At 44.8% G+C, this 123,613-nt stretch overlaps 1 protein-coding gene across 1 annotated transcript; it reads left to right on the forward strand.

Moving 5' to 3' along the window:
• The first annotated feature begins 32,175 nt into the window (after positions 1–32,175).
• SLC7A8 (solute carrier family 7 member 8) lies at positions 32,176–85,498 on the forward strand. The gene is made up of 12 exons (XM_044274474.1): positions 32,176–32,368; positions 35,298–35,488; positions 51,754–51,958; positions 52,055–52,206; positions 62,293–62,418; positions 63,505–63,658; positions 79,590–79,713; positions 79,875–79,978; positions 80,071–80,167; positions 81,043–81,192; positions 84,017–84,194; positions 84,314–85,498. Exons 2-12 carry the CDS (start codon positions 35,356–35,358, stop codon positions 84,460–84,462), a joined length of 1,572 nt encoding a protein of 523 aa, XP_044130409.1. The 5' UTR covers positions 32,176–32,368; positions 35,298–35,355; the 3' UTR covers positions 84,463–85,498.
• Positions 85,499–123,613: the final 38,115 nt, after the last annotated feature.

Raw genomic sequence — 123,613 nt, forward strand, 5'->3', positions numbered from 1 at the left:
CCCAACGAAGCGTGGCCTAGGATGAAGAGACAAACACCGATGCATGCAAAATGATATTCGGAGGGACAGCATGCCGGCCTGAGAAGGCCCCACAAGAGGACCAATCAGTGTGTCTGACCCGCTAAAAAACCTAGCCCAGAAAGGGAATTGGAAGCATACACAGTGGATGACCCACTTTGGTTCGTCCCTACAGAAAACCACCGAATGATAACTCCTGAACCTGGACATGAGACAATTGAAATACCAACAAGAAAAAGGCATGTGAAGGGGGTACAAACTCACCGCTTCTAGATCATAGCCCAGAGCTACAGGTAATAATAAATATACAAATGTTATCTCTAGTTAGAAAGCTCCTGCCAGGATTCAAACTCCCAACCTTGTATACTAGACAAATATAATAACCACTAAACACGTAGTGTAGTGAACAAAACCCTGCCATATATTATAGTCTAGAAAACCCAAATAGAACAAATAATATACTTATTCAAATTATGAATAATTCATTTTTTATTTATATTTTTTATTTATTTATATATATATTTTTTATTTATTTTTAAATACACCAGCCTAGTGCCCAAGGTAGGAACACAACCGAAAGTACTACTTCACACAGGGAAGCACCCAAATATACCACTCCCCTATCTCACCTACGGTTATATTATATATATTTATGTATCTAATTCTACTTTTTTTTATTTTTTATATACCTGTCTACTGAGCCTGAACCCAGGGCAATACTCAAAGAGGGACACTACACCAATGGCTAACGCTGTCCCGTACTATGAAGCTACCTATCCCCGCAGAACCATACCTTACTAAATGGGGGAAACAGCACAACCATGGCGACACTGTATAACACAAACATAAAACCCCTAGCGTACCATATATATATAAGGAGCATATAGCATACAAGATCTATATATTTTATGTATATATATATATATACAGGTCCTTCTCAAAACATTAGCATATTGTGATAAAGTTCATTATTTTCTGTAATGTACTGATAAACATTAGACTTTCATATATTTTAGATTCATTACACACAACTGAAGTAGTTCAAGCCTTTTATTGTTTTAATATTGATGATTTTGGCATACAGCTCATGAAAACCCAAATTTCCTATCTCAAAAAATTAGCATATTTCATCCGACCAATAAAAGAAAAGTGTTTTTAATACAAAAAAAGTCAACCTTCAAATAATTATGTTCAGTTATGCACTCAATACTTGGTCGGGAATCCTTTTGCAGAAATGACTGCTTCAATGCGGCGTGGCATGGAGGCAATCAGCCTGTGGCACTGCTGAGGTGTTATGGAGGCCCAGGATGCTTCGATAGTGGCCTTAAGCTCATCGAGAGTGTTGGGTCTTGCGTCTCTCAACTTTCTCTTCCCAATATCCCACAGATTCTCTATGGGGTTCAGGTCAGGAGAGTTGGCAGGCCAATTGAGCACAGTAATACCATGGTCAGTAAACCATTTACCAGTGGTTTTGGCACTGTGAGCAGGTGCCAGGTCGTGCTGAAAAATGAAATCTTCATCTCCATAAAGCTTTTCAGCAGATGGAAGCATGAAGTGCTCCAAAATCTCCTGATAGCTAGCTGCATTGACCCTGCCCTTGATAAAACACAGTGGACCAACACCAGCAGCTGACATGGCACCCCAGACCATCACTGACTGTGGGTACTTGACACTGGACTTCAGGCATTTTGGCATTTCCATCTCCCCAGTCTTCCTCCAGACTCTGGCACCTTGATTTCCGAATGACATGCAAAATTTGCTTTCATCTGAAAAAAGTACTTTGGACCACTGAGCAACAGTCCAGTGCTGCTTCTCTGTAGCCCAGGTCAGGCGCTTCTGCCGCTGTTTCTGGTTCAAAAGTGGCTTGACCTGGGGAATGCGGCACCTGTAGCCCATTTCCTGCACACGCCTGTACACGGTGGCTCTGGATGTTTCTACTCCAGACTCAGTCTACTGCTTCCGCAGGTCCCCCAAGGTCTGGAATCGGTCCTTCTCCACAATCTTCCTCAGGGTCCGGTCACCTCTTCTCGTTGTGCAGCGTTTTCTGCCACACCTTTTCCTTCCCACAGACTTCCCACTCAGGTGCCTTGATACAGCACTCTGGGAACAGCCTATTCGTTCAGAAATTTCTTTCTGTGTCTTACCCTCTTGCTTGAGGGTGTCAATGATGGCCTTCTGGACAGCAGTCAGGTCGGCAGTCTTACCCATGATTGCGGTTTTGAGTAATGAACCAGGCTGGGAGTTTTTAAAAGCCTCAGGAATCTTTTGCAGGTGTTTAGAGTTAATTAGTTGATTCAGATGATTAGGTTAATAGCTCGTTTAGAGAACCTTTTCATGATATGCTAATTCTTTGAGATAGGAATTTTGGGTTTTCATGAGCTGTATGCCAAAATCATCAATATTAAAACAATAAAAGGCTTGAACTACTTCAGTTGGTGTGTAATGAATCTAAAATATATGAAAGTCTAATGTTTATCAGTACATTACAGAAAATAATGAACTTTATCACAATATGCTTATTTTTTTAGAAGGACCTGTATATATATATCATTTTTATTTATTTTTTATTACCCAAAGTTCCTGCAGGGACAATACTCACAACCCTGCCCTTTAGAACCTTAGAAGCAATGACTCAATGTATATATATTTTCTATTTACTTATTTTCCTTTTTTTTTTTTTTTTTTATAGTACCCAAAATTCCTGCAGGGACATAACTCACAACCCGATCTAATTTAGATATATTTTTTATATACTTATTCTCCTGCTTTTTTTTTTTTTTTTTTAATTTTACTTATTGCTATAAAGCAGCAAGCTAAAAAGGGATTATAGGAAATTACATTACCGCTGATCCATAAGAACGAACACGGCGGGGGTGGGGGGGTTGAGTGCCCTAATAATGACTCCATCTCCATACAAGAACCTCCCGCTCCCCCAAGCCCCAAAATATTGGTACTCACCAAGCGTAGTGTAGTCAGGGACCCCATCCCAAGGGTCCCCACAGCAACCAGGCCGAACCCTGGATAGATGACAGGCACCTGCCTCTTACAGATTTGATTGCAACATCAGACCAGACTCCTCAGACGCACCCGACAATCCATCCGAAGATGACGGTGAGTGCCGCCTGGAGGAACTGGAGCGCCTACTCCTACCGGAAACCCTGAACGGCGACGGTACTGGCGCATGCGGGACCAACTTCGGCCATGCCTCCCGGCCACCTGCGAGAAGGAGGAAAATACAAAGAACCCCTGCTCCTACATGCTAGAAAGGGAGGGAGGGGGGCCCTAACAGGCATAAACCGAGACCCATATTGCCTCATGGTTCAGGAGGGCACGAAATAATAAACGGGGGCCCAGTAATCCCCTGTACAGGAAAATTATATACATTGTACAGTAGGGGGCAGCAGAGACTGGGGGGGGGGGCGTTAAAGAATGCTCCGGTGTTGGAGTGAAGAACTTTCCTATGCCCCCTCCACATCGATCATACCTGCCAGCCACACAAGGGCTGCGCAGGGCTACAAGAGAAAGGGGCAGGGCCGCAGCGATGCGAGTCCCACGGCCGACCCAAGAGGGGAACGCAGGTAAAATTAGGGCTGTATGGAGATGGGTGAAGGGGAGGGTTGCTGTGTGGACCGCCGGCCCCTCCCCTAATCACTGAGGCTTCACGCATGGTGCGGCAGCTCCTGGCCAAATTTGTGAATAGGGGAGGGGGGATCTGCCGGCCGCATTGTTAAAGTGCTGGGGCTGCTTGCATAATGCGGCAGCTCCCGGCCAGTCCTGTGAATAGGAGGGGGGGAGGGGGGATCCGCTGGCCGCATTGTTAAAGTGCTGGGGCTGCTTGCATCATGCGGCAGCTCCCGGCCAGTCCTGTGAATAGAAGCAGGGGGGAGGAGGGTGCCAGGGAAAGCCGGCGATGAGCCAGTCTACCCTCACCCTCCACATGCAAACTCGCCAGGAGGACCTTGAGGCCGCATCTCCCGCGGAAACTTGGTGTGGACAGCGCAAAAGGGGGGAACAACCTCACCAATTTTGCTTCTACTTGCAAGAGGAAGTACCGGAACAGGGGAGGGGTATATGTAACCTACAGGATTTCTGCACCGCCCCCATCCTGTCTAAGGAGGATCCCCCCAGAGAATTAACCCTTAACAGCCCCTTGATCTACCACCTTATTTAACTATTAACATACGGGGCCAGCTCACGAATGCCCTGAGGGGGGAAAGGGGCGATGGGGTGACCATCAGTCCCTAATCACCCTCCCTATACAGTCGGGCGCTTGCAAGAAGGGAGGTTACTGATGGAAAAAAAATCTAGAATATTCACGATTACAAATATATAGCACTATATTCTACATCTTCGCAAATTCTCAAAGTGCTGATATTCGCGATAAAAATTGGCGATTCGAATATTCGCGATCAACACTAATTGTGAAACAAAGCAGAATTATCCATAAAATTCGGAGATTCTAGCAAAAAAAAAAAAAAATACTTTGTTGACTGTATCATATTAAGCATCTACAGAATGGATTGTTAGTCTCAATTGTCTCAGCAGGACAAATCAACCGAATCCTTGCTGCGGGTTGCTTGCATTTTAGGCTACTTTCACACTGGCGTTTCTGGGTACGCTTGTGAGATCCGTTTCAGGGCTCTCACAAAAGGCCCAAAACGGATCAGTTCAGCCCCAATGCATTCTGAATGGATAATGATCCGTTCAGAATGCATCAATTTGGCAGATTTTGGTCTCTGTTGCGTTTTTTAGGCAATCACTAAAATGCAGCTTACAGCGTTTTGGTGTCCGTCTGACGATACGGAGACAAACGGATCCATCCTGACTTACAATGTAAGTCAATGGGGACGGATCCGTTTTTTACTGACACAATATGGTACAGTTGAAAACGGATCCGTCCCCCATTGACTTTAAATGTAAGTCAAGACGGATCCGTTTTAACTTAGACTTTTTTTTTATGAATAAGTTATGAACGGATACAAGCATTTGCATTATCGGTGCGGATCCGTCTGTGCAGATACAAGACGGATCCGCACCAAAAGTGAGTGTGAAAGTAGCCTTAGGCAGACACAAGAAACCATATTCTGATGCAGAGATTGTTAAATAATGTATGATTGTAGTTGTAGATGTCATGTATGAAGATAAACCGAAAGAGACTTTTAAGGCTACTTTCACACTGGCGTTATGGTTTCCGTTTGCGATATTCGTTCAGGGCTCTCACAAGCGGTCCAAAACGGATCAGTTTTGCCCTAAAGCATTCTGAATGGATAAGGATCCGCTCAGAATGCATCAGTTTGCCTCTGATCAGTCTCCATTCTGCTCTGGAGGTGGACACCAAAACGCTGCTTGCAGCGTCTTGCTGTCCGTCTGATAAAGTGGAGCCAAACGGCCTGGCACACAATGTAAGTCAATGGGGACGGATCCGTTTTCACTGATACAATCTGGCACAATAGAAAACACATCCGTCTCCCATTGACTTTCAATGGAGTTCATGACGGATCTGTCTTGACTATGTTACAGATAATACAAGCGGATCTGTTCATGACGGATGCACGCGGTTGTATTATTGTAACGGATCCGTTTTTGCAGATCCATGACGGATCTGCCCAAAACGTGAGTGTGAAAGTAGCCTTAGGGAAAATTAAACAAATTCCCTTATCCAATTCCACAGCAGCTCTCTGAATTGAAATCATTTCAGAAGATCTGCTGTCGCAGCTTCAGGTTAGAATTAAAAAGGCAGATTGCTTTTCATTAGCTGTGGATGAATCATCTGATTCAGCTGTTAATGCCCAGCCCATGGTATTTGTTAGATTTTATGAGGACGCATCATTTTTTATTTTTTTTGTGAAGATCTGCTTGGCATGACTGTTCCCCACGCTCTTACAATAGGAGATCTCTTTGGCGCAATAACAGAAATGCTGAAGAAAAGGGACATTAACTTGAATTTGGTTATTTCAATTGTAACTGATGGAGTTCCTGCTAGGATTGGTGTCACACTTGAAAGTGCTCAATCCTGGTTTGATGTCTGACCACTGTATAATACATCAAGCTATCTTGTGTGCTAAAGGCGGGTTTACACTCTGGAATGTATAGCCGATTGTCAGGACGGAAGCGTTCCTTCCCGACAGTCGGCTGCTCGTCCAGTGAAGGTGAAGCACTGTATTTACATACAGCGATCTCCTTCACGGTATGAGAATGAGGGATTGCGATCGCTCGTCCTCATACGGCTGCATTATTTCTGGGCAGCAGATCACTGTTTAGACAGCACAATCTGCCTCCCAGAAACAATAATTTATGTGCCTGCATGAACGACAGGATCACCCGATGAACTAGCGTTTTGCTCGTTCATCGAGTGATAGGCTGCACATTTACATGGGCAGATTGTCAGGAATGAGCATTCGCAGGAACATTCGTTCTCAATAATCCATTAAGCTACGTTCACATCCTTATTTTGAAATTCACAGCATTATACAGTGAACTCCTCCAGGCTGTTCCTCTTCCGGAACAACCTTCCGGATTTCACAACATAGACGTGAAAGTAGAGTAACCTAGGAGAAAGTATGCAAATGTAACTGAAAATGGAAAGTGATTAATTTTTTCTGAGACTTTTCAGCACTTAAACATTGCCTGCTGAAAGACTTTCCAACGGATGTTAATACTGCCTTCAGTGATCTACTTCTCAACAATGTAAAATGGCTTAGTGAGGGCAGATATAGCAATTCCCAGCGGCGCTGCCCAATGCAGGTAAAGGACATGCCGTGTCTGATTAAACTGTAGTAAACCAGGATTGTCCTTATAAGTAATAAGGAGAAAAACTATGTGTTTCAGGGCCAAAAGGACCCCTTTATCAGATGCAGTAACTACCGGAGGAAGGGTACTTTGGACTATGGAGACTTACCCCAATTGCAACTATCAACTTTCTACTTTGAAGGAATAACTTGCGCTGTGATTTATATAGTTGAACTACATTTTATATGCCTCTTGTTACATATCCTATTCATTTGCACTGTTATTGTACTATATCTGCACTGTGAAAAGGGTTAATGCGCAGCCAGCTAATACTAAGAGACTTTGGGACTTTCTATCTATGCATTGAGAAAGGTCCAGAGTTCATTTGAAGTGTGCTATTTGCATTTGGAATCTGTTGCTGTCAACGCTCAAGATGAGATTCAAAGAGCTGTCACTATCAGTGAAGCAAGCCATCATTAGGCTGAAAAAACAAAACAAACCCATCAGAGAGATAGCAAAAACATTAGGCATGGCCAAAACAACTGTTTGGAACATTCTTAAAAAGAAGGAACGCACCGGTGAGCTCAGCAACACCAAAAGACAAAACAACTGTGGTGGATGACCAAAGACTTATTTCCCTGGTGAAGAAAACACCCTTCACAACAGTTGGCCACATCAAGAACACTCTCCAGGAGGTAGGTGTATGTGTGTCAAAAGCAACAATCAAGAGAAGACTTCACCAGAGTCAATACACAGGGTTCACCACAAGATGTAAACCATTGGTGAACCTCAAAAACAGGAAGGCCAGATTAGAGTTTGCCAAACGACATCCAAAAAAGCCTTCACAATTCTGGAACAACATCCTATGGACAGATGAGACCAAGATCAACTTGTACCAGAGTGATGGGAAGAGAAGAGTATGGAGAAGAAAAGGAACTGCTCATGATCCTAAGCATACCACCTCATCAGTGACGCATGGTGGTGGTAGTGTCATGGCGTGGGCATGTTTGGCTGCCAATGGAACTTGTTCTCTTGTATTGATGATGTGACTGCTGACAAAAGCAGCAGGATGAATTCTGAAGTGTTTCGGGCAATATTATCTGCTCATATTCAGCCAAATGCTTCAGAACTCATTGGACGGCGCTTCATACTGGAGATGGACAATGACCCAAAGCATACTGCAAAAGCAACCAAAGAGTTTTTTCAGGGAAAGAAGTGGAATGTTATGCAATGGCCAAGTCAATCACCTGACTTTAATCCGATTGAGCATGCATTTCTCTTGCTGAAGACAAAACTGAAGGGAAAATGTCCCAAGAACAAGCAGGAACTGAATACAGTTGCAGTAGAGACCTGGCAAAGCATCACCAGGGATGAGACCCAGCACCTGGTGATGTCTATCCGTTCCAGACTTCAGGCTGTAATTGACTGCAAAGGATTTGCAACCAAGTATTATAAAGTGAAAGTTTGATTTATGATTATTATTCTGTCCCATTACTTTTGGCCCCTTAACAAGTGGGAGGCACATATGCGAACTGTTGTAATTCCTACACCGTTCACCTGATTTGGATGTAAATACCCTGAAATTAAAGCTGACAGTCAAAGAACATCTTGTTCGTTTCATTTCAAATCCATTCTGGTGGTGTATAGAGCCCAAAACGTTAGAATTGTGTTGATGTCCCAATATTTATGGACCTGACTGTATGTCTTGAAGTTTTTTTTTTTCTGGAAAAACTGCTTAGTCATTTGAATAGATTTGAAATAAAACTGTATACCAGTCTATGACAGACTGAAATTGCAACATTGTTTCTGTTTAGGCTGTGATTCTCCATCCCACCCCTCCCACTAAAAGGTTCCAGTTCATTTAGAAACTGCACATAAGGAGAGCAGTCAGAGACTGTAGTTGTCTACAGATTGGGAGTAGTGTTTAGTAGACTCTGCCAGTACAAGTGAGCATAAAATGATGCTGAGGAGTGGATACTATGCCACAGACCCTGGGCCACCAGCCCTTTGGCCAGTGTACCAGCCTTCTGGAGTGACAGAGAAAGAGACAGAGATAGAGAGAGCGAGAGAACTCAGGCACAGAGCCTTCTTCTGCCAGGATTGCCTGAATTGTTTTGTACTTGAGTTCCTCCAGTAAAGAAGCACGCTGGTTTACTGCAGACCCTGACTTTCTGGACTTATTTCCCATTGGGGTGCACCATGCCTTACCACCCCTTTCCAGAGAGCAGCAATATGTGGTGACACCTCAACAGTGTTTGGGGGACCCAGCATACAAGTGTCTCCAAACCAGAGGTTAATTTAGAAAGTGACTGTAGGCTCGCCTTATTAGGGATCATTAGGCTTAGTATATGCACTTCAATTACATGATTATCTTCTTATTCTCAGGTTCCTTGATGTAAAGATCAGATTAAAATACTGATCTTTTTCTTAGATTTATTCATGCTTAAACCATTGTTCCCTGGGAGATAAGCTGCTTTCAGGGGTGTCTGGCAGCTCATTCCATTCGCCGTATTAAAATACATATGTACATCATTCAGTATGGACATACATATTTACAGGGGAGTTTGGACACTGTTTGGCTGCGTTTAGAACATAAAGTGTGCAGTGTTAATGCATGACGGAGGTCCAGAAAGCCAAAACCTGGTAAAAATTAAAATAAAGTACATTAAAGGGGTTGTCGTAGTGGCAACAGTGAGTGTGTAAAGTAATAAAAGAAGTGATAATTACCCCCCTTTCTCCCTTGCTGCTTCCAGCATCGCACACAAGTCCTCCCCTCTGGTGTTTTATTTTCTGGCTGTAGCTGTGACATCCTATTGAGCCAATTACTGGCTTCAGCAGTCACATCCCATACACTTCTGAGGCCAGTAATTGGCTGCATGGTGACCTGTGTGCATGAGATGTCACTGCTGCAGCCGGGAAGATGACATCAGTGCCACAGGACCAGAGCGCGATTCTGAAACTGGCAGGGGAAAAAAGATATATAGCTTTGTTATTATATCACATTAACTGTTGCTGTCTGATCAGGTTTTTATTTAATTTGAACAATCCCTTCAATGTCAGCTGAACCCATAGATTTTTAAGAGGACCAGGTAATCCTCTAATGTGCATGGTAACCTCCCAAATCTCCCCCTAAGACAGATGTTGGTGAAATGAAGGATCTGGCAGGGCCTGTGTTGTGCCATTTGTTGATTATTCCTGCTAGAAGTTATGAATGTATTGCTAGCAGTTTGCAATGAAGATACAGATGGGTGTTACCAGTTGGGGGTTAGTCCTTGCACAGTCTGACACTGTCCAGTCAGTGCTGCCAGTGTTAGACTGTGAAGGGACACATTCCCAACAGGTAACACCCATCTGGACTCTCATCTCCTAGCAATTCATTCATAACTTGTAGCAGGAATAATAAATAAATGGCACACCATAGAGTCATAAGAATAGATGCTCCAAAATTATTACATGGGAAATGCAATTAGATATTAAAACAGACATGTCAGGAGAGGTTCCAGGTGCTCCTTCAAGGAAATGTGTCACTAAAAATGTTATCTGCGGGGGCGTGGCCAGGATTTAGGAAGATGGTGGTGTGATAGACGACCTCTGCCGCCTTGCTATAATCAGGAGACAAACAAGCCCAGGGATTGTGTCTCATGGGGAAGAAACTACCTCCCACAAAGCTAAAGAACACTCCTGGAACCGGACTGAGAAGCGGGACGATCAAAACTCCCCTACAACGAGCTACCACCGCTCCGTCTCCTAACTCCGGCCTCTCACTGCCGCGGGCCATTACCAGCACAGAGCCATGTGCGCAGCCTCTGCAGAGCGCTCCCTGCCAAGCGGCCCCACTGCTCCTCTCCCCCATCGCAGAGGAGTTTGTCCCCAGAGCCCCCACCTATCACATAGGGGACACTATAAAGGGAACATTAAAGCCACATCCTCTACCATATATTAGTGGTGCCATGCTGCCTAAACCAGCGGCCAAACGCATGGGGCAAGCAAACACAGCGTTGGAGTGCCTGGAATGATCCCCCTGGAAACCCCACAGAGTTGTCACAGTCCTTAGAAAGAAATGATGGGGAAACCATAAAATGAGAGCAAATATCAGATCAAGTGGAAGATGGGGAAGTAGGGATGCCGCAATCCTCACCAGCTTCATCAAACTCTACAACACCTCCCCACTAAAGAAGATTTTAAGGCCTTAATTGCAGAAGTGAGAAGCACTTGTAAATCAGAAATATCCTCCTTACGCCAAGATTTCAAACGGATGTCAGCCCGCATCTATTCTATTGAAAATGAACATGATGATACCCGCAAATATATTGCTCATCTAGAATCTGTGATAACCGATTACTCCAGGAATATCAAAGACAACACCCGGCACCTGGAAGACTTAGATAATAGAGGGCGCAGAAACAATATACACATTAGAGGAATTGCAACACAGGAGAACCTACATGAATTACTGGGTGACCTATCAAAATGACACATGCACAATCTGACATGATTCATATCTACAATGGTACCCGGCAGTGGTGCCCACTTTCTCCTCTTTATATCATGTATTGAACCCCTTGCATCCGCTATTAGATCCCATCCTGATATATTTATGGGGTAAAAATCAACCAAGGAGACTTTAAACTTTCTTTATTTGCAGATAATATCCTGCTTACCCTGACAGACTTACATGTCACCCTCCCAAACCTATTTAAATTGCTTAATAATATGGTAGGCTAGCAGGGTATAAAGCCAATGCCACAAAAACAGAAGCTTTAACATTAAATCTTCCACCAGATAGATTAGATAATCTGCGGTACAATTTCCACTCGATATATTCCCAAAACTTTCCTCCCCTCTTTCAAGAGCTTAAAACCCGTATGAACAAATGGATGCTCTTGCCTATTTACCTTTTTGATCGTATAGCAGCGGTAAAGATGTCCATTCTACCTAAACTACCATATTTATTGGAAACCCTTCAAGTCCCCATACCGGTAAACAAATTTAGAGCTCTACAATCCTCCATTCTAAGATTTATATGGAATGGAAAGAGACATAGGATATCATGTAGCACCCTCACAGCTCTTAAAACACAAGGAGGATTGGGAGTACCTGATGTCACCAAATACTACTGGGCAACACATTTACGGAGTATCCCTGCTTGGTCAAACCTCTTTGCATACTCCAGATGGATGGAAATAGAAAAACTATGGATGGCACCGGTACACCCCAACTCTCTAATATGGTCTCGGCTGCCAACCACACTGATGCCGAAACTTCTAGGGCCAATGACCCTTACACACAACATATGGAAGCTCTGCAGACAGAGGTTCTCCTTAGCATCTGATAAATCTTCCATTACTTTATTCCTATTTAATCCAATATTTCCAACAGGTCTGCATGCTTCTTTTTTCCGGCCTTGGTTTTCTAGTAAGATATTTCGCTTTGTGGATATGGTAGATTACAGAACATTATACCATTTGATATCCTTAATTCTACACATCAACTACCAGAATCCTCTAGATACCAACACCTACAAATACAGCACTTACTTACTAGTCTATTTGGTAATACTCGGTTATCCTAAACAACAACATTTGAAAAAATATGCAAACTCTCAGATTCAACTAAGGGACTTATCTCTGAGATCTATAACATCCTTTCTTCTTCGCCCCCTTCCGCACCCTCCAGACACCCATATATGTCCAAGTGGGAGACATTACTGAAAAGAAATATTACCCCAGACGAGTGGAAACTAATATGGAGGAGAGCAGCATTAACTTCTAACTGCATCACCCATAAGGAAAACTCCTACAAAATGTTGATGTTTTGGTACCACACCCCGCAATTACTAAGACATCTTGACCCTTGGTCCTCGGACAGGTGTTGCAGATGTGGAACGGGGATGGGGTCAAACCTACATATTTTTTGGGAATGTCCTTTGATACAATCACTCTGAAAAACAACACAGGAAATCCTTCTACGACTAGTGGATATTAAGTTCCCTCTAGATCCTTACTTATATCTATTAAATATGCCTCCTGTTTCCTTAAAAAAGCACACCCTCCTACTAACGCTAAATATACTGACAGCAACTAGGCGTCTTATTGCTAGTTTCTGGAAAGATCAACCTACTCGCCTTGACCTTATACCCAGTATAATGGACACTAGAATAATTGAGTATTTTGTTGCTCTTACGACCAATCAGGTTGCACGGTTCGATAGAATCTGACAGATATGGGACGAGTTCATTGACTCACTCACATGATACTATTTTTTTCCCTTTTCTAATATGCCCTCCCCCTTGTGTCTTGTCCTGTCTTAGTCTTTATTATTTTTCTTAGTGCTTTTTGTATACACTTGTTAGCTACTTATTTTCATTTGTGGCCTGTGCAATAAGTTTACCTAGAATAACATGCCTATTTGAACGATATTGGTAATATACTGGTAATCAAAATGGAAATCTTATCTTACAGTTATATAGGTTTCTTTCAACACTATTGGGATTCCATATATTTGTTAATATGCAGACCACTATTGTCTAAGTGGCCCAATGTTCTTCCCTAGAATGTATTTGTTCAACATTCTTGTTCTCATACAAAAATGACAATACTTTATTTTTTTAAACTATTGCTTTCATAAAATGACAATAATATAAAAAAAAATTATCTCCCAGTTAAAACCAGATAGCGACACATCTCCTTTTTTCTAATTACAAATTTATTTATTCTATTTCCTGAACATGAATATGGGGACGGCCATTTTGCCTGAGTTGTTCTTAACATCATTTACAAAGCATTGAGAAAACTGCTTTACAGCTGCCCCATGGTCCATAGACAGAATGGTCAGGAGGGGACCACATTGACTTCTATGGGAGAGTTTTCTAGACATGCTCTGTGACCTGTGCAAGGTCATTGTACAAGGAAAGAATAGATAAGCTCTGACAATCACTTATTGTGAATGGTGGATCCTGTCTTATCTATACACAGAGGTAATATCACTACAGGCAAGATTAGAATCACAGATAAGCAGGTAACTGCAGTAAAGTGATCTGTACAGACCAAGAACTGGCACTTATTATTAGGCTTAGTAGCCAGTCGAAAACTACAGATTTTATGTTTTTTGTTTAAATATAGATATTAATATCACAGAGGAAGATTACGCTTTTCAATAAAACTTAACTTTTACTATTTTATATTAAAATATTACCCCACAAAACATATTTTGCCAAAAAATAATGTATATATAATGGATGACTTATGAAAGATGCAGTCCAAATAATTAAAGATGTATGGACTTAGAGTTTGGAGACAGCGGACTTCAGTATTAGGCCCATGAGAAGTGAGGTCAGGACGTGGGGAGAGATAACCCCTGCCTATAAGCGGAGCACTCGCCCCAAAAGGGGCGACCCCACTTCTTGGTGGCTAAGCCCTCGCTGTAACCTGTTATGGCCCTGCCAGGTGGATCAAGAAAATAATCGTCCCGACACGTTTCTCCAGTTTTAACAGGGCTGGTTCATCAGGGGATCTTATGATAAGTAAATCCAATAGTCATAGGCACCAAGATAGTTGGTAACACGATGAAAAGGCATCCTGGTATGGAGATTTAAATATGTCTGTGAAAACAAAGGCTAGCTGATCAGCGCAGAATTTCAAATATTTCGCAGCCACAGAGTCTGGGCCGGCTGCTTTCTTAATATTTTAGTAATAAGTAAATATAGCAGGCACTCTCTATATGGAATATAGCTGAACACTGTAGTATACTAAAATGATTTAATAAACAACAGTAATGTACATAGATGCATAAATCGTGTAATATATAAATCGGCGCCCAATGTAAAATGGCATATAAAAACTTCAATAGTACAGTAATCAATAATACAATCATAAAAAATGTATAAAATGGTTCTCCCAAATAGAACTCGCTGGTGTTGCGCAGTATATATATGCCACTAGGGCAAGTATTGTTAGTAGCGTGATGTCAGTATAGTTATCAGGCTAATGGAGCGTTATGCCTGCGCTGTAACTGGACTTGGACCAGTGTTCTCAGTCCACTTGATATTGAGAGTCCAGATTAGGAACACTGGTATGAAACGTAACGTCTTAATGACAATGTTTCCAAAGTTTCAATGTTATAATGGTACAAACCGGATTCCAAAAAAGTTGGGACACTATACAAATCGTGAATAAATACTGAATGCAATGATGTGGAGGTGCCAACTTGTAATATTTTATTCAGAATAGAACATAAATCACGGAACAAAAGTTTAAACTGAGAAAATGTACCATTTTAAGGGAAAAATATGTTGAATCAGAATTTCATGGTGTCAACAAATCCCCAAAAAGTTGGGACAAGGCCATTTTCACCACTGTGTGGCATCTCCCCGTCTTCTTACAACACTCAACAGACGTCTGGGGACCGAGGAGACCAGTTTCTCAAGTTTAGAAATAGGAATGCTCTCCCATTCTTGTCTAATACAGGCCTCTAACTGTTCAATCGTCTTGGGCCTTCTTTGTTGCACCTTCCTCTTTATGATGCGCCAAATGTTCTCTATAGGTGAAAGATCTGGACTGCAGACTGGCCATTTTAGTACCCGGATCCTTCTCCTACGCAGCCATGATGTTGTGATTGATGCAGAATGTGGTCTGGCATTATCTTGTTGAAAAATGCAGGGTCTTCCCTGAAAGAGATGACGTCTGGATGGGAGCATATGTTGTTCTAGAACCTGAATATATTTTTCTGCATTGATGGAGCCTTTCCAGACATGCAAGCTGCCCATGCCACACGCACTCATGCAACCCCATACCATCAGAGATGCAGGCTTCTGAACTGAGCGTTGATAACAACTTGGGTTGTCCTTGTCCTCTTTGGTCCGGATGACATGGCGTCCCAGATTTCCAAAAAGAACTTTGAATCGTGACTCGTCTGACCACAGAACAGTCTTCCATTTTGCCACACTCCATTTTAAATGCTCCCTGGCCCAGTGAAACCGCCTGAGCTTGTGGATCTTGCTTAGAAATGGCTTCTTCTTTGCACTGTAGAGTTTCAGCTGGCAACGGCGGATGGCACGGTGGATTGTGTTCACTGACAATGGTTTCTGGAAGTATTCCGGAGCCCATTCTGTGATTTCCTTTACAGTAGCATTCCTGTTTGTGGTGCAGTGTCGTTTAAGGGCCCGGAGATCACGGGCATCCAGTATGGTTTTACGGCCTTGACCCTTACGCACAGAGATTGTTCCAGATTCTCTGAATCTTCGGATGATGTTATGCACAGTTGATGATGATAGATGCAAAGTCTTTGCAATTTTTCGCTGGGTAACACCTTTCTGATATTGCTCCACTATCTTTCTGCGCAACATTGTGGGAATTGGTGATCCTCTACCCATCTTGGCTTCTGAGAGACATTGCCACTCCGAGAAGCTCTTTTTATACCCAATCATGTTGCCAATTGACCTAATTAGTGTTAATTGGTCTTCCAGCTCTTCGTTATGCTCAAATTTACTTTTTCCAGCCTCTTATTGCTACTTGTCCCAACTTTTTGGGGATTTGTTGACACCGTGAAAATTTGAATCAACGTATTTTTCCTTTAAAATGATACATTTACTCGGATTAAACGTTTGATCTATCATCTACGTTCTATTACAAATAAAATATTGACATTTGCCATCTCCACATCATTGCATTCAGTTTTTATTCACAATTTGTTCAGTGTCCCAACTTTTTTGGAATCCGGTTTGTATTTTCCAAACATAGAGCGTAGATTTCAACTTTGTGTATAATAGGTAATAAATCTTATCTTGTAAATACAAGTTGCTTGTGTAGGAAATGGAGCTCCAAGGCCTCGGTGCGGCATCCCGCACTGTCAGTAGCCTGGAGTACACTTACCCTACCAGAGTAGGCTGAGGTATACGATCCGTCTGTATGGCAGCTGTGGTCTCCGGCTCTTGGCGTCCCACGTCGGTATGACAAGGTTCGTGTCAGGGGTCACATGATCGGACTCGAATTCGCCGGCTGCTAATTGAATCGCATCATCTGTAGAAGAGCTTGTATGTAGAAATCTGTAGTAATTCGATCTAGTTCGATCTTTGTATATAGGGCTTGTAACTTTTCAGTATCCTCCACAACGCACGGTCCCTTTATCAGTGAGTGAATGACTGATGAAGGGACCGTGCGTTGTCCCGAAACGCGTATGAGGACGTGGAGGATACTGAAAAGTTACAAGCCCTATATACAAAGATCGAACTAGATCGAATTACTACAGATTTCTTCATACAAGCGCTTCTACAGATAATGCGATTCAATTAGCAGCCTGGCGAATTCGAGTCCGATCACGTGACCCTGACGCGAACCTTGTCATACCGACCTAGCTACGCGAGACATCGGGTATCCACGTGGGACGCCAAGAGCCGGAGACCACAGCTGCCATACAGACGGATCGTATACCTCAGCCTACACAGTATAGCCTGATAACTGCTATACTGACATCACGCTACTAACAATACTTGCCCTAGTGGCATATATATACTGCGCAACACCAGCGAGTTCTATTTAGGAGAACCATTTTATTTATTTTTTATTATTGTATTATTGGTTACTGTACTATTAAAGTTGTTATATGCCATTTTACATTGGGCGCCCAATGATATATTACAAGATTTATGCATCTATGTACATTACTGTTGTTTATTACATCATTTTAGTATACTACAGTGTTCAGCTATAATCCATAGAGAGTGCCTGCTATATTTTTACTTACTACTAGTTATACCATTGGATAGGGTGATCCATACAGCAGTTTTGCACCTCACTCATTTTTTCTAAATAGTGGAGCCACCTTTCAAACTACAACCTACTTATTTCTTTATATTTTGTCTTTTGAAAAGATTGTTTACATCTAATTGGCATAATGATAGTGGATGGCATTTTGGGGACAGGTCAGCAGATTGTGGCTGACATCCTGTGTTGTGCAGATGCTGAGGCCCCGCAGGGGGTGCAGACGTTGACTAGCTGGAGTGCTCGGTTTGCCTGTTGGAACAGAGATGCAAATTATGCGAATTGACTTGGCGTGGATGGCTATTGTTGGTTGTATCAAACCTACAATAGGATGTGTTCAGCTCATTTGCAAGCATTTTTATGTGACATTTGTCAGGCAGTGTTACATATTTTATGTAAGTCCCTTCACCCATGGGATGCCAACCTAAACTGAATTGTCTAGATACGTACAAACAAAAGATACAGGCATATACTATACAGTATCCATAGGCTTGCAGACAAATAACAAAATACTCCCCTTTTGCAATATGTTTGGTAGGTTGATGTCTGGATAGTTTTTCTCTATAGTACTAAATAAAACTACAATAGTCATGGCAAGAAATAAAACACAAAAAGTTGAAACTGTAGAATAAAGCATTGCGTCTAAGGCAGAATATCTAGTAAAAGTCAATGATATAGCAATTAGTAACGACTAAAAACCTCAGTACTACACTTGCAAGCCATGTGGTGTAAAAAGCTAAAGTGGAGGCAGGCGAATTCTGCCTACAGCACTCTATTGCTACTAGGTCTTACAACAATAAAGGTTATTTACTTGAAATGGTGTTAACTTGTACATAGCAACTGATTTAATTTGTTTGTTGGAAGGTAGGTAAATAAAGGAATGTGATTACGATTTTGGCATCTGATTTATGGAGGTTTTGCATGACAAATCTGTGAAGATAAAACTAAAACTACTGGTGTGTTGCCAGTATTACCAGTAGTTGCTCTGATAAGTTGCTCTAAGTGCATTATATGCTCATTCTGTACACAAGATCTGTTCCTTTTTCAAACTTCCTTTGGACACCTACCTTGTGCAGGACATGTGCAATACTCCAGATAAGGTATCTGCAATTGTTTATTATATATTGTAATGTAATATGTTTATTATCTCTGCTGTATACTTCAAAAATGATAGGGTCTGGTTGGCATTAGTAAGTCAAGTCATTCCTCTACTCTTGTTGGGAGTGGGTTGGTCCTGCTACGTGTCAGGAGGGGGAGCTCTTAAGAGTTGTAGAGCGAGCTTGGCAAGCCTGCAGTGAAGTAGTATATACATATGCCCCCACTTCAAGGGCCTTGAGACTAAAGATACAGCTATACTATGAGGAACACTACTCCAGGAAGACTGCAGGGTCTGAGGTCATTGAAGAGCTACAAGCTACAGAATTTACAGGCAGCAGAGTCGTCAGCACTACAGCTCTACAGATTCTACTGCAGGTGAGGGGATAACAAGTTAAGACACCTATCACCACAGTTCAGGACAGGCACATGCAAAAGCCTGCATTTCATAAGTGGACACCTATAGCCTCAAGTGCCAGTTTATTGTTGTTTGCAAAGGTAAATCAGAAGATAGAGAAGGACTCCTCTAGAGTGCTATTGTCTGCCATCTTGTCTTCCACCATACCTCGCCATCTGGGGATAGAGACGTTGCACCTTGTACAGACAATAGCTTGATGTACTGTAACTCATCCTTTGCACTCAGTAAAGAAAAATGTTTGTTATTCTTCTACATCTGCCTGATTCCTTCATGTCACCTTTTCACTGCACCGAACCCCAGGGAAGGACAGCCTGATGGAGTACACCATGACACAACATCTGATCAGAGCCACTAACACTCCCACCCTCTGCACCGGTTCCTCAGGAGCTTGCTGCATATGAATTCAGTCAGGTTGTATGTCTGCTTGGAATATTCAGAAAGTACTGACTTGATGGTATGGTGTTAATGTAGCACACTGCATGACCATAAAACCCATTGGATATTATCTACTCCTTGTGACAGCCAGGGTGTTCATGTATAGGGGTTCACATTCCAGTTCCTTGATCCTAACTGTTGCATTAGAATATTGTGAATCAATCTCTATTGATGACTACATTTCCACCATAACCACGAGTGAATGGGAGCTGAGCTGCAGTAACGCGGCCTGGCCAATGCACTTTAAATGGAGCTGTGCTTCCTGGTCCATTCAAAGTGCTAGCCCAAGGGAACACCTCCCATCCCGATCAGCTATTGCTGACCTATCCTAGCCACAGCTACTATAGAACAGCTGATAAGCAGCTGATTTTAAAAATGTCTGCATGTCTCTGGGTGATGTCATGTTGTTAAAGGGGTTTTCCAAGACTTTTATCCTCTAGATAGGTCACCAGTATCAGGTTGATGGGGATGACACCCAGAACCCCCAACAATCAGAGGTTGAAGAAGGCAGCAGCACTCAGAGTAGCGCTGCGGCCTTCTTGCAGCTTTTTGTAGGCCATGTGACATCATGTTCATCGGTCAGATGAACTGACAGACACGATGAGATACTGCTGCAGGCAGCAATGCTGTGTATATTGTATTCATATGTTCTGCAATCATCTCAATAACCTACTGTTCACCTGTTAGATATTTGGACAGTTAATTGAATGTCAGAAGTCAAATGACAAGCTTGAGGGGTACATGACTGACGTCATCTTTAGTCCTTTTCAGTCCTATGGATGCATTTTACAGGAGAAAAATGGGTGGTAGCATTTTTTATTCTTTAAAGAGAGAAAGGCTATTAAATGGATATAATAAAAGACATACAGTATATATATATATGTATATAGGCCTTAAATGGCCAATAAGGATGTATATATATATATATATATATACGGTATATACACTCACCTAAAGAATTATTAGGAACACCATACTAATACAGTGTTGGACCCCCTTTTGCCTTCAGAACTGCCTTAATTCTACGTGGCATTGATTCAACAAGGTGCTGATAGCATTCTTTAGAAATGTTGGCCCATAGTGATAGGACAGCATCTTGCAGTTGATGGAGATTTGAGGGATGCACATCCAGGGCACGAAGCTCCCGTTCCACCACATCCCAAAGATGCTCTATTGGGTTGAGATCTGGTGACTGTGGGGCCATTTTAGTGCAGTGAACTCATTGTCATGTTCAAGAAACCAATTTGAAATGATTCGAGCTTTGTGACATGGTGCATTATCCTGCTGGAAGTAGCCATCAGAGGATGGGTACATGGTGGTCATGAGGGATGGACATGGTCAGAAACAACGCTCAGGTAGCCCGTGGCATTTAAACGATGGCCAATTGGCACTAAGGAGCCTAAAGTGTGCCCAGAAAACATCCCCCACACCATTACACCACCACCAGCCTGCACAGTGGTAGCAAGGCATGATGGATACATGTTCTCATTCTGTTTACGCCAAATTCGGACTCTACCATTTGAATGTCTCAACAGAAATCGAGACTCATCAGACCAGGCAACATTTTTCCAGTCTTCAACAGTCCAATTTTGAGCTTGTGCAAATTGTAGCCTCTTTTTCCTATTTGTAGTGGAGATGAGTGGTACCCGGTGGGGTCTTCTGCTGTTGTAGCCCACCTTTCTTTCCCATTCTGACATTCAGTTTGGAGTTCAGGAGATTGTCTTGACCAGGACCACAACCCTACATGCATTGAAGCAACTGCCATGTGATTGGTTGACTAGATAATCGCATTAATGAGAAATAGAACAGGTGTTCCTAATAATTCTTTAGGTGAGTGTATATACCCCCTGTATTATGTACATATACAGGGTGGGCCATTTATATGGATACACCTGAATAAAATGGGAATGGTTGGTGATATTAACTTCCTGTTTGTGGCACATTAGTATATGTGAGGGGGAAACTTTACTAGATGGGTGGTGACCATGGCAGCCATTTTGAAGTCAGCCATTTTGAATCCAACTTTAGTTTTTTCAATAGGAAGAGGGTCATGTGACACATCAAACTTATTGGGAATTTCACAAGAAAAACAATTGGTTTTAACGTAACTTTATTCTTTCATGAGTTATTTACAAGTTTCTGACCACTTATAAAATCTGTTCAATGTGCTGCCCATTGTGTTGGATTGCCAATGCAACCCTCTTCTCCCACTCTTCACACACTGATAGCAACACCGCAGGAGAAGTGCTGCATCCCTCTGCAAGATATCTCACTATTTTTGACTTTTCTGAGCCTGTCAAGTCCTTCTTTTGACCCATTTTGCCAAAGGAAAGGAATTTGCCTAATAATTATGCACACCTGATATAGGGTGTTGATGTCATTAGACCACACCCCTTCTCATTACAGAGATGCACATCACCTAATATGCTTAATTGGTAGTAGGCTTTCGAGCCTAAACAGCTTGGAGTAAGACAACATGCATAAAGAGGATGATGTGGTCAAAATACTCATTTGCCTAATAATTCTGTACTCCCTGTAGTGTTGTTAAAGGGGTTTTCCCATCTACCGTTTTCATACTTACCTGCTGCGAGCTGCGCCATTCACTTCCTGGTTTCCGGCTTGTGAGGCTGGGCGGGCTTAGTCAGCTTGATTAAAGGCTTGTTCCGGCCGGGCCGCGCGCTGTCTTGAACGCGCACACCGCCGCGCATGCGACATGGTGACTTCTTCCTGGCCAGTATAGTACAGAGCCGGCGTGCGCATTCCTGGGTCTGTACTATACTGGCCAGGAAGAAGTTGCCATGGTGCATGCGCCGCGGCGTGCGCGTTCAGGACAGGGCGTGGCCCGGCCGGGAGTAAATAAGGTGTCTTCTGCACAAGCGCGGCCACGGGATTCGGGAGAAGAGCGGTGGCCGTAACTACGGGAGGCGAAATAGGGGATGAATATTCTCAAGAAGGGTTGGATCTGTGATGAAAAAAGACTTGTTTTTATGACTGAAATTTTGGATCTCTTGTAAGTAGAATAAAACCTGCTGAATGCGATATTACCTGGTGGAACTTCACTATTTGTACTCATACTTCCCTCTAGGGTGCAGGTGTACGTGAGTGCACCTAGCCTCTGGTAACCAATTGTTTGGCTACAAGGTGGAACAACCTGAGCATTGGAAAGAAGGGTCTGGGACTGGAACTTTGCACTCAGAAGTCAGCGTGATCAACAACTTCTGGACCAATTTTAGTAGTTTCTGCAATCTCCTTAGATGTTTTCTCTGCTTGATGCATGCCAATGATTTGACCCTTCTCAAACAGACTAACATCTTTTCCACGACCACTAGATGTGTCTTTTGACATGGTTGTTTAAGAAATGAGAAGCAACTCATTGCACCAGTTGGGGTTTAATAACTTGTTGCCAGCTGAAAGATAATCGCCCATGCAGTAATTATCCAATAGGAGGCTCATAACTATTTGCTTGGTTAAATCCAGGTGGCGACTTTTTTGTGTGTGTGTGTGTACATATATATATATATATATATATATATATATATATTTAAATATAAATAATTCCTGATTCCATTGGATGCCACATTTTGGAGATATTCTGCTCTACCCATCTTGAACCATAGGTAGTGTAGTGCCCTGCAGGGGAGAGTTATGAGGAGGCTAGGAGTGGTAGTGGTTACACAGATAGGAGTAGCTGTGGTTCCTGGTGGCTGTCCTTACTCTGGCAAGACTGAAGCATGCTAGGCCGCACTCTCTTCACCCATAAGGCATAAATGCTCCCTCCGGCTCTGAAAGGGCAAGTATTTGTATCCCAATCTTCACCAGCCAATAGCTGGCAACCTATGGATATTTAAGGCACCTTTCCCACTGAGAAGGTGCCTGAGCAAAAAGGTACCTATCTTGTTAGTTCCTTGCAAAGGTTTGTGTTACTGTTGTCTGCTCCTGTACCGATCTCTACCCATTTCCTGATCCTCTGGTGCCTGACCTGACCTGCGCCTGATTTACTATACTGACCCTGTCCTGATTTACCATACTGACTCTGATCTCTGTTCTATTTCAAGCATTCACACATACTGTGCCCGCCTTGACCTCTGCTTGTTACTGACTACGAGTTATGCCTGTTCCCGTGGTGCTATGCACCAGTGTCTCTTGACCCGTGGGTACTGCTCACCTCTGAAAGCTCTGACTACTTAGGATGCTATCTGGTATCATCAATGTTTTAAGTTGATTCCATTCTTGATATTCAGCCTTCCTGAGGCTGGCAAATCTTAATGTAACTATTGGTGTATTAAACAGAAGGCAGGAATCCTGAGAGACAGCAAAAAGTTCACACTTACAAACAAAGTAAATAAGGTTTCAACTCACACCCATTCTCATGATGGTCACCTACTATTGTTTTATTTATATGTGTAGTGATTTCTATGGACTATCTGTGGTTGTAGGAAACGCAGTATACTTTGCAGGTGCACAGTATGCAGGTCTTAGAGATAAACATAGCTGTGATTATGATATACTTGGTGAGACTAGAATAGATCCATGTCCTGGGAACTATGGCCAGACCAGACAATGGCATGTCTCACAGTCTAATGTGATTCAGAAATAAAAGGCGAAATAAAGACGTCATGTTTTCTGAAAGGCAACTGAAAGATAATATCTATGGGTTCTGTGAAAAGCTTTATTCTTTGTAATATGTGATCACTATATGTGGGCCAAGGGAAATATACATAGCTTCTTGGAGTTGCCAAAAAAGGATTCATAATCATTATTAAAAAAGCAAACAACCTGCCCAAACTAAGAGCGCAAGACAAAGGGCGGAACAATATCAGACCCAAAAGTCCATATGCAGGAAAACTGTGACCCACAAATGCTCCCGGTATCCCGGAGATGCTGGTGCTCCTGTAGAGAGGTTCCTCCTTTTGTTCCATTGCTTTGTTTAGTTCTGTGCTTTGAGTTATTTTTGTGAGTCCTATGTGTGATTTACAAGCCTCAGTAAGGAGGGCAGCTTTTCTTTCGTCTGGACGTTTCCTCTATCATTCAGACCTGTGCCCTGAACGTAAAAAGAAGACTCACCTACCTATGATCTCCCTGCTGCTCCAGTCACAGGCCTCAGTGGTCACATCGGGGGGAACATTATGTCCCAGGTGTGACCTATGATGACCACAGTGGTTATGGGACTCAGCCACTACCTGTTACTGCAGGGACCATAAGCGGACAGAAAGAGTATTTGGCCACAGTGGTCATGGGACCCAGCTGCTTCCTAACACTGTAGGTACTGGAAGTGGCTGGGAACGGAGCAACAGCAGGAATGTGGACAGGTGAGTCTACTTTATGTTCTGGAGCACAGGTCCAGAGAATAGGGATGGCTCCTTTAAAGTTTTTTTTTTTCTGGGACTGAGGTACTGATGACCTGATAGTTTGTCAATATGAGATTATCAGCTGTTTTGCGGTAGCACTAGCATCACCATCAGAAACGGGCATCAGAATGACGTAGCGCCGTCCATTGTGTAGTGGTCAGCAGTGGTTACTGCAGTGAAAGTACTGCATCAGTGTTGTTTGGCTGATATTGGCCCTGTGTGTGTGCCTCTACATGTACAGATTGCTGACCAATCCAGATCAGATTCATTTCTAAATTATTGTTGTGTAAATAGCCAGAGACATCCTTATTATAGCGAATAGAAAGGGTTTTTGGGGGACGATCAGAACAGATGGTGGAAGATGAGATCTGATTCTATCCTAACAAATTAACTCTGGGTGTAAACAGCCAACCAAGACCAATTTCATCCTCTTGAACCGCCCCCGGACCGCCTAACGCAGGATCGCGGTCCGGAGACGGCTGTCCCAGGCACAGTTACGCATATATGCGTCATCTCGCGAGACGCGAGATGACACGCTCAGCCGGCCCGCGCATGCGCATCGCGGGCCGGCAAAAGTTAGAGGGGGGTCACGTCATCAGCTTGCCAGCCAATGATCGTGGCTGACAAGCTGATGATTTAAAAAAAAAAAAAACAATCAGAAGCCAGTTAACACATTATATTTATAAATATAATGTGTTAAATGGCTGCTGTGCTCCTCTGCTGGTCCTTTTCGTCGGTTGGTCCAGGCAGAGGAGCACAGTTCACAGTGAGTACACAAGACACAATACTTAGCCCCCAGATCACCCCCCATCACCCTAATTAACCCCTTGATCACCCCTTGATCGCCCCTGTCAATCACCTAGTGAAAGGAAAAAAGTGATCAGTGTAAACTGTCACTTTTTTTTCCCACTGGTATTGACTGATAGGTTTTAGTATAGTTTAGGCCCCTTGGTTAGGTAGTTTAGCGATTGTTTAGCGCCCAGCCCACCGCACCGCAGTCACTGATTCGCTGATTAGCGTATCGCTAATCAGCATTTGTACTTTTATAGTATCTGTAAGTGATCAAAACTGATCACAGATCTATAACAGTATTAGTGTCACCTTAGCTCGCCCTCCTCCCAAAACGCAGTGTTTGCCCGATCAGGCCTGATCGGTCGCCCACACGTGCGTTCACCCACGCCCGCCCCGCCGCAGTGACAAAAAATATTATTTTTTTTTATCACTGCACAATCACTTTCCAAGCGCTGTGGCGATAAAAAAAATCAGTTTTGATATTTTTTATCAATCGCAGCGGCCTCCGGTACTTCGCTAGCCTCCCATTTGTATGACAGGCTTGCTTTTTTTCTTGGGTAGTCTCAGGGAATACCCCTAAATTTAGTTGCCCAAATGTCAAACAGGGGGTATTCTTCTGAAGAGGCCTACAGGCTTCTGACCCAGTCGGATGAGGAATGGGAACCCTCATCTGATTAATCCAGCGGGTCAGAATACGAACCTGTAGAAAGCAGTGCAGTCTGACACAAAGTTCGGACGAGGAGGTTGAGGTCCCTGATACCACCAGGCGTACCCGGCCCCGTGTCGCTAGACCACAGGTTGCGCAGGATCCGCTTTAAGGGCAGCAGAGTGGGGCTGGCGCTGTCGGATTACGTGGTGAGGCATACACCAGCAGCGCAGCCCATCCTGGAACTAGTACCAGCACTGCCGTACAACATGGTGAAGTGGCGAGCACCAGAAGGGCAGTTGAAGCTGGTACGGTGGCACGTGCAATAGTTACCCCGTCGCACCCACCGCACAGACAGGCCCGTAGACCCCCTAGAGTCCCTGAGGTGCTGGCAAACCCTGATTGGCAGTCCCCAACTTCAGCCGCACCTGTAGTTCCCCCTTTCACTGCCCAGTCTGGAGTTCGGGTTGAGACAGCTCAGATCGGTTCGGCCCTGGGATTTTTTGAGCTGTTCTTGACTGCGGAGCTCTTGGACTTAGTTGTGGCACAAACAAACCGGTATGCCACTCAATTTATATCCGCCAACCCGGGAAGCTTTTATGCCCAGCCTTTCCGGTGGAAACCAGTCCACGTTTCTGAATTTAAAAAATTTCTGGGCCTTCTCCTCAACATGGGTCTAACCAAAAAGCATGAATTGCGGTCATATTGGTCCACGAACCCAATTCATCACATGCCCATGTTCTCTGCTGCCATGTCCAGGGCACGATTTGAGGCCATCCTGCGTTTCCTGCACTTTAGTGACAATAGCACCTCTCGTCCCAGAGGCCACCCAGCTTTTGACCTGCTCCACAAAATTCGGGCCCCTCATAGACCACTTCAACCACTTGCAGATTTGTATACCCCTGAGCAAAACATCTGCGTAGATGAGTCCCTTATACATTTTACCGGGCGCCTTGGCTTCAAACAATACATCCCAAGCAAGCGCGCCCGGTATGGGGTCAAATTGTATAATCTCTGTGAAAGGGCCACAGGCTATACCCACAAATTTCGGATCTATGAGGGTAAAGATCAGACCCTGGAGCCAGTCGGTTGCCCTGACTACCTGGGGAGCAGTGGGAAGACAGTCTGGGACTTGGTGTCACCCTTATTTGGCAAGGGGTACCATCTTTATGTGGACAATTTCTACACAAGTGTGGCCCTCTTCAGGCATTTGTTCCTAGAACAGATTGGCTGCTGTGGCACCGCGTGAACTAGTCGCGCGGGCTTCCCCCAACGGCTCGTTACCACCCGTCTTGCAAGGGGGGAGAGGGCTGCCTTGTGTAATGAAGAACTGCTCACGGTGAAATGGAGAGACAAGCGTGACGTTTACATGCTCTCCTCCATTCACGCAGACACGACAATCCAAATTGAACGAGCAACCAGTGTCATTAAAAAGCCCCTCTGTGTCCACGACTATAATTTGCTCATGGGAGGGGTGGACTTCAATGACCAGATGTTGGCTCCGTATTTAGTTTCCCGACGCACCAGACGCTGGTATAAGAAGGTGTCTGTATATTTAATTCAATTGACTGCATATAATAGTTTTGTTCTCTACAGTAAGGCTGGGAGAACTGGATCCTTCCTCAAATTTCAGGAAGAGATCATCGCGAACCTCCTGTACCCAGGAGGTTCCGTGGCCCCATCCACCAGTGTAGTTAGCCGTCTACACGAGCGACATTTCCCCAGTGTCGTTGCCGGTACCTCAACCCAATCGTCACCCCGAAAAAGATGTTGTGTCTGTAGCAGGAGTGGAATAAGGCGTGACACCCGCTATTTCTGTCCTGAATGCCCTGACCACCCTGCCCTATGCTTTGGAGAGTGTTTCCGGAAGTACCACACACAGGTACACCTAGCATAGGGATTGCATCTCAGAGGACAGGCACACAGGGCTATTAGGGCCCATTCACACAGAGCTGCTGCAAACCTCTCCTTTCACCTGGGACAAAGTGCATAATGCACTTCGCCACATCTTTGGTCGATTTGCGCTTTGCACATTGTCCCATGGGGAAGGAGAGCTTTGTCCTATAAAGGTAAAAAAAAAAAAAAAAAAATCACCAGTAAGCAAAAAAGTTAACGTTATGTTCAAAAAGTTAAAGTTTATATGTTCTGTTCAAATGTTATTATAAAGTTAATACATTTATTGCGTTGCGGCCTGGTTTTTTCATTTTTTTTTTTTTTTTTACCTTCCAGGTGGACCAACCGATCGACTAGCTGCAGCACTGATGTGCATTCTGACAGAAGCATTGCGCTGCTGTCAGATTACACACAAGTCGGTGTATGCGGCTTTGCAAGATGAGATTTCTCCTCTGCAGTAAAAAATACGTTTGCCGAGGCATATGAGCTGAGGAGGCGGCGGTGTTCATATGCTTTGGCAAGCACTTTGTATATATAAAAAAATAAAAATAAATCCCGGCAATGATTTATTCATCCACATCGATTGATGTGAATGGAGAAATCTGGTTTGCCAGGGCATACGAGCTAAGTGGGTATGGATGTTGGGCGGAGCTCCTATGTCCTGGCAGACGCCTTTCCCCTCCTTTTTTTTTTTTTGCCAGAGATTTTTTCATCCACATTGATCGATGCGAATGAAGAAATCTGTGCTGTTCATTTTTTCTTTCAGCCCAGAGGCTAAACGGAAAAAAAAAATATCTCATTACCCGTATGCTCAATATAAGGAGAATAGCAGAAACTCCTAATGCTGGCCATACATGTAATGATTGCGGAGACCCTCAAATGCCAGGGCAGTACAAACACCCCACAAATGACCTCACTTTGGAAAGAAGACACCCCAAGGTATTCACTGAGGGGAATATTGAGTCCATGAAAGATTGAAATTTTTGTCTCAAGTTAGCGGAAAGGGAGACTTTGTGAGAAAAAACAAAAAAAAATCAATTTCCGCTAACTTGTGGCCCGAATTTTTTTTTTCCTATGAACTCAGCATGCCCCTTATTGAATACCTTGGGGTGTCTTCTTTCCAAAATGGGGTCACATATGGGGTATTTATACTGCCCTGGCTTTTTAGGGGCTCTAAAGCGTGAGATGAAGTATGGGATCCAAATGTCTAAAAATGCCCTCCTAAAAGGAATTTGGGCACCTTTGCGCATCTAGGCTGCAAAAAAGTGTCACACATGTGGTATCGCCGTACTCAGGAGAAGTTGGGCAATGTGTTTTGGGGTGTCATTTTACATATACCCATGCTGGGTGAGATAAATATCTTGGTCAAATGCCAACTTTGTATAAAAAAATGGGAAAAGTTGTCTTTTGCCGAGATATTTCTCTCACCCAGCATGGGTATATGTAAAATGACACCCCAAAACACATTCCCCAACTTCTCCTGAGTATGGCGATACCACATGTGTGACACTTTTTTGCAGCCTAGGTGGGCAAATGGGCCCACATTCCAAAGAGCACTTTTCGGATTTCACAGGGCATTTTTTACCGATTTTGATTTCAAACTACTTCTCACGCATCTGGGCCCCTAAAATGCCAGGGCAGTATAACTACCCCACAAGTGACCCCATTTTGGAAAGAAGACATCCCAAGATATTCCGTGAGGGGCATGGCGAGTTCCTAGAATTTATTTTTTTTGTCACAAGTTAGCGGAAAATGATGATTTTTTTTTCTTACAAAGTCTCATATTCCACTAACTTGTGACAAAAAATAAAAACTTCCATGAACTCACTATGCCCATCACGAAATACCTTGGGGTGTCTTCTTTCCAAAATGGGGTCACTTGTGGGGTAGTTATACTGCCCTGGCATTTTAGGGGCCCAAATGCGTGCAAAGTAGTTTGAAATCAAAATCTGTAAAAAATGGCCGGTGAAATCCGAAAGGTGCTCTTTGGAATTTGGGCCCCTTTGCCCACCTAGGCTGCAAAAAAGTGTCACACATGTGGTATCGCCGTACTCAGGAGAAGTTGGGGAATGTGTTTTGGGGTGTCATTTTACATATACCCATGCTGGGTGAGATAAATATCTTGGTCAAATGCCAACTTTGTATAAAAAAAATGGGAAAAGTTGTCTTTTGCCGAAAAATTTCTCTCACTCAGCATGGGTATATGTAAAATGACACCCCAAAAACACATTCCCCAACTTCTCCCGAGTACGGTGATACCACATTCATCATTTTCCGCTAACTTGTGACAAAAAATAAAAAGTTCTATGAACTCACTATGCCCATCAGCGAATAATTAGGGTGTCTACTTTCCGAAATGGGGTCATTTGTGGGCTTTTTCTACTGTTTGGGCATTGTAGAACCTCAGGAAACATGACAGGTGCTCAGAAAGTCAGAGCTGCTTCAAAAAGCGGAAATTCACATATTTGTACCATAGTTTGTAAACGCTATAATTTTTACCCAAACCATTTTTTTTTAATCAAAGATATGTAGAACAATAAATTTAGCGAAAAATTTATATATGGATGTCGTTTTTTTGGCAAAATTTTACAACTGAAAGTGAAAAATTTCATTTTTTAGCAAAAATTTCGTTAAATTTCGATTAATAACAAAAAAAGTAAAAATGTCAGCAGCAATGAAATACCACCAAATGAAAGCTCTATTAGTGAGAAGAAAAGGAGGTAAAATTCATTTGGGTTGTAAGTTGCATGACCGAGCGATAAACCGTGAAAGTAGTGTAGTGCCGAAGTGTAAAAAGTGCTCTGGGCATGAAGGGGGTTTCAGCTAGCGGGGCTGAAGTGGTTAAGGGTGTTTAAGCTAGGGGGGCTGAAGTGGTTAAAGGAGTTATCCAACCGCTATAATGATCCCCCCTAATGCCCGAGCACCTCATATACGTTATACTTGCCCCGCTCCCAGACCTCACTCGTCGTTTCTCATCCCCGCATGGCCACTGGTGACGCTAGCGAGTTCCGTCCCTGTCGCGGCCTTCTATAGTCTGCTCCCCATGTCGCCGGATGTTTTGATCTGCGCAACGGGAAGATACAGCAGTAGCAGCAGCCGTGCGGGGATCAGGAGTGACGCGTGTGCCAGGAAGCGGGGTAAGTATAACCTATATGATGGGCCCGTGCATTGGGGGTGGTTCATCAGGGATAACCCTTTGAAGGGCCCTTTTACATTGGCAGTTTTTTTCTCGAAGCAAGAAATGATTGACAATATACTATTTCGACTGGCACTTTTGTAGCTCCATTCACATGGAGCAATCCTCAGCACTGTATGTACCCATCCGATCATTCCAGCACATAGTCACATTAATGTTGCCAGGATGGCACTGAGCATGTGCGACCTCCTGAGCATAGTGGACAGGAATATAAGGAAAGAGACAAACAGCAGGTGGCGCTAGACAGATAGATTTCATTAAACTCAGAGGCTATACTACATTTTTAATTACATGCAAAAGTTTTCAAATGCAGGGCATCATCTTGTCTCCGTTTCCAATGGTGCACCCACAATCCATGTCAAATGTCCTTTTCCCGGGATCTCCAGAGACACCTATACAGTAGCCAAGAAAGATGCCAGCCCCTCTATTTGTAAGCTTCTGGTGGCCATTTAAATAAAGAACATTAAAATCTGAATTGCTCCATAAACAGTAACTGAGAAAAGTGGTCGCTGCTGTTGACTGACCCCATCTGTCCTTTTTGCCACAAGAGCCATCAGGTGGTTACCTCATATGCCAGCAGAGATGCCCTCGATGGGATATCAGGGCTTCTGATGGCAATAACAGCTACTGATCACAGGGCATGCTATTCTGGGGCACTCCAAACAGGAACGTTGTAAACAGAGCTTTAGACAGTGGAGCTGCCAACTAGAGAAATGCCAGGGCTCACCGCGCATCTGGAGGAGAAAGCAGGACATGGTGTTTTCCCCAACATCTGGGTGTTTATCCGGATTAATTACCGAGCCAGGGGGCGTGGCCTGCGGAGACTATAAGAGGGCTGTGACAGCAGCAGCCGGTGACACAGAGCTGAGGACGGCAAGGGCGACAGAGGGTGCAGGTGAGAGGAGGAGGGCGCCGCCGCTGCTGCTCTATCGGCCTCATACATGACGGAGACCCGGCGGAGCACTCCGGGGCTAGGATGAGCCGGCTCTGACATCTCCACCGACATGCTGAGCACACCTTGAGGGCAGCGACCAGGAGCAGGTGAGGACCTGTGCCACACAGGGGATGAATGCATGCGATGTGTGGCGCTCACTTATACCTTGTGCCAGCCTTTAGAGGGGGATTCCCATCTTATAAATTGATGACATCACTTGGGGTCCCCGCTCTCAGAATGGGATCTGCAGCCCCTTCACTGCACAGTGGCCCCATTCATGTAAATAGGGTCAGCTGCTGTACATGGAAAACGTAGAAGGGGGGCCCAGCGCTGATTCTCAGGATTAGGCTCCATTGACACGTCCACACAATGTGTCCGCATCCGTTCCGCAATTTTGCGGAACGGGTGCGGACACATTCATTCTCTATGGGGACGGAATGGATGCGGACAGCACACAGTGTGCTGTCTGCATCCGCAATTGCGGAGCCCGGCCCCGATCTTTGGGTCCACAGCTCCGCAAAAGATAGAACATGTCCTATTCTTGTCCGCAGCTTGCGGACAAGAATAGGCATTTCTATGGGGGTGCCGGGCTGGTGTGTTGCGGATGTCCGCAACACATCTCGGACATGTGAATGGAGCCTAATGGGGGCCTCAGAGATCGGATCCCACTGCCGTATCTTAGTGATAAGCCATGACTTTATATGATTGGAATATGACTAGAAATAATAGCCGGGTCCATGGTGATCATGATGCACTCTGTCCTTAGATGTCTGGTTACCTATAGATTTGGTGCCGCTCACTTTACCGCTGATCGATCTCAGAGGTATAAAGGTATATATCACAGTTAAATATATGTATTGTCTATGGGTGGAAGGTTTGTGATCATCAATGAATCACTCTTGTATATTGGAAAATGTAATTTGCACCTATTTTGGGTAGACCAAATAGCTCATGGAAATAAGATGTACCCTGTTTATAGCATTTGAATATACCGCGCCCCGGCTTGCTGATGGGTGCACAAGCACAATTAGACATGCTGCATTGTGACTCTGTAGAGAGGGGACATTGTCAGGAGGCCTCTCGGACGTAGAAAGCATTGGAATTTATATTGTTAGGCTTATATTCCTGCAAACAGATTTTAATATGGGAGGCCCCTTATTATGATTGGGAGAGGGGCATATGTATATATATATCTGGTGCTGGAGGCAGATGGGACCCATAGACACATTAGAAAATCACAGTATTTTAACTGGATATGTTACAGACCTTGTATTAGGTCCCAGGGCCTGCAGGTTACTCCTCTGGACTATCCATACTATACTTGCACTATAAGGGGCTGTTTGCATGCCGGAATTTGACGCCATCGATTTAATAAGGGGATTCCAATAATACAAGTGTAAAGTTTTAAAGGGAACCTGTCACCGGGATTTTGGGTATAGAGCTGAGGACATGGGTTGTTAGATGGCCGCTAGCACATCTGCAATACCCAGTCCCCATAGCTCTGTGTGCTTTTATTGTGTATAAAAAACGATTTGATACATATGCAAATTAACTTAAGAGTCATGTCTTACTTGTGTGACCAGAGAAGAGTCATATTTTCAAGCTCTGACTCATCTCAGGTTCATTTGCATATGTATCAAATCCATTTTTATACACAATAAAAGCACACAGAGCTATGGGGACTGGGTATTGCGGATGTGCTAGCGGCCATCTATCAACCCATGTCCTCAGCTCTATACCCAAAATCCAGGTGACAGGTTCCCTTTAAGAGCCAAGATATAGGCTGAATATTTGAGATAAATGGTGAAATTGGGAGAAGGCATGTTTTCTTCATATTCCTGGGTGATGTGTAACCACGTAGATACGGAAACATTTACGTAACAGCGGATTTGGTTCTCATTAGATTGCTGTTATGTCACATAGGTCAGGTTTGTCACTGTTCACCATCAGATTGTCAATGCGCTGGAAAACAATAGTAGAGAGCTGATGGTTTGTAGCACAGAGTGCTTGTGGCACGCAGCAACAGACCAAGAAGTATGACCCACGGAGTCCCAGTCATTCAGGAACTTATAGATCAAACACGGGGTGCACCGCCTGTGAGGTGAGGTGATTGCCTCAGGCAGCACCCGATAGGGACACGTGAGGGGCAGCAGAAAGGCCTTGGGCTTTGAGTGCTTTCATTGTGACAGAGTTCATCTCTGCATATTTAACGGTATCGCTATATCAAGCAGTATGTTTTGTAGCGCTGTATGTAATGTTTTCCAAGCGTGCCTTTAACAGTTAGGCTGGAGGGAAGGGGTTAGGTTGAGAACTTAGCCTGGGGGGTGGGGGTGTCATTTCAGTTTTCACCTCAGGCAGCAGAAAAGCTAGATGCACTCCTGGCCATACACTTTATTGATGACTTATTCTCCGTATAGGTCCTCAATGTCAGATCGGTGGTGGTCCTACACCCTGCAACCCACCGATCAGCTTTTTGAAGCAGCCGCCAACACCAGAACCTATAAAGAAGGCCCTGTCCGTTGTGTAACTTTCAACTTAATGGGCACAGTACATTGACACAACCCATACACTATGGACAGGGCCTTCTTGGTTCCATCTACCATTTATTTTTAGGCAGCTGAAATATCTCTATGGTTGGGGTGTCAGCCATTAGACCCCCACCAATCTGATATTGACATCCTATCTGGAGGATAGATCATCAATATCAAAAAGCTATAATACCCCTTTAATATCTTTTTTTTTTTTTTTCACAGGCCAGACACCTCTGCCAGAACAAAAGCATTGCGTATATAGAAGTCCAACATGCCCAACACTTCTTTTCACTGACATCTGCCTTCAAGGCATAGTTTTGACTCCATTTACATTATAAGTCATTCAACCAGGTTGGCTGACTTTTATCTATTAAGTTTGGCCACCAAAAGTTTGATTGTTCCATTAAATTCTAGGTATACATTCTGAAGCCTAGAGCAGGGGTTGAAACGTTCATTCTAGAGATGTTTTACTGGGTCTGATTCGTGCCCTTTTTCTTCTGCACAGGTCTTGCGGGTGAAGAACTAATCTTTTCTGATATACAATTGTCAATTTGCCAAACAAGATGGCAGAAGGTGCCCGTCTGAGAACTAGTGCTGAGAAGATTCCTGAAGAGCAGGCCCAGGAATCTGCCTCTGGAGGTGGGGTGGCTCTTAAGAAGGAGATCGGGCTAGTAAGTGCCTGTGGCATTATAGTAGGTGAGTGATATTTTTTTTCCACTATGGATTGTGTAGACTTCATTGCTGAAGTCTATGTTCTCAGTTCCGTCAGCACACCCATTCAGTACTGACATGACCATGCATGTGCTCCTCTGTATATTGCTGATGGAACCTTATTGTTTGAGACATAAGCAGGTGTACAGCTCCTGCACCTCCAACAGTGTGACCCTATTAGTTGTCCCGTACTATGACGTTTTCTTGAATGCACTAATGCTCACAGCGAGGGCGTAGGGACTGCAATTTGTCACGCAGAATGCTCTTACTGTTAGGAGAGGTCATACACTCTTGGGGTCATTCACATGGTAGAGGTTGTAGTAGATAGGACCATTTTACATGGACCGAGGATCGGATCTGTTAATGCACACATCAGCAATATCTGTCCCGGACTTTACCCAGACCTTTTCTCTCCAGAGCCTTGGTGCTCTGGGTTTTGTCCCAGTGAGAGCATGTGTGAAAATAGTAGTAAATGTTCCAGAAATATTCCCTTCTCTAAGGACCTGGAACATTACCTCTGAGAACGCACCCGACAAGGAACATCTCTGGGGTGATGGCTACGTACATGTGTTAAAGGCCAACTTCGGTAAATCTCCAGACCTGATAACCCAGAAATATTCCAGAGTTTAGGTGTGAAAACAGCCGACTCTCCGATTCATGTGAATGGGGCTTGCAGAAATCCATGCCCTTCTTGCTGAAACCCAATTCAGATGGAACAGATTTTTCCTTTTTAAGAAATTTCAGTGACCAATCCGCCACCCTTACTGTATGTTCACATGGTCGTATTAGCACGCTGAAAATGTTGGTGTGGAATTGGCTTCAAAATTCCACATGATTTCTGTGCAGTTTTTTATTATGCAGTTTGTGGTGCAGATTTTTATGTGTTTTTTGGGCCTCCTATGGATTTCAGTGGACTTATCACTTTAGGTCTCCATCGAACACTGGAGGTCATTTACCATAGCTCTATGCCTGTTTTTTTAAAAAGTCGCTACATTTTGTTTTGGGGAGAGATGTCAAGAATGGCAGATCCATGGCCTGACTATATGGCTGCCAACATGTGCGCAGTGTAACTGCTCATCTGATGAAAGGATCAGGTCTCTACGTGTTTGCTGTGGTTGCTATGTAATCTCAAAGGCCAAGAAAATAATTTTCTTTAACTGTCTGACAACCCCAGAGATTAGAGACGGCATTAGTGAGAAGAGTGATATGTACGCTTTTGTATTCTTCATTATCCCACTGCTTTGTTGACTTTGTATGGATAAAATGTGTATACAATGGATACGGTTTAACCTGTGGCCCCTGTGCTCCTTTATCGGAAATCGGTACAGAAATGGGGAGGGATTATAATGTGGATTACCCAAGACATCTACTGTACATATGCTGCATAACCCATTACTGTAATGTCATCTGCAGAGTCTTTGTCGAACCCTGACCTACTGGTCTGTCTCTTTATCAGCGGGTGCAGATGGAGAGGAGAGGGGAAGGAAGTCACGTTCTGCATAACCTGCATTTTAGGAAAAGGCTGACGTTGCCTTCACTAAGGACTGAGCCGGCAGCCGTCATGTGCTGCACAAAGTGGAGTGAAGCACTTCTGTGATGTGCAAAGGGCATTTCATCATTGACGTCAGTGTACTTCTATACATGCAATGGCCTTAAAACTATAAAGTAGCCTATACAATATGTATAGATCACATTTTAGAGAGATTTCTTCTTGTACAAATCTGAGTAAATGGGTTTTCCTCCCACACCCCAAAGACATACTGGTGGAGATATATCAAGACTGGTGCATCCATTCAGAGATGTCTTGATCTCCCTACACTGGCATGAAGAAGCAGGGGGCATAGCTAAAGCCTCATGGGCCATGGTGCAAGAGTTCAGCTTGGGCCCCTTTCCCTCAGTGCTTTGTGGCCAGGGGCAGGGAAGCACATTGCCCTTGTGCTGCCTGAGGCAGAAACTGCACATCCCCCCCCCCCCCCCATGCCGAATTCTACGATTTTACGACCTAACTCCTTCCCTCGCACCAGACGTGTAACTTAACCAGCATGGACTTTCTATAATACTGGTGTCTTCTTATGCAGCACAATCCTGGGCCCGGTAGCGACTGCTACCTCTGCACCCCCTATAGCTACGCCCTTGGGCAGAAGCTTCTTAATAAATCAAGTGCATCTCTGCCCTGCTGTGCATCAGAAACTGAAGCTATAACTTCCGCCACGTTCTGGCGAATGTTATAGTAAATGCGGCAGGCAACGCAAAACTCAACCCACTTCCGTTAAGCCCACCCATTTTCTCACCACTTTTGGACAAGTGTCAAGTAGGGTTGTTTTCGGGAATCGGATTTTCGATACCCAGTCGATACTTTTGTCCCGGTATCGATACGATACCGGGATTTGCCTTTTATCGATACTAGGCTGTGCTGCTGCAGAGCGCAGTATCAGAGAACATGGATCGCACTGCTCTCAGCACGGCCATGTTCTCTCAGCAGCACGGGGAGAAGGAAGCAGTCGCTCTCACCCCCTGTGCCGCTGCCATCAATGGGAACGAAGAGGAGGGCGCACTGCGCCACCAATGATAACTGACGTTTATTACATTACAAATACAAGCGGCAGAATCACATTGCCGGCACCCTGCCTCTGACAGGGTGCTGCGATCCGCGGCAATTAACCCCTCAGGTGCCGCAGGTGATGTTCCATAAAATGCGGAATGCACATAGCTTTTTTTTTTTTTTTTTGCGTGGTAATGCAATACTTTTTTATGATATCGAAACTGAATCAAAATTTTGGTATCGAAACAACCCTAGTGTTGAGAAGCCTAAAAAGTTGCAAATGATGGCAAACATGGTGTGCGCCATAATGTGTGGTTTTTATTTGTTTTATTTGTTTCAACCACAGTAGTGGCCTAATTAGCCTAATAAATGTCCCTCGCTGATGGGGACCTTAGATTGTGAGTTCCATCGGGTACAGCATGATCATAATGTCTGTAAAGTGCTCCGGAATATGTCAGCGCTATATAAATGCGTAAAATGCTGACAGATGTCATTGGCTTGTAGTAGCGGATAGTCTCATGAATATGTAGTTACAGAACATGATGCCAACCTTTATTCAGCAGCGCGCACCTGTAGTTTTCTTCCCTTTGTCTGTCAGTGGTGTTTTCCATTGACCCATCCTGTGACACACGTCTGCCCCTCTCTCCGTCAGATCCAGCGGCCTGCCATGTCCTGGGGCAGCAGTGTGTAAGGACTAATGTGTTACAGAAAGCCAAACACCACTTTACCCTGTGCGTTGAATTATTTCTATAGTCCATTTTCATCCCCGTTTAACTATTGACTTGCCATAATAATCCAACGGGTTGGCTCATAAAGGTAGAATTCTCTGAAACTGTACTTACCGTATATATAACGGAATTGTATAACTGTCAAGTAAATAATAAATATATGCCATTGCTTTCTACAGTCATGCCAACCGCGTGATTACAGTGTGATGTGGCTTTGTATGTGCTATATAAATAGGAAATAAATCATGATTGTATTATATGGAATTACACAAAGGTCTTATCCTACACAGGGCTTCACTACAGCGCGGAGACCCTTGTTTGCTTTTCCTCCCCCGCTCGTTCACCTTTGTTCTGCAGTATCTCGGCACCACAGCTACTTCTATTATCTTGTCCTTCCCCCTGCTTTGCATTCCCTTGTTCCCATCCCCTATATCTCCCATAGTATCACTCGGCCCTACTCTCCTCTTTTTACTCTGAATAATAGATGAGTGGGTGATGTGATGGCTATTTTTAGAGACCCGTGACGTCGGCAGATGTAATTCTCTATACGGCACTGACGGAGACTAAATGGTGTGAATGGTGTCCTATGAGACAGCTCCAGTAATGATCTGCATGTAGATATTGCTGCAGCATGTAATCTCAATTCAAGACAAGCCTGTCATTTGTCAGCTATATTCACTTACCTTCACCAGTACCAGTGCATTCATTGTTCAGGTATGAAAATCTTAGACATTATTAAAAGGCATTTCCTCCTAACAGAATACCATAGTTATTTAGTTATACTGGTTCATCTAGTCCAACCTATAAACCTAGTATGTTAATCTAGAGAAGGTCAATGTCCCTCATTCCTTAAAGGGTTTCTGCCATCAGAATTTGTGTTATGTAGCTGACTGACATCAGCGATGTGCTAATGTCAGCACTACATAACAGCGTGTTTTTTACATTTCTCCCTGCAGCCGTTCTGCTAAAATATGCACTTTTACAATATGCTAATGAGCCTCTGGGTGCTATGTGGGCGTAGATTCAGCAACTAGAGGCTCGAAAAACTAACCATGTGTCCTGCCCAGGTCCTCCGTTCTGCCTGCCCCGCTCCTCTTGATTGATGTCCAAGTTCCATGCATCGTTGAGGAAATCCCGCGCCTGCGCCCTTCACTTCTGTATTTGGCCGCGCTCCTGGTGCCGGCTTCATCGATGTGCCTGCACCGACTACGTCACGGTGAGGAAGCCGGCACCAGGAGCGCAACCTTCACTCACTGCGCCAGTGCTGTATACAGAAGTGGACGGAGCAGGCACGGGATTTCCTCAAAGATGCATGGAACTTGGACATCAATCAAGAGGAGCGGGGCGGGATACATGGTTAGGTAGGTGCTGAATCTAGGCCCACATAGCACCTAGAGGCTCATTAGCATATTGTAAAAGTGTGTATTTTATCAGAATGGCTGCAGGGACAAAAAACACTTTTATGTAGTGCTGACATTAGCACATCGCTAATGTCAGTCAGCTACATAACAGAAATTCTGATGGTAGAAACCCTTTAAATGATCCCTGCGGGATCTGTCGGGTAGACCGTGCTTACCTGTTTCCCAATGCTAGGATCTACCAATGTCTTCTCCGAATTTCCAGTGCTGCACTGCTTGACTTGAAGGACACATTACCGAAGCAGCCAGTCATTGGCAATAGCAGCGCATCTGACCCCTGTCCATACTGAATGAGGAACTGGAAATCTGAAGAAGACAGTGGTAGATCCTAGGAACTAGAACCAGTCGAGGGGAGCAGGTAAGTATGGTTTACCCGACACATCCCTCAATGAGGAGGGGGGTTAAAAAATTGTGTGCTGGACAACCCCTTTAGGTTGACCATACAATTCAGTTGAGTGTCGAGCATCCCCCCCTTAATACACATGTATGCCTGACTTGGTCTGGCATGCAGATATTCTGAATGGAGAGAGGGGAGTAAGCTGATGTCAGATCCCCCTGACAAAAGGATCAGACATGTGGAAATAAAACTTGCCAACCTTTCTTTCCCTCGACATCTAGGATCGGGAGAGTTAGTAGTCTGGTCCCACCAAAATCTTTAGGTTCAGCCAACATTATTCTCATATATGACCCATCTTAAGTTACAGCTGTTTCTAAGAGGATGTGACCGTAACTAATATGCCCTTATACCTCCCTCAGAGAATTTGGAATGTATTTACCATTTTCTGGCCTAAACAATCATTCCATAGTCATACTCTGCCACTGGAAAAAATATGAAGGCTGCTGACATTGAAGAGTTGACATAGTGAGATGTCTCCGGTGAGATTTCCAAGGGCATATTCCAATGTCATAGAAAAAACACTCACTCAGTAATTATAGGGTGCTGATATGTCACACAAAGGAAAGATCCAGCCTTGTATGTGTTTAGATTTTTGCAGTCACTTAGTTCCTTGGAATACAGATGCAAGTCACATTACAGGACCACTAGTATACAAGTATACAGTTTAGAAAGAGCTGCAAACATGGATGGAGGTCTTCAGACCTGGAATCTGAGATGTTTGGAGTAGCACATTCCAGAGAGAAGTCTTGGAGATGGAATGAGAGATTAGGATTATAGAGCATGTCCATTTTAAAGGAAATGTACTATCTGGAACACTGGTGACATATCACTAGGATATCCCATAAATTTCAAATAGGTGCAGGTTCCACCTCTGGGACTTGCTCCTATTTCCAGAACAGGACCCCAAAGTGATGAGAGAGAAAGACAATCATGTACGGCCACCCTACATTCCTCACTATAGGAGTTAAAATAGCGAGAGCTTGCTCAGATGTTTTTGGAGGTTCTAACGTAGTGATTGGAGAGGTAGCTTGTCTGTCTTGCTTTCCATTCACTGCCATGTACTTCTTAAACTAGTCAAGCAAGCTCACTCGGCTAATATCAAACGTACTATGGCAGTGAATGGAGAAGATGCTGCGCATGCATAGTCTGCTCTTCTTTCACTTGGGGTCCCTTTCTGAATATAGGTATAAGTACCACATGTGGGACCTGCATCTATCTAACTTTTTAGGCATATAATAGCAACATGCCATATAGAGTTCTCACGATACCAGAATTGAGTTCAGTTTCGATACCAAGAAGAATATTGCGATACTTTATACCAATTTGATACCTAGTAAATAAACTAAAACAAAAATATAAGTCCCTAACACCACCACAGCCTCCTTAATCTGACTCTTTCTGTCTCACCCCAACAACCTCCTTGACCCTGCAGTCTCCCCCTGCCCTAACCCCCTCAGCCTCCTTGATCCTGCTCCCTTACCCAGCTCTCACCTCTGCAGCCCCCTTGATCCCTTTGCTCTACCCCAGAGCCTTCTCAACTTGTGTGCTTTCCCCCTGACTCCACTAGGCATACATGTGGCCATGCACACCCACACACCATAGTGAAAGATCCATGACACACACAAACCGTAGTAAAGACCCATGACACACACCATAGTAAGTTCCATGACAAACACATCCACCATAGTGAAGATCCATAAGACATACACAAACACACCCATGATACACACCATAGTGAAGATCCATGACACTCGCACAATGGTGAAGATAAATGAAACCATACATATACCACAGTGAAGATTCATCCCCTACAGCAGCACACCAGAATGTGAACGGTCCCAAACAGGGCTTACCTAGCAACGATTACCAGCTGCAGGTCGGAGCCTCACCACCACCCTCGTGTGCTGAAAGCATTCCACATCGTTGTCCTTTGTCCCTGGGCCTTAGCCCCATACGAACATCCCTGCTCCCATCTCAGAGTGCAGCTAGGAGCAAGAGAGGAGGCACTGTAGACAGGACAGCTCCATCCTCCCAGCACTCTTTGCCCTGCTCTTACCCTTGCTGCCTTCTCTGCTGCTGCGCTCCCCCCTTGCTTCATTGCTGCATGCGGCCACTGATGAGAACATGGCATGTGCTGGGTAATACGTGCCATGTTCTCTAATGGGAACTTCTATTAAGCTTTACAGTAGTGCATCTTGGTATGTAACTGAACCGGGCATCAAAGTATCGATACTGTGATACCCTGTGCACCCCTAATGCCATAAATGTCCCAGAAGGGACAGCCCTTTAAGGCCCCTTTACAGTAGTTGACTGTGCAGACACAGTTTGATCCTGATAATTGCCTGATTGTGAGCTGCAATCACATTTGCTGTAAGGTGAGGAGCGATCGCTTCTGCAGTTGGTTGGCCCCATATCGATTCTTTGTTTCTGGGAAGCAGATCTCTGTTTACACAGGACAATTTGCAGTCAAGAAACAATGAGTTGTCCGCATTAATGATGTTTTCATCCAGTGAACAAGCATTTGCTCATTCATCGGGTGATTGGCTGCACTTTTAAACAGGGCAGGTATCTGGAACTAGTTACATAGTTATTAGGATTGAAAAAAGACATAAGTCCATCAAGTTCAACCAAGGGAACGGTGGGGGATGTGAATTTTAGGAACGCTCCTTCCCAATAATTGCCCGATCGTTGACCCATGTAAAGGGCCTATTGATCATTAGCAGAACAGAGCATAGGTAGGGTGATAGACAGAGATCTGGAAGGAGATATAGCGTGCTGCAGCACCATGGAGACCGCTGAGTGAAGTTTACATTATATTCTGCATGGGCAACCAGTACAGAGACTGGCACAGGGTGGAGGCAGTGGAGTAGCGGTTGGATAAAATGATGAGCTGCATTTAGGATACACTGGGGGGGGGGGGGGGGGGAGTGGAGCAAGGACTGATTTATATTGTGTTACTGAAAAACACCTAGTTTTTGATGTTTCCACCATAAAATAAGGGCAGATTCTGTAGATGTTTTTAAGTTGCAGATGGCATGTGAGGGTGAGCGATCCTATATCAAGAGTGAAGGAAATTTCAGCCTCAAATAGAACACTAAGACATAGGGCATGCTGAATAGGAGTTATGGTAGTGCCACAAACAGAAGCAATATCAATCCGGTTTCGGTAGAATAATTTGACAGATTCAGTTTCAGGTAGAGAACATGATAGACAGACTACCCCTGGTGTTTTGTAGTAGTGCAGAGGTGATGTCATGGGTGTTCTCAGCAGAGAGATGGTACTGAAAGACTTATCTGCTGATAGTTTGTCCAGTAGGGGCTGTGTAGAGAGGGAAGACCTAGGACTGAACCCTGAGGAACCCCAACAGCAAGGGGAAGAGGCAGAGACTAGATTACACCCAAAGTAGACAAGATCTAATGTAGTTTTTGGGTTCCTTTATTGCATTGGTTGAATTGTATGCTAATTTAGAAATCACATTACAAATGCTAGGATTTGTTTTCTGCTTATAACTAGAAATTTTCCTCAGTCAGTGTTTGGACTTTGGTGAACTGCCTTAATAACTCCAAGGTATGAAGTCCATTATAGAGAGTACATGATCACCTGGCAGATGTAGGTGTCGCATTCTTTAAGGATTCAAGTAGGATTATACTTTAGTGATAGAAAAGAACAAAGGTTAACAAAAAGCAATATCAAGCAAATTTAAAGTACAACATTTTAATGCTAAGGGCAAAGTCACCAGTTGTAAATTCTTAACCGTATCAGTGCTGAATAGGCCTAATCGCTGCACGTCTGTGTCTAATATGAGAAATAGACACTGGTAATTTTAGTACTCAGGTAGTGGAGCATCACTTAGAGCGCCCCAGTTAGACTACTGTGACAAATAACTGCAGGTGACATGTCATATGACCATGTAGCCTTAAAAGGGGTTGTCCAGGATTTTGATATTGATGGCCTATCCTCAAACTGCACAACTCAATCCATGGCGTAGTGGATGTTGCTGGTAAGTGCAGTGCTGCTCCCATTGAAGTGAATGGGAGCAACGATGCAGCTACTAGCTCTATCCACAGCGCAGTAGACTGAACTGTGTAGTACTGGCGCCTGCTTCCAGTGCTGATCAGTGGGGGTGCCGGGTGTTGGACTGTTGCAGATCTGCTATTGATGGCCTCTCCTGAGGACAGGCCATCAATATCAAATCATAGACAACCCCCTTTTGACCAAACAATGAGCCAATAATTATATTTCTCAACACCCCTATATGTGGGCTTTTCTCAGCCGAGCATGCATGTTTAACAAAGGGTAGAGGGGATAGGCTGCCACCAGACATCTAGAGGGATAAAATATTGGGAATGTTGAAATCCAAAATTCACTATTTCCTGATGTTGGGGGAGGCTGTTGGGCTTATGTTTGCTGATCCAGAAGAAATCCGCATGTTCGTCTGATATTTCTCTAAAATGGTCAGTCAGTTTAAGGCTACTTTCACACTAGCGGCAAGGAACTCTGTGCTGCCGCTAGTACACGCGTGCCCCTGGACTACCGCTCTGGCCCTATTGACTATAATGGGGGCGGGGCGGAGTTTCACCAGAACAGCCTGCCGGAGTTATTTGCCGCTAGTGTAATACTAGCCTAAACCGAAAAATGTTGAATATTTTAGACTAGGTGAGCACACAGATTTTGGGGGGAATTCATGAAGCCCTGCACTACAGAATACTAGCTTCAAAAAGTCATAGTAACATAGTTTGTAGCATAGTTACAAAATATAACTTTTTTTTTTTTTTTTTACCATTTGATAAATTTGGTGCAAATTACATCAAGGCAGAAAAAACATTTCCCTTATGATAAATCTCCCCCTATGTCTCCCAAGAAGACTAATATAAAAATAATCTATTTATAAAGCTGCAGTATATTCTTTACAATTTAGGTGATACTTGTACAGAGAAAATTAGACATTACATGGTAACAAACAGGAGCTTACAATTTACAAGCACATAAGGGTGACACAGCAGGTAAAATGTTCATCTAGTTTATGATACTTTCACACTTGCGTATTTTATTTTCCGGCACTGAATCATAGGGGCTCAATACCGGAAAAGAACTGATCAGTTTTATCCCCATGGATTCTGAATAGGGAGAAATCCGCTCAGGATGTCTTCAGTTCAGTCACTGAACGGCGTTTTGGACAGAGGAAATACCGCAGCATGCTGCGGTACCATCTCCGTCCAAAATTCCAAATCAGTTGCCGGATCCGGCATTAATTTACATTGAAATGTATTAGTGTCGGATCTGGCATTAAATACCGCAATGTGAAAAAAAATATATAACTGATCCATTTCTCCGGATGACATATGGAGAGACGGATCCGTTCTTGCAATGCATTTGTAAGACTGATCCTGATCCATCTACAAATGCTGTCTGTTTGCATGCAGATTACCGGATCCGGCAGGCAGTTCTGGCGACGGAACTGCTTGCCGGATCACTCTGCCGCAAGTGTGAAAGTAGCCTTAGTATGTATAAGAAAAATAACTATATTTTTAAAGAGGCCCTGTCACCGTGAAATGCAGTGCAGTCTGCAGGCAGCATATTAGAGCAGGAGTAGCTGAGCAGATTGATATCAAGTTTTATGGTGAGGGATTTAGTAAAATCTGTAATTTACACATTTACCGTATATCTCTACTTGTATTGAGCACTTTTGGCTATTATAACTGATAGCATTCTGTAAGGCCTCTGCACACGAAAGTATTTTGGATCCTAGTCCAATAAAATGTGTTGGGGATCGCGCACTGACCCATTCATTTTTGTGGATCTGCTAATCTAATGGACAGCACACAGATGTCATCCGTGTGCTGTCTGCATCCTTGTCTGTTCCGCAAATTGTAGAACATGCCTTATTTTCTGTATTGCGGACAAGAATAGTAATTTCTAGTAAAGGGAGTGAGAAAAATGCAGATTGCATATGGAAGGTGTTCGTGTGTTGCGGATCTGTGGTTTGCGGACCACAAACGGTTGTGTGCATGAGGCCTTAGTGTGTATACAGAGATAGCTGTCAGTCAGATGTACAGCAGAGGTATTTGGGATAGGGGATAACTATTAGATCAGTGAGTCCTACTGCTAGGACCCCCACCAATCGGAAGAATGGGAACCTGTTACCCACAGACTCCCCTGAAAGGAGTATAGCGCCATGCACATTGATCTCTGTGGCAGTTCCTGAAATAGCATTAAATGAAGCTGCAGCGCACATGCTTGACCTGCTGCTCCATCTGGCCCCTCATCGGGGACTAGGTCCCCATTTATGTGATCCGTGAAGGTCTAGCAATAGGACCATGAACGTTCTAATCGTTGTCCCCTATCATGTCCCCTTTTAAATGCATCAATGCAACAAGTTTTACTTTTTTCCATAAAAATATATATCATTCTGCTCAGCTCTTCCTGCTGTAAAAATTGCCTTCTACAGATTCCACTGTACTATGGAGTGATAGGTCTTCTCCAATTACTGATTATGTGGCTATGGACATTTGGAGGGTCATTTATCAAACTTGTGCAAAGTAGAACTGGCTTAGTTGCCCATAGCGACCAATCAGATTTCACTTTTCATTTTGGACAGCCCCTTTGGAAAATGAAAGGTGGAATCTGATTGGTTGCTATGGGCAACTAAGATAGTTCTACTTTACATCAGTTTGATAAATGACCCCCTACATTTCCAATGGTGGTTACCTCCAATTTTGATTTGTATCAGTCACAAAGTAATGGGTGTGCGGCCTGGCAGAGCATCAGCCGAATGTTGCCAAAGGATATAGTTGTCTAGAAGGGCAAGTATTAGGAACAAATGGTCATTGTTCTATAATCGACCTGTGTAAAGGTGCCACCCATAGCTTGTCGAGTGATCACATCTTTCATGTGGTACCAAGAATCTCCTTTTTGTCGACCACCAGTATACAAAACAAATGGGGGACAAAACAATCGTAATAAGAGCCGTGGTCTTGTACATGTGACAACTGGGGCCAGTGATTGGCTGCAGCGGTCATAAGACTTTATGATGACTGGATGTGAGGTACAGCACTAAAACTTGCATTTCAACTTATGTTTTTTATTCTGCAGACATACTTTCCTGCTGCTGTCTACTTTTGCTGTGATTTGGGTTCAGCAATATAAGAGTTACCTTTCGTCTTGCAGGCTAGGCAATTTTATTAAACTGTTATCAGTTCTGATTTCTGCCGCTGATAGCCATGTTATTGCATTTCATTCTCTGAGGGGAGGGTGAACAGGCAATGTACCTTCAGCCCTCTGTAAAATTAATTATTGCCATTCATTCCTGATGGTAGAATTATTACCAAATGTTACATCCAGTGGTTCATGTATAATTTCTACACAAGATGCCTTAAGGGATTGTTCCATCACAGCCAATGACTTTAATATAAGAGCCACCTGGTGATCACCTGATTTTGCCAAGAGAAGTTACTATCAGCTGCTCATTTCCCCAGCAGCGGCCACTACAGGTTAGAATGTAGTATTACACCCTGGCATTCCAAATGCATGGTTGTCCATATGATTCAGCATAGTACTTCTTGATAGAGGCTCTCTGTTCTTAACTCCTAGATAGGAAGGGACTGTGTACGCTTGGTAATTCTAAGCATTTGTAGCGTATTTCAGATTTGTGGCTATATTTTTAATACTGTTGCATTAATTGGCATACTTTTTATGGTGGAGTACAGCTTTACTAACGGTAAGGAGAACATCAGCGTTTAGCCTTTCGTCGGCTTAGAAATTATTTTGTTGCATTTAGACAGAATTCTCTTTCTTTTCTCACTTTAAGAAAAATGTCTTCCTGTTCTAGTTTCTGGTAACAGGAGCAGCACCCTGGTCTACATGTTTATGTAGACAAAAGTAGTGTCTTGTTTTACGCATTGATGTCAGAAACATTAGGGCCTTGATCTGTCTATTTCAGAGAGTAAGAGGAGTCAGAAGCAACTACTTCTGCCCAAAGCGTATTGTCTTATCTGGTTATTTCTGGGAATTTAACTAAAGTAGTCTTTATTCCAAGAACAAAAACACTATTTATTTCCATGTAGGGGCCATAGGGGGTGCAGAGGAAGCGGGCTCACCCAGGCCTTCGAGCCTAAGTGGGCCCAGAGGCCCATCTGCCACATATGAAGACACTAGTATAAAAAATGGCAGGTGAGTGTCCTGTCACAGATGTTGCATTGGGCCAGGAGCTTCCAGTTCCTCCTATGCCATGTAATATATTGCTCAGTGTCGTGCTCTTCTCATTCTTGGAAATAGTAGCTGTACTCTTCAACTCATTCCTAGGCATATGAAGAGATCTGTGGTTATAATGGTAGTAAGTTACTTGACACACTCATTGAAAAAAAATATATATATATCAACCAAATTGAAATGTTGGCTTACCGTAAAACGGCATGTGATTATGTCTAAGGGAGATATGTGGATGATTACAGGTGTGGTCTTATTAGACAGTGGGTTTTACCACCTATGAAAAGGCTCTCAGATGCTGCTTTTGGCTAGTGTACCTTTTGGGAAGAGATTGTTGACTGCTTGACATACCTTTACAATGCACTTGAAGACATTTTGCCCAGTTGACAGACTGAGAAGGGGGTGCACCATTGGACTGTGAAAAGCAGGATGATGGTTTTGAGGAATTGCCAGCCTTAGTTTCCACTGGTGCCATGAACGAGAAACCTGGACTGCTAAACCTGAATCTGTACTGTATGTAGCAACAAATACAGGTTCTGTTTGAGTATGGAGGCCTAGTGGTGAGTATTTCAATCCTGCCTTTGCTGTGGAGCGACACACTCGTAGGATGATCTGGGGAGCCATCACATATGACAGTCGGTCCCCCATAGTAGCTTCAGCACTCCAGTGGATATGGTGATATCAAGGTGTCTTTATTTTCTATTTTTCTTATGCAAGGCAACCTAAAGGTGACAGTGTGATGTTTCGGTTGCCAGTGAGAGTAAGAGAAAAGGATGGAGGATGTATTGAGCTGGTAGACATGTGTATCCATACCATGATTAACGCTGCGTTAATCAGTCAACATAGACCTTTTGAAAAAGTGTTTGACCGAAATGTCACACTGTCACCTTTAAGTTGCCTTGCATAAGAAAAATACAAAATAAACACCTTAATATCACCATATGCATTGGAGTGCTGAAGTTTCTATGTCAACATTTCTGTGGGCTAGGAACCCACAACCCCAGCACCCATCCAATCACTACAAGAGCGCCACGCCATCCTACATTACTATTAGTCCCCCATAGTAGTGATACAAGGGTCACTAACAGCTTGGCGATATGTGCAGGACATCCTGATGCCACGTGTTGCCTCTTGTGGCAGGGCTTCCAACTGGCTTATCAGCAGGACAATGCTCACCCACACACAGCAGGGGTGCCAACTTCAGCACCTTATGAATATACAGGCTCTACAGGCCCTGCTGCAACATCTGGGAGACCATGTGCTGCAGGATACCATACAGAACCTGTGTGCCTCCATGCCCAATCATATATCATCCTGTGTCCAGGCTAGGGGAGGTATAACAGCCTCCTTTCATTTGTACAGTTTTCCCCAATAAACTCTTCTTTTTGGTGCATTATTTTTTTAGTATGTAATGGCCAGCAGAATCTTATTTTTTTTTCTCTCCAAGGGTATAGATTTGCTCATGATAGATTATTGTTAGTCAGCAGTGCCGATTTTGGTGGGGTCTCCTGACTCTCCCCAACAGATGATATAATGGGAAAGAAGGATTGGACAAGTTGAATTTTACTGCCTGATCCTGCCATTCTGGAAGGAGAGAAGGCACCATGAGAGGTGTTTGACAGCAGCTTTCTCCTCTCTTGCCATGGAGGAGTCAGGAAAAATAGTTGTTAGCCGAATGAAGGACCTCTTAAACATTTTACGCAAGTGTATGATTAGCTGAATGAACGTTGGTTCCCGTTCATTGCCCCATGTAAGCTTGCCCAGAGATCAGGAAACAAACCAGAGAATGCCCATGTGTTTGCATCTTTTATCATGTATCAGCAGCACATCTCCACAATTAATGTCACTGTAGGAGGATGGGTTGAAACAAACAATCACAAGAACAGTCGTTTGCTCAAACCCTTCCTGATAATTGGCAATTAAAAATGAAAGTAAACACAAGCCCAGATCAACTTCCAATATGTCTTCTCTCACACTAGTTTGGGCAATTGATCTGCCGGTGTAAATGAACCCTTGTGCTAAGTGATCTGAAAGCAGACAACTGGTATATTAGGGAGTTAAGATCGCGCCAAGCGTCTAATGTATATGGGGGAGGGGGTCATAAGAAATAAAACTCAGCTGAATGAGCATTTGGCTGGCCGCTATCTAAAGACTATGGCCTCCAACATTTTTGACAACTTTTCCCATGCTTTTTTTTATAGTATATTTTACTTTGGTTTCTGTAGGTATGTAGCTTTTAGGATTATCCTCAGGTAAGTAAAGTCAGTCTTATGATAGCCCAAGCTGTAGGCTGTTAATTCTTGTCACAAGACTGTCTGGGTTTAGATCTAATGGCATGCTGAACCTTAATAGGATTCTGTGCTCTCTGGAAGCAGTGAGAAATCCTTTTCCAGTTTTTCTTGAACTTTTCCATGACAAGGTACTTTAATGCCAATGTAACCTTTTTATATACTTTGGGAAAAATGTAAGTCAGCAAATCTCATATTGGTATTAGGAGGCAATTAACCGGAAATATTGGTACATCAAGCTGAAAATGTACAAGTCCTTAATTACATGTCTCATGCTAAACCTAAAAAAAAAGCAAACTTTTATAAGATTGCCTGAGGAATCTTCTATGGTGACTTGGCCAGAGGTGAAGTAGAAGTATGTGTACTAATGGGGTCGTTTATCAAACTGGTGTAAAGTAGAACTGGCTTAGTTGCCCATAGCAACCAATCAGATTCCACCTTTTATTTTTGACAGCTCCTGGAAAATGAAAGGAGTAATCTAATTGGTTGCTATGGGCAACTAAGCCTGTTCTACTTTACACCAGTTTGATAAATGACCCCATAAGTGTGTAGTGGTAACATATATATGCGATAGACTTCTAGTGGTTTGTCTTTATCATCATTTCCTTTACAACCTTTTTTCATTTCTGTAACTTCATCACTTCACTGATGCAATAAAATCCTGTCTTGTAGGAAATATTATCGGCTCTGGGATATTTGTATCTCCAAAGGGAGTACTTGAAAATGCTGGGTCCGTGGGTATGGCCCTCATCGTGTGGATTGTCACTGGAGTAATCACTGCAGTGGGTGCCCTATGTTACGCCGAGCTTGGAGTCACCATTCCCAAATCTGGAGGAGACTATTCATATGTTAAGGACATCTTTGGTGGACTAGCGGGGTAAGAGTTGGCATTTAAACTGAGAACAAGCCAATATTCTTTTTTTTCTTTTTCTTTTTTTTCAGTGTGTTAAACCAAATGTGTTTTGCTCTGCAGTTTCCTCCGGCTCTGGATTGCGGTTTTGGTCATCTATCCTACAAACCAGGCAGTCATTGCATTGACCTTTTCAAACTATGTACTACAACCTCTCTTCCCAACATGTTTCGCACCAGAGTCGGGACTCCGTCTGTTGGCAGCGGTCTGTCTATGTGAGTATGATAAGGGCAACCTGTGTTGTCTGCTGAAGTCCTCTCTGTGCTCTTTAACCCGTAGATTACAAATGCCCTTTTTATGAGCTTTTGTGTTAATAATCTGTGTGGTAATAAAGCAATTATGAAAATCTAGAGTTCCAGATATTTCATCCATTAGTATGGAGGTTCTAGAGTGGGATATTAACAATATATACATTTTTTATTTTCTTTTGCAGCAGTCTGTCAATGGTTCTATTCCCGTGTCTGTTTTTCCGCACAGACCTTTGGTCCACAATGTGCACTATTCAGATCTGTTTTCTGTCATTCATTCAAGTGTATGGGTGTATAAAATAGGGACGCTTATGGACATGCACCCAGAGTGATGTACTCTCGTTTCTTGTATACTCCAAAGGGAACAGCCTTCGGAATCATGCCTAAATGCCATCAGAGTTTTTGAGTTTTTTAGCTCATGCATTGTATTCTAGCACTTGTCATTTTTTACATGTGTGATGAGCCCTTGCCAGCTGAATCTAATGTTCTTGCTCGTATGTCGCTACGTGGCTTTTTTGCACAAAAAAAGCTTTTTAATCATATGTAAATTAGGTCCAAAGAGCTTCATCCCTTGTACTGCACGTGCGCTGAACATAGTGGAGATCACGTTACCACAAGACTTCAGGGCCAGACGTGAATAAGTCTACACTCCTGGCCCTTCCAGCCAAGTGGTGCAACAACAACGCCCTCGTTGCACCCAGGGACTAATTTATATATGATTAAATGGCTCTTTTCTCTGCAATAGGGCCACATGGGAGCAAGATTACTACATTCAGCTGGCCAGGGCTTATTGGACATGTAAACAGTTGTTGTGTTTTTTTTGTAGCTGCCCTGCAGGTATCAAATCTCACAGGCAAGTGTTTAATACACTTTTAGGGGGTCATTTATTAAGCCTATATTAGGTGTATTTCAGGTGCAGATTGTGGCGCAATAGCTAGTTGCTCATCAATCTGTGACTTCTCCCCGCTCACACCAGGTCTAAAAAGGGGGCATGATAGGCCCCTGTTTCAGGCGTAGAAAAAGGTCTAAATGTAAGAGCTAGGAAGCTGTCTTACATTTATAACTGGCGGAGGATCCGCTATGAAGAGCCTGGCTCCTCTTCATAACCAGCAGAACCACTGCCAGCTTAAGGGTTTATTAAGACCACCGTTTGAATCTCAGGTTCTTCTGGTTTCCTGGTGGCTTAGTAACACAGGGATGGGGCAGTGTTAACATGGGTAATCTGTACTAATATACACTCGTTAGACACATTGGTGGTGTATATTCATAAATAGTCAGGCCTTGTGCATTGTAGTGGTAGAGTAAGATGGGGAAATCATCAGATTCTTTAGCTTTCATGTACAGGACACAGGAGAAGGCATCCACTTCCCTGAGCATTGCCGTGACATAGCACATAGGAAGCTTCACGTCATGACATAGTACGTACATGCAAGGTACAACGTATACATAGCCCAGCGTCTTATTACTCTGCTTTCCAGACACCATAATGGGCCAATAACTGGAAATGAACAATGGCCGTTTGATTCCCCCCTGAGATGCGTATAATGTGTCATAAATGAGGCGCAGCTTCGGCAGTCCGTGCGCCTTAAGTGAAAACTATTCCTGCCCCTGCCTGACTGGAGTGGTTTTTTGCCAACATTAGTGAATATTTGGTAACGTTAGTAAATTTTTCAGGTCAGATGTACCGGCCCCAGTCAGGCCACTCCAAAATACTGTCGCAAGAGTGTTGAAAAAGTCGCAAAATGCCCAAAACTGGCATATAACTGTTAATAAACAACCCCTGATAGGATGAGGCCAAGATGTCAGGGTTCAGCTCACATACTTGTGAGAACAGTTACTAGGCAAGGACTGGGCTTTGGTTGTGGCTACAGCCCTTGTCTCAGATGATAAGGGGGATGGGTTGTTTTGGACTGTGCTCTAGACATAGTGCCTGGCAGCCGAGAGGAGACGATCCTGCTTAAACTGGTTCCATGGAAGCTGAAAACATAGAGGAAGGGGGGAGTGGATTGTGCAAGCGCAGCTGGGCCTCAAGTGCCCTTATTCAGACAGACTGATTAGTCAGGGCTGAGTCAGCAGACAGGTAGAGGAAGGGAAGCGATAGGAGAAATCCACTGTTTGGAGGGGAGATAATGCCTGTCTGAGGCACAGAGAAAAGCGTATCCTGTCTGTCAGGAGAGTCACGCGTGTTTGTCTAGCGTTCAGCTCAGCATGAGATCCGCTGGTGACATATCTGTTATGGCACGTATATGGATCTCCATCTATAACCAGCCTGTATTACTGCTCTGGTGGATGTGGCTTTCCGTCCTCCAGTTCTCTTTTGTATCTCCGGGAACTGATAAGAATAGTGACTCACACAATCTTAAAGATAACCCGTCGCCTCTCCTGACAGGCCTGTTTTAGTAAATGGCTGTATTCCACATGAAAGGGCTATTCTGGATTAATGAGTATGGCCCTGATCTACTATGTTTTGTGGCTGCTTTTTAGAATGGAAACCATTGCACGGAGCCTGATGTGCAGAACGCTGGTGGGCTTATGAGGTCCCCATTCCGACTGTTCCACCAAGCTTATGAATTCATGTACTTTTAAAATGAACATTTAATATCATATAAAAGTTACACCATACAATCCTTCCCGAAGAGAAATAAGTGCTCCTTTTTATAAAATTATAGGACACATGCTAGAATACACTTTACATATGTTCCTAAAGATCTGAGGTCTTGAACTTTTGTTGGACATATCATGAGTTGTCCGATAACTTCAAGGTAAAAGTATATGAAGCGACACATGTGATGTACTTGTTGTAGCCACTTTGTTTCTGAGTTGGTTATTATTATTTATTAAAGCGCTATTCATTCCATAGCGCTGTACATATGATAAGGGATATACATACATAATACAGACAATTGCACTAAGCAAGAACAAGACGAGTTACAAACTGGTACAGGAGGAGAGAGGACCCTGCCCGGGAGGGCCTACAATCTACATGGTATGGGAGAAGGACACAGTAGGTGAGGGTGAAGCTGGTCATGGCGGTATAGAGGCAGCAGAGTCACTGGTTGTAGGCTTGTCTGAAGAGGTGGTTTAGTCATATCTATTGTAGTCAGTAGTGTTTTTGAGATTATTCGTCTCCTCTTTTGTCCTTGTTTTCAATGCTCTACTTCTCTTTTCTTTTTCTTTTTTTCCAAGTGTGTTTTTTTGTACAGTTTTCTGACTTACTACTCCCCCTCCTTCTCCCACAGGTTATTTTTGGTTAATATTCTCTTCCCTCCCATCTGTCTTCCAATTTCTTCTGAGCTTGAAAACAAGTTGTCTGGCCTGGCAGAATGCCGTGATCCTCAGGACATTGTACACATACATGAGTGATTTCCAAGTATTGGAGTATGGATAGGACAAACTAAACCATGGGAGCCAGTGACATCACATCACCAGCAGCTATGCATGCAGCCTAGTGAGAACTTTATCATGTTCTTTACACTGGAGCAGGAGAAACAGATCACTGCTTGAGGTCATACAGCGACTCTTGTGAGAAGAATACTTGGAAGAGAGCATTATGTAATATGTTACCTTATCTGCGTATTTCCATTGTACTGCAGGAGGTAATGTTACTTATAAGTATTAGTCCATTCATATATAGTGTCCAGCTGAACTAAACAATCCAACATATTCTGCACGTCCATACCCCAGGTGACCATTCACCCATCAATAATTCAGCTAAACTTCTGCCCGTATGATGATGAAAAGTAATGGATAGCATGCAGGGATCCTGACATTAGTCTTTCTTATACCTAATTCAAAGGAGAATGATCAAATTCCTTCTTAAAAATGTCCTAGTGACCAACGTCTGTACAGTTGGCCACAGGCATGAGGTTTTTGTCTGCAGATCTATTTGATACCAATATATCTAGATTTTTCATCTGTTTGACCCAAGATGTTAAGCAGCTTCCCTCCATAAAGGTAACCTATGAATGGGGGAGTAAAGCTAACCACACATATTCAGTAGCTGTCTGCCAGACAATCCTTAGGCTCTAGGGTACTTGGGGCCCACCAGTATAACTGATTCTGGGGGCCCACCTTGGGGCTCCTGCACACTAACTTTATCATGTCTGTACCGTTCACTAAATTTCCATGGGGCCACAAAAAAAGTCTCCATGTCTGTATGTCCGCATGGCTGTTCTGCAAAATGATAGGACATGTCCTATTGTCGGCATTACAGACAAGGATAGGACTGTTCTATTAGAGGCCGGCTGTTCTGTTCCACATAATGTGGAATGCACACACCCCGTATCCATGTTTTGGGGATCCACAATGTGCAGACCACAAAACATCCAATGGTCGTGTTCATGAGCACTTACAGTGATAACAGAAATATTAAAGATGAAGTATGATGTAGACATTCACAGCAAAATGCACAAACATGCATGTGGCAGAAGTTACACATATATGGATATCCTGCACTTAAGTCAGTCAAAAACAAGACACATGCAGCGCACACCAATCACTCATTGGACACATGTGGCACACAAGACACTTATACATGGCTCACATGCGACTGATGCATATGGCAAATACTGCAAATACACCACTGATACATAGTACATATATAGCACACACCAATCACACATGGGAAACATGCAATGCACACACCAAGACATTTATGCATAGCCCTATTAAGTGTAGCAGGTCATAACCTTTAACAAAGCCCAAGCAAAGGGCACAAACGGAGGGTCATAACAGAGGCATTAGGGTCACCTGAGGTAGGGTGGTAGTGGGGATCGTGGAGCAGGGGTAACTGGAGAAGATGCAATATTAGCGGTGCATTTAGAGTGGGGGCATCTGGAGCTAAGGCATTTATGGGGGTGCACCTAAAGCAGGGGCATTAGAGTCGCCTGAAGCAGGGTAATGGTGGTGATCCGGGAGCAGAGGTATTTGGGGGGGGGGGGCGGAACTGGAGAAGAGGCAATATTAGGGGTGCATTTAGAGTGGGGGCATCTGGAGCTGTGGCACTAATGAGGGTGTACCTAAAGAAGAGGCATTGGGGGGACCTAGGGAAGAGTGTCTCCCCCCCCCCCCCCCCCCCCCCAATGCCACGCTGAACTCTGCAGAGAGCAGCACACATACACAGATATGAGTCTACTATAAACGAATCCCCTATTTCCCCCTTAGTCTCCTATAGCCTACTACTGTCACACACCTGAGAAATCAGCCCAGCACCGCAGAGGAGTCTTTCTCTCCAGCAACCAGTTTCTGACAGCAGGGAGGGCAGGAGGATGGCCATACATGTTCTCTCCTCCTTCACTGCCAGCAGCCCTGAAATTGAGAAGATACTGCATGGCCTCCTGTTCAATTTACACCAGTAGGAGGCTGCCTCACTGTGCGATACTGCCACCTAGTGGTTACAATAATTATCTCTCCTGAGAAACAAGGTAAATACCTACTCCTTTGCCTTATCTCTGGGCGCAGGAGACTGGGGGTCACCGAGGAATTCCCCGGTGGGCCAGTCCGAGCATGCCGATGGCTATCTCTCCTGACTTTCCCAAACAGATACATGTTTGGTTCAGTTCTTCCACAATGGAGAGAGGAGAAACCTATCTCCTGGGAGAAGAAAATACTCACTTTGTCCTATTCTCTCCCACAACATCTGTCCGGGAACAGTTAGGAGCTCCCCATACACATAGACTGTTGGCTGACAAGACATTACACTAATGTAGATAGGGGCCTTAATCTAATATTGTAGATATATGTTTATAGCTCACCATGTAAAGTATGAGTAGTTAGAGGTGTAGCTAGGCTGCCCTTCACCCAAGGTAAAGATTTCATCTGCGTCTCCCTTCCCCCTCAATCTTAAACTCAGAAACAAACAAAGACAGCGTTTGCCTTTCTCTGCCAATCCCGTAGACTTTGAATGGAGTGGTAATACAAGTGTGTGACCACTACCTGTCCTCCAGTTGTCTTTCTAGGAAAGCACACAAGAAGTAGGTAGGTTTTAAAGGACTATTTACATAGTTATTTTGCAATCATCGTCGAATGATCCTTGATCTAAATTTTTTTTTTGCAGAGGTTGCAATGGATATTTCCATCATTTTTATCCTCCCTGCCAATGGGAACCATAAATGCTGCCTAACAGCCTAGAGTTATACACTACGCCGCAATAGCTTGTAAACGTCACTTTGATTGTGCCGATAGTGGTGATCTTTATGGTGGGACAATCAATCGAGTTCAACAATAAATTATGGTTGTATTCTCCATCTTCCCTTCCATTCACACAGAGCAGTTAATGTTTTTTCGGTCACTGATAAGCGGCCAATGTAAGCGGCCTTTAACCCCTTATCCTCACCAGATACATTTGGTATGTGAATATTGTCAATAACATAGGAAATTTCACTTTAGAGTATCTAGATCTGAAAGAAAACAAGCCTTTGTAATGACCCATAGACCAGTGATGGCTGCTAAAAACATGGCTCGGTGCTGCCAAAATCAATCATTCTGTCAATTTCTTGGAAATTTTCTTTGGCAAATGGTCAACATTGTTCTACAGATTGACCCTTGGATAACTTTCTGTGTTAGTTCAAGTGTTCCTAATCTGTATGTGTACATTTCTATACCATCTAAGTTCTCACGAAGAGATGGAACGGGTAGGTAAAGAGGGGTCATCAGTATCTGTATAGCGGGGGCTCCGCTGATCATATGTTTGAAGAAGCCATGGCGTACTGGTGAATGCTCCAGCCTCTTCCCAGGCCAGTCACATGGCCTCTCCGCAGCTCCGTCCATTCAAGTGACTGGACCTGGTACTGCCATACCACGCACAAGCCGCTATACAATGTACTGTGCTGTGCTTGGTATGCTGTGAGGGGGGCCACAGATTGCAGCCCAGATTTAACTTGGTAAATCTGGCCAAATGTCCTTTTTGTTTTTTTTGTTTTATTGATGCATTTATGGTCTACAGATGAGATGTGTTTTTCTCAGTCTGATTGCATGCGTTCGGCTTGGAATAGTATCCTACCTAGTGAGTCACAAGAAGCAATCTGGTTGCAGTTTTCCTTTGCCATATGTAATAATTTATATATACACATGTTATATGAACCATTATAAAGATTCAGAAAAGGTCTCGCCCATTAACCCATTGTTCATTCAGAGGCTGCATACCAATTTATTCTTTGCTAGTCCTTGTACAGCGCATGTAGGGTCCTTTTAGGTTATGCACTATAAATGGGTTTAAAGAAACCTTAGCTAATATAGTATAAATATAGTATAAAATGTAGCTACTATGTACATGGATAATGAGCAGAAAAGCAGTGAATAGATGCGGACAGTAAATAACAGGATGACGATTCCTGCATCCTACAAAGGATGATAGAGAAGTGTCGGGGGTGGGAACGGCACAACCCTTCCCCCATTACCATCTCAGTTTATCAGTCTGTGCACATAGTATTCTATACACACACGTCATACATGTTATCGCCTAGTAACTGGGCTCTCCCAATTCATACGGTACTCATTATCTATTATCTCAATGTCACAGGAACACGTTATTGGGTGTAGGCATGGGAGAACAGTTTGCCCTTCCACACCATGCACAGACTTGACACTTAGGAAGCGTCCTTGCTGACTTCCAGACTTCCTCCTTATTTAAGGGTGGCGTGTCTCACCTGTCTGAACATGGGCACTGGAAAGGGGCCATAGATGATTAGTAGGATGGCACGACGCCACCCCTTCTGTGCAGTTCTTCAGAAGGAATTAGGAAACTGTAAGAAGTGCTTCATGTACTGCTATGTATTCTGTAGAATGATGTATTCAGATCAATATGTGAATCTGATCCAATTCCTCTTAGGCTATGCGGTATTCGACTGAATATATGCAGCCAAGCAGTATGTATGCCATTGTGTGCTCTGCCGCAATACAGTGCATCTCTGAGGGTTGAGCAACATTTGGCCGGAGGATGACATTGCTACTGATGTTAGAAATATAGAGCACATTCAGTTCTAAATGACAAATATTCTTTCCAATTCACTTAAGTGTTATTTTGGAGCTTTGAGCCAAGGCTTGATATGCAAGATGACTTAGATTACGTTTCTGTTCACTTAGCAACTTTGTGTCTGGTCATGGCACAGGTATTAGATCTCATTTGTGTGCAGTCAAGTGAGATGCAAAGTGGCAGCGTCGCCTTGCTTCAATACAGACCTCACCAGCTAGCACTAGCCCAAAGATGCCCATACTCCTTTAAATGCTATCGACAACGCCTGTCTCGCCGACTCCTCCATGCACATACATGCATTAGCTCCTAGGACCTAGAAAAACAAAGGGATGGGGCGTTCAAATCCAAAGTGCCCAATCCTTGTTTCTGACGAGGGAGAGTCGAGAGCTCCACATATACATTGTCAGCAGGTCACAATGAAAATGGTGGCTTCTGCCAAATGATGCACTAATGTGCATGGAAGCCTTCAATCCTTCTGGCACTGCAATATCATGCACCTGATCCTCGCCCTCGGTTAGGTTTGTCCAAATTGTTCAGAGAGGACCTATAGAGGATCAGAGACAATGGGGCAGATTTACTATTCCAAAGGTCTCAGAATTCTTAGGCTACATTCACACGGATACCGTCCATGTCCCATCTGCATTTTTTACAGGACGAATTGGGGGTCATTTATTAAGTGACTTGCAATTATTGTAGATTTTTTATTTTTATTAGCCATGCAACAATATTTAGGCACACTGCTTGTTTCACACCTTGTTTGGCAGTTGGGTGGGACAGGGATGAATCGGGTCATGTTGAGGGCCATGCCAGGGCTAACATTTATGCCTTGTCATAAACTAGATGAAGCATACGGCAGCGAAGGAGGAAACTAATAACGATGTAAAAAGCTGGTCTTAGTAAATGTGCCCCTCTTTCATCTAAGGGGACTTTCTTAGGGTGAATTCACATGCAAACCTCAGATCTGCAAAACACGGACACTGGCCGTGTGTACCCCACATCGCTGTGCAGACCCGCAGTCTGCGTGTTTCAGCCATATAAGACATGTCCTATCTCTTGCGGTGCAGCCACAGAGATCCGGAGGCACACGGAAGCCCTTCTGGCTTCTAGGAACTGGGCTTCATGGAGCATATATATGGTATACGGATAGGAACTGGGTGAGGTTAAGGCCTCTTGCACACGAACCTGTGCGCCCCGTGGTCATGCTGCGGGCCGCAATGCAGGAACACTGTCTGTGGGGCAGCTGTAACGGTTTGCAGACCCATTCACTTTAATCGGTCCGCGATCCGGCCATTCCATAAAAAGATAGGGCATATTCAATCTTTTTGCGGAACGGAAGTATGGGCCGAAACCCCACGGAAGCACTCCGTAGTGCTTCCGTTCCGCATCTCCGGGTTTGTGAACCCATTCAAGTGAATGGGTCCGCATCCGTGATGCAGAATGCCCATGGAACAGCGCCCATGTATTGAGGATCTGCAAATGTGGTCTGCAATATGGCTACGGAGCGCACAGGTTCATGTGAAAGAGGCCCAAAGGTGTAGCTTGCCGTAAAGTAAAAAAAAAAATTGTAGCTATGCGTGCTGCTGGTGTTTTTCCTTCCTTATATTTATCCAAAGTTGGGCGATTTTACTTTTTTTTTTTTTTTTTTTTTTTTTTTTCTCCTATGCAAGTATACATTATTGGGGGGAAACAGCAGGTAATGAACGTGACCACATGCAGCTTTTAGCATTAGTGTAGAAATGATCAATTCCAGCCATTCTGTTTGTGGCCTCCATGTGCGGTTCACATTTACTACATCAGTGTTGTATACTATGGCTGCTTTGCAAACATTGCATTTAGGTGCAAAATATGCAGTAAAAGTAATTGATGACATGCGGCCCTAGCTCAAGCTTCGCTAAGTAAATAAAGGCTAGTTTTGGCTCATTTGCTGTGAATCTCAGTAAATGTTGCACCTATATACAATAAAAGTAAATGAAGCCATATGTTACGGAGAAGTAGTAGCAGGAATAGGCAGTAAAACAGTTTGTCAGCATCATCTGTGCTAGCGATCCGTTTCCAACCATTTGTCTTTTTTTTTTCTTAAGTGCTGCTCACCTGGGTGAACTGTGCCAGCGTACGATGGGCCACCCGAGTTCAAGACATATTCACAGCTGGGAAGCTGCTTGCATTGGGACTGATTATAATCATGGGATTTGTCCAGATCTGTAAAGGTAAGGGTGCTTATTCTTCTGGCCCTTTTTTACAGGGGCCGATGCTTGGCCATAACGAGCAACATTTGAAGCATCCCAAATGGGGATAAAAATGATCGTTCGCTTGCCTTATAGTTTGTATATCGTTGGCAGCACATCCCTGTTTACATATGGAGATGTGCTGCCGACAATGATGCCCACATAAAAGTTACTGCCATGATTGGACCCTCTTTTGAATGTTCATGTAAATACACCTTAAAGGGTCCAATGGGCAGTGAGCTGCAGTAACCCGTCATGGCCACTAAACGTTGAACGGCGCTGTGCTTCCTCTTTCATTCAAAGTACTAGCTCCAGCACCGAAGGCTGCACAAAACTGATGATCGGCGGGGGTTCCAGGTTTTGAACCTTCACCAATTCGATATTATTTATTAGCATCAAGCTGTCCCCAATGGGGCTCACAATCTACGTTCCCTATCAGTATGTCTTTGGAGTGTGGGAGGAAACCGGAGAACCCAGAGGAATCCCATGCAAACACAGGGAGAACATACAAACTCCATGCAGATGTTGTTCTTGGTTGGATTCGAACCTAGGACCCCAGCGCTGCAAGCCACCATGCTGCCCATATTAATAGCATATCAATATCAGAAGCCTGGAAAACCCCTTTAAGTTATCGTACTGCATTTATTATGGTATCAGAAATATATTTTGATTCAATTATATCGCTATAAGGGCTTGTGTTGTGCTAATACAGCGCTGTTGGCTTCAAATTTTAAATGGAGACATAGTTTATTTTCCAGATTCTACATGAATCTAAACAAATGTCAGGCTCCATCAGATGCCACATAAATGATGGAGGTATTCTCTTCTAGAAGCATTGCAACTATAGTACCGTATGTAGGCACCATATCTCTGCACAGAAAGTAACTAGATGGTTTTGCCATGTGGATGGAGTCTCAGACAGTAATGTAAGTGCATAGGTAATGCTGGAGGTAGAAATATTGGTTCATTCTGAAACATGCCAGAAAATCTACTTTGAGTGGAAGGATCGTTTATTGGCTAGTTTGGTTTCTGTTACCTTGCCTAACCATGCTGCTTGTTTCACATCAGGGGAATATTTCTGGCTGGAACCAAAGAACGCTTTTGAGAATTTCCAGGAGCCAGACATTGGTCTCATTGCATTGGCATTCCTCCAAGGATCCTTTGCGTACGGTGGCTGGAACTTTCTTAACTACGTCACAGAGGAGCTGGTGGATCCCTACAAGTAAGAATGACGAGCAGTGCCAATCATTGGCCTTAAATTCAGTGTTATTTGAAAGATATGTTTCATACCATTTCAGTTACATATCTTGTAAGTATTTCTTTCAAATGACATTGTTCACGGTCAATAACCTTCTTAGGGCTCTTTCACACTTGCGTTCTTTTCTTCCGGCATAGAGTTCCGTCGTCGGGGCTCTATGCCGGAAGAATCCTGATCAGGATTATCCCCATGCATTCTGAATGGAGAGAAATCCGTTCAGGATGCATCAGGATGTCTTCAGTTCCGGACCGGAACGTTTTTTGGCCGGAGAAAATACCGCAGCATGCTGCGCTTTTTGCTCCGGCCAAAAATCCTGAAGACTTGCCGCAAAGCCGGATCCGGAATTAATGCCCATTGAAAGGCATTAATCCGGATCCGGCCTTAAGCTAAACGTCGTTTCGGCGCATTGCCGGATCCGACGTTTAGCTTTTTCTGAATGGTTACCATGGCTGCCGGGACGCTAAAGTCCTGTTTGCCATGGTAAAGTGTAGTGGGGAGCGGTGGAGCAGTATACTTACCGTCCGTGCGGCTCCAGAGTGACGTCAGGGCGCCCCACGCGCATGGATGACATGATCGCATGGCACGTCATCCATGCGCATGGGGCGCTCTGACGTCATTCTGGAGCGCCCCGGGAGCTGCACGGGCGGTAAGTATACTGCTCCCCCGCTCCCCACTACTACTATGGCAACCAGGACTTTAATAGCGTCCTGGCTGTCATAGTAACACTGAACGCATTTTGAAGACGGATCCGTCTTCAAATGCTTTCAGTTCACTTGCGTTTTTCCGGATCCGGCATGTAATTTCGGCAAATGGAGTACACGCCGGATCCGGACAACGCAAGTGTGAAAGAGTCCTTAGCTTAGATACATATTGATGGGTGAGAGGTACAATTTGGTGACTAGTCTACAATATAGATTAACATTCTGCTCCTAGTGGCCAATATTTATTTCTTTATCTTTTATTTTTAATTTTTTTAGTTTAATATACAGTATTTTTCACTCCGTAAGACCCTCCTAGGATTTAAAGGAAGAAAATAAGAAAAAAATATTATTCATCAAACACCTGCACTCGCCGCTCCCTGGTCTTTTCCGGGTACCTTGTTGCATTGTGACCTGACGTTACACATCAGATCATAGTGTGCGCATTACATCCTGATGCTGTACGCAGTCAGGACAGTGCAGCACGGCGCCCAAAGACCAGGGAGTGTTGCGTACAGCCAGCTTCATGAGCATTGTATGCACTGCTTCCCGGTCCTACTCTGTACTAGTGAGCACTACCATAATGATGGAGGCGCTCACCAGTATTCAATCCATAAGACGCACTGCCATTTTTCCACCCACTTTTGGGGGGGAAAAATGCATCTGAGGAAAAAATACAGTATATACTTCAGCTTTGAACTTTATGGACTTAGCCTAAGGGCTCATTGAGATGGCTGGCCGTATGTTGCTTTCTGCATTCACTTCTATGGGGCCCCAAAAGATGCGGACAGCACTCCTTGTGCTGTCCGCATCATTTCTTGCGTTCCACGGCCCCTTAAAACAAATAAAACCTGTCCTTTACTTGTCAGTGAAAATCTGGACGTTGCCCCATTAAAGTCTATGGGTCCCCAAAAATGCAGAATGCAATACATTTTTGTGGACCGCAAAAAAACACACGTCCATCTGAAGGAGCCCTAAGGGTCCTCTTACATGTGCCAACACCAGGCAATAAACAAGCATGATCAACAGTATACAAGTCGCAGTATACAAATTGTCACCTGTGTGCATTTGATAAGGCTCTATACCAAAGTGAATGGGGGACGAACTATCGATATTATGATCATTCATCCCTCATTCACTCTGTATATTGTCTGTTTACACAGGGCAATGTGCTGCCAGCAAAATAATCTTTTAGGTGTTAGATGAAAGATGTGATCACCCAACAAACCTTTTGTTTTGGGACAATTATTTATATGAACGTTTGTTCTGCAGTGGAAAACGCTCTATCCACTATGCAGATTTTTTCACAGGGTTTTCCACTTTAGAATCAATTTCCCATTGAACTGAATAGATAGATTCTCAAACAGAAAATCCGCAACACATCAACATTATTTATGCTGCGGATTGTATATTTCGCAGCAGAACACTACACAGGGATAGATGATTTTCAGCCACATAGGACAACATGAGTGACGTCTTGATGTTGCTTGTGAATAGGGATGAGCGAACTCGAACTGTATAGTTCGGGTTCGTACCGAATTTTGGGGTGTCCGTGACACGGACCCGAACCCGGACATTTTCGTAAAAGTCCGGGTTCGGTGTTCGTCGCTTTCTTGGCGCTTTTGTGACGCTTTCTTGGCGCTTTTTGAAAGGCTGCAAAGCAGCCAATCAACAAGCGTCATACTACTTGCCCCAAGAGGCCATCACAGCCATGCCTACTATTGGCATGGCTGTGATTGGCCAGAGCACCATGTGACCCAGCCTCTATTTAAGCTGGAGTCACATAGCGCCGCCCGTCACTCTGCTCTGATTAGCGTAGGGAGAGGTTGCGGCTGCGACAGTAGGGCGAGATTAGGCAGATTAACTCCTCCAAAGGACTTGATTAACTGATCGATCTGCAGCTGTGGATCATTGAGCTGCTGATCCTCAATTGCTCACTGTTTTTAGGCTGCACAGACCGTTTGTCAGTCTCATTTTTCTGGGGTGATCGGCGGCCATTTTGTGTCTTGTGGTGCGCCAGCACAAGCTGCGACCAAGTGCATTTAACCCTCAATGGTGTGGTTGTTTTTTGGCTAAAGCCTACATCAGGGTGAAGCTGTCACACCAAGTGCATTTAACCAGCAATAGTCTGTTCATTTTTTGGCCATATACAAAATCAGGGGCAAGCTGCGCCTGTCACCAAGTGCATTTAACCCTCAATGGTGTGGTTGTTTTTTGGCTAAAGCCTACATCAGGGTGAAGCTGTGACACCAAGTGCATTTAACCAGCAATAGTCTGTTCATTTTTTGGCCATATACAAAATCAGGGGCAAGCTGCGCCTGTCACCAAGTGCATTTAACCCTCAATGGTGTGGTTGTTTTTTGGCTAAAGCCTACATCAGGGTGAAGCTGTCACACCAAGTGCATTTAACCAGCAATAGTCTGTTCATTTTTTGGCCATATACAAAATCAGGGGCAAGCTGCGCCTGTCACCAAGTGCATTTAACCCTCAATGGTGTGGTTGTTTTTTGGCTAAAGCCTACATCAGGGTGAAGCTGTCACACCAAGTGCATTTAACCAGCAATAGTCTGTTTATTTTTTGGCCATATCCCAGTCTAATTCTGTCACTAAATCCATACCGGTCACCCAGCGCCTAAATACTAGGCCTCAAATTTATATCCAGCTAAATCTGTCCCTAGTGCTGTAGCTGGGCGAGTTATTTAGTGTCCGTTCAAGCACATTTCTTGTTCTGGGTTGAAATACAATTCCCAATTTAGCAATTTCATAATTTAGTGGTTCCTGCTATATCAGAGCTATTTGAAATCTATCCCAAAAAGGGTATATAATATTGAAGGTGCACATTGGGTCATTCAGAATAACTTCACACACACCCGCTACTGTGTATTTCCAAGTCTAATTCTGTCACTAAACCCATACCTGTCACCCAGCGCCTAAATACTAGGCCTCAAATTTAAATCCCTCTAAATCTCTCGTTACCGCTGTACTGTTGTTGCTGGGCAAGATATTTAGTGTCCGTCAAAGCACATTTTTTGTTCTGGGTTGAAGTACAATTCCCAATTTAGCAATTTCATAATTTAGTGGTTCCTGCTATATCAGAGCTATTTGAAATCTATCCCAAAAAGGGTATATAATATTGAAGGTGCACATTGGGTCATTCAGAATAACTTCACACACACCCGCTACTGTGTATTTCCAAGTCTAATTCTGTCACTAAACCCATACCTGTCACCCAGCGCCTAAATACTAGGCCTCAAATTTAAATCCCTCTAAATCTCTCGTTACCGCTGTACTGTTGTTGCTGGGCAAGATATTTAGTGTCCGTCAAAGCACATTTTTTGTTCTGGGTTGAAGTACAATTCCCAATTTAGCAATTTCATAATTTAGTGGTTTCTGCTATATCAGAGCTATTTGAAATCTATCCCTAAAAGGGTATATAATATTGAAGGTGCACATTGGGTCATTCAGAATAACTTCACACACACGCTTCTGTGCATTTCCAAGTCTAATTCTGTCACTAAATCCATACCGGTGACCCAGCGCCTAAATACTAGGCCTCAAATTTAAATCCCTCTAAATCTCTCGTTACCCACCGCTGTACTGTTGTTGCTGGGCAAGATATTTAGTGTCCGTCAAAGCACATTTTTTGTTCTGGGTTGAAGTACAATTCCCAATTTAGCAATTTCATAATTTAGTGGTTTCTGCTATATCAGAGCTATTTGAAATCTATCCCTAAAAGGGTATATAATATTGAAGGTGCACATAGGGTCATTCAGAATAACTTCACACACACGCTTCTGTGCATTTCCAAGTCTAATTCTGTCACTAAATCCATACCGGTGACCCAGCGCCTAAATACTAGGCCTCAAATTTAAATCCCTCTAAATCTCTCGTTACCCACCGCTGTACTGTTGTTGCTGGGCAAGATATTTAGTGTCCGTCAAAGCACATTTTTTGTTCTGGGTTGAAGTACAATTCCCAATTTAGCAATTTCATAATTTAGTGGTTTCTGCTATATCAGAGCTATTTGAAATCTATCCCTAAAAGGGTATATAATATTGAAGGTGCACATAGGGTCATTCAGAATAACTTCACACACACGCTTCTGTGCATTTCCAAGTCTAATTCTGTCACTAAATCCATACCGGTGACCCAGCGCCTAAATACTAGGCCTCAAATTTAAATCCCTCTAAATCTCTCGTTACCCACCGCTGTACTGTTGTTGCTGGGCAAGATATTTAGTGTCCGTCAAAGCACATTTTTTGTTCTGGGTTGAAGTACAATTCCCAATTTAGCAATTTCATAATTTAGTGGTTTCTGCTATATCAGAGCTATTTGAAATCTATCCCTAAAAGGGTATATAATATTGAAGGTGCACATAGGGTCATTCAGAATAACTTCACACACACGCTTCTGTGCATTTCCAAGTCTAATTCTGTCACTAAATCCATACCGGTGACCCAGCGCCTAAATACTAGGCCTCAAATTTAAATCCCTCTAAATCTCTCGTTACCCACCGCTGTACTGTTGTTGCTGGGCAAGATATTTAGTGTCCGTCAAAGCACATTTTTTGTTCTGGGTTGAAGTACAATTCCCAATTTAGCAATTTCATAATTTAGTGGTTTCTGCTATATCAGAGCTATTTGAAATCTATCCCTAAAAGGGTATATAATATTGAAGGTGCACATAGGGTCATTCAGAATAACTTCACACACACGCTTCTGTGCATTTCCAAGTCTAATTCTGTCACTAAATCCATACCGGTGACCCAGCGCCTAAATACTAGGCCTCAAATTTATATCCCGCTAAATCTCTCGTTACCGCTGTACTGTTGTTGCTGGGCAAGATATTTAGTGTCCGTCAAAGCACATTTTTTGTTCTGGGTTGAAGTACAATTCCCAATTTAGCAATTTCATAATTTAGTGGTTCCTGCTATATCAGAGCTATTTGAAATCTATCCCAAAAAGGGTATATAATATTGAAGGTGCACATTGGGTCATTCAGAATAACTTCACACACACCCGCTACTGTGTATTTCCAAGTCTAATTCTGTCACTAAACCCATACCTGTCACCCAGCGCCTAAATACTAGGCCTCAAATTTAAATCCCTCTAAATCTCTCGTTACCGCTGTACTGTTGTTGCTGGGCAAGATATTTAGTGTCCGTCAAAGCACATTTTTTGTTCTGGGTTGAAGTACAATTCCCAATTTAGCAATTTCATAATTTAGTGGTTTCTGCTATATCAGAGCTATTTGAAATCTATCCCTAAAAGGGTATATAATATTGAAGGTGCACATTGGGTCATTCAGAATAACTTCACACACACGCTTCTGTGCATTTCCAAGTCTAATTCTGTCACTAAATCCATACCGGTGACCCAGCGCCTAAATACTAGGCCTCAAATTTAAATCCCTCTAAATCTCTCGTTACCCACCGCTGTACTGTTGTTGCTGGGCAAGATATTTAGTGTCCGTCAAAGCACATTTTTTGTTCTGGGTTGAAGTACAATTCCCAATTTAGCAATTTCATAATTTAGTGGTTTCTGCTATATCAGAGCTATTTGAAATCTATCCCTAAAAGGGTATATAATATTGAAGGTGCACATAGGGTCATTCAGAATAACTTCACACACACCCGCTACTGTGTATTTCCAAGTCTAATTCTGTCACTAAACCCATACCTGTCACCCAGCGCCTAAATACTAGGCCTCAAATTTAAATCCCTCTAAATCTCTCGTTACCGCTGTACTGTTGTTGCTGGGCAAGATATTTAGTGTCCGTCAAAGCACATTTTTGTTCTGGGTTGAAGTACAATTCCCAATTTAGCAATTTCATAATTTAGTGGTTTCTGCTATATCAGAGCTATTTGAAATCTATCCCTAAAAGGGTATATAATATTGAAGGTGCACATTGGGTCATTCAGAATAACTTCACACACACGCTTCTGTGCATTTCCAAGTCTAATTCTGTCACTAAATCCATACCGGTGACCCAGCGCCTAAATACTAGGCCTCAAATTTAAATCCCTCTAAATCTCTCGTTACCCACCGCTGTACTGTTGTTGCTGGGCAAGATATTTAGTGTCCGTCAAAGCACATTTTTTGTTCTGGGTTGAAGTACAATTCCCAATTTAGCAATTTCATAATTTAGTGGTTTCTGCTATATCAGAGCTATTTGAAATCTATCCCTAAAAGGGTATATAATATTGAAGGTGCACATAGGGTCATTCAGAATAACTTCACACACACGCTTCTGTGCATTTCCAAGTCTAATTCTGTCACTAAATCCATACCGGTGACCCAGCGCCTAAATACTAGGCCTCAAATTTAAATCCCTCTAAATCTCTCGTTACCCACCGCTGTACTGTTGTTGCTGGGCAAGATATTTAGTGTCCGTCAAAGCACATTTTTTGTTCTGGGTTGAAGTACAATTCCCAATTTAGCAATTTCATAATTTAGTGGTTTCTGCTATATCAGAGCTATTTGAAATCTATCCCTAAAAGGGTATATAATATTGAAGGTGCACATAGGGTCATTCAGAATAACTTCACACACACGCTTCTGTGCATTTCCAAGTCTAATTCTGTCACTAAATCCATACCGGTGACCCAGCGCCTAAATACTAGGCCTCAAATTTAAATCCCTCTAAATCTCTCGTTACCCACCGCTGTACTGTTGTTGCTGGGCAAGATATTTAGTGTCCGTCAAAGCACATTTTTTGTTCTGGGTTGAAGTACAATTCCCAATTTAGCAATTTCATAATTTAGTGGTTCCTGCTATATCAGAGCTATTTGAAATCTATCCCAAAAAGGGTATATAATATTGAAGGTGCACATTGGGTCATTCAGAATAACTTCACACACACCCGCTACTGTGTATTTCCAAGTCTAATTCTGTCACTAAACCCATACCTGTCACCCAGCGCCTAAATACTAGGCCTCAAATTTAAATCCCTCTAAATCTCTCGTTACCGCTGTCCTGTTGTAGCTGGGAAAGTTATTTAGTGCCCGTCAAAGCACATTTTTTGTTCTGGGTTGAAGTACAATTCCCAATTTAGCAATTTCATAATTTAGTGGTTCCTGCTATATCAGAGCTATTTGAAATCTATCCCAAAAAGGGTATATAATATTCAAGGTGCACATTGGGTCATTCAGAATAACTTCACACACACGCTTCTGTGCATTTCCAAGTCTAATTCTGTCACTAAATCCATACCGGTCACCCAGCGCCTAAATACTAGGCCTCAAATTTATATCCCGCTGAATTTGAATACAATACATTGGGCCAAATAATATATTTGTTGTTGTGGTGAACCATAACAATGAGAAAAACATCTAGTAAGGGACGCGGACGTGGACATGGTCGTGGTGGTGTTAGTGGACCCTCTGGTGCTGGGAGAGGACGTGGCCGTTCTGCCACATCCACACGTCCTAGTGTACCAACTACCTCAGGTCCCAGTAGCCGCCAGAATTTACAGCGATATATGGTGGGGCCCAATGCCGTTCTAAGGATGGTAAGGCCTGAGCAGGTACAGGCATTAGTCAATTGGGTGGCCGACAGTGGATCCAGCACGTTCACATTATCTCCCACCCAGTCTTCTGCAGAAAGCGCACAGATGGCGCCTGAAAACCAACCCCATCAGTCTGTCACATCACCCCCATGCATACCAGGGAAACTGTCTCAGCCTCAAGTTATGCAGCAGTCTCTTATGCTGTTTGAAGACTCCGCTGGCAGGGTTTCCCAAGGGCATCCACCTAGCCCTTCCCCAGCGGTGAAAGACATAGAATGCACTGACGCACAACCACTTATGTTTCCTGATGATGAGGACATGGGAATACCACCTCAGCATGTCTCTGATGATGACGAAACACAGGTGCCAACTGCTGCGTCTTTCTGCAGTGTGCAGACTGAACAGGAGGTCAGGGATCAAGACTGGGTGGAAGACGATGCAGGGGACGATGAGGTCCTAGACCCCACATGGAATGAAGGTCGTGCCACTGACTTTCACAGTTCGGAGGAAGAGGCAGTGGTGAGACCGAGCCAACAGCGTAGCAAAAGAGGGAGCAGTGGGCAAAAGCAGAACACCCGCCGCCAAGAGACTCCGCCTGCTACTGACCGCCGCCATCTGGGACCGAGCACCCCAAAGGCAGCTTCAAGGAGTTCCCTGGCATGGCACTTCTTCAAACAATGTGCTGACGACAAGACCCGAGTGGTTTGCACGCTGTGCCATCAGAGCCTGAAGCGAGGCATTAACGTTCTGAACCTGAGCACAACCTGCATGACCAGGCACCTGCATGCAAAGCATGAACTGCAGTGGAGTAAACACCTTAAAACCAAGGAAGTCACTCAGGCTCCCCCTGCTACCTCTTCTGCTGCTGCCGCCTCGGCCTATTCTGCTGCTGCCGCCTCGGCCTCTTCCTCCGCCTCTGGAGGAACGTTGGCACCTGCCGCCCAGCAAACAGGGGATGTACCACCAACAACACCACCACCACCACCTCCGTCACCAAGCGTCTCAACCATGTCACACGCCAGCGTTCAGCTCTCCATCTCACAAACATTTGATAGAAAGCGTAAATTCCCACCTAGCCACCCTCGATCCCTGGCCCTGAATGCCAGCATTTCTAAACTACTGGCCTATGAAATGCTGTCATTTAGGCTGGTGGACACAGACAGCTTCAAACAGCTCATGTCGCTTGCTGTCCCACAGTATGTTGTTCCCAGCCGGCACTACTTCTCCAAGAGAGCCGTGCCTTCCCTGCACAACCAAGTATCCGATAAAATCAAGTGTGCACTGCGCAACGCCATCTGTAGCAAGGTCCACCTAACCACAGATACGTGGACCAGTAAGCACGGCCAGGGACGCTATATCTCCCTAACTGCACACTGGGTAAATGTAGTGGCAGCTGGGCCCCAGGCGGAGAGCTGTTTGGCGCACGTCCTGCCGCCGCCAAGGATCGCAGGGCAACATTCTTTGCCTCCTGTTGCCACCTCCTCCTTCTCGGCTTCCTCCTCCTCTTCTTCCACCTGCTCATCCAGTCAGCCACACACCTTCACCACCAACTTCAGCACAGCCCGGGGTAAACGTCAGCAGGCCATTCTGAAACTCATATGTTTGGGGGACAGGCCCCACACCGCACAGGAGTTGTGGCGGGGTATTGAACAGACCGACGAGTGGTTGCTGCCGGTGAGCCTCAAGCCCGGCCTGGTGGTGTGTGATAATGGGCGAAATCTCGTTGCAGCTCTGGGACTAGCCAATTTGACGCACATCCCTTGCTTGGCGCATGTGCTGAATTTGGTGGTGCAGAAGTTCATTCACAACTACCCCGACATGTCAGAGCTGCTGCATAAAGTGCGGGCCGTCTGTTCGCGCTTCCGGCGTTCACATCCTGCCGCTGCTCGCCTGTCTGCGCTACAGCGTAACTTCGGCCTTCCCGCTCACCGCCTCATATGCGACGTGCCCACCAGGTGGAACTCCACCTTGCACATGCTGGACAGACTGTGCGAGCAGCAGCAGGCCATAGTGGAGTTTCAGCTGCAGCACGCACGGGTCAGTCGCACTACAGAACAGCACCACTTCACCACCAATGACTGGGCCTCCATGCGAGACCTGTGTGCCCTGTTGCGCTGTTTCGAGTACTCCACCAACATGGCCAGTGGCGATGACACCGTTATCAGCGTTACAATACCACTTCTATGTCTCCTTGAGAAAACACTTAGGGCGATGATGGAACAGGAGGTGGCCCAGGAGGAGGAGGAGGAGGATGAGGAAGAGGGGTCATTTTTAGCACTTTCAGGCCAGTCTCTTCGAAGTGACTCAGAGGGAGGTTTTTTGCAACAGCAGAGGCCAGGTACAAATGTGGCCAGCCAGGGCCCACTACAGGAGGACGAGGATGAGGAGGAGGAGGTGGAGGAGGATGAGGATGAGGATGAAGCATGGTCACAGCGGGGTGGCACCCAACGCAGCTCGGGTCCATCACTGGTGCGTGGCTGGGGGGAAAGGCAGGACGATGACGATACGCCTCCCACAGAGGACAGCTTGTCCTTACCCCTGGGCAGCCTGGCACACATGAGCGACTACATGCTGCAGTGCCTGCGCAACGACAGCAGAGTTGCCCACATTTTAACCTGTGCGGACTACTGGGTTGCCACCCTGCTGGATCCACGCTACAAAGACAATGTGCCCACCTTACTTCCTGCACTGGAGCGTGATAGGAAGATGCGCGAGTACAAGCGCACGTTGGTAGACGCGCTACTGAGAGCATTCCCAAATGTCACAGGGGAACAAGTGGAAGCCCAAGGCCAAGGCAGAGGAGGAGCAAGAGGTCGCCAAGGCAGCTGTGTCACGGCCAGCTCCTCTGAGGGCAGGGTTAGCATGGCAGAGATGTGGAAAACTTTTGTCAACACGCCACAGCTAACTGCACCACCACCTGATACGCAACGTGTTAGCAGGAGGCAACATTTCACTAACATGGTGGAACAGTACGTGTGCACACCCCTCCACGTACTGACTGATGGTTCGGCCCCATTCAACTTCTGGGTCTCTAAATTGTCCACGTGGCCAGAGCTAGCCTTTTATGCCTTGGAGGTGCTGGCCTGCCCGGCAGCCAGCGTTTTGTCTGAACGTGTATTCAGCACGGCAGGGGGCGTCATTACAGACAAACGCAGCCGCCTGTCTACAGCCAATGTGGACAAGCTGACGTTCATAAAAATGAACCAGGCATGGATCCCACAGGACCTGTCCGTCCCTTGTCCAGATTAGACATTAACTACCTCCCCATAACCATATATTATTGGACTCCAGGGCACTTCCTCATTCAATCCTATTTTTATTTTCATTTTACCATTATATTGCGATGCTACCCAAAGTTGAATGAACCTCTCCTCTGCCTGTGTGCTAGGCCTAAATATATGCCAATGGACTGTTGCAGTGGTGGCTGACATGAAGCCTGATTCTCTGCTATGACATGCAGACTAATTCTCTGCTGACATGAAGCCAGATTGTCTGTTACGGGACCTCTCTCCTCTGCCTGGGTGCTGGGCCTAAATTTATGACAATGGACTGTTGCAGTGGTGGCTGACGTGAAGCCTGATTCTCTGCTATGACATGCAGACTGATTCTCTGCTGACATGAAGCCAGATCCTCTGTTACGGGACCTCTCTCCTCTGCCTGGGTGCTGGGCCTAAATTTATGACAATGGACTGTTGCAGTGGTGGCTGACGTGAAGCCTGATTCTCTGCTATGACATGCAGACTGATTCTCTGCTGACATGAAGCCAGATCCTCTTTTACGGGACCTCTCTCCTCTGCCTGGGTGCTGGGCCTAAATTTATGACAATGGACTGTTGCAGTGGTGGCTGACGTGAAGCCTGATTCTCTGCTATGACATGCAGACTGATTCTCTGCTGTCATGAAGCCAGATTGTCTGTTACGGGACCTTTCTCCTCTACCTGGGTTCTGGGCCTAAATTTATGAAAATTGACTCTTACAGTGGTGGGTGACGTGAAGCCTGATTCTCTGCTATGATATGAAGACTGATTCTCTGCTGACATGAAGCCAGATTGTCTGTTACGGGACCTTTCTCCTCTGCCTGGGTTCTGGGCCTAAATTTATGAAAATTGACTCTTACAGTGGTGGGTGACGTGAAGCCTGATTCTCTGCTATGATATGAAGACTGATTCTCTGCTGACATGAAGCCAGATTGTCTGTTACGGGACCTTTCTCCTCTGCCTGGGTTCTGGGCCTAAATTTATGAAAATTGACTCTTACAGTGGTGGGTGACGTGAAGCCTGATTCTCTGCTATGATATGAAGACTGATTCTCTGCTGACATGAAGCCAGATTGTCTGTTACGGGACCTTTCTCCTCTGCCTGGGTTCTGGGCCTAAATTTATGAAAATTGACTCTTACAGTGGTGGGTGACGTGAAGCCTGATTCTCTGCTATGATATGAAGACTGATTCTCTGCTGACATGAAGCCAGATTGTCTGTTACGGGACCTTTCTCCTCTGCCTGGGTTCTGGGCCTAAATTTATGAAAATTGACTCTTACAGTGGTGGGTGACGTGAAGCCTGATTCTCTGCTATGATATGAAGACTGATTCTCTGCTGACATGAAGCCAGATTGTCTGTTACGGGACCTTTCTCCTCTGCCTGGGTTCTGGGCCTAAATTTATGAAAATTGACTCTTACAGTGGTGGGTGACGTGAAGCCTGATTCTCTGCTATGATATGAAGACTGATTCTCTGCTGACATGAAGCCAGATTGTCTGTTACGGGACCTTTTTCCTCTGCCTGGGTTCTGGGCCTAAATTTATGAAAATTGACTCTTACAGTGGTGGGTGACGTGAAGCCTGATTCTCTGCTATGATATGAAGACTGATTCTCTGCTGACATGAAGCCAGATTCTCTGTTACGGGACCTCTCTCCTCTGCCTGGGTGCTGGGCCTAAATTTATGACAATGGACTGTTGCAGTGGTGGCTGACGTGAAGCCTGATTCTCTGCTATGACATGCAGACTGATTCTCTGCTGACATGAAGCCAGATTCTCTGTTACGGGACCTCTCTCCTCTGCCTGTGTGTGTGCTGGGCCTAAATATATGCCAATGGACTGTTGCAGTGGTGGCTGACGTGAAGCCTCATTCTCTGCTATGACATGCAGACTAATTCTCTGCTGACATGAAGACAGATTCTCTGTTACGGGACCTCTCTCCTCTGCCTGGGTGCCGGGGCCTAAATATCTGAGAATGGACTGTTCCAGTGGTGGGTGACGGGAAGCCAGATTCTCTGCTATGGAACCTCTCTCCAATTGATTTTGGTTAATTTTTATTTATTTAATTTTTATTTTAATTCATTTCCCTATCCACATTTGTTTGCAGGGGATTTACCTACATGTTGCTGCCTTTTGCAGCCCTCTAGCTCTTTCCTGGGCTGTTTTACAGCCTTTTTAGTGCCGAAAAGTTCGGGTCCCCATTGACTTCAATGGGGTTCGGGTTCGGGACGAAGTTCGGATCGGGTTCGGATCCCGAACCCGAACATTTCCGGGATGTTCGGCCGAACTTCTCGAACCCGAACATCCAGGTGTTCGCTCAACTCTACTTGTGAACCCTTATATAGTACAAGCATGCCGCATGGGCCTCCTTTGTGCTGCCACCCTCGCCATGCAGCTGCTTGCCCAAATCAAGATTGCTGCAACTCAAAAGGGTTTTCCAAGACTTGAATACTGATGACCTATTGGGGTAGGTAGTCAGTATCTGATCAGTGGGGATACGACCCAGGACCCTCGCAGATCAGCTAAGAAGGTACCGATGCTCCTGTGAGTGCCTCTGCCTTCTCCAACTTACCAAGCACAGTGCTATACAGTGTCTAGTGGCTGTGCTTGGTATTGCACTCACCTGAGCTGCAGGAAAGCTGTGAGAAGGCCTCAGCATTTGCAGGAACGCTACTGCCTTATCAAACAGCTCATCGGTGGGTATCTAACCCCCACCTATCAGATACTGATGACCGATCCTCTGTATAGGTCATCAGTATTAGTCTTGGAAAACCCCTATAACTCCCCCAGGTGCAGGCATATGACCCCATTTAGAGTACAGCATCATGCCCATCATATACAGTGAAACCTATTGCCCAATATGAACATGCCCTTCTTACCTTGAGTAGAATCGCCTACCTCTCCCATGCTAGTCTCCTCCAAATGAGGTGACGGCTCATTGTGTGATGCTGCCACCTGCTGGCTAAATTTCTGATGCCGCCTCTTAAACAGATCAGACATGGGGTGAGCTTTATCATGAGGCACACTGTCAGCTCTGCCTGGGTCTGCTTTGCCATAATTTGCACCAAATTTATCAAATGTCACATATTTGATAAATTTGGTGTGTCTTAATTTTTAACACTTGTCTTGTTACTCCATTTTCCTCACCACTGACTACTGGAGTGATATTGCAAAATGTTTTGTGACTTAATTTGAATTGAATAAATCTTGTGTACACCCACTCGCCTAACTAAGGCAGGTTTCACACCTGCAGTGTGAATTCTGGCAGCGGTTTGTGTCTGCCGGAATGTGGCCGGATCTCTGCCAGTCCCCATTATACTGAATGGGGCTGGTGGGCATTCCCTCTGCAGTTCGCTGCTGGAATTCCCACTGCAGGTGTGAACCTAACTTAAAGGGGTTATCCAATTTCACAAACAACCCCCCCCCCATGTGCCAGGCCCCTCAGAGGAAATATACTTACCCCGCTCCCTGCACCGCCTCTGCTGCTTCTCCCTGTACATCCGGTTTTGGAATGGGGGGACCAGCCAATGGCAGGTGGTGACAGGGACAAGCGTCCCTAGCGTCGCCCGCAATGTTTTAATCCATGCACAGGGAGAAGCGGCGGTGCGGGGACCAGGAGCAGCGCAGTGAGCGGGGTACGTATATTCCCTCTGAGGGGCCCGACACATGGGGGGGCTGTTTCTGAAATTGGATAACCCCTTTAAGGATGCCCACATTTTAAAAAGTGTTGGAGGGAGTAAAATTACAAAAAAAGCACATTTTTGTGCAAAAAAGGGGAGCGCCGATAAGTTGTGACTTTTTTATGGCAGAAAATAAGTATACAGGGCTTCTGAATTTCCTCCATAATTCAGGTTTGCCAAGTAGGAGAGATGGGAGCTGCAGAACCCTCACTGCTGCTGTAGGGCTACTCAGCTCTTGTGTAATATGATAAATCAATTGTGATGTGCTGATAATGCATAACTTGATTTATCGTTCAAGAGTATGATAAAGGAATAACCCCCATCAGAACTGTGAATGTATTGGTTGGCATCCAGCAAAGATATTAAATAAATGGGGGGCTTCTTTTGTCCAGGCAATTCTCTTTTCTAGATTTGCAATGCTTGCTTCTGTAGCTTACATACCTCTGGTTCATCTCCGTTACAATATAATGTGTAAGTAAGCACATTTCATTGCCACAGTAAATGCACATGTACATGTGATTTAGACACAACATGTCACATGTGTGACGCAGGTTACTATGCCGGTGCCTGTACAGGTTACAGGTCACCGCTCTGCATTCACCTTTGACACCAGTAACCTGTTCATACATCATTTGTAGTATTTCTCAGAACTATGCGAAGATCCATGACCATTGAAGAATTGGTCACATTCATGGAATATGAACGTGTAGGTCTCCCTCTAGTGGCAAGACCTGGCTAATTCTTGTGTCTTTCACCAGGAATCTCCCACGTGCCATCTTCATCTCTATTCCACTTGTCACCTTTGTTTATGTTTTTGCAAACATTGCCTATGTGACAGCCATGTCCCCTCAGGAGCTACTGGCTTCCAATGCTGTGGCTGTGGTGAGTATTACTACGTCAGTGTTAATCATATCACTACTTACATATGGTGTGGTGTCATGTATGTCCCGTGTTGCCAATCTCCAATCTAACCTTTTAACATATAGCTAGCCATTCACTCGTGTGTGTTTTTATTTTTTATTTTTTTCTTCTTCAATATTTAGACATTTGGTGAAAAATTGCTAGGTGTCATGGCCTGGATAATGCCAATATCTGTCGCTCTCTCTACATTTGGAGGAGTCAATGGATCTCTCTTTACTTCTTCCAGGTAGGAGTTATTACCATACATATCATTGGATCCCATACAACGATGGTAGACGTGCATATAAAAATACATAAATGGTCTCATTCCTTTAACAGGTTGTTTTTTGCTGGGGCTAGAGAGGGTCATCTACCAAGTATCTTAGCCATGATCCACATCAAACGATGCACCCCAATCCCAGCACTTCTCTTCACGGTAAGTCCTTACTTTGCTGTAATTTCAAACAACTTAAAGGTATTGTCCAGCCATATATATTGATGACCTATCCTATGGATAGGTCATCTGTGTCTGATCAACATGGGTCCGGCACCCCACCCTACTGTTTGACAAGGAGATGGCGCTCCATGCGAGTGCCGCTTCATCTTCATTACACTACGCGTCGTATCCTGTGGAGCGGTGGCATAGTGTAATTACAAGTACTCGCTCTATTTAACTGAATGGAGCAAATATATGTATTAGGGTCCATTCACACGTTCGTATGAATGGTCCGGATCTGTTCCGCAATTATGTGACACGGGTGCAGACCCATTCATTTTTTTTAATGGGGACGGAAAAGATGCGGACAGCACACAGTGTGCTGTCCGCATCCACATTTTCGGTCCGTGGCCCCGAACTTCCAGTCTGTGGCTCCGTAAAAAAATAGAACATGTCCTATTCTTGTCCGCAGCTGCGGACAAGAATAGGCATTTCTATTGGGGTGCCGGTCGTGTGAATGGACCCTGAGACTGCACTTCTGAGACAAAGGGCAGTGTAATGAACAGGAAGCGGTGCTCACGTGGAGCTCTGCCTCCTCTTCAAACAGCTCATTGGCAGGGATGCTGGATGTTGGACTGCCGCCAGTCTGATATTGATGGACTATCCTGTGGATCCATCATATGTGACCCTTGGGATCGGTGGCGGTTACAGCATTTGGACCCCCAATGATCAGTTAATTATCCCTTTTAAGCATCATTTTAAGAAATAATTTACTAAATCAGACATGTAAGATGGGACAGCAGGTCTTTTTGTAAGCCTTTTGTATTTTGCACTTTCTCTAATATTCCAATATCTCATGTTTCTCTCCCAAACAGTGCCTCTCCACCTTACTCATGTTGGTGACTAGTGACATGTATACTCTGATCAATTATGTTGGCTTCATCAACTACCTGTTCTACGGTGTTACTGTTGCTGGACAGATTGTCTTGAGATGGAAGAAGCCAGACATCTCTCGACCAATTAAGGTTAGCAGGACTATTAAACGTTTTTATGGGGGCTACCATTTGTAACAGCATCTTCACGAGACACTTACACAGATGCTGTATGGCGCACACACAGGGCATAGAGTACGGGTGGAAGACAACCCTATTTCCTATGCCTGAGCTGTAGCAGCAGTGCACGCCGCCTACTCTATTGAATGCAAAGCTGACATTGTGATCCCAGTGGGAGGGGGAGCCTGATGACATAACTTTGAAATTTGGAAGCTGTGACCTGCTGCCCAACATCGGCATGACTTGGGCCCTCACATGGCCAAGGAGCTCTGCTGGCTTGTTATACCATGTGGTATGAAATGTGGATCAGACTAGGATCTGAAATATGGTTGTACTGTATACATGAGGCCTTATTCACATATTTCCTAAAGCTTTATACAACCATGTGGATTTGAAGTATCCACAGGGGATGTCCAAAATGACTAAAAGCAGAGTCTTTGTTTCTGTGGCTGCAGCAGTAATGCATGGTACAGTAATGCTGGGTTTACATGACCCAATTGTAGGGCAGATTATCGGGGACAATCATTTCGACGAGCGCTTATTCCCAATAATCTGGCTGTCTAAAGGTGCAGCCAATCACCTGATGAACGGGTGAAAAGCTCATTCGTTGGGTGAAACAGTCTTTCATGCAGGCACCTTAAAGGGGTTCTCTGGGAATTAAGAAAATCAAAATACTTAAATTACTTTATTATAAATATATTCACAAATACCTTTCATTATTTATAATGGCTTGTTTTGTCTGGGGAGCAGTCATCAGGGGAAACAAAATGGCCGATGTCACATTAGTTCACACAAAACCTGTCCTGATCACATAGCAGGACAAGTTACTTTACAACACTGAGGTAAAGAGCTGCCTCCTCCTCTTTGCTTGTCAGGGAGAATGATACTGAATACTGATAAGATGAACTTTAGTTGAATCTCCGGGGAATTTAGTTCATGAGGAGACATGAAGTACAGAGGACGGATAGGACAGACTGGTGATATGGAGCTGTGGTAATGGAAACTGCATACAAGTGCTGCTGCTTATTAGCCACATCTCATCCTCCTCTCATGTCTCCTCATATTCCCCATTCCCAAGGAGATTCACCTGTATTCAGGATCCTGATTCCTGACAAGCAGAGAGGAGGATGAGGCAGCTCTATGGCTGATTGTGGTGAAGTAACGTGTCCTCCTGTCTGATTAGGACAGGTTTGTGTGTACTGATAGGACAGCGGCCATTTTATTTCTCCTAATGATTGCTTCCTAGACAAAACAAGCCATTATAACTAATAATAATGGCATTTGTGAATATATTTATTAAATATTATTTTAGAAGTATTTTCATTTTTTTAATTCCTGGAGAACCCCTTTAAGTATCGTTTATGGGTAGCAGATTGTGGTGTCTAAACAGCAATCTGCTGCCCAAAAACAATGCACCTGTAACATAACGAGTGACATTAGCGATTGCTTGTTCTCGTACTGTGAAGGAGATGGCTGCATGTAAATACAGATCTTCACCTCCACTGAGCTAGCAGCCAACTGTTGGGAAGGAACACTTCCTTTCCGATAATCAAGTTCTCCTCAGGTGTGGATTTTTTTGCAGAAAAATCTCAATATAGTATAGTACCAGGAAACTGATTGAAAACTGACAAATCTCATGTATACTTTGCGTTTTATTTCCGTGTGGAAATTGACCTGCCATGTGGATTTTGAAATTTTCAGCAAGCCAATTGTTTGTGCGATTCCGCACCTTGGGTAGAGTGGTTTTCTTCATAAACTTCACTGGGGTTCATAACTTAAACAAAAAATCTTTACCAAAAGCCGCAACAAAACTGAGATAAATAGTGCAGATTTATGTAAGCTTGTTCCCGCAGTGTGTGAATGAGATTTATTAAAATCTCGTCCACTTTGCTGCTATTGTAGATACTGCCATGTAGATGTGTCCTAAAGAGAATACCTAAAACCCACCTCACACTGCATTCTGTTGCTAAAAGTTTAAATACTTCCCTCACTTGTCGTCTTGACTGAATATTGGACAGAGAACAGCTTTGATATATTACCACATTGTCCTGAACATTCACTGTACTTCACCAACAAAATAGTACGTGCACAGCAACAGGGGAGGGGGGAGGGGCCAATTTTGCAGCAGCCAGTTTACAGGTAGCTTGATTTCATCAAGTTTTCATGTCGGCTCCCTCTGCTGGTCAACAGTGGGAAATATGAAATGTTGTTTAACTTTTCATATTTATGGACAAGTGAAATAAGTATCTAAAAAATGGATGACACCTTCACTTTAAAGGGGTTATCCAAAGTCTAAAACATGCCCCCCCACCAATGCCCGGGCCCCTCATGTAGATTAAACTTACCCTGGTCCCCAGTGCCTGCGTCGCTCCTGATCCCTGCATGGCTGCGCTGCATCTCCTCTGTAGCATTGCAGGTGACGAAGATGCAGTGGTGCCCATGCAGGGATCAGGAGTGACGCGTGGGGTAAGTATAATCTATATGAGGGGCCTGGGTATTAGGGGGGCATGTTTTAGACTTTCAATAACCCCTTTAAGGAGGAGATTTGGGGTACTTGGACAACTTTTACTTATTACCCGAGAATGTTAAATAGATGAATAAAAAAGTTAAACTGTTCAGAAGAATTAGATAATTAAGGTAATTTAATGTATCTTTTAGAGAAACATGAAGTTCTGCATTAGAAAATGGGAAGCGTGGTCAGAAATGTCACGAGAAGCAGAGGAGAGAGACATTTAGAGAAGCAGAAAGAAAGAGAAGCAGTGGCTTGATTTGTAGTAATACTCTTCTTTTACCGCAGGTTAACCTCATATTTCCAGTGATCTACCTCCTCTTCTGGGCTTTTCTGCTTGTCTTCAGCCTTTGGTCAGAACCCATTGTTTGCGGAATAGGCCTAGCCATCATGCTGACTGGAGTCCCTGTCTACTTCCTTGGGGTCCATTGGCAAAATAAGCCCCAATGCTTCAATAACTTTGTTGGTGAGCACTTGATGGCATCTCAGTCCATAGTGGTGGAGATATATTCTTACTTGGACATGTACTTATACTTTGCATAGAAAGTGTAGTAAGTGTAGTCTCTTCTGTTTCCCCTTCTCCAGATGCAATGACACGTGGAGGCCAGAAGCTATGTGTGGTGGTTTATCCTCAGATGGACAACAAAGAAGAAGATGTCAGCGAGGAGACAAAAGAGCAGAGAGCTCCAATATATAAGCCAGGGTCTGAGGCTGGAGATGGTGCTCACGACTGAGCTTCTTTACACCTCCGCTGAGCTTTCACTCCAATCCCACTGCCCCTAAAAATCCTTGCTGTCAGGACCATACTCTACAGCCCTGCAGAGATAGATGGAACGTGGTGTATCTGTGTATGTGTGCGTGCACCTCAGTGTGCACATAGACTATGCTGGTTATTATACTTCTTGTCTCCATTGCCCTCAGGTAATAGTGGTGTCCCAGGGTAAAATCACTCGGTTTATAGTCAGTGCTACGTAATTGTCTGTATTTGTTACATATGCAGTTGTGCATTGTTTCTATGTAGCTCAATATCTGCTGTACTATTGAACCGTTTTTTTTATCACCACTACATACAGCGCCCTTAATAATATACTAGTTTTCCTGATGGGTAACAAAAGGAAATGCAACACTGCTCTGCCAAACTGATGACCTAATGTCTATGCACCTTATGTGATGGGAAATCTAAGCTCTAAGTGTGTGTCCCTGTCATGACCCCCAGAAAACCTCTAAGGCTTCAAGTGTTCCTCATGATCAGCCACAATGGACTTTACATTTGCCAGATTGAGGTACCTGAAAAGTTCTCTGATCAACCGCCTGTGCACTCTTTCCATGACCCTGCTGCTTAGAATTGAACATTTCATAAGGCATCACCAAAATAACATTCACTGGTAAATGAAGGTTTACACCTAACAATCATGAGACCTCCACAAAAATTACTCCTTGAACTTTCTGCAGGCCACATGTGGACTTTCTAGCACATGGCTTTCCAAAGGTGCAACTTGCTACAAAGGAAGTCACTGCGGTCTCAGGTTCTCCTTCCCCAGACTGTTCCAGGACACATTGGTCCTTATTTCAATTTAAATCTGTGGTTAACCATAACCTCTTGAGGGCACTCCAGTCTCTTACTACCCAAATGTTCTAGTCACACTCCGGGATCTCTGGGTGATTATTTACCAGGTGTTAATTCTCCAGAATACTCTACATGTTTTATATATTTTTTTTTTATTTAGGATCTATTGTCTCTGAATGTAATAAAATGAATCTTGTGCCTTTTTGGTGATTTGCCTATGTGCTGCTGCCTAGTGCTCCAGTCTCTTATCTACTTAGGGCCAATGCTAATCCTTGGGTATTTAAGGCACCCTCTACAGACATAGGGTGTCTAAGCTTCAAGGTTCCTTGGCAACCAAGTCCTGTGCTTCAGTGAGTCTTTAGCGGTTTTTCAACGAATTTTCCTACGTGATCTCTTGTCTGTCTATCCAGTATGTCTCCAGTCCAGACCTGCCCTGAATGTGTTATCCTACACCTTCAGTTTAACTTCTGTTTGTATTTTGAGTTAACCTAGTTCATCAGTGTCTGTATACTTGACAAACACTGAGCCTGCCTTGCCTGTGTCTGTACTACTACCACCACCACCACCACCATTGTGACTACCAATTTATCTGTATACATCCACACTTCTAGTGTGCGTCCTGGACATTCAATTTTAAGTGACTGTTCAGGCCTGTGTGTTTGTTATTGTGAGCTCCTGGTGCTTTCTTTAGAGTTCCTGATCCCAGTGAGTCATCTGGCAACTATACTGGTACTATCCCAAGAGGTAGTGTTCCAGATCCCTGTACAGTCATTAAAGGGAAGTGCTGGAATAACACCTTTAGGCCTCTTTCACACAGGCGTCATTTTTTTTAGCCTGGATAAGATGCGGGTGCGTCGCGGGAAATGCAAGATTTTTCTGCTTGAGTGCAAAACATTGTAATGCGTTTTGCACGCGCGTGAGAAGAATTGGCATGTTTGGTACCCAGACTACTTCACAGAAGTTCAGGTTTGGGTTAGGTGTTGTGTAGATTGTATTATTTTCCCTTATAACATGGTTATAAGGGAAAATAATAGCATTCCTAATACAGAATGCATAGTACAAAAGGGCTGAAGGGGTTAAAAAATAAATACAAATTTAACTCCCCTTAATCCACTTGTTCGCACAGCCCGACTTCTCTTCTGTCTTTTTTTCTTTGAGGAATAGGACCTTTGATGATGTCACTGTGCTCGTCACACGGTCCATCACATGATCTTTTACCATGGTGTTGGATCATGTGATGGACCATGTGATGAGCGTAGTGACATCACCACAGGTCCTTTTCCTGTGCACAGCAAAGATGGACAGAAGAAAAACTGGGCTGCGCGAACAAGTGGATTAAGGTCAGTTAAATTATTATTTTATTTTTAACCCCTCCAGCCCTATTGTACTAAGCATTCTGTATTAAGAATGCTATTATTTTTCCTTATAACCATATTATAAAGGAAAATAATAATGATTGGGTCTCCATCCCGATAGTCTCCTAGCAACCGTGTGTGAAAATTGCACCGCATCTTCCTGAGATTTTCACGCAACCCCATTCACTTCTATGGAGAACAAGATACAGAGATAAGCCGCACTCACCATTCGTGTTCCCGCTTCTTTATTGTAGGGCATGTTGCGGGGGCAGACTCGCATGGAGTATCAATCCACAGCAAAAGCTGTGGATTGATACTCCATGTGAGTCTGCCCCCGCAACATGCCCTACAATAAAGAAGCGTGAACACGAATGGTGAGTGCGGCTGATCTCTGTATCTTGTTCTCCATTTCATTCTGTTCAAGCTCTGCACCCCGATTTCTTGGATGGTCGGATCAGGCCAGGATTGTGTTCCTTCAATTCCCAGGTAGGAGGACGGTGCCCTCAGTACCTCTTGTTATGTGCATGAAAATCACTGCTCATCTGCACAGCCCCATAGAAATGAATGGGTCTAGATTCAGTGCAGTTGCAATGTGTTCACCTCATGTATTGCACCAGCGTGGAAATCCATAACACATCATAAGACCTAGAGGAGTAACACTGGGAGAGTCACTTGTAGAGGAATGATTTGGGGGTAATAAATATATAAATGGCCTGTACAAAGCATATGGTGAAAATCAAAAGATAAGGGGGCACTGCATCCCTCTGTAGAAGAATAAAATTCAGCTCTAAAGGCGACTAAGCTTTTTTTTACTGTAAAAACTAAATCTGTGGAATATTCTACCATGAAGTGTTCATAGCAGGAACAGTTAACTGTATATACTGTACAGGCCAAACGTTTGGACACACCTTCTCATTCAAAGAGTTTTCTTTATTTTCATGACTGAAAATTTGAGATTCACACTGAAGGCATCAAAACTATGAATTAACACATGTGGAATTATATACTTAAGAAACAACTGAAAATGTCATATTCTAGGTTCATCAAAGTAGCCACCTTTTGCTTTGATTACTGCTTTGCACACTCTTGACATTCTCTTGATGAGCTTCAAGAGGTAGTCACCTGAAATGGTCTTCCAACAGTCTTAAAAGAGTTCCCAGAGATGCTTAGCACTTGTTGGCCCTTTTGCCTTCACTCTGCGGTCCAGCTCACCCCAAACGATTTCGATTGGGTTCCGGTCCGGTGACTGTGGAAGTCAGGTTATCTGGCGCAGCACCCCATCACTCTCCTTCATGGTCAAATAGCCCTTACACAGCCTGGAGGTGTGTTTGGGGTCATTGTCCTGTTGAAAAATAAATGATGGTCCAACTAAACACAAACCGGATGGAACAGCATGCTGCTGCAAGATGCTGTGGTAGCCATGCTGGTTCAGTATGCCTTCAATTTTGAATAAATCCCCAACAGTGTCACCAGCAAAGCACCCCCACACCATCACACCTCCTCCATGCTTCACGGTGGGAACCAGGCATGTAGAGTCCATCTATTCACCTTTTCTGCGTCGCACAAAGACACGGTGGTTGGAACCAAAGATCTCAAATTTGGACTCATCAGACCAAAGCACAGATTTCCACTGGTCTAATGTCCATTCCTTGTGTTCTTTAGCCCAAACAAGTCTCTTCTGCTTGTTGCCTGTCCTTAGCAGTGGTTTCCTAGCAGATATTCTACCATTAAGGCCTGATTCACACAGTCTCCTCTTAACAGTTGTTCTAGAGATGTGTCTGCTGCTAGAACTCTGTGTGGCATTGACCTGGTCTCTAATCTGAGCTGCTGTTAACCTGCAATTTCTGAGGCTGGTGACTCGGATGAACTTATCCTCCGCAGCAGAGGTGACTCTTGGTCTTCCTTTCCTGGGGCGGTCCGCATGTGAGACAGTTTCTTTGTAGCGCTTGATGGTTTTTGTGACTGCACTTGGGGACACTTTCAAAGTTTTCCCAATTTTTCGGACTGACTGACCTTCATTTCTTAAAGTAATGATGGCTACTCGTTTTTCTTTGCTTAGCTGCTTTTTTTCTTGCCATCATACAAATTCTAACAGTCTATTCAGTAGGACTATCAGCTGTGTATGCACCTGACTTCTCCACAACGCAACTGATGGTCCCAACCCCATTTATAAGGCAAGAAATCCCACTTATTAAACCTGACAGGGCACACCTGTGAAGTGAAAACCATTTCAGGTGACTACCTCTTGAAGCTCATCAAGAGAATGCCAAGACTGTGCAAAGCAGTACCAAAAGGTGGCTACTTTGAAGAACTTAGAATATGACATATTTTCAGTTGTTTCACACTTTTTTTTATAAGTGTATAATTCCACATGTGTTAATTCAGAGTTTTGATGCATTCAGTGTGAATCTACAATTTGCATAGTCATGAAAATAAAGAAAACTCTTTGAATGAGAAGGTGTGTCCAAACTTTTGGTCTGTACTGTATATATTTATATATAATTTATTTAAAGCCCTACCTTCAGCATTCTGTCTGGTCTTTCAGTGCTACCAACCATACAGAAGAATACTGCCCTACATACCTGTTACATCCAGTGATCTGTGATCTCCTCTGTTGTAGACATTCTCTTTATTCAATTTTCTCAGTTTGGCTCAGACCAACATGATAACTTGTTTGAGCCACTTCTTGTCTCTGCAGAGCTTTCCACACAGATATCTTCAGGGCCTCATTTTTTGATCATCGTCCCCATCTTTGCACCCCAACAGTGTCATACTGCTGCCTCCCCCCTATACTGTGGCTGCTGTGCTGCCCGATGCCTCCAAATACTATACTACATAAAAAATAGTGCACCCTTTAGTAATAATGCCCCTATAGAGCCATGAGTATTAAAGGGCATCTGTCAGCAGACTTGTAGCTATGACACTGGCAGACCTGTTGTATGTGCACTTGGCAGCTGAAGGAATCTGTCTTGGTCCCATGTTCATATGTGCCTGCATTGCGGAGAAAATTAAATTTTAATATATGTAAATGAGCCTCTAGGAGCAATGGAGGCGTTACCGTTACATCTAGAGGCTCTGATTTCTCTGCAACTGCTGTGCCATCTGCACTTTGACAGGGCCAGGGCAGTGATCACACTTACACTGCACTGCCTGGCCCTGTCAATCAAAGTGCAGAAGGTGTAACCTCCAGGAGTAACCACAATGACCTCATTGCTCCTAGAGGCTCATTTGCATGTAATAAAACCTAATTTTTCTCAGCAATACGGGCACATATGAACATGGGACCATCACAGATGTCTTCAGCTGCCAAGTGCACATGTAACATGTCAGCCAGTTTCATAGATACAAATCTGCTGGCAGAAACCCTGTAATAATGCCACTGATCAGCTGTACGAGGGGACTGCGCGCAATGGGCATGTGCCATCTTCAGTCTCTCTTCTTGTCCGCTGCTGCTGTCTATAGCAAGCAGGAAGAGAGAATGGAGACAGCAAGTGTGCACTGAGCGTGCAGTATCCTCATACAGCTGACCAGGGTGCTAGGTGTAGAACCCCTGCTGATCTGATATTGATGACCTATCCTGAGGATAGGTCATCGATAGTAAAAGCCCGGAAAACCCCCTTTAATGATGGGAGCGTCAGATTGTTATGCACCCAGCAGCCAAATATTCCCGATAGGGTCTTTGGCCAGTCCGTCCCTGATAATAGTAATATAACTTTTTGACTGTTTGCTGTTCACATATTTTCGTTGTACTATTGAAAATATAGCCAAAGCAAACACCTGGTGCCTGCATAGAGTTACCAGTTAACATGCAGTCATGAATCCCTCACTTCATGTTGGGAATCAGTCTCAACATGGAGTTAATGTACTACTGGGGGAGTATTGGCATGCTGCAGATTTCAAAATGACCACACCTAAGAATAGTGACCAAAGTGTACATTGTACTGTATTAGGCCTGCCTCACAAATTGCAGATCCACAAAACACAGATCCCAACTGAGTGAATGCCACCATTTATTTTTAACTTCAAAAGTCCTATCCTTGTCAGCAAAACACTAAAAATGTGGATCGGATGGGGACAGAAACTAAAATCGTATGCATGAGGCCTTATGTGGCAGATTTTCCCACACATAATCTGCGTAGAAAAAAAAACGGTGTAATCTTCACCGTGTGCACGCCACAATATTATGCAGTAAAATGCTTAACGCTGAGGCATTATTATTTATTATTAAAGCACCATTCATTCCATAGCGCTGTACATATGATAAGGGGTGCACATGCACAGACAGGGGGGTGATCAATGACAGGGGGGTGATCACCCATATAGACTCCCTGATCACCCCCCTGTCATTGATCACCCCCCTTTAAGGCTCCATTCAGACGTCCGTATAATTTTTACGGATCCATGGATCGGATCCGCAAAACACATGCGGACGTCTGAATGGAGCCTTACAGGGGGGTGATCAATGACAGGGGGGTGATCACCCATATAGACTCCCTGATCACCCCCCTGTCATTGATCACCCCCCTTTAAGGCTCCATTCAGACGTCCGTATGATTTTTACGGATACATGGATCGGATCCGCAAAACACATGCGGACGTCTGAATGGAGCCTTACAGGGGGGTTATCAATGACAGGAGGTGATCAGGGATGATCACCCCCCTGTCACTGATCACCCCCCCCCCCCCCCCGTAAGGCTCCATTCAGACGTCCGTATGATTTTTACGGATACATGGATCGGATCCGCAAAACACATGCGGACGTCTGAATGGAGCCTTACAGGGGGGTTATCAATGACAGGGGGGTGATCAATGACAGGGGGTGATCAGGGAGTGTATATGGATGATCACCCCCCTGTCACTGATCACCCCCCCTGTAAGGCTCCATTCAGACGTCCGTATGATTTTTACAGATCCATGGATACATGGATCGGATCCGCAAAACACATGCGGATGTCTGAATGGAGCCTTACAGGGGGGTGATCAATGACAGGGGGGTGAACAATGACAGGGGGGTGATCAATGACAGGGGGTGATCAGGGAGTGTATATGGATGATCACCCGCCTGTCATTGATCACCCCCCTGTAAGGCTCCATTCAGACGTCCACATGTGTTTTGCGAATCCTATCCATGGATCCGTAAAAATCATGCGGACATCTGAATGGAGCCTTACAGGGGGGTGATCAATGACGGGATGATCAGGGAGTGTATATGGGTGATCACCCGCCTGTCATTGATCACCCCCCTGTCATTGATCACCCCCCTGTAAGGCTCCATTCAGACGTCCGCATGTGTTTTGCGGATCCGATCCATGTATCCATGGATCCGTAAAAATTATGCGGACGTCTGAATGGAGCCTTACAGGGGGGTAAGGGGTGATCAGGGAGTGTATATGGGTGATCACCCGCCTGTCATTGATCACCCCCCTGTAAGGCTCCATTCAGACGTCCGCATGTGTTTTGCGGATCCGATCCATGTATCCGTGGATCCGTAAAAATCATACGGACGTCTGAATGGAGCCTGACAGGGGGGTGATCAATGACAGGGGGGTGATCAGGGAGTTTATATGGGGTGATCATGGGTGATCAGGGGTTCATAAAGGGTTAATAAGTGACGGGGGGGTGTAGTGTAGTGTAGTGTTTGGTGCGACTTTACTGACCTACCTGTGTCCTCTGGTGGTCGATCCTAACAAAAGGGACCACCAGAGGACCAGGTAGGAGGTATATTAGACGCTGTTATCAAAACAGCGTCTAATATACCTGTTAGGGGTTAAAAAATTCGGATCTCCAGCCTGCCAGCGAGCGATCGCCGCTGGCAGGCTGGAGATCCACTCGCTTACCTTCCGTTCCTGTGAGCGCGCGCGCCTGTGTGAGCGCGTTCACAGGAAATCCCGGCCCTCGCGAGATGACGCATATATGCGTGACTCTGCGCAGGGCTGCCACCTCCGGACCGCACATCTGCGTTAGGCGGTCCGGAGGTGGTTAAAAAGGTGGACACGCCAATAACAGTTAAATTACACAGCTTATTCACCCGATTTGAGAATCAAGGCGTAATAGAATTGCTTATCTATTAAACAAAATGGGCACCCCAATAACAGTTAAATTAGACGGGTTATTCATCCCAATTTGAGAATCAAGGTATAATAAAATAGCTTATCTATTTAACAAGGTGGACACCCCAATAACAGTTAAATTACACAGCTTATGCATTCCAATTTGAGAATCAAGGCTTAATGGAATTGCTTATCTATTAAACAAGGGGGACACTGTTCAATTAGAGAGCTATGTGCCCTACACAGGGATTGATGCAAAGTGGGCTGTCTCCTATTGTTCCCTTCAGCTTCAGATAAAAGCACCTGCACGGTCCCTGCAGTCTCCCTATTCTCAACCTACAGTGTGTAAAAACTCTCCCTATTATCTCCCTACACTGTCCCTGCAGTCTCCCTATCCAATGTTCCACAATTAAAGGCTTATTGAACACTGTCCCTAGCACTTGTCACATTTCTCCCTATGCTCAGCTCACAGTGAAATGGCTGACACTGCACAGGATGAGTCTTTTATAGGGCTGTGACATTACAGGGGCTGGCTAGCTGCTGATTGGGTGTCTGCATGGCATTATGGGTGATCTTGCTTTGCGGGCTTCTTACTTTTCACTTTGTAACACGTGCAGCTGCCATTTTAGGCGTTCTGAAACAAATATTTCCTAAACTTCGCATTGAATTCCACTTCGGATGCTTTTATTCGCTCAACATTAATTACAAGGTTTGGACATCTGGATTTGGAGATTTTCTGCCATTCTTCTCTACAGATCCTCTCAAGTTCTGTCAGACTGGATGGGGAGAGTCGGTGGACAGCCATTTTCAGGTCTTTCCAGAGATATTGTTATGAGTACAATTCGGGTTTCTGGTTGAGCCACTCAAGGACATTCACAGAGTTGTTCCTAAGCCACTCCTGCATTCTCTTGGCTGTGTGCTTATGGTTATTGTCTTGTTGGCAGGTTAACCTTCAGTCCAATTTTGAGGTCCAGGTAACTTTGGATCACGTTTTCATTATAAAGAGCTATTTTTTGTACTGGTACACATTATAAGGGGTTATTTTTTGTACAAGCACATATTATAGGGGAATTATTACTACTGGGGGCATTATGGTGGGCTTTACTACTAATGGGGGACTACGGGGAACATGATTACTATATTTGGCACTATGGGGGCATTATTACTTCTGGAGGAAAAATTTGAGACATTATTACTATTGGTGGCACTGTTACTAGATAGTAAACTCTAAATATTATTACTATTGGTGGGACTTTTGGGAGGACTGTTACAATGAGTGGCACCCTGCCACAGTATCAACTTAGCATAATAATTTTTGTAAGGCCACTCTGTTTATGACTATATAAGTACCAGGGACACTATTTGCCGGACACAGCTATTTTTTGGGGGCACTGCATGCCAATAATTATTGGGAGGAGCACTATCTGTGTGGTACTAGTATTTTCAGGTAGACTGTTTCTTCAGTATAGTTTTGGGGAGCACAGTGGGCTAGTATTAGGGGTGGCAGGATGGGGTGTTCAGAAGGTGCGGAGAAGGATGGAAGAGTAGGAAACTAAGATGTCTGTTTGCCAAACTCTGCAAGAGGTGGCTGAAAAAAATCATGGTGGTCTCGTCTGAATGGAGAAGATAAGGAAAGAGGATATCTACATCAGAGGAGACGTCACTGGATGTAAGAGGTATGTGGCCCTGTATTACCCTGTATGTTTTATAGCGTTGTAGGTAGGGATGGAGGGAAGGGGTAAGGTTAAAGAGGACCTGTGACCAAAAAATGCAATGCAATCTGACAGCACCATGTTATAGAGCAGGAGAAGCTTAGCAGATTGATATATTTTTTTTGTGGGAAAAGATTCAGTAAAACCTGTAATTTATACATTTACATCTCAGTTTTTTTCAACCTCCTGTGAGCAGCATCGGTACAGGATGGAAGTGTTCTCAGTGATTGATAGCATTGTGTGTATAAGTGTACATACAGATAAAGCTGTCAGTCACTGATAACCCCTCCCTCCTGTACTGATAGACCTTCACAGGGCTGCTAATGTTTTAGTGAATCTTTTGCCACAAAATATATATCAATCTGCTCAGCTTCTCCTGCTCTATAACATGCTGCTTTCAGATTGCATTGCATTTTTGGAGACAAGTCCTCTTTAAGAATTTTGCATTGGGGGGAGGCGCTGTTTCAGTTTTGGCCTCAAGCAGCAGAAAGGCTATGTGCACCCCTGCACACTGCACTCTTGCTGCTCTCAATTTAAAAAAATGTAGGCTTGTTCGCAAAAAGCCACTTTTTCTTCTGAGAATCACTTGTGTGTGTTGTATAGACAGGCATTCTGACCCTGTCAAGGCATAATTTGGATGCTTGGTTCCCCTCTAAACTACTTTTTTTTATCCCATAACACTGTGTGTTTAAACATCATCTGCCCATGATAAGGGACACTTTTTGGAAGCTTTGGAATATCAAAAAGCATAACTCATGCCATGGCGTGGTGTGTTTTTAAACATGCTGTACAGGTCCTTCTCAAAAAATTAGCATATTGTGATAAAGTTCATTATTTTCTGTAATGTACTGATAAACATTAGACTTTCATATATTTTAGATTCATTACACACCAACTGAAGTAGTTCAAGCCTTTTATTGTTTTAATATTGATGATTTTGGCATACAGCTCATGAAAACCCCTAATTCCTATCTCAAAAAATTAGCATATCATGAAAAGGTTCTCTAAACAAGCTATTAACCTAATCATCTGAATCAACTAATTACCTCTAAACACCTGCAAAAGATTCCTGAGGCTTTTAAAAACTCCCAGCCTGGTTGATTACTCAAAACCGCAATCATGGGTAAGACTGCCGACCTGACTGCTGTCCAGAAGGCCATCATTGACACCCTCAAGCAAAAGGGTAAGACACAGAAAGAAATTTCTGAACGAATAGGCTGTTCCCAGAGTGCTGTATCAAGGCACCTCAGTGGGAAGTCTGTGGGAAGGAAAAAGTGTGGCAGAAAACGCTGCACAACGAGAAGAGGTGACCGGACCCTGAGGAAGATTGTGGAGAAGGACCGATTCCAGACCTTGGGGGACCTGCAGAAGCAGTGGACTGAGTTTGGAGTAGAAACATCCAGAGCCACCGTGTACAGGCGTGTGCAGGAAATGGGCTACAGGTGCCGCATTCCCCAGAAACAGCGGCAGAAGCGCCTGACCTGGGCTACAGAGAAGCAGCACTGGACTGTTGTATGTCATTCGGAAATCAAGGTGCCAGAGTCTGGAGGAAGACTGGGGAGAGGGAAATGCCAAAATGCCTGAAGTCCAGTGTCAAGTACCCACAGTCAGTGATGGTCTGGGGTGCCATGTCAGCTGCCGGTGTTGGTCCACTGTGTTTTATCAAGGGCAGGGTCAATGCAGCTAGCTATCAGGAGATTTTGGAGCACTTCATGCTTCCATCTGCTGAAAAGCTTTATGGAGATGAAGATTTCATTTTTCAGCACGACCTGGCACCTGCTCACAGTGCCAACACCACTGGTAAATGGTTTACTGACCATGGTATTACTGTGCTCAATTGGCCTGCCAACAATCCTGACCAGAACCCCATAGAGAATCTGTGGGATATTGAGAAGAGAAAGTTGAGAGACGCAAGACCCAACACTCTGGATGAGCTTAAGGCCGCTATCGAAGCATCCTGGGCCTCCATAACACCTCAGCAGTGCCACAGGCTGATTGCCTCCATGCCACGCCGCATTGAAGCAGTCATTTCTGCAAAAGGATTCCCGACCAAGTATTGAGTGCATAACTGAACATAATTATTTGAAGGTTGACTTTTTTTGTATTAAAAACACTTTTCTTTTATTGGTCGGATGAAATATGCTAATTTTTTGAGATAGGAAATTTGGGTTTTCATGAGCTGTATGCCAAAATCATCAATATTAAAACAATAAAAGGCTTGAACTACTTCAGTTGGTGTGTAATGAATCTAAAATATATGAAAGTCTAATGTTTATCAGTACATTACAGAAAATAATGAACTTTATCACAATATGCTAAATTTTTTTAGAAGGACCTGTATGTTAAGAAGAAGAAAATTCCTTTATTGTCCCTCAGTGGCAGGGCCGTCTTTAATATTGATTGGACCCTGGGCAAAAATTTACTTGGGCCCCCTGGATCCCGCCTTCCCACACCCTAGCAGGCAATCACAGCCTCCACCACAACACACACACACAAAAATCCACACACTTCGTAGAGTACAGTGATATAAATACTTCCAGTTCTGAAGAGTCCAGCGGCTCAGGATCAGTGCTCTGGGCAGCTGGGCTCAGGCTGAAAGTGGGCACCGCTCTGCAGGAAGGAGATCAGGGCTCGGCTCACCCTAGTGTTACAGTGCACCCCAGAGTATGCAGTATAGCACCCTATAGTATACAGCAACCCACAGTATACAGTGTAGCACCCTATAGTATACAGCACCCCACACTATGCAGTATAGCACCCCACACTATACAGTATACAGCACCCCACACTATACAGCACCCCACACTATATAGTAGAGCAGTATAGCACCCCACAGTATACAACACCTCACAGTATATAGTAGAGCAGTATAGCACCCCACAGTATACAGCACCTCACAGTATACAGCACCCCAAACTATACACTATACAGAACCCCACACTATACATTCCCCCACACTATACAGTACAGCAGTATAGCACTCCACAATATACAGCACCTCACGGTATACAGCACCCCAAACTATACAGAATACCGCACCTCACAGTATACAGTACCCCACAGTATACAGTACCCCACATTATACAGCACCCCAAAATATATAGCCCCCCACAGTATAAAGCACCCCACAATATACAGTATACAGCACCTCCATAGTATACAGTAGAGCAGTATAGCATCCCACTATACAGTAGCTTACAGTATATTAGCATTACAGCCCTTGTCACCTTTTCCTGATGTAATCTTCTCAAAAAAAGCTCTACAATTATGGGAAACTTCTCCTGCAGCAACACTCCTGGTAGACAGGACCTGTGATGACCTCATATGACCAGTAATATTGCTAGGTTACTGGTCACATGGTGATGATGTCATCTAAGGTCCTAGAAAATCACAGCTCTCACAGTACGCTGCCTGGAGTGCTGGCAGGCAGGCATGGCATGGCAGCACCCCCGTGTGTAGCTGATAGCCTGATACTCGGGGCAGTGGCCAGCAGGACTCAAGAGGCAGCTGCCTAGGGCCCCCCAGGAGCAACTGGGCCCGGGGCAGCTGCCCCTTTTGCCCCTTGTTAAAGACAGCCTTGCTCAGTGGGGAAATTTTGGCATAACAGCAGCAATCACATTCATAACAGGAGCAAAATAAGAGCAATTAGAAGTTAAAGAGTAAAATACAAGAAAAACATAACAGAATTTACTTAAGAAATTCACTACTGGGTTTCTGGGAACAGTGGTGGTTATAAATCCTAACTGCTGCTGGGAGGAAGGACCTCCGATAACGTTCCTTCGTGCACCTAGAATGCAGTAGTCTGTCACTGAAGGAGCTCTCAAGCTCCACAACAGCCGTTCTCGCGCTGTTCAGTATTCGGCGCAGGCGCGGTGAGGAAGCTGGCAGCCCGCAAGCATCTTTCCCTCACAGCTCCTGCGCCGAATGCTGAACGGGGCGAGATTTCACCACAGGACAGGGCTAGCAGACAGATGCGTCGGATGCCTGGCCCTGTCAATCAGGGCTTGGAGGGAGGCGTCAAAGGTGGGAGAATGGAGCCTCTAGGAGCAGGAACAGTGCCCCCCTGCTCCTAGAGGCTAATTAGTATATTATAAAAGTTATATTTCTGGCGTAACGGGGGCATAGATAAAAGTAGGAATAGGCTAGTTAGGTTTAGCTGACATTAGCACATGGCTAATGTCAGCTAGCTTAATAGGGTTAAATCTGGTGACAGAAACCCTTTAACTTCGAGAAACGTGCATTTACCCATAGCTATGTAAGTCAGTGTCACTCAGACATCATTTGCTATCATTTCACTTGAGAGCTTGGGGAGGGGGGAAGGAAAAAGAAAAATATCATTAAAAATAAAATAGAAGAGTAACAAGTTTTCCTAGGAGGCTAGAGGGGGATTATATACCAATTTTCTGGGCAATTGGAACAACTTCGGTTAAGCCCAAACTGATCCGGGTCCGAACCAAACTTTTTAAAAAATTTGGTGAACCTAAACTGAACCAAATCTGAAGTTGTTCACTCATCTCACGCCACATCTAAAAAAGTAGGCGTGGTGTGCCAGCCTGTCTTATTCATCATTTTCTCCACCTGTTTAAGTGGAGAAAATGGTCTAAGTGTAAGGCCTAGTTCACATGACCATATGGCTTTTTCAGTGTTTTGCGGTCCGTTTTTCACGGATCAGTTTTTCTGTTTTTTGTTTCCGTTGTGTTTCCGTTTCTGTTCTGTTTTACCGTATGCCATGTACAGTATACAGTAATTACATAGAAAAAATTGGGCTGGGCATAACATTTTCAATAGATGGCTCAGAAAAAACGGAACGGATACGGAAGACATACGGATGCATTTCCGTATGTGTTCCGTTTTTTTTGCGGACCCATTGACTTGAATGGAGCCACGGAACGTGATTAGCAGGCAATAATAGGACATGTTCTATCTTTCAACGGAACGGAAAAACGGAAATACGGAAACAGAATGCATACGGAGTACATTCCGTTTTTTTTGCCGAACCATTGTAATGAATGGTTCCGTATACGGAACACAAAAAAACGGCCCGTACACTCGCAAAAAAAAACGTTTGTGTGAACTAGGCCTAAGACAGCTAGGAAGCTGTCTTACATTTAGACTGGCGCTGGATGCGCTGAAGTTATGTAGAGGTCAGTGCCTCTTCATAACTTCGGAGGATCCACCGCCATGTATAGGGGTCTAAAACGCTGTTCACAGTGGTCCCTTAAGTTACAATATATACCATTTTATGTTGAAATCATGGCAACTTGAGTCAATAACTCTATGGAAAACTTGTAATTGTTTCCAAAGCCACAAAATGTAATTCCAAGATAAGAGAAAATAAAGATTTGAGAAAAATTTGCAGCTAAATAGGGTTACTTTCACATTTGAATTGTTAATTCCGGTATTTAAATCCAGCAGAGGATCTCAATACTGGAATTAAACAGATCCGTTTTGATTTTGCACATCAGGATGCATCCGTTCCTCTAGGATGTTGGTTGTGTGAAATCAAAACGGAATAAAACAAAAGTCAATGGGTTACAGAACAGTTTTTTTAGGCTCCTAAGAAAACGAATCCGTCACCATTGACATTGTTTTCAGTGATTAATCCGTTTTTATGGCAGTTTGCAACGGTTTTGTGTCCAGTCAATGGAACGGAAGACGTCCTTATGCATCCTGAATGGATCTCTTTCCATTCAGAATGCATAAGGACTAAACGGAAAAAAAAATTCCGGTATTGAGATAGTACATAGTACATAAGGCCGAAAAAAGACATTTGTCCATCCAGTTCGGCCTGTCATCCTGCAAGTTGATCCAGATCATCTACTGAATCTCAATACCGGAAAAAACAAAGCAAGTGTGAAAGTAGCCCAAGACAGATAAGCAACTCCTTACATATAAGAGTCAGGGATAGATGCTGGAAGCTGTAAATTATTTTATATGAAGTGGGCAGGAGCTTGTTTAGGATCCTGTATAGCACACAGTTTACCACGAAAATGAAATGGAGCCGCCCTCATCTTATGCCCAAAGGAGCAGCTCATCCTGGCACAGATGGAGGGCAGTACAGAAGATGTAGTACCACAGTGTACAGTAAAAAGGAGCTATTAGACAACTAATACAGGCGTTTTATCAGGAAAATGGCCACATTGATTGGTTGGATATAAGACTGAGATATTGTATGTTGAGTCTGGTTTCAACTGTGTATGTATATATATGTATATATATATATATATATATATATATATAAAATAAATGGAACGGGTTCACTAAAGTACCCAGAAATATATTAAAATTAGGGTTATTTATTTTAGAAAAAGACGGCTGAGGGGAGATCTAATAACTATACATAAATATAAAGGTCAATACAAAGATCTCTCCCATCATCTATTTATACCCAGGACTGTGGAAGTAACAATGGGGAATCCTCTATGTCTATTATGCCCCCAGTGATAATAATGCCCCTAAAGTGCCCAAGTATTAAAATTCTCCCTATTGTGCACCCTGAAATACTAAAAATGCCCCCTGTAATATCCCTATAGAGCCTCACTATTGAAAATGCCCTCTATAGTCCCCAAGAAATGCCCCCTTTAGGGCCTCACGTATACAAAATGCTTCCAATTTTACCCCCAGAAATGGCCCCTATAATGCAACCAATAAGGTCTGTATAGTGCCTGAAGTAATGCCCCATAGTGCCCCTTTTAGAATGCTCCCCAAGTAAAAAAAAATAAATCTAAATACTCACCAGATTCCTGTTCCATGATGCTGCCTACCATGCAGGCCACAACCTCCTAAAACATCTGCTTCCTGATGCAGGCAGTAGCCATAATAGCATCAATCCACCCGCAACCTGGCACAGGTGCTCATGAGATGTCATTTATTTGCAACCGCCTGAACCATTTGTAGTCAACCTCATAGGGTTCAGGCATGGTGGCTAGTGGCTTATGGTGGGTAGAGGGTGAAATTTGAAGCAGGGAGCTCCCATGCCCTGTCACAGTATTCAACTACATTGCAGTCCTGAGGACGAAAATATAGTGTATTTTTTGTGTTTTTTTTAAACATCTTTTTATTGAAGTGGAAGATTACATACAATACATATGCTAGTACCAGACATAGATTGATGACAGTTTTGGCAGGTATCATTGCACAAGCAAATATCTTTGACCATCTCTCAAATTCACAATTCCACATAATTTTTAAATTTTCTGCCCTCCCACCCTCAACCCACCTCCCTCCCTTCCCACCCCCCCCAGAACCCCCCCAAAAACCCCCCCAAAAAACCCCAACATAGGAACACTGATTTGAGACACTAGCGCTTTCCGTTTGCCTTATATGAAGATGCCTATCCTATCTTACAGCAGAAGCTCCCTCCCTCCGAATTATGTTTCCAGTTTCCCTAGTCTATTAGCCAGTTGCGCTTCCAGGTACCATTTAGTCAACTTGAACGGGTCCATAAGCTCCTTAATCTCGCTACGTGACAATAGCTTCTCGACGAAGCTCCTCCATTTTTTGATGAACTTCTCGACCAAGCGTTCCTTATCCTGTTCTACCTCGAGTCTCTCTAAATAAAGGACAGCCTTCATCATACCCATCACCTCCTCCCAGGACGGCACTTCCCCTTCCAACCAATGCCTTAAAAGGGCTTTCTTTACTGACATCAACATAAGATGTACCCCTCCTTTGGTGACTACTGTACCCATTTCCTAATCTTGGTTACTGGGTATATAGTGAAAAATGCACTGTTGAGGTGATAATCCCACCGTCTCCCCCCAGAACTCCTTTATTTCTACTGATTTCTGCCATAAGGATCTCACTTTCGGGCATTCCCATAAAGCATGTAACAGCCCAGCTCTTGGGAGATTGGGGCATTTTCGCAGGAAATGGGCAGGGGCATCGCGATATGACAAATTAAAGGCATACGTCGCCCTATGCATAAGTCTTAGTTGCGATTCTCTCCATTGTTCATTATATGTGGCCCGCCTCACCAAGTCAAGACCCACTCTAATTTTTTTGGCGATGTTCTGGTCCTGCAGCTCTCTTTCCCAGGGCTTATATGCCCCTTTCACCAAACCTATCATTTGAATATTGTGAAGCCTATGGTGCAGTTCTGACAAAGACATGTGGGAACCATTTCTGCCTAACAAAGCTGCAAACCATGCCAGCTTCTCCATGTCTCCTAGAGAACTCGCCTGTGCTTTACAATAACTTTTGATCTGCTGATAGGGAAGATAGTGTGCGTCTTGCATGTCATATTTTCTTTTAAACTGTTCCCATTATAGCCACTGGACAGTGTTATCCAGCAGTAGGTCACTAAGTCTGGTGATGTTTTTGTCCCTCCATCCCTGAAATAAAATATTCTCCCTGCCCTGGGGAAAAGCCGGGAGTGACCACAGCGGCATCCTAGAAGAAATGTAGTAAGGGAGCCCGTAGATCTTTCTAATAGCCTTCCATGCCACTATGGTGTCCCTCAATAAGACGGCTTGCCTAATTGACGCTGGGATGTCACTTAGCCTGGAATGTAGTAGGGCCTCTAAGTTCTCCCTCCCAGCTAGTTCTTTCTCAAGCAAAGTCGCCGAGTAGAATCCAGTATCCCATACCCAATCTCGTGTGTGCCTAAACAACGCCGCCAGATTATAGTGGCGGATATTGGGACGTTGTAACCCCCCTTCGTCCTTTAACATCGTCAACTTGGCATAGGCAATACGTGGTCGTTTAGTTTTCCACAGGAAGCGATTAAACGCTCGCTGCATCCTCACCACATCCACGTGTTTCAACAACAGAGGAATCATTTGAAGTGGGTAAAGAAGTTTTGGGAAGCTCATCATTTTGACTAAGTGGGCTCTACCACACAGGGACAAGTGCAGATCCCGCCATTTTTCCAACTCAGTTTCTATCTTCGAGAAAAGAGGGGGATAATTGAGTGTATACAGCGAGCTCGGGGTGCAACCAATCTTAATGCCCAGGTAAGTTATATAGTCTTTCCGAATCTCAACCCCATTCATCGTACGGGTCCCCGGCTGCAGCTTTTGTCCTAAAGACAATAGTTGACTTTTGTCTACATTGACCCTATAACCCGTCACCTTCTCGTAAGCGCTTAGTGCCTCCAACACCTTACCCAATTGGGCCTCTGGAGCCCCCAGATACAGCAGGATATCATCCGTAAAACAACAAACTTTTTGCTCTTTGCTCCCTATTTTAATTCCCTCAAATACGTCAGAGTGAATCAGCCACCTTGCTAAGGGTTCCATCGCCAAGTTAAAGAGTAACAGGGACAAGGGGCAATCTTGACGAGTTCCCTTGCCCAGTACAATAGGCTTGGATAGGAAGCCTGGTATGTTTATTCTCGCCTGGGGATTCTCATACAACGCCCTCAGGTAATTTCTAAAATGACCCTTAACATTGAACCTATCTAGCACCATGTCCAGCCATTGCCAGTTGACATTATCAAAAGCCTTTTCGGCGTCAATTGCGAGCAACGCTGGACATGGCTCAGTTTTTACCTCCCTATATGTATGTAGACTGGCTAGGACTTTTGTTTGGATAGGATCTTGACATCCTGATTAATTAAAGAGATCGGCCTATACGCACTTGGCTGGGTCAGGTCCCTCCCTGGTTTCGGGAGATTCTTAATATAGGCCATCCTTCCCGTTTCAGGCAGGCTCCCCCCTAGCATAACGCTGTTAAACAATCTGGTCAAAGTCAGGACCAATTCTTGGTTCATCGGTTTATAAAATTCTGCGGGGAACCCATCTGGACCCGGTGCTTTGCAGTTTGAGAGGGTTTTTATGGTCGCCCCGACTTCCTCTTCCTTTATTTCCCCATTTAGGGCCTCTAACCGTTCCTCCGGCAATCGTGGTAAGTCTATTTTATCTAGAATATCCCTTGCTTCCACAGGATCAAATGGATCACTAGAATATAGGGTCTGATAAAATTCTCCCAGGATATCCACCATCTCTTTCGGCTGGGTGCATAACTTTCCTGCTCTATCCTTTAGGGGGTGCAGCATAGATTGTGTGGCAAAGGGGCGCGTTAAATTAGCTAGTAGTCGGCCCGCCTTATTACCGAAGCTGAAAAATTTCGCCCTTTGCTAGTCCCCAAACCATTTTTCCTGTGTTTCTTGGCAATAATCGAAATTATGCTTAGCCGTCACCCAGGTCAATTTATTGGGGTCTGTGGGATTTTGCAAGAATCTAGTATATGCTTCCCGTACCTTCATCGTGGCCTGATCATACTTTTCCCTCGCCTCGCGTTTCTTCCCTATCGTGTGTGACATTATCCGGCCTCTCAGTACCGCCTTAGCCGCGTCCCAGAATAGGCTCTGATTTGTTACATGTTCCGCATTATCCTGCGCATACTCCCACCACCATCCTTTTAGTTTGTCAGTGAACTCCTTGTCTTTTAACAGATGCTGTGGCATCCTCCAGGTAAAATCTTGTCCCCTAGGGACCGTGTCCATAAGCTCCATAACCACTGGGGCATGGTCCGAGATTAACAGATCGGCAATTTCTACCGCTTTCACTCTAGATAGCAAATTCGGTGATGTTAATCAATCCTGGACCATGACCCCTGGGCATGAGAGAAATGGGTGTATTCGCGATCCTCCGGGTGGTAGTACCACCATGCATCGTGCAGTCCCGTATTTTGCATTAACGGGAGCAGCGTCTGGTTTCTCTGTCGTTTAGTAGCGTTCGTAAGTACCCCCCTTTTTCTGTCTTCCTGTTCACTATGTACCCTATTAAAGTCACCCGCCACCAACAATAACTGCGAGTCCTCTGAGAGAATATCCCTCTCTAGGGCCTCGTAAAAGGCTGCCTGGGAAGTATTAGGGGCGTAAACATTGTGGATCACCAACCGACCCACTGGTGAATTGATACTGAAACGCATCTCCCCAGTGTATCTGTTGTCATAGACAGCATCTCAAAGCGCAAGCGTTTATGGAAAAGAACAATAGTTCCCGCCTTTTTGCCTGTTGAAGGCGATCCCACTACCCGACCCACCCATAATTTACGCATCCTATCAAAATCTGCTTCCTCCAAGTGGGTCTCCTGCAGAAACGCAATGTCAACTCTCAGTTTTCTAAGGTGGCGGAGCACTGCCATACGTTTAGCAGGGGAGCGGAGGCCTTTAACATTCCATGTGGCCACTTTCATATCGGTTTCTCAAATCGAAGATCTCTGCAGGAGGACCCCCATGGAACAACCGGCCCCGTATTGTATAAGATAGCTATCGGCATCAGCACTACATTTCGACCCAAATCAATAATAGTCCCTTCCCATTTGCACGAGGTGTTTAAATCCCCTTTCGGTAGGAGGCCACAGTCCCCTTCTTTATCCTCCGAACCGGACGCTTCAGTACTTCTCTGGGTTGACTGAGAAGTCGAGCGGGTGAGCCTATGACGTTTTTCGGACACCGGCGCCATCTTGCCCCTGGCTTTCTGATTGTCACCCGTCGGGAGTACTGGCTGAACCTCCTTCTGCGAACTGCCTCTGACCACAAATTTTTCCATGGATGGCCCCTTGTTGTTCCAGAGGGTTTTGGGGGCTAATCTCTGCCCCGATAAGTGGCGGATTCACGAGTTTCGGGCTGACCGAGCGGAGCGCCTCTCACTAGCGGCTAGCCACGCGTACCTTAGTACCTAATGCTCCCAGCTTTAATTAACACTGGGAGCAAAAGACTGTATGTCCAGTCCGCCACTGCTTGTATGTCTCTCTGGTTTCGACTCAGCTTGGCTTCTGATACTGGTTCTGTTCACTGCCTGGTACGATCCTGTGTCTGGTCACCTGTTTTGCAAGAACTTCTCGTTCCCTGACCTCAGCTTAAGCATGACTACACTTTTGTCTCTTGCTTTTGGCACTGAGCTACAAATACAATTCAACAAATTGTAATATAATGTAGGCTATCTCAAGCTCTGCAAAAATGTATAAGGTTTTTTATATTTGATATTATGTTCATGTTTATTTAAAGTTTTCAAATAATTAAAAAAATATATATATTTTTTTATCTGTAGAGACCGAAAGTAAAAGAATGATCTCTATATAAAAGCTTTCTTAGTATTCATGGGGAAAAGAGAAGTGAGAAGTGACATGTTTGGAAAAAAAACAAATAATGAAGACATAAGAAACCTAAGTAGTTCCTTTATAAGGATCCCCAACTGTGTAAATCATAGGTTATTTTCCAGGACATTTGTAAAATGTATTTGTGGAATGGAAGCATTCTTATAGCTACAATTACAATTGTAACTAGCTTTGTAATATAATGTTATGTTTTGTTTTTATGTATTTGGCGTTGTTACCAGTACTCAGCCTGTTTCTCCCCTCTTAGTAGGAGTGGGGAGAGGGAATTCCTGTCTAGAGACAGAGGAGAGAGGAAGCTTACTGCAGAGCTCCTGTTCTGAAATACGATGCTCCAGAGAGAGCTGCTTATTCCAAGGCTCAAGTGAAGTCTTTAGTTGCTAGACAGCAGAGTGAACTGCCACAACCAGCCTTAAAGGGAACGTGTCATCAACTTTATGTAGACCATTCTAACGGCAGCATAAAGTAGATACAGGTGAGTTTATTTCAGCGGTCGGTCATTTATAAGTGAAAAGTAAGTGGTTACTGAGAACCAACATCACAAGCATTGAAGACTGGGCCGGCCACCTGAAAAGAGTCATGCTTATTCATTAAATCTTGCTCTCCCTGCCCACCTGCCAGGCAGGCTTCTACCTAGTTTTCTCCCCATCTCTCTAGGAGAGAGCTGCCAATCATCAGCAGATGGGCGGGAGAGCAGGAGATTATGTATTACCAGGACTCTTCTCAGGTAGATGCGACTCTTCTCAAGGCCTGGGCTGCAATGATTATGATGCTGGTTCTCGGCAACCACTTACTTTTAGCTCATGAGTGACACACTGCTGAAATCAGCATTTCTGTCACTATTTTATGCTGCCCTCAGTGAGATCAGCATAAAGTTGAAGACAGGTTCCCTTTAACTCCTTAAGGACCGGGCTCATTTTCACCTTAAGGACCAGGCCATTTTTTGCAAATCTGACCAGTGTCACTTTATGGTTCAATTTGTTTTTATTGGAAACCATGTAAGCTTAGACATATGTAACATATGCAGGTTTCTGATTTACATATCACATCAGCATACAGATATAAAGTAAACAATCCGAAATCAAAATGAAAGGATGGGGGGGAGGAAGACGAGACAAAGGAGCAGGGGGAAGGGAAGGAAGGGGAGGGGGGGTGGTGAAAAGATAGTGTCTAGTATACCTGACAAGATTCTTATGCAGCCAGACTGCACAGACTACGTTAAGTAATAGAGCCTGAGGTCAACCAACCCGAGAAACCCATCGAAGAGCGAAACTGGTACCAGGCCTCCCATTGTTTAGCGTGCGCTACGCCCAAGCCTTGGTCTTCTGCACCCAACTCTTCCAGGCGCGCCAAAGAATCTAAAGCCCCAACCCAGGTCACTCTGAGGAGGGTTTCTGTTGAACGCCAAACTCGAGGAATTATTTGGCACATTGCTATGATAAAGAATCTGAGGACGCCTTTCTTGATCCCCTTAATTCTGCCCAAGTAAACTGAAAGAAGAGCTAACTGAGGAGAGCTAGGCGTACAGACTTTGTATAAATGGTCATAGAGCGAGAATACCTCACGCCAAAGTGTTGCTACTCCTGGGCATTCCCACCAGATGTGTAACATAGTGCCTCTAGAGTTCAAACACCTCCAACAGGTGTCCGGAACAGTGGGGTAAAATTGGCTAAGCTTGACCGGGGTCCTATACCACCTAGACCAGATCTTGTAATTGAGTTCCTGAATCTTACAGGAGATAGAGGACTTATGAGTGAACAGAAGGGATCTCTTCCATTGATCCGGTGTTAGGGTATAACCCAACTCAGATTTCCATGATTGCATAATTTTCTTGGTCGGAGCAGGGAATTCTTCCGGGTCGTCCCCGATCTCTCCCGAATTCGGAATAGCATATATGAGAGATATAGAATGCCCGGGAGCGGAAGTAGCTAGGCATAATTTCTCAAAGTCAGATAAGGATGATTGAAGTTGCGTACCGGGTGCCAGAGATCCAGTGAAACTGCGCAGTTGTAAGTAGTGGAACCATCTCCCTGGTGCATCAGGGATAAGATTTCCCTTTCGTCCTAACCAGCAGCACAAGTGGGGTATTCGCCCCTGTGAAGCTGGTCAGGACAGGCGGAATTTTTGCTGAATAAAATTCTGCATCCCTAGTAATTAATTAATTAATTAACTCCCCCCTCCTTATATAGGCCGCCCTCCACAGGGCTAGTTGCTTTTATTTTGTCCTGTGTGTTGGTCTGACAGGCTTGACTCTATTCAGAGTCTCTCCCTCAGTAGTTGGGGGAGAAATTCGCTGAATTTCTGCAGTTTTATGTTGCCCTAATGTTATAATTTTCTTTTACAGATGCTGGCAGAGAACGGCTGTCTCCTGCCTGGCTGGGAGGGTAAGTATGTGGACGTTCTGGCTGCAGGTAGCCGGTAAGTCAGACAGGGTGTACACAGTAAGCGGAGCTGTGAGCTCCCTTCCCCCCTGTCTCCTCTCCGCTCCGCTCCTGCCCACTCCCCTCCTACCTCCTCTGTAGTCTGCGGCCGGCCCTGAGATCGGGTCTCAGCTTCGGTGAATCGGACGCGAGACCGGAAGTGCGTCATTGTCACTTCCGGTCCGCAACTTAAATCGGCGCCGCGATATAATACAGCTCAAATTAGCTGATGGTGCTTGTGGAGGAGGGGGGGAGGAGCGAATACGATTAAGTTTTAGTAAAACTTCGCTTTTTATAAGTTGGTCCCTCAGTGGGGAGCCTAGAGATTTTTTGGGGAGGAGCTGTTGCTCCTCCTCCCCCCGCCCTCCCCTTCCTGCTATATAAGGCCAGGCTGCTGGCGGGGTCAGTGTTGCACTCAGTTCCTGTGTGCAGCTGACCTTGACTTTGACTGATCCAGTGCTAAAGCCGTGAGAGTACCTACTCTGATCAGAAGGTTCTAGGTTGCTCAGAATTCTTAAAGTCATGACGTCACCGTCTCAAGGTAAGATTGACGTCTGGGCTTGACCCCTTGGGCGCGTTGAAACCATTTTTAATAGTGCTTACTTCTTTTCTAGGAAAAGTCACCCACAAGCAGAAGCACCTGGCTTGTTCCAGTTGTGGCACCCCGTTACCTGATGGCTACGAGTTTCATCGCTGTCCAGGCTGCCGCCCTAGGCCAGCCAATCCTGAGCCGACGGTTGTTGAAATGTTTTCCTGGATGAAGGAGTTCTTGGACACCTCCGTCGCGGAGATCAAGGGGGCGGTCTCCAACAAGAGACCCAGGCAGGCCTCGCCTGGGCCTGTTCCTATGTCGGAAGACGTGATCTCGCTTGGCGAGAATTCTTCCTCTGAGGAAGAGGAGTCGGTCTTTTCCTTTCCGGTGGAGAAGACACAGAGGTTACTGCGCTCCATCAGGTCAAGGGACCAGGATGTTGAGCATGGGGAAGCTCCACACTCCACCGCTAGGGGGCCAAGGGCCTTCAAAGTGGACGAGTCGCTTAAAAAATTAATGCGACCGAATGGAAACATCCAGAAAAAGGACCGGTCTTAACCAAGAGGTTCAAGCTGATGTTCCCCCTACAGGACGGGGACTTCCTGGATTGGGTCCCACCGCCTAAGGTGGATATGGCAATAGCCAAGCTTTCTAGAAGAACCCTGGTGCCTTCCGATGACGGGAGTAACCTGAAGGATCCCCTGGATAGACGCGCAGAATGTTCGTTTAGGCGTAACTATGCTGCGGCGTCTGCCTCTGTGGCCATAGCCGGTACCGAGGTGTCTGAGTTCATTCGCGCCCATACGCTGAAGATCCAAGCAGACATAGACTCGGGAATCGCCAGAGATGACATCCTGGATCAATTCAAAACCCTTCTATTAGGCATAGATTTTTTGGCGGATGCGTCTCAGCAGCAGCTAAGGCTTGCTGCCAAGTCAATGGCTTTGTCTGCTGCCAGCAGACGGCCCTTATGGCTGAAGCCCTGGGTAGCGGACAACATATCAAAATTTAATTTGTGCTCCCTCCCTTACGAGCCTGGCAGGTTGTTCGGCTCCGAGCTAGACCGCCTCATGGAGAGTCTAGCAGACAAGAAGGGAAAATCACTCCCTCAGCAATCCTTTCAAGGACGTGGGAGAGGCAGAGGGGGAAGATTCCAGGGAAGAGAGAGGAACCAGAGACGTTCCGAAAATAACAAGAGAGGTAGAGGTCGCGGTCGCGGGAACCGCAGGGTTGATCAATGACTCTCGGCAGCCCATCACCTCCCATCCCCACCCCCCTCACTTCCACACGAATCTCCCTGCCTGAATCCTCCAGTAGGAGGTCGTTTATTTTTGTTCAGAAATTTTTGGGAGAAAATAATTCCAGATCCTTGGGTGCTGCAGGTCATCAGCACCGGTTACAGGATCGATTTCAGTTCCCAACCTCAAGAGAGGTTCGTCCTCACAGGACGTCTAACACCCAGCAGACAACTGATCCTGGAAGACTCTGTACTCCAGTACATTGTCAAAGGGGCCTTAGAGGAGGTTCCTCCTCAAGAGCTCGGTCAGGGAGTGTATTCTCCCATCTTTCTCGTTCCAAAGCCGTCAGGAGACTGGCACATGATTATCGATCTGCGTTACCTAAATCGGTTCATCAGAAAGAAGCGTTTCCGGATGGAAACCATTCGCTCAGTCCTAAACATCCTGAACCCGGCAGACGTGATGGTGACGATAGATCTGAAGGACGCTTACCTTCATGTTCCTATCTGTCCGGCCCACAGGAAATTTCTCAGAGTTGCTGTCTGCATAAAAGAGGTAGTGAAGCACTACCAGTTTGCTGTGTTGCCCTTTGGCATCTCCTCTGCTCCACACACCTTCACAAAGGTTGTGGCTCCTGTGGTCGCCCACTTAAGGCTCCTTGGCTTAGAAGTCGTCCCTTATTTAGACGACTGGCTTTTAAAAGCCGCGTCCGCAGACATCTTACAAGCCCAGCTTCAACAAGCTCTCCACACTCTGCAGAACCTAGGGTGGCTCGTGAATTGGGACAAATCAGAGTTGGTCCCCTCTACCACAAGGCGGTTTCTGGGGTTTGTGATAGATTCACAACAAATGACCCTATATCTATCTCCACAGAGGAGAGACAAAGTAATAAGAGCTGCAGAGTTTCTCCTACCCCTACGGGTGTCTATTCTCCTACGGGTGTCTATTCGGGTTCTCATGAGGATGTTAGGCCACATGTCAGCGTCTGCAGAGGCAGTACCTTGGGCCTTGTGGCATCTTCGGCCACTACAAGAGGAAGTCTTAGCGGTTTGGAATCGCAAACCCAGAGACCTAGATCGGAATCACTCCCTGTCTGCAGAAGTCCGTTCCTCCCTCAGGTGGTGGAAGAACCTAGTGGATGGAATGCCTCTAACCCAACCTACTTGGGTGATCCTGACCACGGACGCCTCCCTTCTAGGCTGGGGAGCCCATCTGGGACACAATACAGTTCAGAATACCTGGAAGCCTCAGGAGAGACTCCTGTCGTCCAATCTGAGGGAGCTAAGGGCGGTGAGGTTAGCCCTCAATCACTTCTCACCTCTCATTCAGGGTCAAGCCGTGAGAGTACGGACCGACAACACGACTGTGGTGGCTTATTTAAACAGACAGGGAGGTACGAGATCCAGGACCCTCCTGAGGGAGGTGGGATTGATTTTATCTTGGGCAGAGAGCAATCTATCTCATCTAGTGGCAGTTCACATCAGAGGGGATCTCAATATAGTAGCAGATCGCCTAAGTCGGGGCCTTCCGGTACCAGGAGAATGGTCCCTGAACGACAACATATTCTCCAGGATAGTCCAACGCTGGGGGACTCCAGAGATCGATTTGATGGCAACCCGTCTGAACGCCAAAGTAAGCAAATTCTGCTCCTTGTACAAGGAGGACAATCCGGTAGCGATAGATGCTCTGTCCATAACATGGAGGTTCAGGCTGGCCTATGTATTCCCTCCAATTTCCATGATACCAAGGGTATTGATGAAGATCAAGCAAGACCAGACCTCAGTGATAGCCATCATCCCATTCTGGCCGAAGAGGTCTTGGTTCACCCAGCTCATGCAGATGAGTCAGGGCAATTATTAGAGACTTCCCCTAATACAGAACCTAGTGTACCAGGACACAGGTCCCTGTCTAGATCTGAGGAGGCTCAGTCTGACAGCCTGGAGACTGACCGGTCCCTTCTAGAAGCTAGAGGGCTTTCGGTGAAGGTCCTGAGAACAATCTCTCACTCCAGAGCGGATTCTACGAATCAGAAATATTCCCGCATATTCAGAATATTTATGCGATGGTGCACGGATAGAGAGGTAGTTTCCTCAGATCCTCCTCTCTCTGAGATTCTTCAATTCCTGCAAGATGGTCTAGACAAGGGTCTAAGCCCATCTACATTGAAAGCTCATGTTGCTGCCTTGTCAGCATGCCTTGGTAAGCCAATTTCTCAGGACCCCCTAATTAAGAGGTTCCTTAAGGGTGCTCAGAGGCTTAGGACCAGCATCCAGAGACCAATCCCTGAGTGGGAGCTGCCGGTGGTCCTAAGGGGGTTGTGCTCCCCCCCCCTCTTCGAGCCTTTGGAACAGGTAGACTTAAGGTACCTTTCCCTCAAGGTTACCTTTCTCTTGGCCATAACCTCAGCCAAGAGGGTTAGGGAGCTCCAGGCTCTGGGGGCAGCGGAACCATACTTAAGTTTTCTGCAGGACAAGGTCCTGTTAAGATTTCTGCCTACCTTTCTACCAAAGGTTCCTTCGTTTGCGAACACCAACCAGACAATAACACTGCCGGTGTTGTCTCCTACCTCTAACTCTCCTGAGGAGGAGAGATTACTTTCCTTGGACATCCCAAGAGTCCTTAGAATTTATTTGACTAGAACGGAAGAGTTCAGGAGATCAGAAAATCTGCTGATCTCTTATTCGGGGAACAATAAAGGGCTCAAGGTTTCCAAGCCCACCTTGAGCAGATGGATTAAGGACGCTATTAAGCTGGCTTTTACGTCCCAAGACTTACCACCGCCATCCTTCTTATCTACCCATTCTACAAGGGCAGTTTCTACGTCATATGCGGAAAGGAAACTAATCCCCTTAGAGCAAATTTGTGCGGCTGCCTTGTTGAGCACGCAAAACACCTTTATTGCCCATTACCGCCTGGAGAATAGGCGTTCTGAGGGAACAGCCTTTGGACGGTCCGTGTTAGAGGCTGCTCGTCCATAGGTCAGCTCTCTAACTCCTGTGGGATTATTCAGCTACTTAGTAGTAGTCCTTTAGCCCTCCCAAGATTTGTGCGAGGTTCCTTGCTACTTCCCCACTTGTGCTGCTGGTTAGGACGAAAGGGAAGCGTCAATTTTGACGTAAATCTGTTCTCCCTTAGTCCTAACAGCAGCACACAAATATCCCTCCCTCTATGCTGTTATGATTACTTGTTAAAAAAGCAACTAGCCCTGTGGAGGGCGGCCTATATAACGAGGGGGGAGTTAATTAATTAATTAATTACTAGGGATGCAGAATTTAATTCAGCAAAAATTCCGCCTGTCCTGACCAGCTTGTGCTGCTGTTAGGACTAAGGGAAAACAAATTTACGTCAAAATTGACGCGTCCTAGGTCTTTAAGTTCCTTAATCCCTCTATCAGAATATATGTCTTTGACCCTGATCTGAGGCTTGGAGTGTAACCTGAAAGATGGTAGGGCTGACAGTGTGGCAGGTATCAGCGGGTGACCAGATATGTTTGTGAGAGGGCCAGGAATCGTGGCCAATCGGGCCGTTGAGGCAAATCTGGACCAAATATCTACTAAGGAAGAGAGGAAAGGCGATAGCCTTTGGATGGGTATATGGGTCAGGGTGCTTGTCGGAAACCAAAAAATGCCTGGGATTAGACCAGGGGCTAGGGCATGTTCTAGTTCAACCCAGAGCTTCCTCTCAAGGTTATAGGTAAGATCAATCACGCAATTGGCAATCGCCGCTCTGTAGTATAATAGGAAATCAGGTAACCCTGTTCTTCCGTGGTCCTTGGATCTAATCATAAGATTGTAGCTCAGTCTGGCCTTGGACCTACCCCAGATAAAGCGGGAGGCAAGCTTTCTTAGTCGTGTAAAGTAAGAGGCTGGGATCCTACAGGGAATTGTCTGAAATAGATATAGGAGTCTGGGTAGAACATCCATTTTTAGGGTGTTGATTCTACCGAACCAGGAGACATTTAAGGCTGACCAAGAACTCAGGTTATTTTCAATGGTGTGGAGTATAGGGAGGTAGTTGAGCTTGAACAGATGGGAAGTATCGGGAGAGATGTAAGTTCCCAGGTGTTTAAGCTTATTTGGGGCCCATTTAAAAGCGAATGAGTCTTTAAGTGTGGTAACTTCTCTGGAAGGGAGGGTAATATTTAGAAGTTCAGATTTTTGGATGTTGACTTTAAAGTTAGACAATGTCCCAAAAGTCTGAAATTTCTTCAGAACTGAGGGAAGTCCAATTCTAGGTGAAGTTAGGTATAATAAGAGATCGTCGGCGAACAGTGATAGTTTGTGTTCTACGTTGCCAATGTGTATGCCTTTTACTGCATCATTGGCTCGCAGGGCATTAGCTAAGGATTCCATCACAAGAATGTAAAGGAACGGGGAAAGGGGGCATCCCTGTCTCGTACCATTTTAGATAGGGAAGGGATCCGACAGAGTACCATTGACTCGAACCCGAGCAGTGGGACCAGAGTATAAGGCCATGATTCTATTGATCATCTTCGGACCTACCCCAATATGTGTCAAGGTCCTTTCCAGGAAGTGCCAACTGACCCTGTCGAAGGCCTTCTCCGCATCTACCGAGAGCAGGCACATAGGGATCTTTAGTTGTTTAGCTTTAGAGATCAGACTTATAGATTTAATGGTGTTGTCGCGGGCCTCACGTCCCGGGACAAATCCTACCTGCTCCCTATGGATACAATTTGGAATGTGGGGGTGTAATCTTAAGGCTAACATTTTGGCAAATATTTTCAAGTCGATATTAAGAAGGGATAAAGGTCTGTAATTCGAGCAAAGGGAGTGATCTTTGTCCGGTTTGGGTATCACCGTGATATGGGCTTGCAAGGTTTGAGATGGGAAAGGGCATGTGGCGGAAATAGAATTGAATGTATCTAGCAGTATGGGGGATAGGTCATCCCTAAAGCATTTGTAAAAACATGCAGTCAACCCGTCTGGACCGGGGGTCTTCCCATTTTTGAGATCTTTGAGGACAGACAGGAGTTCTGGCGAGGAGAAGTCTTCCTCCATACCAGCAGATGCGTCATCTGGAAGATTTGAAGGGCCGAATTGGGAAAGATAATCTTGTATGTCGTGAGATGACGGTTTCGGGACAGATGTGTTTGTGTGATCTAAATTGTATAAGTCCGAGTAAAATGATCGGAACTCGTGTGCAATTTCAAGCGGGGCATGTATCTGGCCTTTCGAGCCTACATTTAATGAAGGGATATGTGTGAGAGGGATGCGCGGGTGTAAGGCTTTCGCCAGCCATTTACCACATTTATCACCAAACTCATAATAACCCCTTTTAACTTTGTCTCTCAGACAGAGAGATTTTTGGTCTAAGATTTTTAAGATCTGTTGTCGAATGGAGGAGAGTTTGGCTTTAAGGGAATCTGAAGCAGATGTTTTATTGATGGCTTCCTTCGCTTCAAGCTCTGTGAAAAGCGTGGTTAATTTGTGTGCCCTTTCTCTTTTGAGCCGAGACCCGTTTGATAGAAAGATGCCTCTGACTACACATTTGAGTGCTTCCCATTTTAAAGGCGGAGCAGTAGCATCCGACCGATGATTGGGGACAAAATCAGCAATAGTTTTCTTCACATCAGCGGCGCACACAGCGTCATTTAAGAGATTATCATTTAATCTCCAGGTGAATGTGCGAGGGAGTGAGTGGGTTGGGGATAGCAGTCCGAATACTGGAGCATAATCTGACCATATCATAGAATCGATCGAGCATCGGGGATCAAGGTCCAGGAAGCTCTGCGATACGAAAAGATGGTCTAACCTGCTATATGTGTTGTGGGCAGTGGAGTAATAGCTGTAATCTCTGACACCCGGATGCAAAATCCTCCAAAGATCGACCAACCTGAGGGATGTAAGTGCTGTTCTGAACTGACGCAGTGCAGAGGGAGAGATCGGGGACTTACCCACCGAAGAGTCGAGCTCGGGATTCATAGTCATGTTAAGGTCTCCGCCCAAGATAATACGGGAACCCTCAGCGACAAAAAAATAGTTTATTTAGCACAGTTTTTATTTTTTACGGTGTTCATCTGAGGGGTTAGGTCAAGTAATATGTTTATAGAGCCAGTCGATACGGACGCGGCGATACCTAATATGTCAACTTTTTTTTTCCTATTTTGTACCAATTTTTTTTAACTTTATTTAGGGAAAATTACGTTTTTGTTTATTTTTACTTGAAACTTTTAATTTTTTTGGGGGGAAAACTTTATTTTTCCAACTTTTTTTTCACTTTATTTTTTGTCCCACTTTGGGACTTCAACTTTTGGGGGTCTAATCCTTTACAGTGCATTCCAATACTTCTGTATTGGAATGCATTGACTGTATGAGTAATACAGTGAGTATTACTCATACAGCCTCTGGCCTGTGAGATCCAGGGGGCTGGATCTCACAGGCTCGTCACAGGAAGGCAGCGCCGCTGCCTTCCATGCCATCGGGTCCCCCCTACAGCCGCATGGGGACCCGATGGCACCACCGCCGCACCAGGTAAAAGCCGCAAACCGCAGGTTTGCTTGTGGGCCAATGAGAAGGCTGCAATGTCTTTGTCTGAGCTTAGCAACATCCCTAGCAACCAATAGGAAAGTTGCCTGCCCCTTACTATATAAGAACCTCCCCAGCAGCCATTTTCTGTAGTTTTATGGAGTTCTGAGAGAGACAGCAGTGTCATTGCTGTGCTCTCTGCTTTCCACACTACATTAGATAGATATAAAAATAGAATGCAACAGCACTCTGCAAACCAAATAAGTATATAAATGTCATAATAATGATAAATGTTATAATATTAATCCTATTCTCATTTAGTAAATTTGAGATTCTGTCATGGAACCATGAACCAGACGTACAACAAGAGATAAGTGGAAAATAAGAAGGTTTTATTGAAGAGCAAGCCGTAAGCAAAGTCCGAACGGATGGCTAAACCGAAGCAGGGTCTTGCGGAGACAGAGGTCAGGAACCAGAAGGGTAGTCAGACGAAGCCAGGAACAGGAACCAACGGGGTAGTCAGACGAAGCCGGAATCAGGAACCAACGGGGTAGTCAGACGAAGCCGGAATCAGGAACCAACGGGGTAGTCAGACGAAGCCGGAATCAGGAACCAACGGGGTAGTCAGACGAGGCCAGGATCAGGAACCAGAAGCAGCAGCAGTCTTGGAAGCATGTGAACACAGGAGGACCAAGCAAGGAACTGAAGCCACAGACCTCCTATATATATGAGCTGGGCATCCAGCTCCTCCCAGTGGGAAGGAGGAGCCGCAGGGTGGGAGGCTACAAGAAAACCCAGAAACCAAGATGGCCGCCAGCACATGTCAAACGAAGGGAACAGCAAGGAGGTAAGACCATGACAGTACCTCCCCCTCAAGGGCCCCTCCTCCGCGGAGTAAGGAACGGTTTCTGAGGGAAGCGTGCGTGGAAGGCTCGGAGCAAGACAGGAGCATGGACATCTGCGGAGGGAACCCAGGAACGCTCCTCTGGACCATAACCACGCCAATGGACCAAAAACTGCACCCGGCCGCGGACCAGGCGTGAGTCCAGGATATTGCTCACCTCATACTCCTCACGATTGCCCACTTGGACCGGACGAGGCCGAGGAATCGAGGAAGTGAAACGATTACACACCAGTGGCTTCAACAGGGAGACATGAAACACGTTGGAGATCCGCATGCCAGGAGGAAGCGCAAGGGCATAGGCTACCGGGTTTACCCTGCGAAGCACTCGGAAGGGACCAACAAAGCGAGGCGCCAGCTTGGGAGTGGGCACTCGAAGGTTGAGGTTGCGGGTGGACAACCATACGCGGTCTCCGACCTGGTAGGAAGGAGCGGGCGCTCGTCTGCGATCAGCCTGGAGTTTCTGGCGCTGCGCAGAGACCTCAAGGGACCTCTGGATCTGTACCCAAGAAGCACGTAGGACGGAAAGGTGATCCTCCACAGCCGGAATATCCTGGGGAGAGAATACCTCCGGTAACACGGCAGGTTGGAACCCATAATTGGCCATGAAGGGAGACGTCCCAGAGGAAGAGTTCACCGCCGTGTTCCTGGCAAACTCAGCCCAAGGCAGGAGGTCAACCCAATTGTCTTGGTGATCGGAGACATAGCAACGAAGGAATTGCTCCAAGGCCTGATTGGATCGTTCTGCGGCCCCATTGGACTGAGGGTGGTAGGCCGAGGAGAAAGAGAGATGAATCCCCAACTGGGAGCAAAAGGCGCGCCAGAACCTGGACACAAACTGACTCCCCCGATCCGACACAATCTCCTTGGGCAAACCGTGCAACCGGAAGACCTCCCTGGCAAAAATCGAGGCCAACTCTTGTGCAGAGGGTAACTTCTTGAGAGGAACACAGTGGCACATTTTGGAAAACCGATCCACAATCATGAGAATGACCGTATGGCCTCGGGATGCAGGGAGGTCCACAATGAAATCCATCCCCAGGTGTGACCATGGACGCTCCCCGGTGGCTATGGGTTGCAAAAGGCCCAACGGAAGGTGCCGAGGGGACTTACTCTGGGCACAAACGGAGCATGCCGCTACATATGCGGCGATGTCGGAACGTAGAGAAGGCCACCAGAACAGACGTGAAACCGCCCAGGACAGCTGATTCTTTCCAGGGTGCCCCGCGGCCTTGGAGTTATGGTAGGTTCGCAACAACCGAGTGCGCAACTCCTCAGGCACAAAACATCTGCCGTTGGGTCTCCCAGAGGGAGCACCAGATTGAGCCGCCAAAATCTGCTCACCCAGAGGAGAAGTCAGGCTGGTGCGAATAGCGGCCAGGATCTGATTCGGGGGTATGACCGTAGTCGGAATCGACTCCTCCCCGGACAGCTCGGAGTACTGCCGTGATAAGGCATCCGCTCTGATGTTCTTGGAGCCGGGTAGGTAGGAGACCACGTAATTAAAACGTGACAAGAACAGAGCCCATCTGGCCTGACGTGGTGTCAATCTCTTGGCCTCAGAGAGGTAGGTCAGATTCTTGTGGTCCGTCAGGATGAGAACCGGAACCACCGAGCCCTCGAGCAAGTGCCTCCATTCTTTAAGGGCCTGCACGATGGCCAATAACTCCCTGTCACCAATCTGATAGTTGCACTCCGCGGAAGACAGTTTCCGGGAGTAAAACCCACAGTACATGCATCGGCCCTCGCGTCTCCGGAGTACCCTCTCCCCCTCAGACAGGCGAGCAAACCCCAGCTGCATGGGTTCACCCCCAGACAAGTCATCCCCAGGAGGCGTGGGAGGAGAGGGAGGCACGGGTGGGACAGCAAACGTAGGCGCCAATCTGTTAGGAGACCTCCGCAGGCTCTCCTTAAAGGAAGGTCTCTCCCTGAGTCTGGTGTCAATCAAAATCAGGAAAGAAATAAGAGACTCGAGCTCCACTGGTAGGTCCTTAGCTGCAACCTCATCCTTCAAGGCATCCGAGAGACCATGAGAGAAAGCAGCGACCAGAGCCTCATTATTCCAGCCCACCTCTGCTGCCAGGGTACGAAACTCAATGGCGTATTCAGCTACGGATCGTGAACCCTGTCTGATGGACATAAGGAGCTTCGCAGCAGAGGCAGCACGAGCCGGCACATCGAATACCTTCCGAAGAGAAGCAACAAAACCGGAAAACTCGGCAACCACCGGATTGTTGTTCTCCCATAAAGGGCTGGCCCAGGCCAAGGCCTTGTCCGAGAGCAGCGAGATCAAGAAGCCCACCCTTGATCTCTCAGTAGGAAAGGCATGTGGCAGCAACTCGAAGTAAATGCCCACCTGGTTAAGGAAACCTCGGCACTGAGTTGGCTCTCCCCCAAAGCGCTGTGGAAGGGGGGCAGAACCGGTCATACCCTGAAACACCACAGGCGCAGCAACAGGTGTCAGGGTAGACTCTGGCGCAACAACCGGAGCGGCAGTAGGAGCGGGCCCAGGAGCGACAACCGACCCATCGGCAACGGAAGCTAAATGAGCTGTGCGTTCAAGCAGGGTTTGCAACGCCACAGCGAACCGACCCAACAGGTGATCCTGCTGATCAAGTCTGGCAACCAGCGTAGGTAGCGAGGGTGGCCCTGTACCGTCAGAATTCATGGCTTGGTCCTAATGTCATGGAACCATGAACCAGACGTACAACAAGAGATAAGTGGAAAATAAGAAGGTTTTATTGAAGAGCAAGCCGTAAGCAAAGTCCGAACGGATGGCTAAACCGAAGCAGGGTCTTGCGGAGACAGAGGTCAGGAACCAGAAGGGTAGTCAGACGAAGCCAGGAACAGGAACCAACGGGGTAGTCAGACGAAGCCGGAATCAGGAACCAACGGGGTAGTCAGACGAAGCCGGAATCAGGAACCAACGGGGTAGTCAGACGAAGCCGGAATCAGGAACCAACGGGGTAGTCAGACGAGGCCAGGATCAGGAACCAGAAGCAGCAGCAGTCTTGGAAGCATGTGAACACAGGAGGACCAAGCAAGGAACTGAAGCCACAGACCTCCTATATATATGAGCTGGGCATCCAGCTCCTCCCAGTGGGAAGGAGGAGCCGCAGGGTGGGAGGCTACAAGAAAACCCAGAAACCAAGATGGCCGCCAGCACATGTCAAACGAAGGGAACAGCAAGGAGGTAAGACCATGACAGATTCTTAGCAAATATATTTTGTACAAAATTGTTTGGTCCCGTCTGCCAAACGTCAAGGCGATCTCTGTCAGACGGCCAACACTTAACGCGACCAGTAATGAGCCCTCACGGCCACTATAAAATTCATGGAGTGTCGGTTCCACATGCATGCTGGGTCCAATCTGATATAGGGAACGCAGATACCAACATGCATGCTGAGCTCACTCCGCACCTTACCTGGTATCAAATGGCTTCCAAAACCAGTGAGAGTCCAAAATATATTCGCCAAGAATCTAAAATTTACTAAATGAGTGTAGGATTAATATTATAAAATGTTTCATTATCATGACATGTATATATTCTATTTGGTTTGTAGAGTGCTGTTGCATTGGGATGTGCTGATTGACCCCCTTTTCTTTGCAGTCTGTATTAGGAGGTGTGGCTAACTCCACTCCAGTCTTGCACCCCTGACTAACCCGTCTGCCACATGGGCTGTTTTTAATTAGTGTAAGTATAATGGCTCGTTCACACGACCGTATGTCTTTTTCAGCGTTTTTCCCAGATCCGTTTTTCTATTTTTGTTTTTTTTCAGTAGTGTTTCCGGTTCTGTTCCGTTTTTCCGTTCCATTTTTCCGTATGGCATATACAGTATACAGTAATTACATAGAAAAAATTGGGCTGGGCATAACATTTTCAATAGATAGTTCTGCAAAAATGGAACGGATATGGAAGACATACGGAGTACATTCCGTATGTGTTCCTTTTTTTTTTTGCTGACCTATAGACTTGAATGCAGCCACGGAACGTGATTTGAGGGCAATAATAGGACATGTTCTACTGTATCTTTCAATGGAACGGAAAAACAAAAATACGGAAACTGAATTTATACAGAGTACATTAAATTTTTTGGGGCGTAACTATTGAAGTGAATGGTGAAAAAAACTTCCGTGTGAACGAGACCTAAATCTGTAGCCTGCTCTACCTGAAACCTTTTGGATTTCGGAGAGATATAGGGTGAACGCTCACTGTTAGGGCTTATACACACGAAAGTATTATCTTTCCGCTTCTGTTCTGTTTTTTGTGTGGACCGTATGCGGAACTATTCAATGGGTCCGCAAAAACACAGGTACTCCGTGTGCATTCCGTTTCCGTATTTCCATTCCGCAAAAAAGTTGTGCATGTCCTATTATTGTCCGCAAATCACGGTCCAAGGCCCCATTCAAGTCCATGGGTCTGCAAAAAATACAGAACGCACACGGAACACATCCGTATGTCATCCGTATTTAATCCTAATTTTGCGGATCCATACTGTAGAATTGCTATGCCCAGCCCATATTGCTCATGTGTTTGGTGATTAAGTTACTGTTTCCGTTTCCGATCTGCAAAAAACGGATAGCATACGGAAACCATACGGATATGTTTTGTGAAATAACAGAACGAAAGAGGACTTAAATCAGAGAAAAAAAACCTCAGATAATGAACAACGGATCCATAAGAAATGGACCGCAAAACAACGGTCGTGTGCATGACCCCTTATTGGAAGCCGTTTGACGCCAGGTAAGGTGCAGAGTGAGCTCAGCATGCATGTTGGTATCATGACATTTATGTACTCTATTTAGTTTGCAGAGTGCTGTTGCACTGTAATTTTTTTTGTATAATACAGATAGTTAGTGGGAGATAGTCAGTGTAGGTTATATCCTGATATAGTGTAGCTGTTGCAGTGCAGGGTGTTAGGTAGTGTAATAGGTTCTGCTGTCCATACATACATGCAGACCTTCTAAAATGTGAAGTTTCACATATTGCGCCAAAATATTCGCATCATTAGTGCCGATTAGCGCAATGGCGAATATATTGGAGCACTCTAACTGCATATAAAGCATTTTTTATGTTCTGCCGTGCCAACAATTTTCTACTGAGTCTGCTTATATAGCGCCTACCAGTAGCCATTTGGCTCCAGGAGAAGTATATAGTGGGCTCAGCATGCATGTTGGTACTTGCATCCCTGGATCCGATGAAAGCTGTGATGGCACCGGACGGCGTTAAAAGCAGAGTGTGCCTGGTGTGCATGCTGTACCTGTGCTCCCTGGACTTTGTGTGGCTGTCATGGCCCATAACAGGTAGGAACTAGTGTTAGGGACCACTCATAGAGGCGATCTTGACTTGGTGAGTGGCTCATTACGCTTTGGCCAAAATGTACACTAATGCCTCATTCAACATCCAGCATAGAGGCAGGGCAGAGTGCTGGTTGCAGAGTGCTATTGCATTTGTGTTTTTGCGTTTGTAAAAAAAAAAAAAAAAGTTTGCATAATGGCTGTGATTCTTTGTACAATCATAACTGAGAAGGAACAGTTATGTTTGGGTTTCCCTAATGTCTCT

Source organism: Bufo gargarizans, chromosome 1 (assembly GCF_014858855.1).
Source record: "Bufo gargarizans isolate SCDJY-AF-19 chromosome 1, ASM1485885v1, whole genome shotgun sequence".
In the NCBI taxonomy this organism is placed as follows: Eukaryota; Metazoa; Chordata; class Amphibia; order Anura; family Bufonidae; genus Bufo; species Bufo gargarizans.

Bases quoted from the DNA above. Each gene is read 5' to 3' on its own strand.
- SLC7A8 (XM_044274474.1), top strand. From the start codon at position 35,356: ATGGCAGAAGGTGCCCGTCTGAGAACTAGTGCTGAGAAGATTCCTGAA. The intron at 79,714-79,874 runs GTGAGTATTACT...TTCAATATTTAG, and splicing joins CTTCCAATGCTGTGGCTGTG to ACATTTGGTGAAAAATTGCT. The intron at 81,193-84,016 runs GTTAGCAGGACT...CTTTTACCGCAG, and splicing joins ACATCTCTCGACCAATTAAG to GTTAACCTCATATTTCCAGT.